Source organism: Pholis gunnellus (genome assembly GCF_910591455.1).
Source record: "Pholis gunnellus genome assembly, chromosome: 15".
In the NCBI taxonomy this organism is placed as follows: Eukaryota; Metazoa; Chordata; class Actinopteri; order Perciformes; family Pholidae; genus Pholis; species Pholis gunnellus.
Window position 1 is genome coordinate 3690508 of NC_136542.1, and position 132955 is coordinate 3823462.

A 132955-nucleotide genomic window follows, 5' to 3' on the forward strand; every position below is an offset into this window, starting at 1 on the left:
AGACAAAAATATATTATTTTGTGCAATACACTACAAAATATAAATATACAATGTGGGATGTGTGAAACATGGCAAAACGACAAACTTATTGTGATTTAAATTCTGAGAGGAGCAAAACGCGAAGATGGCTAACTCTCTTTTATTTCTGAGACACAATGGAAAATAGAGAAACTGAACAATTTACCGGAAAACAAAACAAAACAAAACACAATAATATTCGGTGACATTATACAGTGACTACAGACACTTACAAAGGGGGTGGGGTGGACTCCCACCAAATTTTGAAGCGGAATAATACAACTTTATTTAAACTAAAGCGAGTGATCCATCTGTTTAAAATAGGCGATCTTTTGCGTTCTTCAGTTCAAATCATCACTTCCCTCTCGCGCGCGCTTTCCCTCCCGTGCTAGCTTTCGGGTTTTTTCCCCTTCAATTCCTAGCAACGCTTCTTGGATACGAGCAGGAGGAAACAATAACAACAACAAAATGGAACCTCCAGCGGTAATTTGCAAAGCTTTTAACTGTATTCCTGTTGCGAACATTATGTTTTTGCAGCATTGTGTGTTGTCCGTGTGGATTAGACCCGGAGAAACCTGGCTAACGTCCACGTTTAACCAACGCTGGCCGTTGTTATTAGCAAGTTAGCTAACTGCTAACTAGCTAATAACAACGTCAGCTAACTGTTTGGCTGAGTTGTTAGCTTGCTAGCTAGCTAGCTAATTAACCCTCTGGATAACAGACATTCAACCCAACGTTACTTCTCCTTTTAAAACCTAATTGTCAGACATACTATTGCGTTTCCATCGTTAGTACTGATGGTTGATGACTGGCTGTTACTTGGATGCAAGTTGCTAATGTTAGCAATTTGTATGCAGAGCGTAGTAGTGTCTCTCAACAAGCTAACTAACCTGTTGATCATAGCTAAATTTTGCTCTGCATCTCACCTATATGTGATCAAAACAATAATGTTAAACTCCTCATGGGAAAGTTACTTTTTTTAAGAGGTAAGCTAATCCGTGCAATTACAAGAACAACAGCATACTTGTTCAAAAACTGCACTGCAGGATGTGGTGAACACAAACAAGCAGGTGTGTTGCAAATACTGCTCATTTGCATAATCAATAATGTCCCATGAAGTGTTTACATTATTTTGTCTGCCATCATATCCAAGCAATTGAGGTTAGTCTCAGGAATGCTTGGGCAGATATAGTATAAATAACACAACATTTCTTCAAATGGCTTTACAATCTGTACAGCATGACACCCTCTATCCTTCGACCCTCGATTCAAATATTGAATAACAAAATGACAGTATTCAGATGAGCAGCTTCTCCTTGTTATAAAGCTGAGGTTTTAATTGACAGGAGAAACCAATCCCAACATGGAGGAGACTCTTTATACAAAGCGATGGCAGCTGGGAGGGATGCCTTCATGTTGTGTTGCTTGTGTGACATAGAAGTCGAATACGTTTCTTGTTGAAGGTTTGAACAACAGGTTGTGGAGGTGGTGTGAGACATTTTACAGGATGAATCACAGTTTGTGCAGCTCCTCTCCACCACCAACTCTAGAGGCTACAGAGTTGTTACCAGCATTTGTTGTTTTAAGCCTCCAGAGAAACTGTTCATAAGCTGTGTTAAAGGGCAAAAGAGGACAGTAATAGTGAGTCACTTTGTTTGGTTATTTGGTTCACAGAGGGAGGCGGCGCTTCCTCAATTGCCAGCAGAGGAAGATGCGAGTCAGTGTGTTGGACAAACATCCTCAAATCAACTGGGAGCTCAAAGTCATAGATGTGCCAGTCAGGACCAGAGGCAGCCCAGGCTGGAAACAGATGGGTGGGAGCTTCAGCAGCGATGGGGGCGCTCTTTACAGCCAGGTATATACAGTACATTGAATAAAACAATGAATTTCACCCAATCACTCAAAATGTATGGTATGTACATATTTTTGTCTCTTGGATCTCATGATAATAGGAATTTGAGGGCAGTGTTTCCTTGCATACAAGTTCATAATATAAGTTTGTAGGATTTTTACTGCAGTTGTAATTTGTAACTCTGTTTACGATGCCTGTGAGTAACAATCAGGATTTTGGTTTTCACCAGAGTTCCAGGACAGTAACCTGTCTCCAGCCCTTTCACTGTTGCCTTCAAACTCTGACGTGGAAAACACTGAATATTCTTTATTCCAACAAAGTGACAACGAATTTGCCCCTTTAAGGTAAAAAAAAAAAAATGGATTTAAAGACAAATATTGGTTCTGTGGACATACTTTTCTATAACATGTCATTTCAGAAGTTTCTAAATGTATTTATTACTTTTTTTAAAGGGCGTTTCCTGACATTTCCGTTGCATCAGAGAGATTTCACATTCCACCCCGGGATCGCACCTCTCGGGCCTCTGAGTGTGGTTCACTGTCCCAGCACCCTTTGGCCCAGGCGACCATCCTGTCTGAAGGAGCGAGCAGCTGCTGCTCTCTTTCCCAGCACCGTTTGTCACTAATAAATGAAGGCAGACGAGAGGAAACTGTTCACTCCCCACCGACTACCACCACTGACAGTCAGGGAGTACCATCCAGAGACGATGCCAGTAGCAGAGAGAAGGACTTTGAGACGCTAACTGACCCTCCAGATAAGCTAGTAGGAGAGGCTGCTGAAGACGAGACATTCTTTCTAAATAAGGATATTCCTGCTCAGTATCTTATGAAACTCCTTCAGAAAGATATTGGCATGCCAAGCAGCAGTAGTAGTGCTGTTTCCTCCACCTCAGAGACCTCTGTGAAGGCCGCTTTATCGTATGCCAAAGAATCTAAAAGCACTAAAGTTTGTAAACCAGCCACTGACCAAAGCATGGTTAGAAGAGAAGGTCCTCCGGGTGAAGCTTCTCTTCCCCAGCAGCAGACACGACAACCCGACAAAGATTTATACCCCGAGCAACCAGGAACATTGTCGTCTGAGGTCTGTAACATCACTACGGGGTCCCGTAGCACTCAACCTGATGACAGCAGTGACGTGTTACACAGAGAGCTGCTGTCTGAGGTAGAGAGGAGCAGCAGCCGTGAAGCTGGATCTAAAAACCAACGGCGGGAAAGTCCTACATCACCCGGTCAGTCTTTCACACCATATCCCACAGGGACGTCTGAAGGCAAGCAGAGTGGGACCAGAACAAATTTGGGTGGCCCGCAATCGACAGGAACGTTTTCAGTTTTCAGAGTCGAACAGGGTCACAGAGAGCAAGAGCTCTGCTTCACAGGGAACCAAACAGGGATTGATGGGTCCTACCTGGGTTTCCTTCCACAGTCTCAGTCCACTCCGGGAGTCTTTAAAGCTCCACCCAGATCTAGTGTCAAGGCTAAATTAGGGAAACTCTCTGCCATAGAATCTAATAAAGATAACTCTTATCAGTCAAACACGAGGATCTCTCCACAGCCAGATGTTCCTACGGCTGATGTCCATCCCCCACACAAAGCAAATCAGAGCCAAGAGGAAGCTACCTCGACAAAAGTCCAGTCTCTCCCAAGTCTCAACTATATGCAGAAAGTAGACGCTTGGAGGGCAAATCAGAGTTCAGGCAAGACGTCACTATTTGATAGCTTGGCAATACAAGGAAAGAAAGCTCACGATGCAGTATCGGACCCCCTGAATCACATCCTGAGTCAGCAGGTGAGGAGTTTACAACAGCCGGCTGTTTCAAGTGCTGTCAATCAGAATGTCACACAGAGCTCCTCCACAGCTCCCTCTGGCTGTCCTACAAGAAGAGGGGAGGCGGCGGGCAGTGCTCCAAGTGACAAAGATAACACCGGGTCTGCAACAAGACCCTCTGCCTCACCCTTTGGCAGGTCACAGTCCCAATCCTCTCCTAGCACCATTGTCGTGTCAGTCCAGAAAGATCAGCAGAAAAACAGACCTGCAGAAGAAGAGAGCAGTCAGATTCAGGATGGTGTCCGTCGTCAGCCAAGCGCCACAGGTCAACCTTTGCCTCGCATGAGCCTCGGCCATTTCAGCGATGTGTCAGATTTGATGCTCTCGAGTTCCCAAGATAGTTACAACAGTGGAATTAAATTGGGAACTTCCATCGGAGCGTCTTCTGTCGTCAGCCTGGAGGTGGATAACTACGCGCCGTACTGGAACACGCCACCACCTCTGACCAGACCACGAGAGCTCAACATTGAAGAGCGAATTCCGGTAATTGAAAAACTGAACATCCTGGATAAACAAGCATAGGATCTCATAAAAATATGTTTAAATATCTTTAAGACTGGAAACTTATATAGTTGTAGAATTTGGGTAAAACATACCATAAACATGTAGATTTGTAGACCTGATTCTGATATGTTCTGTATATATTTTTTCTTGCAGTTGTATCTGCGTAACCTGGGTATTAACCAGTCACCCTCAACAATTCTAACTCCATTCGCACCCAGAGGGCCAATCCGAGAGCCGGAATTCTCTCCCACTGATCTCTGTACAACTCAGGGATCAGTTGGAACGCCGACCAAGAGCACCCAAACCTCTGAAGGTACTTTAGCAACAAACAATATGACTTATACTGTATTTGAAGTGGGGCCATACAAATCTGACCAGTAAATGTACTAACTGTTAGTTGTTAAATGTACATTTATTCCCCATATGAAGCAATATGTTTTATTTAAATAAATACGCTCCTATTGTATTTTCAGGTGGCAGTCCCCATAAAGGACAGTTTTCAAGGTCCAGCATTCTGTCAGTGGACTCCAGTGTATCCATACCGTTGAGCCAGGACAGTCTTGGTCCAGGTGTATCTGTCCCGGACTGGACCAGGCGGGCTTCTCCTTCTTCAGATATAGAAGATATTCAGAGTGAACGCAGACTGGCACCCTCCTCCCTGCCTGATGAAGACTCTTATCCTTCCACCCAGCAACAGCACATGAACAGCAGCTTAACCAGCAGCCAGAATACCATCCAGCGTGGAGACAGGTTTGACTCTGACCTCTCGTTAGCTACAGAGGCTAGGTGTGGGGGTAGAGACTTGGAGTCTCCCTTGCAATCAAGCCATAATTTGGAGCAAAATGCTGAACTTTCTATTGTTAGCTCCACGGCCTTGTTGGAGATCCGTAAACTCCTCACTCAGGCGGAGAAGGCGTTATCTCCTGAGGCTTCCTCAGTCACCTCTGCAAGGTCCCGTCTGTTCCCTGATGATGACATCTTCATCTCACTGAGGAAGAAGACCAGCAGGCTCCAGGACTCCTCCTCCTCTGCCACGGAGGACCCCAGACCTCACCCCTCTCTACTGTGGGCCAGATCCTCGTCCGACTCCTTGCTGACCTCAGAGAAACTGAGAGAAGGCTCCATTGGTCAAGAGAGTATGGCTTCATTGGGGCAACCTAATAATTCATCCACACAAGCTCTTGTGACTGCACCAGCAGTAGGTGCGTACAGAAGACCACAGGAGGGCACTGTTGGTAGAGGTTCAGGGCCGTCCGTTGTCCTCTCCCAATCAGCCCGGCGGGCAGAGCCCGAGGGCTGCAGTGCTGCTCCCCCTGACAACACATTCCCACCGCAGCCACCAGTCGTCACGACTCCACCAGTTTTGAGCACACAACAGCTCACATCTACTCCTGCAGACACAGAGGAGGAAGATCAGACTTCTCTGGAAAGTCCTGTACAGAGCAGCCCCTCCTCGCCCACCTTCGTGGACATTGATCAGGGCATGATGAGTGATGGGAGCGGTGAGAGCTCGCTGGCAATCAGAGTGGTCAAGTTGCTGCAGAGTGAATCTCCAGCTACGATGGTGTCCAGTACACCCAGCGTCACCGACCAAGAGGAGAGCAAAGCCAGAGGTAAGAGGATTCACACTTTGTTGACACATTTTTACACTTTAAACATTCAGATAAACGTTTCAAACAAATCATCTGCACAAGCATAACCGTACGCATGTTTCAGAGTGGATTAAGCTGATGATATCAGGACAGCCGTGTGAGACTCTGGAGTTGGACAAAGAAGACAGAACGAGGATTGAAGAGATCAAGAGAGAGCTGCTGTTAAAACACCCCTTAAAGGTAAACCACTGATGAAGAGCTCTTTATCATCTCATAGCAATCAGTCTCATCATTTATAAAGTACTGTACACTAACAATAACTAATGTTCATTTTCTCATGCATTTCCCTTTTAAATCTTTTGAATATTGACAATCTCTGGACAGTACACGTCTCGTGCTAAAGGTAACTTGTGTGGCAGGCATGTTGTGTCAACAGATGCATGTCCGACTTTTGGAAACATTAATTAAAAATGTTTCCAGAGAAACTTTGCCGTGCAAAAGGTTTTTTCTTTTGATGTTTGCAGCTCATGAATGAGTTCACAGGACAACATAAACTAGGACCCTGCTTGGTCTCACAGTTCTTGGTTTTTTCCTCTTCTCCTCTCAGAGTCTGGGGAGCACAGATACAGAGAGCAGTGCAGCGTCCAGTGTTAGAGGCCTCAAGGGGCAGGATCCACCTCAGCAAGCGGAGACACTCGCTCCTCTGGGTGACGCTAACAACCAGCCATCCCAGACGCTGCAGGGCCTCCGCATAGAGCTCTCTGGCTCCAGTGTGCAGCTTCAGAACCCTCTTCGCCTGGATCTAGAGGCTCAGATACGTGAGATCGCAGCCAGAGAAGGGGTAACCCTCGCTAGGACGAACCCTCAGCCTCTCACATCTATCACCATCGCCACCCGCAGGCGCTCCACCTCCCCCTCTCCATCTGCGTCACCCGCGTCTGCCCTCAGTCCAGCGCCAGAGCCGCTCCACCTGGCCGAGCTCTCCACGGGAGCTGTGGAACACCCTAAAGTCAACAGGGTGCTTCACCTTTCCACGGATGAAGAAGATGAGGCGGCCAGGGAGCCGGTCTTTGAACCAAGCAGTAGCCTGACTCCTCTGTCAGCACCAGGGAATCAGAAGAGACAAGACACCGTAGAGGGCCGGTTGGAAGACCCTCCCCCACCCTCACTGGGTTTAGGTAGAGAGGACGTGAACGCTGAAGACGACAACACACAGTCTTTCAGGCGAGATGACGAGTTATCCGTCCAGAGCAGCTGTGTTTCTGGTGTTAGTCATGAAGCTGAACACGCCACAGGTTCATCCACATCTGAACCCGCAGCAGAGACAGGTCACGTCTCACATGTCCATCTCACTCTGTCCCCCAAAGCCACTGATCACAGCTCGGCCACCTCTGTCCACTCCAGTCACGTTGACGCCGTTACAGAGCTGCCGCGTAAAGAATTCGTCCCCCTCAGACACTCGTCTTCTGCCGCCAGCAGCCCGGACGAAGGTGTCGGTTTGTCCAGTCCACTAGAGTCGTACGACACCAGAGAGCCAGTAAGACAGCGGGTGCCCGTAAGAGCCAAAAGGTCCACCTTGTTCAAAACCGCTGTTCCTCAGGGACGGATGAGCTCCACATCTGCACAATGCGTTACACCATGTCACAGAGTGGTTGTGTCACCTTTCACTGCTGAAACACCAGGTAGGCAACTCCAGGTATCTCCAGCTCTCTAGATTTTCTGTGGATGGTAAAGTACAGATTGTATGTTCTTTGTCACCTTTCCTCTTACAGCGGTGCCTGTTCTGTTACCTTATAAACCGCGTGGCAGTGAGGAGCTTTTCTACGTCCCTCAAACTGAAGCTGACGTCTCCTCCACCGACCGTTCTGACACCACCATGGAGAGCTCTCACACAGGTACATGCGTCTCAAATATAGGAGATCACATTGAACATCGGTTGCATTTCCACTCCATTACTGACTAAAAGTCAGTCTGACTGTGTGGAAATCTGAATTTTCAAATCACAGATGATGGATAGGCATTAAAACGTGGGTGTTACGGGTAAAATATGAGGCTAATGTTGTAGAGGAGTTGTGCTCAACTGTGCGAGGGAGTGAATAATGTGTTTGTCATATTTGTTGGCATTGTGTATTGAAGAAAATACATTAGTAATAGTGTTAAGTACAATTAAAAATATATAATAGGTAAGAAAAAGCATGAACCAATGAACCACAAGCTTGTGTCAAATGAAACAAGCTGAAGACAAATTGCTTTTGAGAAATAACCCGACTGATTCTTGCATCTTGCAGCAAACTGAACTCCTATTAAATAGTAAAGAAGGTTAATGAAATTAGTTTATTAAATCCAGAGAATTAAACTGTTAAATGAGGAGGCTGTGCTCTCTTTTCCCCAGTGCCTGTCTGGGGAGCAGCTGGTCTATTGTAACGTACACCAGGCAGAGCATTAATTATTCATGTTCAGGGGCTGAGTGAGACAAAGGCTGAGCAGGGGCCCCTCAGAGAGACGGAGGCAGAGAGGGGACTGCAGACTCCATATCTTTAAACATCTTCTGTTCATTGCTAGCAAAAAAAAGAGGAATAATTTTGGTCACTTTTCCTGCAGCGTTATTCATTCTGTCACCTCAGAAGTGAGGACAGTCTCTCGTTATCGTAGCGACCACGATGTAAAAGGCCACTTTTTGAATTCCGCCCAGGCTCAGACGACGCCGTGCCCCCCCGCTTCAGCAGCGAGGTCCTCGGACACAGAGACGCCGGGCTGGACCGCGGAGTCACCATCAAACACTCGGAGGGCATCTACAGCAAGAGGCTGAAAACAGCCACCGGCAGAATGCACGAGTCGGCACGCAGAGGTGAGCTGAAGACACAGGACGCATACTCATTAAGTGCTATTGTGTTACATGCATCCGTGAAACACACATCATCAAAATAGTAGAAACATTCCAAATGTAAATGTTACTTATGTGTGCTTATGCTTACACAGCTTTGCTTTGTTTTTCTGTATGTTTGTTGGTACAAAAGGCAAAGAATAATACATTTATTATTTAGAAAAGTGAACGTTGTCCTAATTCAATAGTAACACCTGTTATCTCGCTCTCTTAACAGATGGAACCTCACGAACAGCTGGATCTCAAGCTCCAAAACCGTCTTCTCAGGGATCGGTTGCCTTTTCCAGATTGCCTTTATCGAGCAACCAGGAAGCCTCGAAGAGAAACCAGGGGACCAGCCCAGTGCAGGTCCCGAGTTCCGATCCACCAGAGCGAAGCCGTGTGAGATTTCAGCCAGTTCATGTGGACAACGACAAGGCGGGCCAAAGCTCCGTCCCCAAGGCGGGAGGGGAGCGAGACCAGGAGAGGAGGGACCCTCACCTCCCTCACCCCGCTGCCCGGCAGAGCAGCACCACTCTGAACCAGCTGTGGGAGAGGTTCTGTGATCAGTGGAGCATGGAGGAGCCCCAACCAACCAGCGACAGCGAGGCATCACTGCTCGAGCGGCTAGAACGCCTGTCCCGCCTCATTCATCGCACCAGCGATACACACATGTCAGGACTACAAGAAGAAACGCCAGGGAGGAGGGGAGAGGATGTCGGAGCGGTGAAGAGGAGCGCAGGCTGTGAGGCCAGAGGGATGGAGAGGAACATCAGAGGAGGTAGAAAGGTCCACGGTGAACCTCCCGTCCCGCTTCAGGCCTGGACGCAGACGCTTCAGGAGGAAACGTCTCAACCCGCAGACGAGGACGGCCGGGACTCCTTCACCTCCGGCTCCTCCCAGAGTCAGCACCTCTGTCCCGCAGACAGAGACGAGTCGGAGACCTTGTCCACCATCTCCGTGTCCACCGTGGACACGGCGCGGCTGGTCCGAGCCTTCGGCGCCCACCGAGTCCAGCACCTGATACCGAGCTCCAGCCTCAGCAAACTCTACAGCACCATCAACAAGCAGAAAGAAGGGCGGGAGCAGAGGAAAAGACGACACAAAGAGCCACCTCACCTCATCACGCTATCAGAGACCACGGATGAATCCACAGTAAGTAGATCTGTATATAGTCGGACCACCAAAGGAACCTAAACGTCATTTTAAAGTAGAATTGCTGGTTGCATTGCTGCAGAGAGGTGTTTTATTCAAGTGTCGCAGAAACTGAAGCGGCTAAACAGAATTCAGCCATCATTCATTTATTATTTACTCCTGTGTTGTTTCCTGCTGTGGCGTGTGAATATGTGTGTCTGTGAAACAGTTCTATGAAGGAGCACAGAATACAGTTACACATGAATATAGTGGCTTATCATTTGAGATCTAAATGTTTGTCATTTCATTGGCCTTCAGGTTGCTGCTGATTCTACAACATCAGCCAGCACTGACAACCTAGCGTCTCACCGCGGCCCCTCCAGGACTCTGGCAGCCAAGAAGGCTGTTAAACTGGTCAGCCGAGGCGTCCAGGCAGGTCAGTGCAGCAGAAGAAGTCACCAAGAGAGTGTTTGCTAAAGTGACTTGTATATTTCTTGAGTTTTTAGTTTTTTACCAAGAGAAACTCATCACACGGTGCTAATATATTTCTGAAACTCATTAGCCGTAGCATGTTAAGGCTACAAACAACCCATAATGCAACTCTCCATTCTAAAAGAAAGTCTGCTTTTGTGAATGCCTGTTGTGTTTAGTCCTCAACTAACTTTTAAAGTAATTCTTTAAAAGATTCTTCACACCGTTTACCCTCAGGTGACCTGGAGCTCGTCAGCAACGGGACTCGACGCCACACGAGAGATTTTGGAACCACATTCCCTTCGCCCGGTGAAGCCAGAACGTCCTGCCAGATCTCCTCTTCCTCGTCCAGCTTAGAGAGAGGAAGAGGAGGGAAGAGGAGCCCCTCTCAGGGTCAGGGGTCACAAAAACAGAGGAAGAGCAAGAAAAGCCCACCAAAGACCTTCCCTGAAGGTGCGTCAGACTACAGATTTGGTGTCTGTGCTCTCAGCTATTGTAAACTAAATCCTTTTATTGATTTGTCTGGTTTGAATTCCCCTGGTTCCTTTCCAGGTGTTTCATGGTTCATCTCAGCTGAAGACCTGAGGTCAAAGGCGAGGAAGGAGAACCGGCCAGAGGAGAAGGAGGAGGAGGAGACGTCGTGGAGGCCGAGCGCCGCCTGGTTTGAACCGCACAGCAGAATGAATCCATGGAGAGAACCGCTGAGTCCGAGACAAGTCCACGAGGACAGATACGAACACGTGGAACCCGATTTAGACCCAAGACCCAAAACGACGTCCTCGGGTCTGATCCGTATCTCTCTTCAGGTTGGTTTGGGTTTTTTCTTCACAGAACATCGCCTCACAGGCTCTAGTTTAAGCAGAATGTTTATTTGTACATTTAATAAGCGAGAGAGGAAAATGTTGTTTGGCTGTGTAGACAGATCACAGAGAAGCTGGGATTACAACACACACACAGAGGCAGTGTGACTTCATCACTCCACTATGTCTTTACATGGACAACAGCTGTTGCTGCCATATGAATGCTCTATATATTTAAAGGTTCTGTTTGATATTCAAACAATCAAAGTGAAAGAAACATTTTTAGGTATTATTTATTAATCGTTTAACAGTCAAAAACAAACCACTTGTTGCTGGGTTTGTCACTTCTTCATAACTGAACTGAGCTTTCATGTGAAACAACCTAAACTTGTAACTTTGGTCGAAAACTGTTAATGTAGAATAACGTCACTTAAAGGAAGAAGCTGATTGAGAAAAGATAACTTTTCACTGCCTTTAAGATAAACTGATATGTTATATAGGAGTCCCGATATGATTTATATTTTATATGTTTTAAATCTCTTTATTATTGATCCTTCGTTTGTGTTTTTGAGAACATTAATGTTCCTCTTCCATCCTGCAGGAGGCTCTGGCGATGCGTCGTCCAGACTTCATCTCTCAGTCCAGGCTGAGGGTGAGGCGCTTGGCTCTGCAGGTGGAGGAGAGGAAGCTGCAGGAAATGCGTAGCCAAGAGAGAGGCGGACTCCTCTTCGGCCGGCCCGGAGGACCAGGGAGGTTCCAGAAGCCTGCAGGTAACCGCCGACAAAACACCGGGAGGGAAATGTGCCATTTGTAACGTCACAGCTACCGGATACTTCAGCGCTCTATTTCTAGTGTACGGACTCCCTGAAGTGAGGTGTTGCTGATGAACCGCACTGATTACTTCTTCTTTTATCCGTGTGTTAAAGGCACCACTCTGCTCAGGAGGGCTGTTCCCAGAAAAGAGATGATACAGAGATCCAAACTGTAAGGCTTTCATTTCGAAACGTTAAATAATAAAAGATGTATTATTCTAAAGAAAAATAGTACGAATACTTTAGTAGCAATACTTAAGACAATCTAGGGTGATTCATGTACCACATGCATACAAAATATATATAGAAACACGTAGGTAAAATGAAATGGTACATCGTAACAGAGTCTGAAATATTACAATTTGGACTTTGACTGGATTTAACATTGATATTAGTGTTTTAAAATGTTAAAAGTGAGTAATGTAAGATCTGTTTATCCGGGAACTACTGACCTGACATTTCATATACAGCCGTTGTATTGAAGGTTTAGGTATTGTGATCATCGCTGGTTCAGGTGAAAGTACACCTGGTGCTGCAGTACTTTAGTTTAACTCGGATGTTGCAGAATATATTTGTCTCTTTCTAACTTTTTGTCTCGTCGGCAGGATTTATGAGACTCTTCCGGAGGTGCAGCGGCGGAGAGAGGAGCAAAGAAGAAAAGCAGAGTATCTATCCTACCGGCTGAACGCTCAACTCTACAACAAGGTACAACACAAACCGCTGCTCTCGTTCACAAACCCCCCAAAAAAAATCATCCGACACATTTTCCTTCAAAGCCTGTTCCTGTTCTTCTGTCCTCCAGAGAATCACGAACCACGTCCTGAGCAGAAGAAGAGCAGCGTGGCGGTGATCGAACTCACCAGTGAACCTCTTCACTGCAGAATAAATCAGTGACGTGAAAACATTTTTACTCTTTTTTTTTTTTTATAACAAAACTACCTAACTTAAAAAATGCTTTTTATTTATTTGAAATATTATGTAGGAAAGTAGAATTCTACTCATTGGATACATATTTTTTACCTTTTTCTACTTGCAGACCAGTGGAATGTTTTAATCTGTTAAAACTTGAAAATGTGTTTTAATGTAAAAAAATAAACCAGATTCTTTTTCACATTTTGAGTTTTGAATGAAGACGGAGACACGTTGGCTTTAATGTCTTTATTGATCGGTTATTGGTTGTGCAACAGCAGGAAGCCACACGAGGGAAACGGTAAGACGAGTTTGACAAGCTGCTGAATCAGCACATCACAGATAAATAACAATCAATAAATAAATATATTTTCCCCTCTTAAGCTACAGTTATGTAGATGCCCATTAATTTAAATTAATTATAAAATAAAACTTCAAGTTAAGACAATACTGTGTAAACATAGTCTAACAAATCAATAATAAAACAATTAGCATGGATTAATAAACTAAACTTCTTTTTAAAATCAGCCATTGGCAAACGTGGTGAAGAGAAACAAAGATTCTTTGGCAAAGATGTAGTTTTGCTTGGAACAAATGAAACGTAAGGCAGGCGAGCGCTCTGCACCACGAGGCTCTCTGCAGGTTTAAGGCTCGGACGACGTTTGAAAACAGCAACAGGAGTCTCAGCAGAACAAACGGTTGTACACACACACACACACACGTCTGGCTTTTTGTGATTCAGTAACATTACCGATACAACCAGCGTGTCATTTATACCCAGCATGTAAAAGTAGACGCCAACAACTACCTCGAATTTACACCACAAGTGTAATAAATACTAAATAATTCAAACCATACGCTTCTATTGAGTTTTTTTAAATAAAACGTGAAAAAGCCAAATCATTTTGTCCGCGTTTTACACAGTAACTCCCTCGAGGTTAATCAGATGTTCCTTTTGTTCTGTGCTAAACCCTCCACACATTCTGGAGTTTGCTTGCATGTTGCTAAAATCATTTTGTCATTAAAAACATCAGTGAAATAAAGTTACTTGTCCGAGTAGAGCGAATGTGCAGGATTTCGTTCTCTGTGGTTTCATCGGTCACTCGGGACTTTAAATATGTGCAAAAAAAGTCTCTTTCGATCAAACCGCAGTCAAATATCCACGACTTTAAAATGGACAAATCATTTCTACGTCACATGATCCTTCTTTCCCTTTTAGACAGTCAAGTTATACAAATGGAGCACACAACAGTGACACCTGGTTAAAAACACAACACACAGTCATGATCCCTCCAACACTGTGTCGCTTTAACAGAAAAGCAGAAACGTTCTGGACGAACATCAACCACAATGTGAAGGTTCCACACCGGAGTCAAAGAGGAGCTTCATACATATTCTACTCAACGGCAAAACAATCTGTGAATCTGGGCAGCATGCAGCAGCTACAAGTATCTCTACCATAAAACTAAATGTCTTCAATTTACAGTATTCAGGGCTGTAGTTGAGCAACGGCCGTCTAGTCCAAATCTGAAATGCCTGAATGTTGCCATCATTGGGAAGTTTTATATTAATATGCTTTTGTTCCTGATCTTATTTTTTAGAAATTAACAACCGTAGTTGGGCCTACAGTTAGTGATTATAACAATTCATCTTCAGATTATTTTTTTTATTGTTTTGTCAACAAAATGCAACAAAACAATGAAATGTTCCAATTCAACAAAGTCTTGAGTGAGTGGCATCTTCACATTTCTGTTGAGCCCCCAAAGATTTTCAGTCTAGTGTTTATAAAAGACAAAGGAAAGCAGCAAATCCTTAAATTTAGGGGGCCGTTGAGTCATTGAATGAACTACAGCCCTGACCGTCACAGATCAACTTGCGTTTCAAAGAAGATCATTTCCTGCAGGTCGTGATCTCTCCACTAGTGATCTGAAATACCTCCTGGTGTGACTGGTTTGGCCCTGGAGTGGAAACCAGGCCGCCAAGCTGTTGAGTGGTGGTGTTGGTGGTGTGGTGGTGGTGTGTTGGTGCAGCAGGCAGGATCTCAGGTGACGTTTAGGTCCGCAGCAGACTGTGAACTCTCTGCAGCTGAGACTGTGACAGGACGAGGCGATGGACCTGCTCCTGGCCGCGGTTACACGGCACCATGACCCGACCCACCAGCACCGTGTCGCCCTGCTTCTCCTCCTTCGCCTAAACACAAAAGAGTTCAACATGGTGGATCGTGGTAAGATCCTTTTCACTTCTACTCGATAAAAGAAAAACAAGATGAAAGGACGGCAGGTAGGGAGACAGTAGATACTTGATAACATTTGTTGAAACAGGTGCATCTGAAGCTCTTACCTTAACAAACAAGGTTGAAGGGAACGTCGCAAAATCGGACGAGACTCGCGCTCCAGGTTGCTGGTGGACGACGTGCTCAGCTACTTCGTCCTGACCGAGTGGAGAGCAAAGAGGAGGAATGAGGAGGACGTTTGAACTGTTACTGAGTCAGCCTGTGAGGTATTTGAAAGGCGTGCTTACCTTCAGTCTGCCCAGAGTGTCGCTGAGGGACTGTAATCTGGCCGTCTGTTCCAGCAGCTGAGCACCAGGAGTCACTGCAGCACAAACAATAACAAACCTGTTACTCACTCAGGGATTCATATGAATATAGAGACACGTTATAGTGTCCCGTGTTTACACAATCTCATGGTATAGTGTGCAATGAAAGCCACACTATGACTTCTTACTGACGGACTACACAAAGGCATCTTTTTGACATTTCTTATGAAAAACTATACTGTGACTTGTTATAACGTTTTGACGACATGATATAGTCGGAGCTTTTTTGCGAGGCAGAGTATAGTATGTCAAAATAATTCCTAGTATACTATGTCAACACTGTCATATTTTGCCATAAAAAGTACAGTATTTCATGAAAAGTCATAGCATCGTATTGTATAAAACCATTTTCCATACCCGGAGATTTCCCAGTGATGTCCACCACTTTGACGTTGGCGCTCATTTGCAGCAGCGTATCCAGGAGCTGGTCGGTCTTGCGGTAGAGGGCGCTGGAGATCACTTCAGGACGACCTCCGTCTCTGGAAGGAAGTTTGGTCACATGAAGAGGAGGAAGAGAGGCGAGCTGAGCGCGCATCTTCTCAGCCTGCGAGAAGAAAACAGGGGCACAAAAGATCCAGATGTGTAAACAGCAGCAAAACGGATCAAGCAGTGACTGATTTTAAATGTTTAACACTCGTGTTAGAGGACAAAAACTGCAGTCTCAGTCACTTCCTCCAATCAGTATCTGTCAAACTGGATTTCTATGGTTAAAAAAAATATTTTTAAAAACCGGAAATGCAAACTTTATGTTTATTTTTCTCATTCTTGACGAATGTAGGTTGCCGTATTTACAGCCCAATTGGGGCGATATCAATTCAGGGCACAAGACATTAATCTCCAGGTTTGTATGATGAGGTTCATCCTAACCCTCGGTGTGATAACTTTAGGTTGTTTAAGACCGAAAAAATAGATAATTTTGCTTTGCTCTGTGTACAAAACTAGTCTACACGATCTTGGGGACATTTATAAGATGACTACCACAGCCTCCTGATGAAGTAAAGAAGAGTCTGTATAACGAGTGCGATGTTGAGATGGTGGAGCGATGATTCGTACCTTCAGTCTGTTGTTGTCGTTCTTCAGGTGTTTGATGCAGAGTCTCTGAGCATCAATCTGCTGAGTCAGCAGAGGAGAGTCGATCACCTGGACCCCCGAACCGGCACCGGGCATCACGTTGGCTGCTGGAGTGAAAAGAGCAGGTGCACGTTATGAATGGAGCGTGCATTCAGTAAAAAAAAACTCCAGCCACCTTTTGTAATCTGTTTAAATGAAAAACAAATGTCCAACTCTTCATGTGCAAACAAACAGCTGCAACATTTCAATGTTGAATTTTAGCACAGAGGTGGAAAGCGATGTTAATTCATTATTCCGGTCCTCTACATGTCAGAGTTAAACATTTAAAAACAGGATAAATTGTTGCAGAATAAATTACCCAACAGTATAAAAGTCTCGGGTATAATTATCAAATATTACAGCCGACATTTTTAAGAAGATAATGTTTAACTGAACAAGGTGACATCGGAGTATCAAACAGAGTAACTAAATATGTATTAAGACCATGCAAGTAGATGATGTACATGCCAGAGGATGCTGATCGATGCGATGTATTTCATATTGATGGATATATGTGAAACCTTTTCTGTCATAAAGGTTTGATAACGGGGGTTTCTGCAGGTTTAACACGAGACTTTAAAGACCGTTTTAATACCACGATCAAACTGTCCAGTATGAAAGTATGATGGAAAATCAGTAGTGACAATATGGCTTATTTCTGTACTTCCTGGCGGCGTATAACAATAACTTCTAATGATATAATTCAATTAACGCAAACTGGATCTGGACGAGCAGCAGATGTATTGTGGTGACAGTGTTTGCTCTACAGTAGGTCTGATTGTGCGCCACAAAAAAGGATTAAAAACAGACTCCTGTGCACATAACCTACAGTAACAATCACACTTTTAGTTCGCAAGACAAAAACATTTTATAAAAATATACAAATATTTAAGACGCCTGCAAATCAACTTTTCATGACCTGCAGAAACCCTAAATACAACATGGACGTAGTATCTAACAGCCGTCAGACCATGCACAGTTAAAACATTTCATTATTTTTTAAAGAAACATTAGCATGCAGGATCAAAAGCAGATGTCAATACAAGCAGGCGGATACCTTTTTGATCTTCTGCAGAAGGTAACGTAAGAGATTAAGAAGAAAAGGTCATGTAAAGACAAAGGGGAGGGTCAGAATTGATCGATTTTTTTGTCTGTTAAATTATGTTTATTGCTAAAACAACACTGATGTAAGACATGTGTAGTATCGTGGCTCCTTCAGAGTGTTGGTAAATGTACACGTCGTGTAGTTTTCCCGCCTGCTCACCTCCTGCCACGCCCGTGACGATGGAAGCGATTCCTGACGGGCCGGTTCCTCTGAGCCCGTCGATGGTCACCTTCGATTGGCTGTTGATTCGCTGCTTCAGCTCGGCCTTCTCCGACTCCAGCTGGTCGATGTCGGCCTGCAGAGCGTCCATCGTCTCCTCAAACTCCCTGCGGAGAAGAGGACAACATCCCAACAGCTGTAGACATCTGTTACAGAACGTGACTTCCTGTCTGAGTCTGGCAGTCGTCGGTTCTTACTTTTCTTTCTTCTTCAGCAGAGTCTGGGCCTCGTCCAGTCGAGTCTGAATCTTTTCGACGCGTTCGTCTGCGTCTTTGGACGAACTGTCGAGCTTCTTCTCCAGCAGACTGAGACGGACACTCGCCTCGCTCAGCTCCTCTCCCTGAAAACACACACAAACGGGTTTCATGCAATGAACATGTTTACATTTTTCACTGTTGATTAATCTGGAAAAATGTTTTTCTTTGATTGATCGATTTATCATTTGGATGTCAGAGGACTAAAGAGTGTTAGAATATATTCCTGAACGATTAAGTATCAAAATAGTGGCAGATTAGTCGACTTCTTGCCACAGATTTAAAGTGTTTAATAAGAACATCATAACTGACTAATGCTGCAGTCACCATTAACTCTTTTATCATCTATTTATTTTATTTAATTTCTAGTGCTATGTGCCGTTTCGACATTGATGCCGTCACGTTTTGCTCTGTTTATGTTTACATTTGAAGAAAAAATGATCTGCTTCATTCCTACTGTGATCAAATATTTATAATTGGTACATTTGAGCGGTTTATTCAGACCCTGAACAGGTGTGAACATTTATCCTCATTTAAATAAATATACAGATACTTGTATTCTTTAGTGTTTGTTAGGAATGTGAACAAAAAAAACAATTACAGGAGACGAACCTCACGACAAAATATCTTTAATCTGGCAGATTTGATTGTTACCAGAACTCTAAAATGCAAATTTTTTGGAAGTGATTCTATTTTATTTTACACACCCTGGTTCGAAAAATGAATCTAAGCTACATAAAACATGCACCAGAGTCGATGTGTTGTTATTCTCAGTGAGTCTGCTGTATGTTTCAGGTTACCCACCTTGATCTTGAGAGACTTCTTCAGCTCTTTGATGACCGTCTCTCTGTCCTCCAGCTTCATGCCGAGACCTTCGGCGTCGGTGATTTCAGCTCGAAGAGCTGCCGCTCGCAGATCCACGGGTGGAGGGTTCTGATAGATGAACAAGACCACGACGTCAAAACTGGAAAAATCTAATCTCGTGTCAAAACCAAAAACCTGCTGCATTCACGTCGAGGAGAGAAATCAAGACATCTTCAGAGCTGAGCAGCAACGTACAGAGCTTGCTCTTGACACTGAATCACCTTGTTTTGAGGCCTCTCTGAGTCGTATTCTCCCTCCTGCATGGCGGTGGCCATCTTGTTCATGGTCGCGATGACCATGCCACAGGACTGCCGCAGACACTCGTAGGGGTTGGCGCCCTGGGATCCATAAATCTGAAAACGATGCTCGTCAATGATCATTCGGATTTATCTCTGCTGGTCAGGGTTGCCTCGTTTCCAAAGCAGATAAACTGAAGTACTGTGTATTACCTGCTCTCCTGCCTTGAACGCCACATCCTCCAGTTTGACGGCCGACAGCCCTTCCTGTTCACCGAGAGGCGACATCATCTGAGCTCCAGCTGCCGCCACTTCCTGCAACACCGCCACCACCCAGGTCAGGTGTTTCCTGCAGTCTGAGAGGGTGTCGCACACCTGCAGTCCAAAGTTGAGAGCCGCCGGGATGCCCGGCGCGTCGGTTCCCGGCATCCTGCGGCGAATCTTCTTGCAGAACTGTCGGATGTCGCTGCAGGACGTCTCCAGGTCCTTCAGCAGCACGGCGAGGTCGGCCTTCTCCTGACCCGCGTGCAGGAACGCCCGCAGGCGACCAACCTCCACCGCCATGCAGTCCAAGGCACTCTGGGTAAACTGCACGTGGACACAACAGGTAGCTAAATACACAGCCATCATGTTCATAATCTTATTATCTGCAGGTGAGAAATGTGACGCAAACAGACGGATGAAGTGGTCGTATTTCTTATTTCCTCTCAGGCTGTGGGTGATGTTGGTACTCACTCTGATGTGATCAGCCAGCTGCATGGTGCAGTCCTCGTTCTGATCGGCCAGGTGGATGCTGTACAGGTGCTGAGAGAGGAGTCATTGTGTAGATGAGAGTAAGTTCACATACTGGAAAACATCATAAACACATCAACACTGGCACTGTGATGTTCTTACATGAAAGTTTATTTTGAAATACAAATGTGACTGTAGAAGAAAATTTGGTTTTTAATACATTACATCAGTAATGTTACTGCTGAACAGAAGATTTGCAACTAAAATAATAATTAAACAAAAAATAAAACAGTGTGTGTGTGTGTTATGTGTGTGTGTGTGTGTGTGTGTGTGCACCTGATAGTATTTAATGGCCTTAGTAAGCGGCTCCACGTTGACCGTCTCGTCCAGCTGGTCTTTGTGCAGCAGGTCGATGAGGAAATCCAGAGAACGTTCGTGGACGGTCATCTCCGGGTACAGAGAGCCGATCTTCTTATAGACATCCACACTGCACTGATCCAGAGCCCTGACACACACACACACACACACACACACACACACACACACACACACAGATAAAGTTCCACTCTACAAATGTTTGTGTGCAGAATCACACAAACAAACTGCACAGAAGGAGAAGGGTTTCCCCAAAAGAGGAGACTGAGATTGCAATTGCATTTTACAGATTTTGATTAAATGCAAAAGAGACGAACTTGTCAGTCATCTGCCGGTGCTCAGACTCTCTCCCGCTGTGTATATCTTTGCTGTAGGGGAAACTTACTGCTCGTATTTGTGCAGCGTGGCCTGCAGCAGACTCAGCGAGTAGACCAAACCGCCAGCGAAGCTCAGCTGCTCCCCGACGGCTCCCTTCAGCCCGGCTCGATCCACACAGTTCTCGTTCAGGTCAAACTTCTCTTGGGCCTGTTTGCTGATCAGCTCGGCCTGCAGACACAAACAAGGTACATTTGAATATATTTGAAGCCTTCTTTTAAACAATCCAAATCTCAGTGTGACATTTGTTCTTTCCGAATAGATTTGTTCCTTCGGTGAAATCGAGGAGGACTCGCTTCAACAACGCGGTTAAAACAGTAAACCGTGTGTGGCGCTCACCTTGCAGATGAGTCTGGGCATCAGCAGCAGCACCAGGATGCAGTCGTGGTCTCCGCCATGACGAAGGAAGGACTCGGGCATGAAGGAGGTCAGAAGAGAAACCTGCCTGTTGGCCTGACCCACCTCCATCTTCCTCAGCTCCATCTCGATCGCCTAAACACACACACACACACACACACAACATAGAACTAATATATATCACACATTTTAAAATCAGAAAACCAAAAGAAAGCTTTAAAAGAAGGACATTCAGGTTGACACTGAATCACACTAAACGTTATCCCACCACAGGGATCTACTCATCATTCAGACCAAACAGCTCTTATTGACCTTGGCGTAGGCCTTCGTCTCTGCAAACTTAATCTTGAAATCAAACATCTCTGCCGGCGCCTGCTGCTGCAGCTCTGCTGAGGCTTCCTGCTGGCTGGTCAGCTCTCTGTTCACCTCCTGCAGCAAACGCAAAAAGGAGGAAGATCACCAAACAGAAACAACACGTATGAGCTAAACTATACGTGCTGCGTGTTTAGCTGTGTCCGTACCTGCAGATGAGCTGTGAGCTCGCGGTATTTCGTGATGGTCTGCTGGTAATCGGCGACGGTCTCCTGCGCGGCCTCCACGTGTTTCTCGGACTCTCGGATTTTCGCGGTGCCGAGGTCCAACATCTCCCTCAGCTCCAGCTCCGTCTCTCTGGCGTTCTCCTGCAGCTCGTCGTTCATCTCGTTTATAGCTTCCTGAGCGGTGGAGACAACAACACAGGGTCAGTCCCTCACTGGAATCATATATAAACATATATATATATGAACAAATGTGGCCTTCACATTTAGACCATAATTAAAATAGTAACTGAACAAAACCAACCACCAGGGGGCAGCACATACAGTGAATGACTTTGGCTCATATCAATGAGTCAGCAGACTGTTTCACTTTAACGTTCTCTGACCTCCAATAGTCGTATTAATACACACAGAGATGCACCAGACTCTTGTCATTAGTGTTGTATTATTTAAATGAATCTCTCATATTTAAGTCAATTTAAACTCAATGAACTGACGGTTTTCACTCACCAGGTCAGTGACCGTCTCTCTCATCTCCCTGACTTTCTCCTCCAGGTCCAGGTTCCTCTCTGTCAGCATCTCCACCATCTCCTCCGCCCCCAAGGCTGCATCCACCTGAGACAAAGCACCACATCATCATCATCATCGTCATCATCATCATCCTGGCGGCCTGCAGACTGATTTATGTCACTGCAGCAGCTCAGAAGCACTGACCTGTTCTTTGAGCTCGTCGATGGTCTTTTCTGCCACCGTCATCTCCTCCTGCAGCTTCTCCTTCTGGCTCCTCTGAGTGTCCAGCTCCACGTTCTTCTTCTCCATCTGCTTCTGCAACTTCACGTGTTCCTGCTTCTCCGACGACGACAGGTCACGCATCCTGAAACACAGAGACAACAGACCATTGAGACCTGGATGAAGAAGAAGTATCCAAAGAAGTGAGAAAAACAATTCAGGTGATCCATTTTCTAAGTCTGATCTTTTATGACTTAAAGGGATCGTACGGATGTTTTGAAGTGGGGTTGTATGAGGTACGGGGTCAGCAGCAAAACATATTTTAGACACCTAAAGAAATCAACTATTTAGAACATAGAGATGTGGCGCACTTCAGCCTCTTGTGGACAAAATGAGTATTACAAAAACAAACCTTTACATTTTCTTCCACCTGTTTCACAGATGAATTTTCAAATAAACCTAAAAAGAATGAAAGATAATCCCGTTCTTCAGTCATAATCACAGGATTGAAAAACAATTAAGATCAGACTTTTCTCTTTTTCCTCTCAGAGCTTGTTGATCAGATATGAAGATGGTGTAGTTGAGCTTGATGTGTGGAGTAAATGTGTGTTTTTGTTAAGATCTCTCTTAACCTTTCTTATCCCTAATCGTTGTCTTAAATGAAGCAACACACACCTGACCAGTGCTTCCTTCAGCCTCCCATTCTGCTCTTCCAGCTGTTTCACATGGTAACTGGACGCAGCGCCATCCGAACCTGTGAGAAACCCCAAAAAACAAACAACTGAGCTCTACAGCATCCTGTGGTATTTATTAAACTTCTTTTTTTTTTTCTGCAGCGGTTTGAAAAGACCAAGAACGACACTTCATGAGACTTTATGTGGCTGCATGTTATTGCCAAACGAGACAACGACAACCTCTGGGTTGGCTCTGATCACTGTTAGCTGAGACTCAGAGGTCACTGATGAGCGGCTCGACAGCATTTCAACAGTCCGATCACGTTGTGACATCTGAGAATGTGTAGCGCGGATGATAAAACGTGCTTTCACGTCTGCGTCTCAGCCCGACCTTTCTCCTCGATCTCGTGCTTGAGGATCTCCAGGTCCATGGTGAGCTCGTCCACTTTCTCCTTGTGGGAGTCGACCTCCAGCTGCAGAGACTCGGCCCTCTCCTCGGCCATCTCCTTATCCAGCGTGGCCATCTCGATGGCATCCGCCGTGTCCGACATCTCCTCCATGTAATGCTCCTTCGCCTCCAGGGCTTCTTTTGCCTCCTACACACAGATTGTTATGTATAGTTATATGTACACTTGTCCACATAGTCTGAATACAATCTTTAAAACCTGCAAGGAAATGTTTTTCTCTTTATGCATCATTTGTCTTCCCTTCATTGCTCGTTTGTGTCTCTAAATTAAGTAAATTCTTCATTTAAAGGCAGTATTTCTTTAGTGTGGGTTTGTGTATTAGTTGAAATACTGCCTCGTTGAGCTGCAGCTTCTCACCCTCTTGGCCTCTTTGAGTTGTTTCTGCAGCTCGGCCTGCTGCTCCTGCATCTTTGTCTTCCACTCCTGCAGCTGCTCCAGCTGGATCTTGTGCTTCTCCAGCTCCTTCAGCTTGGCCTTGTCCTCCGTCCGCTTCATCTTCAGCGTCTCCAGCTTCTCCTCCAGGTCCTTCACCTGAGCACGCAGCGCCTCCTCCTCCTGTATGCAGGGTGGTGGAGGACGGAGGACGGAGGACGACGTGATGAAATGGAGGACAGATGGGAGAAGATGGAGATATTTCATTAGTAATCACAGAGATAAAAGGGGGCTTCAGTCCATTACTTCAGTTTTTCATTCTTTACTGTTTCTTTAATTGTTCCACTTTCATGGTTTTTCAAGGAGTGGCTCAGGTGTACATTTTTCACTCTAAGGTAACAGCTTTCATCTTTTTATGTATTAGGAAGCTTTAATTTAACTTGCCATGCAGTGACTCCCCCTGTGGAGTGGAGAAAGTCAGCGTTGAGACTTAATATATGCACATTTCACACACACACTACTTAAAAGCAGGAGATCCTAATTTAATCCTGAAATAAAGACATCCAGCCTGTGAATAGAGACGGCGCCATCTCACACGCAGCAGTTAAAGACTGGAAGTCACACCTTCGACAGCTTGTTAAAGTGTTAGTGAGAGAAACAACACTTCAAGATTAGGTGCAAAACAATCTTCACATCACGCCACATCACTGCACCTGTGTTTCCAAAGAGACGTCCTCCTGAGGGGATGAAATACGAATCAGACTATGTTGGCCTTAAAATTAAAACACCAGACGGCAGCTGACTTTTACTAAATGTTCATTTGTGATATTTAACTACAAATTAAAGTACAGTTCCAGCGACTCAACCTGTACACTTAAAATTCATTGGTATGTTTTAGCGTTCAGCAGTTGACTGAAAAGGTTTAAATTCTTACTGAATCTCAGTTGTGATTTGTTTTACTTGTGATCAATCCCAGCCGAACGTTATGGTGTCCAAAATTCACACTAATTCTATACATTATGTACTAAACTATATGTATTAATCAATAAACTCAATCAAACATTACAAATGTGCATCAAAATGTTTTTCCTGAAATGTAAGACCATTTTTATTTTTTAAAAGATATTTTTGGAGCCTTTTGTCACCACACACATTTTATTTTATATTATTTTTTCAGCAGTAAGCAGCTCCTCCATTTCCTTTGTGCTTTGCATTGTGGGAGAATGGTGTGCTTCAAAGGCACGCTCAAAAACAAGCCTATTAAGTATCCATACTGTCTGCTTTGAGTATACTTTATTATTTTATGTACTTATGTATTTTAAGACCAGTTAAAGCCTTGGGCTCTTTCACATTTCTTTTCTTCTTATGACACCGACACAAACTGACAGCTGTGTCAAAAAGAAGTCTGAATATTTAGAGGAGCAGTGGAAAAGCAAATGTCACATCTGATTTACCTCCCACACCTCTGCTCTCTTAAGACGCCTTTGATCTCGTTGGCACGATGTGCATCGTGTTACAACACAACAGTGTCACGCTAACTACGTATAAAATGTGTCATCACATCACCCGTTTCCTATATGTAAAACCTATACAAATCTAAAATTTAAGCACTTACCGCATAGTTTCTCAGTATTTTATAAAATGCACCTTGTCCTAAATTAATCAGCAAGCTGCCTTTTCCCTGTAACTCCTCCCACAGCTTGATGTTTTGAGAGCGGATAACTGACCTTGCTGGGGACGGGGGCCGGAGGGTTTCCTGGGGAGTGGAGGGTGGGGATGACCGGAGCAGCCAGAGGGGTCTGGGCCGGCGTGCTGGGCTCGCTGCTGCTCATCTCCCCGGCGGAGGCGGAGGCCGAGCCGGACGCGGTCCCCTTCCCACCGGCAGGTCGGCTGGGTTGCTACAAAAAAACAAAATGAGACAAAAAACATGACTAAGTGTCTAATGAAGAGATTCTACCGGGTATAAATGAGTGTGATGAGGTTTTAATGGCCGTAGTGGAGGTCCCTCACTGCATGTTTAGCATTCAGCATTCTGGTTTTGAGTCGTATTCGGGACGATAACACTGAACATAAAGTAAAGCCGGCTGTTTCTGTCTCTGTAGCTTTCTGATAATATGTGTGCAAGTGTGTTTTTTCGCTTGTTTCTGTGCAGACTGAGTCACCTCAACAGTTTAGCTTCGGGCTGGATTTAGCTTCTCCACCAGATCACAGATAATGAAAAATAAAAGGCAACAATACAAGACTTTCCTTTTATTCCTGTGTGCTGAACATTATTGACCGTTATAGTTTTAGTTTTTCTGTATGTATGTAACTTGCAAACAAGGCAGGACATGATCAGAAACCTGGATCCAGATGTGATGTTTACATGTGCAGCACATACAAACGGCTCTGGAACTGATTAAAACAACAACAACAAAGGACACAAATGAACAAAGGCAACAGTAACACACCTGCTGCAGCAGAGAAATACTTGATGGAGACAAGAAACGGTAGTTATGCCGTAAATATAAATGTAAAGCAATGTGCAACTAGGGCAACGTTGTTGCTATAAACCAAAATAATGAAAGTAAAATGGATCATTTGTGGTGATGTATAGTCACAGCTGTGATAGAAAAGGGAAGCCCTGCAGACTTTGAGGACTGGGCTCACCTTGGGCCTTCTGGCCGTGGTCTGATGAGGAGAGGAAGGAGAAGAAGAGGAGGAGGAGGAGGAGGAGAGGAGGAAGTGGAAAAAGGTTAAAGGGCAGCAAAGGAGGAGAGGAGGGAAGGGAAGGAAACAAACAGCCAGGGTTAGTGATTCAAGGCAAAGTTCATTTTAAACTGAAAATCACAGACAACAGGACAAGATGGTTGCATGAAACGGACAATAAAAACCTTTGAAAAGCACCACAATGAACCCGTTATCATGTGACATCCCTACAGATCTCTACTCTGTTGTCTTCCCTCTCCTCTCTCGTGTCCTAGCTGGTCTCCAGGGCCTCATCCCCCCCCCCCCCCCGTTACCAAACTCCTCAGAAACAACATGGACACTGAGGCTGGTACGGCCGCTGGGACCTAAATGACCGCTTTGTGTTCTCGCACAGACGAGGTTCACCGGAGCCCAATTCTGTTGCACTCGCGCTGTGATAATAGCTCGTTATCCCGCCGCGTCGCGTGTTTCAGACGAGCTACACAGAGAAATGTCCACACTTTGTTCTCCTCTCACTCCTGAGAGTCCTGCGTTACGTTGTTTTAATGAATCTGCTTGGAGAAGGAGACGTTCACCATGAAGGACAACAAAGAGCATCCCCCAAAACAAGAGAGGAGCTCACAATGTATTCAGAGAAAACTGTAACTCTATATAGATGATATGGTTTCTAGATCAATGAAATCATATATAGACTTTAACATGTGTGTGTGTGTGTAAGGCTGGAATAATTGATTCAATAAATCATGGTTGCAGCTCGAGATCACATGATGTTCATCAAATAGACTTTGCTCAGTTTCCATGAATTTGTTCTGTAGATGTTCAGTGATCGTTAGTAATAATCTCTCTCTCTCTCTCTCTCTCTCTCGTTATTTATTGGATTAGAGCGGACCATTCAGCAGAACTTAGCTGAATGAGCTAACAGCTGTACCAAATAAGAGCCGACAGCCCTCTTAAGCCATAGAGTCGAGCTGTAGATGTGAGAACAGGCTGTACTGAAATCAGCCTGTTTGCTACATTACATCTGCAACCAAGAGTGAAATCATGCGATTCCCCTCTGATGGACTCGTAAAAAGGGCTTCTGCATGATGAGGCCAAATAAAAGATAAAAGCTTGTGCTGTACACAGACACACAACTGCACACACATGAATAGGCATGGAACAACTCTGCACAAATCAGTGCTGAGCAAAAGATAAACTGACAAAAATGATCAAATACGGTCACAACCGAGCTGCAGCTACGCTTCTACTGAGAAACTGAGAATATCAGAATATCAGAATATAAAGGGCAATCATCACCAATATGAGAAGAGGAACTGAAACTTTCCAGCATGACCTTTACAGCCAACAAGACAAATGAATGACAACAACAACAGCATCCTAACAGATAAGGACGATCATATGGAGTTCTGTACCTTCCGGGGTGCAGGAGTCTGTCTCATCATATTTGCAAGAGAAGAAGACACACACACACACACACACACACACACACAGGAAGGTGGTAAAACAGGTAAAGATGTTCGATCCACAGAGACCAGGACGGACAGACAGACAGACAGACAGACAGACAGACAGACAGCTGAAGCCGAACAGAGAGACAGGCAGCCACTCAGGCCGGGAAGCTGCAGTGGTGGAAATGGCCGCAGCGATGTTTTCCCAGGCTCCCCCTCCCTTCCTCTGTCCTCCTGCTGTCGTCCTCCTTTATGTCCTCCTTCTCAGCTCCTCTCATAATCCTCAGTCGGTGCCTCCCTCTCCTTTCTCCCCCCGTTTACGACTCGGACATCTCGCTGCCGAGAGCCTTTCCGACCTGCTTCTGCTCACAAGGAGACGCCTCGCCTCCCCTAACCTCCCCCCCCTTCCTCCCTTTCTCGCTGGGCTGTGATTTGCCAGCCCAGCCAATGCTCCTGCTCCCGCATTACATCACTGTGCAGCCTCCTCCCTCCCTCCCTCCCTCCCTCCTCAAACACCCACTCGTTACCACAGACAGAGGAGGGGGGAGACGGTGTGTGACATGGGACAAACAGAGGATGTGAGACGGAGGTGAGAGAGGAAAATGAGCAGCAACGCCGATGCAAGCCTCTCTCGTCACCTAGCAACGCTGGCGGAGCTCTCCCACGGCTCATTAAACCGACGAGGAGGAGACAAATTAACAAGTCTTAAACGCCTTTTACATTTGTATTTTCAATGATCTGCTGCTTCTTCCTGAAGCAAAGGACCATTTTAAAAGATATTTAGATTATAGATGTTTAGTTTTTACTTATTGTTGTTAGTTTATTTGACCTGTTTATGATCTTTGTATCTATTGTTGTAATGATGCTTTTGTGCTGCTGTCGTGACACTTAGACCTAATTTAAGACACTTAAATTAGGTTCATCTTTTCCAGCTGCAACACATTAATGAATGAAAATTATAATTTTATGATATAATATATATCTGAACTGGTCCATTCTGCATCATGAATACTTTTACTTTTGGTACTTTCAGGATATTTTGAACGCAGAGCTTGTACTTGCAAAGTACTGTCCATATACCTAACAGTGTATTTGTTCTATACCGATTACTTGTTAATTAAAAGTAGAAACCTCACAAAACATTCAGTTTTAAAATAGCCACGATTAAGACTCAAACTAAACGGTAGTCTTGAGCTTTAGATGTAATACCGACTGTAGTAAAACGGAGGATTTGAGTATAAAAAGTGATTTAATAGGTCAGTTCATTTGAGTAGCTTTGATAATATCTTCCTCTGCTCCACTAATCTCCTTCTCTGCTCCAACAGCAGGGCGAGAGAGGATGTAAGAGGATTAATTAAACGGGAATACTCTGATTAGCTGCAAGCTTTAAACCTGAAATACTTTCACATTGCGGGCGTGAAAATGTCCGGTAAATAATTTGAGATGGACGTGATGAAGCTCGGCTATACAGTAAACACAGCGAGGTTGTTCTTCTTTGTGAGATTATTATGAGAAAGACTGAAGCAGAACTTCAGAGTTCAGGCTGCTGAAGCGGAGAGAACAACTGTTTACATGTATCCGTTACAGAGAAATCTGTCCTGTTGAAATATTAAACGCTCACTCGCTCTGCAGCACCGACTAAAGTGCTGCTCTGAGACGACCAACGCTGAAGTGATGGGGTGAGACAGACGGAGAGGATGATGGGGTGAGTGGAGATGTATCAGGTTCCAGCACACACACACTCACACACACACACAGACACACACACACACACACACACACACACACACACACAGGGAGAGTCGCTGACTATGAGGTCACGGCTCTGCAGCCTCCAGCAGGACGACGAGGGGATAAAACGAGCGCTCAGGAAGCACAAACGCAGCATCAGCCAACACGCTCGGCTTGCACTGACCGGGCAAAAAAAAACTGTGACTGTTGTTTCACGTATACTTGGGGAAACTCGAGAGAGACGCGTGATGCACGAGGAGTTTATCGCAGCCGACAGCAATAAAAGAACACAAATCAAAGTGGGTCATTTGAAAGTTATTTACACTTTGTGCCGCTCACTCGTCTGATTTTTAAAAAAAGTGTTGTTGACGACGACTCTGCTGTCGAGAAACAAGACGCTGTGAAATGAACACAGAGTTCATAACGATCATATTATTATTACTACGAAAATAAGAACGACTTGAGCTTTGTTCATTTACTAAATTGATTCACACTGTATTTGTAATTTTATTAATTCCTTTGTTCATTCATCTATTCATTCATTTATTTATCTATTCATTCATCCATCTATGAATCTTTCTATCTATTTATTTATTCATTCATCTATGAATCTATCTATCTATTTATTTATTCATTCATCTATCTATTTATCTATTCATTCATTCATCTATGAATCTTTCTATTTAATTATTTATTCATTCATCTATGAATCTATCTATCTATTCATTCATTCATCTATCTATGAATCTTTCTATCTATTTATTTATTCATCTATCTTTCTATATATTTATCTATTCATTCATTCATCTATCTATGAATCTTTCTATCTATTTATTTATCCATCTATGAATCTTTCTATCTATTTAATTATTTATTCATTCATCTATGAATCTATTTATCTATTCATTCATTCATAAATACAACACGTCCCTTTTCTTTAAAGACTGGATAGTAAATCAATGTGTTCTTGGTCCTCTAACTTTAACTGGAGGTACAGACGTAGTTTTCACTTTGGGGTGAACTATTTAAATTAGAGAATAGTTCACCCTTCTTTTATATGTGTTCTGTCTCGTCTGTAACGAGGATGAATCATCTACTTCTGCATGTTCTGAAGCTCGTCGGTGACATTTAACTGCCCACATTCCTCAGTTCGAGCTGAGGAAGGAGAACACTCCGGCCTCCTGGCTGAGACCAAACTGAGCTCCCGAGGCTGAACAGGAGACGATAAAGTAGAACCGAGCTGACGGGAAATCCATCCTCTGCAGCAGCGGCTCTGGTCTCTGCAGGTGGAGGGCGTCTGATTTCACCTCGGCCACCGCCTGACATTTATCAGCATGAATGAGTCAGCGGAGGATGAATATTAAAGAGAACTGGAGCGAGTCGTGATGAACCCCCGGGGGGGAGCGCAACATAAAATTCACAATAAATCATATTTCTGCATTATATTCTGATGGCGTCTCACTCGAAGCATGTTCAGATGAAACAAGAACATCATGGCTGCTCTCGATGATGAAAACAAAATCTTCTATTCTTTGAAATGAACCAGCTGAAAGGACTCAAAAGCTCCACTGCTGTGCTGCGTTGTCAGATCTCTTACTTCTTTATTGCATCCTTTGATAGTTAGAATAGATTTTATTGTGAAAACTCATAATCTTTTTACCAAAACACATGGAAAAGTACAGCAGAAAGGTTTGAACCGGGTTTTTATATATTATTTATGTCCGTATCCCTCGTTTTTGTTTTTTTTACAGATAAAATGCTGAAGCTTACCGACAGTAGAGAGTCAGACGGATACAATAAGACAACGGCCCCAAACTCAGGCTGCAGCTAACAACTCTATTTGAATGAATCGGTTGATTTTTATGATTAATTGATTAATGTTTCAGTGTAAAAATATAACAAAAAATTCACGTTTTGGATTCTTCAACAAACCAAAACTCAAAGATATTTAATTTACAAATCATATAAACTGAGAAAAGAGACTTGATAAACGACTAAAGCCTAATCAATCCATGATCAACATTGATGACCTTTATATTCCCGTTGATGGACTTATAATGACCCCAGACCCGCCCCATATATCACACGTGTCTTAATGCCTCATTTTACTGTAGGATCAAAACATGTCGGTGCTCCTGATTCACGCAGAAATAACCACAAAAACAACCGTGTTTTTTTCCTGGATGATCTGTAAAAATGTGTCGGTACGACACAGGACAACAGCTGCCGAGCTGACTTCAGCATGCAGACCAACAAACACACACCGAACCAAAACAGACCAGAGCAGAGAGCACGGTGAGGTGAGGTCAGGTGACAGGAAGTGGACACATGTGTCACCTCTCGCTCTGCTTCATTCGCTCACATGAACACGGAGCGGTTCGGCAACAAGGCCACGGATGGGCGGTGTGAGGGATCATGGGTAAAATAAATGAGCGACAAGGCCCCGTTTGCCATGCAGCAGCGAGGTGACTACAGTCATCAACATAACATCACCACTGTACCGAGGTTAGAGAAACATGCACCACCTTTTTGGGCTTCACTCCTCGCTGCGTGGTCGGAGGAAAGAAGGGAAGGAAAGTGAGGAAGGAAGAGTTTGTCAGAGGCATGCTGGAGGTGACGGGGGGACTGAGGAGAGTCGGTGCTCCTCGATGGCGGATCTCCATCGAATAAACACTTCATTCACTTTCACACATTCCTTCATTTTCACACAAACTGCTCGCAGAAAGATCTTAATAGAAATGTGTCAAACACGACTGATGTGTTATTATAGTAATATATACTACGACAGACGTTCTTATGCCTTTTAATATTTTTGTTATGTTTAATAACATAATAAAAATGTGAACCAGGAGCTCTTCATAATAACAAAGTAGGTCAGAATAATGTGTTTGTATTCTGTTTGTATCCATATAAATATTTACTGTTATTTATATTATCTTACATATGCAGACGATTGGCAAATAAAACACATTTTAATTCTAATATCTGTTTTTAAACTCGACTTTGTTGTTTTTCCTGGTCTCTCTCTCTCTTCTCTTAATAAATGAGACTTTAAAAATAATGAATAGAATAAAGAAAATATCAACTGTAACATTATGAACATTTAATCCTGAATCCAATAAAACCTGGACTGACAGGAGAGCAGAATTATTATCGTTCGACAGAGATTTGAGTCAAGAGAGCAACGAAAATACAATTAACAACCATTTGGGATTAGAGTATATTATGTTTATTAACTAATAATTATCTCACTAATTATCTAAAGCTGAGGAGAGTTTAAGGCAGTTAAATTAAACCTCCACCCTTCAGAAATGAACTTTGCTGCATAAGTGATGAGATATAATAGTTATAATAATATCGTCATTGTTATTATTATCATTATTCATCTTTTGTATAAACATGGTGCAGTTCAAGGTTGAATCAAACTCTACTGAGAGAAATCACAGCGGCTTTGACTCGAAATTCTTAGTTTCATTCTTAAAAACAAATAGTTAAATTGGTAAAGTGGGATTTCAGTAACTACTCTCACTCAATAAATAATCTGTTGATGCATCACAACAAAGTAAACGTCGCCCTCTGCTGGTCAGATATGAACACAGAACCTTCAACTCAGATTTGATTTGGCAGTTTGTCTAATTTGGTTACAATTATTTAGGATTAGGATATAAATTTCAATGTATTTTATTTATGGACGATGATTCTTCTCCTTCCTTTTACAGCCATATGAAAAAGAAGAGTTAATCGCACGTAATATTTAAGTATATGTATATTACTCCTTCGTACTGTAAATTACTACTTCTACACTGCAGAGTGTCAGCGTGTCCCTACTTGAGTGTCAACAACTACTGCACATTTAATGCACTCTATTGAGTGAAATAAATGAACTTAATCACCTGTGAACCTGTGAAAAAGGAAGAATTTCTCTGATAAAGGCTGAAACAGCAGAGCAGGTGTGGCAACAGCAACATACAGGTGTGAGTGTGAGTGTGAGTGTGAGTGTGTGTGTGTGTGTGTGTGTGTGTGTGTGAGTGTGAGTGTGAGTGTGAGTGTGTGTTGCCATATTTGCTCCTGATTTCCTGCAGGGGAACTTTATGTCACAGCGTTATCCGACTCACCAGTTTGGTGGACTTGGGCGTCTCCAGGATCTCTGAGGAAATAAAAAAAAAGAAACAAAGTGAGTGAGAAACTAAAGTAAATATTATATTATGATCCGTGTTTATCATCTTTAACAAGGTGCAAAGTCCCACAAAGATCCTGGTGCAAACAGATTAAGGCCAACATGACTTATTGTCCTTCCACCACGTCAAATACTAGAATATAAAGATCTAAAAGAGTCGTTTGGTGCTTTATACTTGTGATTATACCTGTGATTTCCCTGAAGGAAGTGTGAAATACTTTTTTTAAATTACTCTTAGAACTGGGAGAAGTTAGGGCCACAGACCAAAAACGACTGATAATCATTTAAGAAATCTTCTTAATTGAAAAACAGACACATCTCTTAAAGACTACATGAAGCTCAGCTGGAATAAAAATGGGAATAATGGACAATATACAAGACTCAAAATGGCGACATCTGAACATAGCTGAAAGGTGGAACAATGTGAATGTATTTCTCTAAACCGATGGTATTTGTTGTAATTATTTAGATAAATTTTAAACCCTTACGTTTTGGATTTTTATTATTTTATTCATTTGTTTTTACTGTAAAACACTTTGTAACTTTATTTTGAAAGGTACTAAATAAAAAATATATAATATTATTATTATTATTAAACTATATTCCTCACCAGATGATGACGATACGCTCAAATGCTCCAGAACAGGTATTAATGGCACTTGTAGGGACATTGTTGTGTCAACTGGTCTTAAATTAATTTCTCATGATTACTGACTTTAATTGTATCCTACAGCTGTTGTTAAAAGTGAACAGCTGTTGTTATTATCTGGCAGTTGTACCCAAAACAGCTTGAATCTGTTGCTTGATTCGTTTTTTCTCTCTTCGTCTAAAATTAAAGACAAACATCACCAAACTCCCGTTTACTGGGAAAAAAGAAGATGTTCGCTGTCGGCAGGTAGAAAGACGACGTGTTGCAGTTTGACATCAACAGAACATCTGCAGAGCTTTAACGGACCGGCAGTGCACACAGAGGGATTCACACCCACAACCTTGTGCAGAGTGGACGACTCACTCTGCTCAACACTCGCCATGAAACCAGACCCTGTAATGAGATATTTACCGAAGCACATTTATATTTCAGACCTTTAGCGGAAACCAACCGTGAGTACAGAGGGAGAGCAGGTGGGGTTACACTGCCTTGCTTAAGGGCACGTATACACTCATACAAAAACAACATTCAAGCTGCTCTTAAGATGCAGAAAGACTCGGTTTACTTTACGACCAATCAGGAGAAAGGAGGCAAGACGATGTAGAAGGTGTTTTGCATCACTAGCTATCAGATGGTTCTACTTCTTAAAAAAGCAGTTTGATGTGATGATAAAACCAGCGACCTATCAGTTACCCCAAAAAAAGGTGTTAGTTGGACCGCAGTGCCATGAATCAGAGAATACTGTTTTTATTAATGTCACAAAAAGGACAGAACCTGTGTGTCCTTACCTCGTTTGGGAACCTTGCCGGTGCCGGTGCCGGGCTCGGGCGTCTCCGGAGACGTCGTGTCGGCCCCGTCGTCAACCAGCTGGATCTGAGACGGACAGAAAGCAATGAGACAGTTATTTATGTCCTCCAATTACTTCTACTTGCTACGACTATCAGCGCTGGCAAGGAAGGAAGCGACAAATGTTAAAGAGGAGCCACAAAAAAAACCAAGATTTATTGATGTTCATTCAAATATACAGTATATATCAAGTGAGTCGTAACTTTCGTAACAGAGACGCTGACCGGTGCGTTTGTGTGTCTGTACCTGAGCAGGAAACGTGTACTCTCTGTGCTCACTCAGGCCTCAAGCAAGAATCACAATTAAATAGATTCATTCTTATGTGTCGAGAGACTTAACACCATTTTCTCTTTGGTGATGTACGTATATGATCGTCTGCCTTTCTTCATAGTGGAATTAAGAATAATGAATTTGGAGTTTATCCATTTCTGGGCACGAGTATTTTGGCACGAGAACTTCCACAATGTATTAGTTAGTTGTTGGGAATATTCTCTCGCTCCAACAGCTGCCTCTGGGTCTTCATGAAGGCAACTTCCTCAACGATGTAACATCACCCGTGATGGAATATATTTATGTGCTTCTCCATGACGGTCACATTTCCTTTGACTGTTATTCACAGGCTGCTTCAGAGAGACACTCGTATCTAACCTCACGTCAGACCATTCCTACTCTATCTCTGTCTTAACACTGTGCTGACATTTGTTCTGTTTTCACCTGCTGATTTTAAATTACTCATTACTTCTTTTTATTTAGGTCAAACCTTACAAACACACTATCTACGCGAGGCATTCATCAAGTTAACCAAACCTCACAGAAGAAAACGATTTGAAATTTGGTTTAGGATCAGAGAATGAAATGTTCTTGTGACCAGGAAGTTTAAAAAGGTGCCCTGTGAAGATTTAGAGCTCTAGCAGCGATATAGAGCAGTTCTTCCCCCTTGTTGTTTGTCTTGTGTACACACACACAAAAACACACTTCTGTCATTGGATTCACATTATACTACAGGTAGTAAAATGAGCTAAGGAATGCTGCACTGTACCAGCAAAGAGAGGGAAGTCTGCTGGATGTAAACAATGCAGGGTTATAAATACTTTAGAAATTGTCTTTGCAAATGTATGTAGAAGCAAAACACATTCTACATGCTGGACCTCAAAGGATACAAACAATGTGTTTTGGTGCTGAATGTAAAAATAACTTTTGTTTGTTTACAACAAAACTCCACAAAAGGAACCTTTAACTCTGCTCACTGTGCACTATGAGTTTGTGTTCACCGTTTTTTAAATGAGGAGAGCTTTAAAACAACCTTCCACAGTGAGGAAGTTACAGGAGCTCATTAAATCCCCATGAAATTGAAGCAGTGACAACAACAAAACAAGGCTCAATACTTTCCTTTCTTTCCCTTGGGATGCATTGTCTCCTCCAGGCCACCACAGATAACCTATGGTAATGTATTATTTATGTTGAGGGGTATTTTGCAGTATTTTTTCTGGGAGTAAAACATAAAGCTGTTTCAAATCAGAAAACAACCAAACACGCAGCCTGAAGCAGTAAAACAAAAACAGAGGGAAAACATCAACCCCCACACAAACCCACTGCGTCAAATGAAAGTAAAAACAGAGTCTCAAACATCTCACAAAGTAAGAAACTAAACAATAGACAGATGCGGGTGGGGGGTGTGTACTGGTTGGGTGCTAGATGGTGGAGACAATGACATCATCCTCTGCTTTAGATTTCCAGCACTAGACATGATGGGAAAGTAAAGTATTTTTGTCGTTACCTGCGATTGTCTCACAAATATCCCACGGTTCTCCTCGCAGGTGAAGTAGCGCTTGCCCTGCACGGTGCCGTCGTTCTTGCCCTTGGCCTCGTCCAGGATGACTCCCACCCATTTCCCGGAGGCGAAGAGCGTGTTGCCGATGTAGGCCACCGTGCCATGCTGCCCCTTCCCGATCACCTCCACCAGGGAGCCCACTTTCACGGGCCGTCCGCCCCCGTCCGAGCTCATCCTGCTGCTGCCGCTGCTGGTGGTCTGGGGTGGAAAACGAAGAAAACACACACTGTTAAAAAAAAAACTGTTCACTCCACTAAACATACATATCAGTGTCGGGAGTTTCTTCTTCTTCTCTGGAGGAGAGTCTGAGGTAATAACCCTGAGTCGTGGGTGTTCACCAGACTGGGAATGAAAGACGCCATTAAGTTGCATTGTGGGTAGTGTAGTCCCCCGACTTTGAAGCGCAATACTACATGGCTGTAGCGTCCCTTCAGGACGGTCTCTTTGACTCAGGCGACAACCTCTAGTTCTGGAAAGTGAAACCAATGCTGAAGTGCCTTAAACGTGCATTCTCTCTAATGGCCAGCAGGGGGCGACTCCTCTGGTTGTATAGAAGTCTATGAGAAAATGACTCTACTTCTCTCTTAATTTATTACCTCAGTAAACGTTGTAAACATGAGTTTATGGTCTCAATCTCTAGTTTCAAGTCTTCTTCAATACAGCATGATGTTCATTTAGTAAATGATGGTCCATTTAGAGTCAAACAGACCATAAAGCAGGGTTTGATCGAAGGGCGGGGCTTCCTTGTGATAGACAGGCTGCTAACAGAGCACTACATCACTCCTCCGTGGTCCAAATCAGCTGCAAAAAAATCAAAAGATGGCGAGGGCCAAAGTGCCGAACTCGAGGCTTCAAGACCTGAGTCCACAAACCAATGCGTGACGTCTCAATGTCCACGTCTGCTACATAGTCTGTGCTTTGACTCTAAACATTATAAACGGGATTTAACATGGCCTCCAAAGAATGCTTGATGGTTATTTAAACAAAACTAGAGGACCATCCTAACACAACTACATATCGAGCTTTTCCCAAACCAGTGCATGCTTAACAGTCCATCTTAATTTCCCTTAATGACCCTCAGGCTAAAAAGGTAAAGCTGGTCATGATCTGGCTTCAATCACTGCTTTATCAGATAAATCATAGACGAGGAGCAGCAGAACATACATGACTCTGCTATGATACATGTAACGACTACAGCGCCTCAAGCATCACAAACTGCAGGACGTCTGCAGCACGCAGAGACAGACTGAACAAAAAGTAGTCCCTGTGTCATTCTGACCCACTGAGCCTCGTCTTTCACTCTCTTAATGTCAAAAACACGCCTAAAAACCGCACCGCTCGGGCGATAGGTCCACGGCGACATGACGACGTGTGGGGGAACAAATCGCGCAGTAAAAAAAAGGTTTTCGAAACGGGCCGCAATATTTTGTAATCAAATAATCCTGCATAACCCAATTTACAGTGCGATGTCCTATAGTGGTGGTGACTCAGCAGAACAGAGAGGAGCAGATATTATTACTCTGAGAGAGAGAGAGAACACGCTCTCCTTGAGCGACTGTAAACATACAAACGTCTTTGTGTTTGACCTGAAAAAAGGTCGAGGACAGTGAACCAGAACAGACGGACAGCAGCAACGTGACGGTCTTTTGAAATAATAAATGTTGTATTCTGTCTCTTCCACTGCAGGGTTCTGTGATCATGTTGTATGAGCCCAGCATTTGGATTTGTGACTCTACTTTTAGACCTTTAGTCTCCATTGCTTAACTTGTTGATAAGCTTATAAACACACCTTTTATGCCCGGGTCCAGACCTTTGAAGACCTTTTATTCACTCGGAGAAACACTCCAAAAATATCAACAAAATATTCAATAATTAATTTAGTTCATATGATTGCCATTTTTTGAGGCTCCTAATGATATCGAAAGTTTAGAGTTTTAAAAATCAAATAACAAAATAGATATTTTTTTATGATTCTGTGATCATTTAAATAGCAATAATATTAGTTTAATAATAAAAACAAGTACTTTTGATAAGGAACCTTTATCCCCGCTGAAGGAGTTTCTGGTGCATTAAGAATAACTTTAGAGAAATAACCAAGCGTCTCTCTAAAGGTCTCGTTTACTGATGGAGGTCATACAGAGGCAGCAATATTACGTTGAGATATTACATTCTATAACCAGCTAAAACTTCCCGAAAAGTAACTTTAAGCAGGATTTTGAATTTAGGAGTTTTACTTGTGAGAGTATTTCTTTGTGGTATTACTAATACTTCTACCACCGACTACCTAAAACATATCTATTTCTTGTTACTTATTGGCCGCCATATGCACTAATAAAGATCTGCAATAAGCTAATATCAGTCAATGTATGGGCACAATAAACAATCATTACAGCCCATCACTTACACGGGGTTTAAACACTGCAGGTTAAACCCTCCTGGCAGCGAGACTTCCTGCTTGGTCATGTGTTCCAATGAATAGCCAGCGAGGGATCGTATCTCTGTCTAGACCGACAGTGGAAACAGCAGTGACACGGAGAGCAATGCAAAGGGATGGGCCATTAGGAACTGGAAAGCAGAAGAGGTAAAAAAAAAAATACATCAGACTGTAATACGTGGTGGTTAAACCTAATAGTCAGCCGTCCATATTGCACAAGTTGAGGGCATTTAATCTAAGTCTCGGTAGGAATGTGGTCATATAGAGAGTGGTTTGTTTCAGTGCTCTTTAAACATAAGCTTTAGCATGGTGTCACTTCTTATGAGGCATTTTGAACGATTTACATTTCTCAAACTCGGCCGCTGAACAAGGGATTTACTAGATATCGTCACTCATGACACCGAGGGAACGAATCTTCACTTGTTTCCATTCTCAGCGTGACTGCAAATCACCCCAAACCAATAAAAGGATCATCTTATCCTATCTTATCTTATGTTAGAGGAAACTAAGTGGTTCTCCGCTCAGGCATAACTCAGAGCTACGGTATCAGTTTCTTTCTCTCCTAAAACATCATCAGGAAGAGAAGCAATGACCAGCTCTCCTTCTGGAAGGTGTTCCTGCACATAAAACCAGGCGTCACTCAACAGGAAGTGTTCTTTCTTGAGCATCATCACATTGCAGCTGCAGCTATACAAACCCTGAATTCCCATGATTGCTTAAAGTCCAATTAACCATAAGCTTGTAATTCATGACCAATACGAAAACAGACGTTTGAGCTGGTTCATTGCTGTAAACGCATTGTCTACGTCACAGTCTTGAGATCTGTTAGTCAAGCTGTATAACATCCACTTAAATCCATCAAACACTCCAGATTCCTAACTGAATCTGTGGTCCACGGTGCTTCAGGAACACTCTCAAGCACCTGACAACAATCTGCAATCAGACATCCTTTGGGGGTTTATAAATCCCGCCGCCTTTAATTAAACATCACAAAACAACTAAAACAAGAGTTGTGAACGGCCTGTTTTGCCATGTGCTGAAGGCAGAGACGACCCGAGGAGATCGTGCTGAATTATTTAGTGACACTCTATACTCTCAAAAAGCACGCACGCTCACGCCGACTTTAATGCTTTAAACAGAAGATTAAAAACAGTGACACAGCCTCATGTGCTGCACCCGTTAACACCCGGGATTGGTATCAGACGGCATCGCTTTGAAAAAGTAAAGCTATACTGAAAAGCTGTCATGCACATGATTTTAGGAGATCATTCGTCACCACGTCATGCAGGCTGTATTACAAAGTGAGCATCTCTTCTTGATAAGTAAGGAGGTTTTTTTTGTGTGATCTGAAGAAAGAAAAGAGTATCTGAGAGGTTAGTTTGAGAGCTGATGTCATCCCTGACTTCAAGAGACGGATGACAAACAGGAAGTCCTCTGGTGCTCATGGATTGTGTGCGACAACAAAAAAGCCCTGACGGTCCGACTGTCTTATCCTCTCCTACTTTAGAGAGCGGAGTCATCACAGAGGTCTGAGCCTTAATAAGCATCACAGCAGCTCCGCTGAACCCCGGAGGAGCAATCTGAGCCGAACAAAGAGGCGACAATTCAGACAGAGGAATGCAGCGCTGAACTGGATTAGAAACCCTTCTATTCAAAAGTAGGAATCGACACGGAGATGATGATGACAGGGTGAAACAAATTGAACAGACACAACAGAAACAAATGCCGCAACGACTAGGACCAACTTAAAAAAAAAAAAAAACAGCACAGACCGGCCCATTCATTCACCTCACTGGGATGGATAAACACCTTGTACACACTCACCCGGGTGTACGTGTTCCTCCGAGTCAGTGACATGTTTCCTGGTCGCCTAGTCTGGACTGCAGGAGTGTTATTGGGGAGAGCGTCAGCCAGACAGAAGGGGGGTCCAGGAGAGGTGTGTGTGGTGGTGGTGGTGGTGGTGGTGGGGGTTAGATGATGCTGCCGGAGCGTCTCTCTTCCTCTCTCTCTCTATAGAATCACACCATCCCTCTCCTGATCCAGCACAGCCTCAGCTCTCCAAAAAGTCCTCTGCTGCTGCTGCCGCCAGAGGAAAGCCGGCAGGGAGCTCGTTGGCTCAGTAAAGCAGAAAGTTTTCTGAGGGGCAGACGGTGGAACGATCCACCCTTCGCCCTGACGATGATGGACCGCGGAGGAAACACCATCGAGGCTCGGTCTGCTGTGTGAGTGCATCAGCTGAGCGGCAGCACTGCTCTGCGCTAGTGTCTGCGCTGGCTTCTGCAGGAGGGAGTGTGGTTTAGGCCCAGACTGAGGGAAAACTGGGTCCTAAAGCCTGCAAAATACACCTCTTAAAAAGCTTCTCAAAATAAACAGTCTTTATTCCCATTGCATATTTCCTCGCAGTACGCCCAGGCATAATTTGGCGTGATGCAGAGGTTTGGAGTTGCAGGAATGCTCACTCAAAGAGCAATTAAAGTCCTGAAGGGACAAATAGTTAAAGCAGAAAATGCCACAGTAATCACTTCAGTTATGAATGATAAATCAGTCGATAAAAACAAGGCCTTTAAGAGCAGCAAAGGAACACTATTAAAGAGCCCAGATGTATCCTTGTGAGGCAGATTACTGTCAAATGTCTTCAGAAATGATTTCACTTTGTTTCTTCTGCCAACAGGGGAAACAAAAACACGAGCAGTAAGCACTTTCCAGTTCGACTCAATCTGATGCTGTTTCATTGTGGTGGAACACAAAAGGCCCAGGTGATGCTCTGTAATGCAGCACACTGTAAGCAAACGCCAGCGGGTTGCATTAGGGCCCCGCCTGATGCCATGGCCCGTCACAGAGCCAGGATTAACTCTCCTTTATCAGCTGTTATCAGCTAACTGCATGGCTGGGGCTTTTTTTTTTTAAACTCTCATTCCCTTCTATTTCTGTGTTGTCATCTATTTTTTTTTCTAAATGAAAGCAAACGCCGCAGGGTTTGTGTGTAAAAGCTTTCAGCTTAGAGGCTGATTAGAGATGTTGTAAGAGTGTGCATTTCAGTGTCAGAACAAAGAGAGACCCAGCCTTCAGGAGGGGAGAGATATTTCTTTTACAGAATAATGCATCCAAACATGGACCAGGACAACACAATGCACTGCCTGTGGGCTCAGTATTAAGCACTAAACCTACTGATTGAGGCAGTATGTTTGTGGCTTCAGGACCTATAAATAAAACTCCCAAAATGACATATAAAGTCTGGAAAATATCTTGGATATACAAAATTCAGCCCAATATTTCAGATGCGGACACCTCTGCAGTCTCTTTGCACCCTTTTATGCAAATGATGAAGGCAGGACCAAAAAGACGGGGTGTTGGGGATTTAGGTTGGGGGGTAGAGGAGAGAGGGGAGAGCCCTTATCTCTCACTGAAGAAACAATAAGGAGACGACCAGCCGACAGCCAAAAATCACAGAACTGCCTCCTTAAAGAAAAGGAGGACAATGGCAGAGAAAGAGGCGTCACCGGCTCAGTCAGACGCCGTCTGCTGCTGCTGCTGGGAGCCTTTTCACACCGAAACACAGGAAGGTTGCAACAACAGAGGTGACGCGACACGACCACACTGCAGGTCCAGGAGGGACAAATGAACGCCTCCAAACAAGGTAACGATGAGCGCGTCTGCTTCCTGCAAGCTGCCATTGATTAAGACTATTTAGGGGAAATATGAGTGAAGTTTGGCTTGTTGATAGTCATGAGCTGATGTGCAAACTGCTGCGTCATCAAGGTGTCGTCATTGTGTCATCAAGGTGTCATCAATGTGTCATCAAGGTGTCATTAGTTTATTTTATTCTTTTAATGAAGTCGCAATTTGTTCATTTAATATGAAAATTAATGATAAACGCTCAACGTTATAGCTTCCAGATCTCAAAGAGACGTCTTCAGATTGTTTTGTTAATATGACTTTCCGTCAGAAAAACTAATGATTGAGTGCATAAAGATATGAAATCAACTTAAGTTAAGTAGTAATCAGAGTATTTGACCTAATAAATGGTTAAAACTGTATATTAACTCAATTCCTCTCCAGTTGCTTAACTCACTGACTGAATGGTTTCAGAATTTATTATGAGGATAAAATAACTTAAAGATATTAAGTTTATCATGATTACAACACAAAAAAACTAACAAATATTGACATTTGAGTAGCTGGAATGACATTTATTTTGTTGTCTTTTTGCTTTAAAAATAATTTCTCAAATAATTAACTAATTATCTAAATTGTTGCTGTTTCATTTAGCTGTCAATGGATTGATTGACTAATTGTTTTAGCTGTAATATACAGCCATGTAGCCCACATAAAACATATCAATTTAATTCATCATAAATTATATAATACAAAATAATTGCAACTAATTTTAATATTCAAGAAATAGTTTTGCTGTGAGCGCTTGCTGCTTTTCACAATTCTAGATTATTGTAAATTAAATATATCTGGGTATATAGATATCACATGGGTTGTATCTTTTATATATATATATATATATATATAAAATAATAAGTAGATGAATTGACGATGAAAATAGCTCTGCTAGTTACATGCTGAGCTTCCTCTCCACCACATGCATGCTAATGATATTCAGTCTCAACACCATCATGCAGACAGGAAGAAAATAGGTCATCCATAGAAAACGAGGGCAGAGCCTGTTTATTCCTGCACTTCACGACAACGTGTATCAAAGTAGAATGAAAGAGCATGGTTAAAAAAATATAAAGAAATATAAATAAAAACGTCTCAGAGCTAAATGTGTAATCTGGTGCCATCTAGTGAGTTCAAAGCCGAGAGAACACTGCTCCACGCATACACCCTAATGCCTCACTGACCAAATTAATCATATTTCAGTCATTTATTTTGCATTATCAGCAACTATTAATCCCCCCAAAAAATCTAAGTAATACTAATATTCTGACGCGTATGTCTGGTGGTAATTATAACAAATCCCAGCATGGGTGTGGCTGCAGCCTGACATGACATTTATCTCCCGACAGATTAACCAAATTGGATGAAAAACTAAGAAAAAAAACAATCCGGATTAATAATCCAAACGAGATGAAATCTTTATCCCAATTAGAGCTGCCTATAAAAAAGATCCACACCGCCTCAATAATCACCAGCCAAAGCTCATTACATATTCTTAATAATCTCAACTCCATTATTAGCCGTTTAAAAGTGCACATTGTGTGTTTTACCGGCTGTGATTTGCTCTAAAAAACATCACTTTCATGGCTGATATTCGGGGCTGTCAGCTGTCAGTGGGACACTCCCTGCTGGCCAGCTGCGAGCAGGAGTAGCCGTTAGCTTCGGTTTGCTTTCTCCAACACAAACAACCCTCTTATCGAGTAAAATAACAAGACACACACACATTTTTACATTTCTAAACAGGTGCGTGTGCGTTTTGCATTCATCTCCCATTGATAACACGACACGTGAGCGTTGAATTGTACCTGTTAAAAGTGTCCTAAAATCGGCTGAGCTTCGTCCCTGACAGGCTACATCCATCCATGGAGGTCTGAGCGGACACATCCGTCCTGAGGTGTCCGAGCAGCTGCCTGATCAGAACCGCTTCACAGCAGTGTATCAGACTATAAAGATGTTAAAGTATGTTACTGAATTCACTGTTGAGTAGATAGCAGAGGTTTTAAACACAGATGGATGTTTTATAGTGTAAACAATGCAGCATAATGTTGTCTACAGTCCATGTTTCTATTGAGCATAGTTATCCCTCATTTTATTTGCTTTGTGTTGAATTTGTCTTGTTAGTACTTGACAATGTAGTATAAGAGTGTCCTGAATGATGATACTACTTATATTAATATTAATTGTTTCTGCATGCATTGTAAAGGCTCAATATTGCATAACTTATATTCTGTTTTTAGGTTTACTTTGTAACATCTGCCTCTTGGGACTACAGATTAAAAATAGCCTCGTGGCTTTAACTCTGGCAATGTTTGTATTAATGTGCACTGTCCCGTATCAAATAAACCCATAAATAAAAAAAGATGGACAATGTCGTGTGAATAATGATTTAATAGAAGATAATTTAGTACATTTAAGGACAATAGTTGTGAAAAATGTTTCTCTTTTGTCATGTGTTTAAACTGTAGGCAAAGCAAGTACTAGTGTTGGTAAATTAACTTTGATATATTATGTTTAATACATGTAGAAGTAATAACACAGAGGGTTGAGGAAGAAAGCAAATAGAATTACCATGTGCACATTTATATACCAAAACTTTTCCAAAAAAAACAAAAACATGGAAAAGTAAAAGACAAAAAGAAATTGAGAATAAACATGAAAACAAAATCAACTTGCGTAATAACTACATTGCTTGCACATTCGTTTTGTCTGTGGGGTTTTAGCAATTGTTCAACATATTTCTATCCGTGTATTTCATATTTATGTGTTTCACTTTATTACCTGGCAGATAAATGTATCTTTGGGGACCATGAATCTGAAACCTGAGGTTCCTTGAATCCTTTTTCTAAAATCACAAGTTTGATATGAAATATATTCATTAGATCTGTAATGAAAAAAAGAAACAACAACCTCAGTCAGGAACCGCGCAGCATCCTGTATGCAAAACAAACCCCAGGGCAGAACTTCAGCATTGCCCCCAAACACATAAAAACCTGGTTCAGTCCCCGGCAGCCACAACCTTCCTCGGGCTCTACCAAAGCAAAGTTCTTCCTGTTTGGCTGAACAGGTTTCCAGACTCTCTTTTAGGCCTCCGGCAGTACACATGTGGTGGAGGAAAAGATGAACAGTGTAAAGCTGTAGAGCTCCGTTTCAAGAGTGAGCAACTGCAAAATAGTTCCCCCGAGCACATTCCTATTACTGGTACGAACAAATCTGACAACTGGTGAGATCGCTCTATCTCTCGAGATATAAACACAGCTCATTAGCAGAGAAAGGGAAATGAAAGAATGGCTATTTTTAGATGAAAAGGTGAAGTAGAAATAACACACGCATATCAAATATGTCAGAGGGCAATACTTTTATACCTCAGTACATGAAGTTTACTGCAAAACCTCAAAGCTGAGAGCAGCACAGGACGTAATCCCTCAATAAAAAAAACGGTGTTAAATCTAATCGATAATGAATTCTATGATGACATAGACAAAACTGTGGATTGTTCATGTTAAGATCCGCTTATTTAGATCAGTATCATGGTTAATATAAATTCTTAATGGTTACACAAAAGAAACGAACGCTAGGAAATCGTAGCAGCATGATCCGATCCATCGGTTTATTTTAAGTGTCATTTAGAAAGGAAATCATTTACAAAATGAAATAATCAAAAGGACTTTGAAGAAGCAAGACTGTGGACATAGCAGATACATATCCACTAAGAATAATGAAAATGATCAATCTGTTAAGTGTGTGTGTGTGTGTTAGAAGAGAAAACAAGCCAAACCTTTTCACTGTATGTGTAGTAAACAGTAAACATGTGGATACTGTCGACCTGACCTGTCCTGAGTGTTTGGTTGCCTTAAGAGCAATGCATGCTGGGAAAGCATAAGCATAGACACTACGAAATCCTTGCATGTCTCACTTTAAGACCACTCAGTCACTTTTCCCATCTTTCTGTAAATCGAGTCTGTATTCAAACAGAATGAAGTTTGTGATTTTGGCCGCCAGCTCCGGAACAACGAACTCCCTTATCTTCTCGTAGCCCATGTGCTCGTACAGCTTCTGAGCGTCCTTTTGCACCACAGAGGTGTACAGGACGACTGCTGCGTAACCTCTGTCACGGGTAAAGTCCGCTACTGTCTGACACAGAGCCTTAGCGATGCCCGTCCCGCGGTAACTGCGGCGTACAGACATGCGCTTCAACTCCAAGCACGCAGGCGCATTCTCATTAGGAAGGCAAGCCACCATGCCGACCACCTGACCGTCAACTTCAGCCACCCAGAAGCACGAGTCCTTCTTCTCAATGTAGGTCTCCCTGATGTCGTTGAGGTCCTTCTTGAGGGAGATGTCGATGTATTTGTTGAAACTGTGGGCGACAAACTGCCTGGCACCGGCCAGGAGGAGGGTGACGGCGAGGATGGGGAGCAGGAAGGACTTGGAGCTGGTCATGAGAGCGCAGAACACGCACATGAGCACCATTTGGGTCGGCGGCTGTTTTAGGACGTGCATGAAGGACGAAGGGATGTGCTCGCTCATCCCCATGGTGAAGATCTCCTTCACAGTCTCAGCGTCGTCATCCCGATACCTCCGGACCTGAACACTGGCCATGGCTCAGCCCTGCTGTGTAAAAACAACAGGAGGTCAAAATCTAAGTGGTGACAAAATACTACAAACAACCAGATAAATCTGTTCAATTCTGTGTCTTTTCAGTATCACAGTGTGCTGAAGCCTGTCCCTAAAACTCTAAACTGGAGCGCATAATGTTTAGAATCATCAAAAAGTAAAACACATACAGATTTTACATGCAAAACATATAATCAGCTCATAAGCTGCGTGGGTAGCATTGCTATTAAAGCCTTACCAGTAAACTGTGTTGTGCAATATAGAGGCTAATTTAAACTAATCGCAGACATATACATCGGTATTGGCAGAATAACATATGTTATTATCATGAATTATAATTAGATTTTGAGGGATCATCATCAATTTTGGTTCATGTCACGTGTTCATGTAATAATGAGTAAGCTAAAATATATCGGTCAGCGTAAAGAACCCAATAGTAAGTGGAGTAAAATAAGATAATCCTTTATTATCTTGTATATAGAGTTAGTATAGTACAAACAAGAGACATAGTAACAAACACAAGATCAAAATAAGTATTATAAATAAGTAATAAAACAGTAAAGAATATTAAATAAGTAAAAGATCCACAGTAATTAAAATGGTAACTAAAATATTGTATATACACAGATAGAATAATTGTTTGTGTAGACCACAAATACAATATAGATAATATTATGCTCACATTGTAATACATTAATAATCAAAGAGTCTGAAAACGACCCATTTTCAGAAAAGTATTTATTGCAGTAAGTATATTAATACTTATTGTCTTTTACATTCTGTATATGACTGTAAGAATTTATGGTTCTCACTCTTAACGGAGTGTGACATCTGGTTAATAAGCTCAATAATAAATCAAAAGTAAGATGCATCATTAACGTCAGATGATCAACAGAGCAATGAACCTCAACAGTCACGTGACCCAGTTCACGTTTAATAACGGATTTTAACAGAATAAAACGGGGTGCGTTCGTAATGCCAGCTTCACTTGTCATTAAACATTTAACAAAAAAAAAAGCTCAAATATTAACCTAGTTTTGTCCTGTTCAAAGGACACTAATTCCACTGATTAGCGGTAGCTAACGCCAGCTAGCATCAGCGCTAGCTTCACGATTTGATTCGCTCTGGAGGAATAGACAAGGTGAATAAACATAACGTACCGTATTTAATTGAATGCTTTATGACAGCAGGTTCTGGATGTGCTGAGCGTACGGGTGTATGAAGAGATGCGGAAGGTAGCAAAGTTTCCAGAAGTCAATAACGTCTCATTGTATTTGTCTCTTACTTCCGCCCCTCGGATTTGATGCATTCAGGGAATATTGGTAGAGTGGGGAAATCAAACGTCGATAAGTGAGTATAGGATTCTCGTTATCCTTTGGTCATATGATTGTTTTTAATGTTGTAGGCTATAAGATTTTTAAAACATTATTCTCCATCTAACATACATCCTTGGTGTGTATACGTGGAATTACAACTAGGTTGAAGTGATTTCCCCAATGTGATGTTCATAATTTCACTACAGATTTAAATAATTACGAGCTTTAAATTGTTACATGAACGCAGCTTGCACCACTTCCTGTTTATTGGGTATCGTCATCTACGTTGCCAATTGCGGACCAACTCTCAGTATAATTACATTTTATAAAACGGAATTATATTAAATATAGCATCATGCAAACCTCTCTCTGAGCCTATTATGATTCAACCTTAAATGATGGATCATAACTGGCGCTGTGTATGTATGAATAGATTAGAATTAGATTAAAGTAACAAGATAGTATTTACTTTGAGTGACAAAAGAAACTCAGGCATATTTTAACAGATGATTAATGATTCTCTGCAGCAGTGTTTACCAATCCTGTGACCCCTTAAAACAAACCAATGTCTACTTGCAACCAGTTTCACGTACTTTGAACCCTCTGAGTCATTTAAACTGGTGGTGGTGACATCTTTATAACATTTGACATTAAAGTACAAACTATATTCAAAAATCCAAAAGGAAAACTCAATAAAAGAACCAATTAAGGTAATTAACAGTTATCACAATAACAACGCTTATAGTTTACAGTACGAGTTACAATAAATGTGAGATATTTCACACAGCATGTAATAATTTATTGTCTCCTGAAAAACACAACTTGATTAGAGTTCATACATAAAATGATAGTAAAGATTTTCCCTTTTTTATGGTGCAAACTTTCCACTAACTTGATAGTCAAAAGATATAAAAGCATTATTTTTCCTTGAAACACTTTGGTTTTGTTTGTACAAAACATTCACTTTACATTCACTTTCCCGCCCCGCTGAGTGAGCAGAAAAAAAAAGCAGCTCATTTAAAAAATATATTTTTCTTTCCAGTTTTTGTTTCCTTGTCTCTCTCCCTTCTAGCCCAGGTTGATCTCCCCGGCAAACACGGTGATCAGCAGTATGATGGCGAACCCGGTGAGCAGCCCTGCGTTCTGGATCATGAAGAAGACGATCTTGGTGGAGGTCCGCTTCTGTTCCCGCAATATGTTGTCCATCTCTGGAAACTGAGATGAAGGAAAAACAATCACATGTCAAAAATACAATGGCATTATTGTTCAACAGTCCACATAATGATGGGTAACAACATACAAACAAGAAGTGCAGATTGGATTATTTCTTATTATTTAGTTCCCATGTAAACTGGAAACTGGAGAAAAGAGCTCAAGTTCTCCGTTGTCTGACTGCTGTTGTTACAGGTTATCGGGTTCAAAAAGAGGTCTTCATTGTGGTATTTAGGGTATTTATCTTTACAATACTGGATAGTATACTGGGTAGTTTTACCTCTTCAGACCACAAATGATTCAAATTGACCAATCTGAGAAGGTAAAAATCACTCTTTGCTTGCTTGAAGTGCTCACAGTTTATAGAAATATCTAACCTTTGATGTGGTGATAAAGGCTTTGTTAACTTTCTATCATTTACTTCTGTTTGAGACAGTTTTGCAAAGAACTGCAGTACCCAGCTGTTTTTGAATATTTTCGGGCCTTTATTTTGGATATTCTTTTTGTATTTTGGCCACTTGGGGGCAGCACAACAACCTATAAACACAACATTAACATCAGTTCATAAAGTTGTTACTGCAGACATGATAGCGAACAGTTGGCAATTTACAGGCGTAGAATAACATAAAGGTCGAGTTTCTGGCCACCAAATGAATAAAAGTCCAATAATTCTGCTGATATTTCTGCAAAACAATGAGGTGAAAGACACTAAAACGCTCTGTGGAGCTGAGGGGAACTGCAGAGTCAGGAAATAACTTGCTGTGGGTTTAGAAATATATTTCATATACATGTTGTCATTTGGCTTTAAAGATTTACACCTTCAGTAGAGATCAATAGGCTTTGAGTGTCGCTGAGACAATAGGGAAGTCCGAAAGACTTAAGAGACGGACTACCATCGCTTGTTTTGGTCTTTTCATGGAATCCAATGACAATAACAAATATATAGATTCACATTAAATAGCACTAACAGAAGACCGGATTTGTAAAACCAAAAGTACAAAAATGAACAGCAATCTGAACGTGTAGAGTTTCTTCCTCCGGTCGTGTAATCTAACTCACCATGTCTGCCAGTGCAATGTACAGGAACATTCCTCCCGCGATGGCAAAGATTGCATTGGGGGCAAAGTTGCTCCCGAGCAGGATGCCAAACACAAGACCGACGTAACACGACACGGCCGACAGCAGGTTGAAGAAAATGGCTTGTGGGACGGTCATTCCAGCATTCAGCAGGATAACGAAGTCACCTGAAGACGGAAACAAAACACAAAGATGTATCAGTTAAACAGGCACTTTGAGCATTATTTCAAAAGCAATGTGAGTCATTTTACTCACTTGAAACTAACATCCGGATATTATTTATGTCAAAGCCGAGGTTTAAAAAATAGTGGAAAGAGGCTTAACTGAAATATTCCGTTAACTTTAGCTTTGAGTTTAAGACTTTAAACCGCAAACCAAAGAACAATCATGAGGTGTTTGATAAGACTTTACAGACCTTTATTATTCAGCTCTTGCACAAAAACGAATTACCCACTAGAGTTCAAAGGAGCTCTAAATAGCCCCAACACGCTTTTCATTTTTGCTAAATAATAGTTGGGAGTAAAGTGCTTAAGACACATACCGTAAAGCCTTAGAGACCCCAGTTTGTCGCCTCATTTCCTGTCTACTCTATATTAACATCTGTTCAATGAAGCAGAAAAAATGCCAAAAGTTCAAAGCATGTTCTTTCTCACGTTATCTTTAAGTGACCAGACCGATAGAAACATCCGTACAATCAAATGTAACACAATACAATTGTGTTGTATTATTGTTTTGCTGATATTGTTTCCCTCATTTAAGGAAGAGCAAAACCATCAGAAACAAAACACAGCCTGTTGCTTAAAGGATGTTCTGGATTACATTACAGCGGTTTCTACTTTTTAGAAGATATTATAGATGTCTTGTTGACACATTTCCCCAAATTCAGCCTGAAATATTTGGTAACTTTGGTAACTTTGGGATCCAGTAACTTCCGATTGGATGTGATGTTTGACGGCACAGCACATGTTTGTAATGACTGATCTTCACGTGGGGTTGAGCAGGTTTAGAGTCTCTTACTCACCCAGCTCGTGGGGAAACTCCTCACACACGATGGCGGTGGACGTGCTGAAGCCCGCCAGTACCGACACAGTGAACGAGGCGCCGATGGCCAGACCGTCGATGAAGTTGTGCAGCGCGTCGCTCAGCGTTATCATCCACGCCACCGTCTTGATGCTGGAGACGTGGCGCCCACGCAGCCATTGGCACATCACATAAGCCCCCTGGGGGTCCTGGAAGCGTGAGGAGACGGGTTAAAGGCACACGACGACAGCCACTGTTTGATTACACCAAAGCAGAGTGATAAGTAAACAATGACTTATGTGGATTCAGTGAGCCACGAAGAAAGCACATAATGATATCTTTAAAACTCAAAGTTCAAATCAGCCAGAAAATTGAGGACAAAGTTGTTTTTGCAAATTTTGTTTTTGGCATCTGATCAATAACTTGTTAATGGGCATATGTCATAAAGGTTAGTCAGAGCTGTTGTGCATGTATTTCGGTATCTGAAGTGCCAGACAACTTACAAACTGTGAAATAAATATGTCTTAAATATCTTTTTTTGAGCTGCCTAGATCAGGAAATATTAGATTCAACAAGCCAATCACATCTGGCTTCCTTTTCTATGCAACACATACTTTTCTCTCAAGCCAATCAGAGCAGACATAGCTTTTTCAGGAGGGGTCTTAATAAAGAGACAGGTGCTAAAACTGAGCGTTTCATTTAGAGGGAGAATAAAGGTGTATTCAGACACACAGTATGAGGAAAAATAAAGTGTTTCTTCAACATTAAAGCATGTAAACATGTTGTAGAAGAAACACATAATACAACCTGAAACCTGAAAATGAGCATAATATGTCTCCTTTAAGGCTGTCTATCATTGATATTACTAACTAGAGTCGGATTGCTTTAATACCCCAGATGTTTGATTTGGACATCACTGCAGTGGTAAAAGCCTTCAACTAGACTAAGAGTCTAGTTTGAATCTCTGAGGCTCAACTTGAGTAAATTGTGCTTTAAGCCAAATGCTAACAACAGCTTGCTAACATGCTTGCAATGACAATGCTAAAAATGTTTAGCAGGTTTAATGTTTACCATGTTCACCATCTTATCTTGTCTATGAACCAAATATATTACAATTCATCCTGAGAGGGACATGAATAATTTAGTATTTGGATTAAATTTATTTGCATCCATCGAATAGTTGTTGAGACATTTCATATAAAACCTCTTGGTGGTGTTAGAGAAACAGCAGGTCAGCGGGATTCATCCTCTGGAGACCATGAATGTACAAACTTTCACAGCAATCCGACCAGTAGTTTTACCAAAGATGAGACAGACTGAACAACCGCCGGGAAAAAAAATAAAGACTTTGAGGAAATCTTAAAGGCTTTAAACAACAAAGCGTGATCCACAAAATGTAACAGATACTAATTAATCAAACTACAGGAACTATTTTACCTAAATGAATCTGCAGCATTTCGTATCGGAACTCTTCAATTACAGATATAATGGCACAAGTGTTTTTAATGGGACACCTGAGAACAGGCGGACATAAAAAGAGCCTCTGGGCTTTGGTTGAAGACAGTCGGCATTAACGAAATGCCCGTTTTATTATCCACGGCCAAACAAGGAGTCTTTGTGCTCAAGTCAGACAATTCCAGCATTCACCAGGAGAGGAAGGATCCGAGGCCTTCATCCCTCTGTGACACCGGCATGTCTGTTTGTTTAGTATTTTGATCCCTTCCAAGCCAGACTTCTCCACATGACACAAGAGATTTCACTGTTAAACATTAACAGCAGCGCTAATCGCCTCCTGTCACTGATAACGGCTCAATAAATGACTCTTAAGTAAAAAACTGAGCATGCAGGAAAACAAGGACAAGGACATGTTCTGAAATACTGTTCACGTTGCCACAATTTCCATCTCTGCATGGAACTCGCACCATTACGACTGATAGGTTTTAAATACGATCGTGCATTTATAGCCCATGATGCATTCAGTCAGGTGTTTCTGTGCTGGAGAGCCAAATCGCACACAATTACTGAAGTTAACTCACTGTTTTTATTAGCTTATCTTTAAGGCTGCTCACTAGATAACAGATGATTTGAGTACGAGGGGGATTGCTGTGTAGGTTAAGGTGGCATGTGTGCAGACAGAGTTGATCAACGCCAAGAGGCTGAAAATAAAAGTATAATTCCAACATCTGTACTGCTTAATTCAGCCAGGAGAGCGAGCGCTGGTACCTGAGAGGATGTCTCGTTCGGCTCTGGGTTCGGGCTGCTCTTGTCCGTGGCGATGGTGTTGATGGTGGTCAAAACGATGGAGTCCTTTTTCTCCACTAAGTCTCCGTTGTGGAGGGAGTTTTCTTGAGGCCGCTCTGCAGGAGCGAAGTGGCTGTGGCCATGCTGAGGACACCAGAGGCAACGCAAAGTCAGATAAAGCAGGAGAGTCGATGTCCAAGAAGACGGAGTCAGCCGATGAACAGAGAGAAACACCATGAAGGGTTAATGAACTGGTAGGCTGAAGGGTAAATCAAAATGTTACGTTTTCAATACTTTATGACGCAAATACGTCAAACACATGTAGATTAAAAACTACTACGAACACTTTAACAAGGGGTTATTGAAAGCTAAGCTAACCGACGTAGCTTCATATTAAACGTATAGCATATTTCCCAAAATTCAGACCTATTCTTGCACAGTATAGCTTTATTCTAACATTTTCACCAAAAACCTTTCTGTTTCCTGATGTTTTTAAAAGCTCTGCGTTAGTTTAAAGTTAACAGCACAGAAGCTGTACCATCATATAAATCTCAGATTGGTTGAAGGTCACAATCTGTGACCGTTGTGTCCATGACCCAGAATGATTAACAGTAACATCAGCAATAAATTAGGTACATACAGATTCAGTGGCAGTTGTACAACTTGGAAAAAGAAAACCACTCTGCAATAAAAGAAAAGTGCTTTGCATCTTAATAAACTCACTGAACTGTTATCTTACCTCATCGTCTACCCGGAGAGCCATTTTCAGTATCTTCTCCACGAAGAACAAGATATAAAACCCTCCAAATATTCCAACTGCATTCGCCACATAGTTATCAATTTTGGGATCAAACCCCAGAGCCTGTGGATTAACAGGAGAATGTTAGTGGCATGTTAGCAAACAAAACCTGCCTTTATTCAGCACTAAAACACCCTCAAGACATGAAACCATGTTACCCGCTCCACCGGTTACAAACCTCGGGTATGAGCTGAAGCACAGCGTTGGAGAAGAGCGTCCCGATGGCGAGGCCGATGAAGTAGGTCAGCACTTTGGGGAAATAAGGCTTCTTGGTGAAGGGGATCAGGAAGAGACCGAGCAGGGACGCCAGGTTGATCACAGTGACGGCGAGAAACCCATAACCCCACACTGTCAGGGCACACAATGGAAGGATTAACAGTTCGTTAACAATATAGCGCTAATTTTGTGGAGATATTTTATGCTTTCGGCTTGTTGTTGTGGTGTTTTTGCATCCAAGTTTCTGTTCTTTTTAGAACCACATCTTCAAAAGTCCCTCCATCGTGACGTAAACCTATATGTTTAACGTGCATTACAACCGAGTTACCAAACAGACAATTTAACTCGACAAAAGACACAAAACTATGTGTTTTGCAGAGGAGAGACTCCGCTCACAAGGCCGGTGAAGAAACAGCGTGCATCACGAACAACACACTGAACAACAGTCACAGTTGGTTGTAACTGTGTCAACAGCACCGAGGAGCGAGCGTTCAACGGTGGACCTGAGAGGTCAGCGGCTCTGTGAGTCAATCAAGGACACCGTGTGACTGTGACGGGTCCTCCTATGTTTGGGAGTTTTACTCCCTTATCTGAAGCTAAGGTCCAAAATGACAGAGGATGTTGTATGCTGTACAGATTGATTTGTAATGGGCTATATCAATAAAATTGACTTGAATTTAATTTAATAGTCGTGAGTGGAGCCAAGTAATCCAGAGAAATAAAGAGAGATGACCTCATACGAAAGGTCCAGATTCAAACATGAGGATCCAATAAAACGACCAAACACTGCTAGTCGTTAACATTTTCATTTACTTAGAAGCAAAGAGAGGAAATAAAAACTCAGATTGATGGGTGAACAATAGAGCAGATTAACAGTAATTAAGCCTGCGCTGGTAGAAGTATTCAGATTCTGATTCAGACTTTTTAAAGTATCAATGCTACACTGTAAAAAATACTCTGTTCAAAGTAAAAGTCCTGATTACAAAATCAAAAGTATTGGCATTAAAATATACCTAAAGTGCCAAAATTATGCAGAATGGACCATTTTGTAACAATAAATATTATATCACTGGATTATTATTATTGATGCTTAATGTGTTTATTACTTTGATGTTTCAGCTGGTAAAGGCGGAGCCTTTTTTATCTACTTTAATACTGCTGGGTAATATAATTTGCAATAATATACTATTACTTATTAGTTGATTTATATCTTGTATTAATTATCTTTATCTGTTAAGTAACTAAAGCTGTCAAATAAAAGCAGTGGAGTATAACGTACAATATTTTCCTCCAAAATGTAGTAGTAGTAGAACTGTAAAGTATCATAAAATGGATATACTCAAGTAAAAAAGTACCTTGAGTGCTTATTCCACCACTGAACTAAGCCATATTAAAATCTTCTCGTACAACTTCCTGTTGTGGAATGAAACCCATAATGTGAATTTTATAGATTCACATTTTGCCATCTTGTGGGAGAACGTATCATATGTGCCATCGATAGAAGAGAATACTGTGTGGCTGCTTGTTGACTTGGCCTTTGATTCTGTGGACCACATCATTGGGCTTGATAGGCTTAAGGACATTGGTCTTTCAGAGGGTGGTCTAGCGTGGTTTAACAGCTATTGTTCTGGGCGTTTACAATCTGTGACAGCTGAGGGTTATCTGACCCACTGTCCCCGTCCAAGGGTGTTCCTCAGGGGTCCAATCTAGGTCCAACCGTATTCAAAATCTACATAAACAACGTTGCTCACGCTGAGGGTGGCTCTCACATCCATTTATATGCCGACGACACCATCTTGTACACATCTAGCTCCTCCCTGACTTCCCTGCAGCACAACCTTCACCTTCTCTTAACACACGAACAAAACCAAATGTACGGTTTTCAACAGACACTTTGTTGATGCCTATAAGTGCTTGGGTAACATGCACATAAACTCACTGCTTTCCAAAGTCAGATCAAGAATTGGTTTTCCATAACAAAGCCTCCTTTACCCACACTACACAGCACACCCTGGTTCAAATGAAAGCCCTTCACATCTAAGACTATGGTGACGTAATCTAGAGGTCCTCCTCAATAAACTAGACGCCATCCTCTTCGTCGCCGGTGTTCCTTTCAGCCTGTATTGTACATATTATGATGCTGTCATTTTTGTATGAGATTGTTTGAGATGTGTCTCTGTTTTATTTGTTTGTAAAGACTCCTGCTGCTGCTGCCTCTTTGGCCAGTTCGTTGTAAATGACTTATCTGGTTAAAATAAAAAGTTCATTCTTGGCCTTAGAAACAGCAGTTTGCAAAGTAATCTAAACACAAGGTCCATTTAGTAACGGCTCTGGAGCTTCTCATCGGATTTTCTTCATCAGGTGGAGTTTTAAATGTTCAAATTTCCATTTTTTTCTGAGCAGAACTTTTTGTCCATGTTGACGAGATTGAAAGTTCATGCTTTGATTTGAAAACAGCAGTTTGCAAAACTGTCTTCAGGGTTCACAAGCAAAAAAATCCAACCACTGTCCTCAAGGAGTATCCTCCACCTCACAGTGACTGAGTTATAATCTCTGCCAGATTAAATGCAACAAACCCTCATGAACTGTGAATTATCTGAGTAGCAGGGGTGTCAACAAATAAACCTGCGTTGTGATGAAGCAACTCACCCGAGTAGTCGAGGGGCTGTGGAACTTTGCGGTCGGTGTAGGGGCAGGAGGGCAGCAGCACCTGGGTCAACACCGCGGGGCAGATTCTCCCCAGATGTCCCACAGTCAGCTGGCTGACATTACTCAACCCAAAGTGGGACAAGATCTGCTCAGCTGAGGGACACTGCGGGGCAGAAAGACGACATTAAATATCTTTTTATATTTTGTCTCTAAATTACTTGCTGTTTTGATTGTAATGCTCGTTTTTCTTGCATCTGTCTTCTTTGTGATGTGTGTTTCATCTTTGTGTATGAAATGTGCGATGTAAGTTATGTTTTTAATGTTTATTAATGAATGACATTATGAAGGTAAAACAGCACTAAGACTTATACACAGTTACATAAGTTTAATGTTATTATATATCCCAAGTCAATTCAAAAGAAACATATTTTGTGAATTATTGCATTATTAAATGCATTAATTAAGTAAAAAAGCAAAAGCTATTGGCAACAATATAATATGTTTATTTATTATACCACCGCTAATAGAACATGATTCCCAGAGTGATTTACAATAATATAAGAAAAGAAAAGTGAAGATTTAAAAGCACAAAAGCGTGAAAACAATCAATAAAATAAAAGAATTAGGAAAAATGACCCTGTTCAGCCCAATCATTTAACTACTAATGCCAACAGATAATAGTCAGATAACATATTAGACAGAATGTCTCAGGCATTTATTAACGTGTTAATAACTATATAAAGAAAACTAATTATATATAATAATGTAATAAGTTCTGAGTTACGTTTTTTTCACGCAGTAAGAAATGTAAAATAAGCTCATTTAAACTCCATTCAGTATGTTGTGTAAACGATCATTAATTAGTTTAATATATACATGTGCTCACCTCCTGGTCCGCCAGTGGGTTTCCCTCAGTTATTGCCTGAGTTCTTCTGTCTGAGATCACCAGCAGTAAATCATCCAGGTTCTCCATCGAGATTGAACTATTTTGGCCATAATAGCGTAAAATGTTCTCTATGAATACGCGTCCATCCCGGCGAGCCACGTTTATACTCTGAGACTTTGGAGTACAAACTAAAACGCACGTAATTAAACCTATTAATTTAAACATATCTGTTGGTTTTCTTTATGCTGTTTCCTTCAGTAAATAAATCAGCTACTTCTGCTGCTCTGAGAAAAATAAAAAATCAATAAATCCGTGGAGTTTGTTCTCGGTCCGCGATCAGATCCATGTTACAGTCGGAGCAGACTTCTCGTGTTTGCGGTTTCTTCGAGCCCGAGTGGATTAGTTGAAGGCAGCAGCGGTGTGTAGAGATGAGATCTGAGGGATCTATCAGGACTATCGGAGGTAGATCAGTTCAAAGATCGGTCTGCAGAGCCATGAAGGAAAAACATGGAGCTGACCGACCGCGTGCAACTCGGTGTCTCAATGCTTTCTTTTGTGACCGACTTTCTCACTTGGTAGGCAACGTGCTCACACACACACACACGCACGCACGCACGCACGCACGCACACACACACACACACACACGCTTACTTAAAAGTGTGTCTGTGTGTGTATGTGTGTAAAGGCTAACAGTGGGGGGGGGGGGGGGGGGAGTCACTATAGTCTTTAACGACTCAGTCTACAGCTGTGACTCAATTATAAAACAGCTGGATGGAAGATGAAAAAAAAAAATCATGAACATGAAACATGTGAGCGTTTGAAGCTCCGTGTCGCCCCCTGGTGGCAGCTGGTGATCACCGCGTGTATGTATCAAGATGTCACCCATATCATCTGCAAAGAGAGTTGTTTTTGTTGCTGCTGTTTACATTCCTTATGATGCAAATTGAATAAACGCGCCACAGGGATGCACGATTGTTTTTGTTATGTTTTGTTTGTCGTGTTTTTCTTGTGTTGCAAATGAGCAACAACTGCATTTTGTCGTACATCCCTGTGTTGCATAATGACAATAAATTACAGTTTTTATGCCTTAGATCTCTTTATTTTTTTTAATTAAAGCTGTTAATTTAATATATTTGGTACATGAAGTAATCTATTACTTTAGGTTACCCATTTAATATTAATTCCTTGATATTTTTTTAGACATATTTTATGCTTTCTTTCTTTGTATGGTATTTTTACAACAATTAGTTTACATTTGGGCATTTTTAGGGGAGTCAGTGGAATTAGCTTTTGTGCATGTATGTGTGAGTGTACTTGTGTTGTTGCATGTATTTTCTGTATATATTTGTGTTAAGGACGAGGAGGTTCATCTCAAGGAGTTTATCCTAATAAATGCTCACATTTCACAGATCAATACTGTCTTATCTGATCTTAGTATTCTTTGTATTTGTTTACAATCTACAGATTCTCTGACATTTATGTAGACATTGTACGTAATTGTTGAAGAACATTGAGAAAAACCTAAAACTGCTTTTATGTGTTCACGTTCACGGCCAATAAAGCCGATTCAGATTCCACCTTATTCATTTTGAACACTGAATGACTCTTTTTATTTAAAAAGATGCATTTTGATTATTTTAACTGTAAATTTCTATTCCATATTCATGATTCTTGACTTTTGGAGCACTTATTTTCTTCTTCTCTCTTACTTTGTTTTATTGAGAGTGTTTTGCATTAAAATACCAGCAAGGTAAATTCATTGTATGTGAAAAGCTACGTGGCAATAAAACTGTTTCTGATTCTCATTTATAAACACTGAAATGCGGTTGATGCAATTAGTAAAATAAAAAAATAAAAAACATTGATCAACAGAAGTAAATTCTTTGATGTCCAAAAACAGAGCGATACAAATGTATCTACATTCAGTACAAAACACATTTTGGACAGTACTGTAAATAATACAACATCAATGACGTCACGTATTAAGAGTCTTCACTCTGTTAATTATCTGAGAAATGTACAAAAATTAAAAAACTTCAAAAAGAGAAACGTTTTCGGTTCACAGCACAACATTATCTGTGAGATCTGAACCGGTTCAGATTACATGTTGTCTCTTTGTAGGAGAAAACGTCTGATCAGTGCAGGAAATGAGACATCTTGCCATTTCATTTAACACAATCAATAAATGATTCGTCTGTTTCAGCAACTGAATCATCAAAGACTGAGATTTATATTGGCTTGTTCACCTTTATGCAAACCACACTTCATTCCTTTGTGTGAATGAATGCTTTATGTTAAAGCCGGTCGTGTGCTAACGTCTCCCTGCTCCTGATTGAATACAGTGGGTCACCCTGTTCTCTCGAGCTGCTAAAACCACCTTCAATAGTTTCCTTTGTTTGGATATTTGCAGGTCTAACTGCTGTTTTCTGAGGCTTTTCTGAGAAAAAAAGAGCTTTGGTTCAGCAAGAAAACAAGTTTAAACATTTAGAAAATTGGCATTGGTTAAATTAAACAATGTTTCTGACACTCAAAAACCCACAAAGATCAAATCTCAGTCCCAGCATCTCTTTTAGAAGTACAGACAATCAATTGCCTCTTCACTGTGGTTCACCTCCAGATGGAGGCTGGCTGGTCTCAAGTCAGTATACGTCCCTTAAAGACGTGATGGTGAGCGATCGGGAGAGTTCTTCGACGCTGGTTTTACGCCAAGCGTCAAAACTGACCGTCCTGTTTCTAGAAACCATCAGGAAGCCGTTGGAGCTGAAGCGTCCGGGCACGTTTCCCACATCGAGCCAGACGAAGGCAGCCACAGAGGCAGAGTGGAGGGTGACGCTGTAGCCGGCCTTATCCTCCTGCACCGTGGCCTGCAGGGAAACACACGCACAAGGTTTATAATGAGTGAATGTGAGCATGAACGTGTCAATAAAGTGTGTTAGAAGTCCACTATGTGTGTCTTTGTGGCCCTGGTTCTCCCTTCCTCACTCTCTCGCCACATTTCCTGTCTGTACCTCGACATTGACTACCAAAATAAGGGCGTAAATTACGTCAAATCAACATTTGAAATCCGTAGGCTGCGGTTGAATAGTTTTTTGTTGATTTTTTATCATCTTCAATGTGTAACCCCCTACACATTATAGATTAATGGAGTCTTCCATCCCTGCTTCCATAACTCTGTGTATAAATAAATAAAAGCAGGCTTTTGTCTTACTGTGATGTTGGGTCTCTGGAGTCCCTGAGCGTCTTTGGGTGAGCACAGGAAGTGGTGGTTGGTGGGACCCTGCTGGCCGCCGCTGTCCTCCAGGTGGAAGGTGAGCAGGCAGGTGAGGCGGGTGCAGCTTCCACATCCTGCCAGCAGGGCGGCGACTGGCTGTTTAAAAACGGTCGCAGCGCTGCCTCCGGGGACCGGGAGCAGGTCCGACTTCAGCGTGCACACCGGATCCAGATCAGACCAGGAGTACGCGGACACCTGATCCACAAGAGAACAGAACTGATTCTGCACGTGTGTCACACATTTCAATACAAATAATCAGTTAATGTTACTGAACTGGAGGAGGTGAAGAACTGATGTTAGCATCGGTTTAAATTTAGAGTTCAGTGATGACACACCGCGAGAAGCGTTAACATTTTTATGTTAAATGTAAATAACTTGCTTGTTTTGCTAAATCAATGAGAAACAAACTTGGGAATAATAACAGTTTTCTAAGTTGCGTTGCATCTTTATTTTATTTTTAGTTATTTACCTTTAACGTACTGAAGCTAAATTAGATTTTTTTTAACCATTATTGGAGTTTGAATGCACTCGTTGGAAGCTGTTTGGACAAACGCTGCCTGCACAGTGAATGCAGTGTGAAGACACAGCTCACAGTTGAAAACGTACCACAGTCCTGAGCTTCAGGTCGTGACTCAGGTCTGAGACGGCGTAGACGAACAGTGTGCCGCCGTCCTCGAAGCCCACCGGCAGGACGGTGGCGAAGAAGTTCTGCGCAAAATAATGCAGCATTTTCCACTTCCCACCAAACTCTGCACACACAAGGACATGACTAGTTAGGATCATTGTATTGATCATAAAATATTTTCGTTATAACACAATTTTCTGAATGCAGGAGTCCAAAATATAAACAAGTTCAACGTCAAAAGGTTGTGTGCTGAGTTGGCGTTCACTCACCGATCGAAGACCAGGAAGGCGCCTGCCAGACGTCGTTCAGCTGCCAGTAGAGAGCGCCCATAGTGCGACCTTTGCCCTCAATGATCTCACTCTGACTTCGCCGATAAAACTCCGTCTGTGACTTCACACACTGAGCCTGCATGACCTGGACATGAAACGTGATCGTTACTACGTGTGAACTGCGTTTTTCAACCTCCTGACCCGTTCCTTTTCTCTTAAGAGCGGTCCGGAGTGGGAGACGGGGGATCTTTAGGGGGAGACAGCAGGTCAACTGTAGATGCCACATAGAAGTTTTGTACATCGTATGAGAGCTGGGAACCTGAAGATTAATTTGAGATGCAGCGCAGCAGTGTGTGTCATGTTGTTCTAGTCATGAATCATAAATAAAAAATGGTAAATTAATCGAAATACAGTGTGAAAGTGTAAAAGGACTCAAAACATTATGATGGAAGTATGTGATGCCACCCCCATAGTCACGTATGTCTCATATGTATTATTTACACAGCTTTGGGAAAAAAAGTCAACAACTTTTGACCACTCAAAAATCATAACAAATGGCAAAAAAATCCTTCCAAAATTCCACATTATGACACCAAGACCTTGAAGAACACCGTAAAAGAAACCCATTTGGAGATTTCTGAAAGAATTGCATTCTTCGGCGATTGGATGGCGAGCACTTCTGTTCTCAATACGTTGAGAAAACCCCCTAAATGTGAATATACTAGGAGGGCCATACATCCTCTGAACGCCCTCGGTCTGTAGCTAGTCGTTGTAAAGTTTCACCAGGCTGTGATTATTCTTGAGGTCATTTTCTACAGTGACGTTTCAGAAAAATGATCTCACTTTGTGAAATGGCTACTATAGGGACTAACGTCGTCACTCATGAATACAAATGGGCTCATTGGTTCCACAAGAGTCTCAGCTTTCCAGTCAGTTGATCCAATTCCAAGACTGTTTATTCTTTTTCGAATAGGCAAAAATCACACATTTATAGTGAAACGCAAAAAACTGCATGTTTTCTGACCTAAACTGCATCATGGGATTAACATAAAGGGAAGACTCGTGGGTACAAATAGAACCCATTTTCATTCGCATATCTTGAGGATAGAAGTCAATCCCTGTGCCATGCCAGTTTTTTCCCTCCCTAAGCCTTAGCCTAACTTTTATAGCGTTATTTCGGATCGTTATGAGGTTAAATGATTCGACACAGGGTGAGGGTGGTTAGTGTGATTGACCTGAGTGATGTAGAGAGTGTCTGTAAATCTTTTCAGGGGATCCGTGGAGTTTGGCAGGTTGAAGTGTAAAGCAGCCTGCAGTAACATCTGCTGGTTTCCATCCTCATGGTGTTGACGGTGGGAAGAGAAATTACTGGTGTAGCTCCAGTCCTCTGTTATGGAAACCTGGAACATCACAAAAGAGACGGAAACTTCTTGGGTGTGATGGACAAAATCATCATCTACCTCTTAAATCCTGCTTTTGTAATTATTTTCACATTTGCACAAAAGAGATCCAAACACATCTAACATTCTCCAGATAACATTAAAGAGGACACCTCAGATTTAAGATTCAAATCTACTGATAAAACAAACTGGAAAGGTTTATTCAGTCACCGGCTGCAGAGTGGAAAACGACGGCCATGACTGGAAGCCGTACTCGGAGGCGAAACGTGTTCGAGGGAAAGTCCTCCAGTCCCAGCAGTCCAGAGTGTAGCTGTAGAAGTGTGTGTCCCCGTAGTGAGGGTCGTAAGGGTTCGCCGCCACCCAGCCCTGCTGCTCCGATTCAGCCCCGTTAGTCGGACTGGAGACGAGGAACGGGCGACTCTGGTCCTCCTGAAGGAGAAGTTAAGATGGTCATCGTGAAGCATCTTTTAAAGACATAAACATGGATGAGAGAGAGAGAGAGAGAGAGAGAGAGAGAGAGAGAGAGAGAGAGAGAGAGAGAGAGAGAGAGAGAGAGAGAGAGAGAGAGAGAGAGAGAGAGAGAGAGAGAGAGGGAATGCACAGCAGTGTTGGAGAGGTGCTGACCACAGAGGTGAAAACACAAGAGTAAAGGAAAAATAGTCGCACAATCGTAGCCACAGCGCAAAGGATATTTACCAACGTTTCGACATGACAGTCTTCTTCAGGTCGAAACGTTGACAAATTATTAAATACTTTTTGTATCGTGGCTACGAGTGCACGACTATTTTTTCTTTGAATGTTGTGTTGTGTACAAACAGTAAGCACCAATTGCTGCATAGTATGCCTTTAAATCTCACATGCAAAAAAAGAAGAAGTAAAATAGCAATAAATTAATAATTGTGCAAAAGTAGCCAAAAAGACCACATTTCCCATAAACCCCCCTGCTTTCCTGACGCTAAAGGGATCTTGATCCTGGACTTTCCTCGCCCTGAAGGTCTGGTTTTTGATTTATTTTTATGCTGATGATGGTCTCCCTTTTTATAACTCAGGGTTAACTCACTTTTCTAAATCCAGGAGTCCAAAACATAAACGAGTTCACCGTAAAAACAATGAACAAGGTTTCAGCAAAGGATCAATCTAAAAACAGGCCAGCTGACTCACTCACCAACCGATGATAAGGAAGGTGCCTGCTTATAAGCATATTACTCCTTTAACCATCAGTTATCTATTAAAACATGACATATAATGCGACTCTCACCTCTTGAACGACCGCCCTTATGTTGTTCACGTACAGCGTCACATAGTCTTTCAGGTATGTAGGTCTCTGAGAAACTGGGATGTTGAACCAGTCTGTCGCCAGAGCAGCTTCGTTTTCGTTGTTCCCACTCCAAGTGATGATGGAGGGATGAGACTTGAGGCGCTGAACCTGGAGAGTAAAAACAAAAAACGAGTACATTAAATGTCTCGACAGGATGAAACAAAAACTTTATGAATGCTTAAAACTACCGTCAAATGTGTTTTTATGGCATTTTAAAACGTGTTTTGGTTGATTTGTCGTAATCTTTACATGCGGTTGTATAAAATCTTCAGATATGACATCCTCTGACATGAAATAAGAATACAGCGTTCACCTGTTGGATGACTTCTTCTCTGACCGTCTGTATGAAGTCGTCCTCAGTGGGATACATAGCGCAGGCAAACATGAAGTCCTGCCAAACCTAAAGACACACATCGTAACACTTTGAGCGTCCGTTTGTCCGACAATATGTTCATAATGTCACACAGGTCAAAATCACACAGAAACATATCATTATCTGTCCGGAAACACTTCCATGTTGTCAGTACTGGTTTGTAACAGTGATGATTGAAGGTGAACATTACGTTCTGATTTATGCATTATTATTCTATCGACACCTGTCGCGTCTTTGTGTCTGAAGCTTTATAAAATACCTCGTTTATAGGTGGACATCTGCTGTGGCACAGAGCGTTAAAATGAACTGAACATTTTGACAAACTGAATCAGCGCTAACATTCAGTGTACAGGAAGAAACACAAGCACACAATAGTGCAAAAGTCTATAAATCAATTGAACCAATTACAAACAATATCAATTGTGCACTGGGAGGAAACATAATCTGTCAGTGCGTCCTGTTTTAGGCGAGCCGTGTCCCCTGTAACCAACCATACAGCGATGAGGCCATTTGTTGTTATTTCTGCTTACACAAAGTACACAAAGTAATACTGATCTCACTGGAGGATGCCGGTAGTTACCATGATTCCCATCTCATCACACAAGCTGTAGAAGAGATCCTGCTCGTACACTCCTCCTCCCCAGACCCTGAGGGCGTTCATGCTCGCATCCACGGCTGACTGCAACAAGTTCCTTACGCTGCGGGACAAACACAGTTAATGTATTCACAACATTCTCAGTAGTTCGAACAAGTCCTGTCCTGTGATTCCACGTCAGAAGCAAGTCTGCACAAAGACACAGAGGAGACCAACGGTTTCTCTCAGAATGTCCTCATAACTATGGATCAACATTCACCTCACAAGAAAGAAATGTGGGGGGAAAAAAGCAGCTTTCCGTACTAAACTCACACAGCAGGAGTCACTCGGTCCTGGAAGGAGTGGGCCGGGATCCAGTTGGAGCCTTTGAGGAAAATTGGTTTCCCATTGATGCGGAAATAAAAGCTCAAGCCCGGAGAGCCGACAACTGGCTCCTGGACAAGTTCTACTGAGCGAAAATACACCTGCAGGAGAGATTTTCAATCAAACTCTAAAGAAACGCACTCAGTACTATGATTTTAGTTTCTTATCCCTGTGGCACATGTGGAGCAATAACAAGACGAAGAAAAAAGATGCCGCAAGATTTTTAACCTCACCAGAAATCTTACAACATGTCAGTAAACTGCAAACACTAAGTTTACACTGAATTTGACTCATAAGTTTCCTAAACTTTTTCCTAAAGACAAACAAATCAATCAGTGTACATAGTAAAGTACAGTTGATGGATGATGTGCCAGGATTATTATTAAAGTAGCTGTTTTATTGTCTCTTTATAGATATGGTGTATGCTGTGTGTATTATGATACATACCTGTGTAGTGCGTCTTTCTCCACGGATGTTTTTAACTGTTTGTGTGTGATGTCTAGAGCTGCAACGATTAGTCGATCAACAGGAAAATAATCGCCAACTATTTTGATAATCGATTAATCGTTAAAGTGATTTAAAGCGAAAAATGGCAGTAAATGCAGTTTTTCAGCCTCTTAAATACGGAGATGTCCTGCTTTCCTCTGTTTTATATCATATTTAACTGAATATCTTTGATATCTTTGGGGTTTGGACTGACTAAACAACAGGTGGAGACATGTTGGGCCTTTGATTCTACTGATGCACTTATTTCACACTACACTCTGCAGCTTAAGGCCTAAATAACACACGAGGAGACTGGAAGTGAACTCTGACCTTAGACTCTGTATTCAGGATCAAGAACCGCCCCTGAAAGCCTCTGACAGTGAGATGATAGAAGGGTTGGTCTCCGTGTCCGTTGGGCCACCACAGCTTCACCTGGCTGCTCTGGAGGAAGAAGAAAAAGCTGTTTTTAAGTGTTTAGGTGACTTTTTACTACTCAACGTAATAACCGAGGAGAGTCACTGCTGTCACAACACACTCATACCAGGGTACAGATTGTTTCGAGTACCGTGTTGATGTTTAAGGTGAAGCTGTTCTTGGTCTTTCCTGGGAGGAACTGTGTCTGGAGGATCTGCTCCGAGTCCAGCTCAGGTATGGAGAGAACGATTTGCCCGTTAGTTGTCTGAACAGCATCGACGAGAAGCTCGACCTGGACTCTCCACTGAGAGAGGCTGAGATCTGGACAGACAAATTTATGGTTATTTTATAGGCTGCAGTTTGTGGTGCTGTTGAATTAAATCGCATCATGCTGACAGCTGTTTCTATTATTCTGTCCACCCCATCTAGATCAACGAGGGTGCGTTAACAGAATAACAGAAGTCTATAATTCAAGAGTTTTCATCACTTTCTGTCAGAGCAGAGCCGCTCCTGTTTTTTCCTGTTTTATATTTAGCTTTTGCCTCAAATCCTCCCGGTGTATATTAAAACAGTATTCCTCAGTTTTTGTGTTTTTCCCCAACACAAGCTCGGTGATGAAGAGTAGATGAGACGTACTGTGTAGAGGAACAGAGGAAACCCGGATGAGCTGCAGGACATCAAACGCCTCCAGTCGAACTCCCTTCCACAGTCCCATCGTGGGGAACGAAGGGCCCCAATCCCAACTGAAAGAGCTTTGCTCCTTCAGCAGAACAGAGAGACCGATGTTTAGATTACTGCTAAAAGGTGAAGTTCATCTCAGCTCTTATAGTAAAACGAGAAAACGTTGTGGAGCCAAAATACAGACAGACAGACGGACCCCTAAGGACAGAAATGTTCCCATTAAAACCACATTACAGCATAAAGTCTGACATTATTTTGTATCAGGGTTTTAGTCGAGAGACCTGCCTTCAACATTGAGCAATTTCTCACGTTCATGAGGCAAATAAAAATGCATCAAAATCAATATTTCTGCTAAAATCATTGACGAATCCCAGACTGTGAAAAAGTAGAAATAAAACCACCGAGCATTCAGTCCACAGAAAATAACAATAAAAAACAATAGTGACATTATGTAAACAAACTTTAAAGGGTTAAATTATGAAAATGTATTAATATTTGCTAAATGCTAGGTGAATCAGTAAAAGTGGAAAATATTATTAATATCTTATATTATTTTGGCAGCTACATCAGAGAAACGTTTAAAGAGTTAATCAGGAGGTTTAAAATCTGACAATGAGTCCGTTTTTAGTGCAAGAATAAAATGAAAATCTGCACAATGAAAATCAGAATTGCAAGAAAAAATATGAAACTATACCGTTCACCTATAAGATGTTTTCAGTGCTCTGAATAAAATGTAAAACTTTGAAAAACTAACATGTTAATACCTCTTTACATACATCTTTCTAATCAGACGGAGAGCATTCTAATTATTAAGCATCAAAATCATCCTCTAATAGGAACATGCATTTAGATTGAATTCAGTCCTGTTACAGAATAGTATAAACCTATGTTTCTGATTTGACTCATATTGTTTGTTTCCAGATGAGAGGTAAAGCGCAGCACGACGTTCTTACTTTCCTGATGAAGTTGACGTGACATTCCCCCTTCTGGACATCTGGAGGACATTCAGGAGGAACTCTGTAGGCAGAATGCGCGTTCCTCCGCTCAGACGCGTAAAGAACCGGAGACGAGAAGCTGACGTTCAGCACGTTATCCCCGTCCTTCAGCGAGTCTCTGACTGGGAAGTCCTACACAAACAAATGCTGCACGTGAGAGAAAAACGTGCACGGTGCGTCGTGAACTGCTTGTTTTCCGGTGAACATACATATCTACGAAACATGTTGTCCGTCTTCCCGACGGCGATTCCGTTGAGCCAAATGGATGCTGCGGTGTCAACGCCGTCGAAGACGAGCAGCACCTTCTGATTGGCTCTGTTGATGAGCGCACAGGTGAGTCAGGAGACAGGAGACAGGAAGCGCTTCAGAACAATAACAAAGAGCATCGTACCGACCTCAGCTGGGTGGAGCCGGTGAATGTGGTCGTGTATGTCCAGTTATCGAAGGCGATCCACCGATAGGACACATCGTTAAACCTGAAGTACGGGTCCTGAGAGACAAGTGCAGAATGATTTACTTTTGTTCTATTTGATTCCTCTCAGTTTATGAGTTATTACTCACACCTGCTGCTGAAGCATGTGTTGATGTTATGCTACAAAAAAAGGACAGTATCCAGGATTTGAACACCGAAAAAGATTTAAAAATATATTTTATTTTATTTTGTTTACTTGATTACTTAATGTCTTATTTAGTTTTTTAATTCTCGTGAAAATATGGAATATCTGTTTAGTATTTCTACCAAAAATAAATACATACACATATATATATATATATATATATATATATATATATATATACACACTCATAAATAAATAAATATATATACACACACACACACGTATGTACTCGTATTGAAGAAAAACACTGAGGACACTTCAATGCTCTCAGCGACAGATGTAATAACTGCATGCTGTACTTCCGGAATAAAATAGAATCAGAGCAATACTTTTTTTTTTTAAAGGTGTATTTCTACATGCTCACATGAAGTACTTTATGTACCTACCTGGATGTATCCCTGCTGCTGTAGAGCTGAATGAACACATCCGGGAACCTCAGCGGGCAATGACACTGACCCATCGGAGTTTGAGAGACTCCATTTACCGTCCAGACTCCGAGTCACTGAACACAACACCGATAAAACTCCCAGAAACAAACACAACAAAACACAAATACCGCTTACAAACAGACGCATGGTTCTTGCTCTGTATATATATATATATATGACACGGTAAGTCACGGGAATACTACTTTACATGTACTATCCGACTTTTGTGGTGGTTTTCTGAACAGCCTCTTCCTAGTTTGTCACGTGACCCTCGTGACAAACGTGTCATGTGATCAGAGTATCTGCATTAAAAAAAACTTTGTACAAAAATGTGTTTGTGTGGAATCAACATTCTCACATTTCGAAATAAAGAATGTAAAATAGTAATAAAAAAAAAAAATATTAAAAAAATCAAGTAGAAGTATTGGTTAGTAAAATCAACTTAATAGTATTTTTATAATTGTATATTTATACCACAAACACTATAAACATGGTTATTATATAGTTATACATTTTTGAAAACCTTGAAGCATACTATTGCATTATTTGTCTTGTGATGGAAGATGTATTCATAAGTTTAAGCTTAAGTAAAAGAATACAATCATGTTAATAAAATACTATTAGCTTCAAAATATATTTTAAGTGACAAAAGTAAGTACTCATCGTGTACTTGCTGGGTATTGACATAGCTGTGAATTATTTATAATCAGTCACAGTGAGACACTGAAATCATACTTTTGTCAAATATATATCTGGTAGTTTACCTGAGAGTCATTTACCTCTTTGTGATTTAAAGTCCTAAAGAACCTGCTGAAACATTCAAGGCTTTATTAGGACAGCTGATGGCGCGCCGTCTCAAAGAACTGCTGTATTTAAAACAAATAAAAAACAGCCAAATCGTTGTATGGATTTAAGTAACTTTATTGAAGGGAAAACTAAAAAAAGAAACAGAGCCACAAGTTGATTATCAACCATTTGCTTTGCATCCATATTTTAGGGCTACAAGAAGACAGTGTTCGATTGGGCGTAAAACTAACAGCTCGTCTACTGGCTTCTAAATAACAAAAAGAAATAGAATGCCTTCGAGGGGAACCACATCTGTTCGGCCTTACAATCGACATAATTTGCAGAAACATATCAGATATAATAGCCTACCTTTATTAACATGCATAAAATACAACATTGAAGTTCTTATAGTTTCCTTAACATTGATATATACTGCTGTGCTTCTCTGTACACACACTTTGATAGTGGAATAAGATACACTTCCTCCCTCAGGTAATAGATTCCTACGCTAAAGATCAGAAGAACATACTGACGTCACACCAGTCCAGAGGAGACAAGAGCCACGAACCAGATCAGGTTTTTACCACTTTCAAATAATAAAGAAATGCAGAATTTCACCAAATTTAAACTTTTTAAAATTCAGAGTCGACAGGTATGGCAAAAGACGGGCTTCTCTGTAAGTGCTTTGAGAAATCCAGCTTAGAGTTAAAGTAGTTATTAAGCGTCACGTGGCTGACGGGGCTCAGGAGACATCAGATTCTCTACCAAGTGTGTGCAGAGTAAAAGTCGTCACCAACTCTTGACTGGTGTTCAGAACCACGGCGGTGACTATTATTTTAAACTTCACAGAAAAACTGGCACGTGTCCTAGAGAGAGAAAACACTATCTTCTTATAAGCGCGCAGGTGGAAAAAGAAAAAAGGGGTAAAAATGCTCTGATTAACCAAAAAAAAAGAAAAACGTGAAAAAGAATCCCTTGTGTGTGTGTGTTTGTTTTGTTTGAACCAGCAACAACTTTTTTCCACCAGCTCTCCAAATGATGCAATCACATTGCGTATTTGTGTGTCCAGTCTTTTGCCAGTTTGATGTATCTGCAAAAAGAAAGAAAACGGGGAAAAGATTACTTTAGGAAGTCTCAAGCAAACACATCTCACGGTCGCTTCATAGCTCTGCATTTGTTAAAGCACATGCACTCGAGCACGTTGCTTTGTGTCAGTATATGCATAGTAAAAATACACTTTGTACAAACTAAACTTCTCAATTTTGAAACGGTGGAATACTTCTTTGATGAAGAATAAATGTTTGTTTTTGCCACACAAAACCGTGTCATGCTGGAGTTAGTGAAGAAGTTTACATGCACAGAAATCTCTGCTTCTGCTACAATAATGAAAGGCTCATTCACAGATGATATCGCAGCTTCTGTAAATGTATTTAAAGCTTCTCTTTGTTGTGTATACACTAACTATGAACTGAATATTTGGGGTTTTGGACCGCTGATTAAAACAATACATTAGATGACGTCGACAGGGAAAATGTGATCTTCAAGGGAACGGTCTGAAGATTAATAGATAATTAAAATGTGTTATTTGCAACCCTGATGATTAGTAAGATTCCTGTAAAAAAAGCTTAAGCTCCAGATTTAACGGTTTGAGTAAACACAGCACTCTGACTCTTTGTATTAAGTCTTAAGACGTATTAATTCATCTTACTTCCTGCTTCATGTGTTATTAGAATGTCTGGTCCTTTGACCCTGAAGCTACGTAAAGATCTACCTGCCAACCTTTTCTTAAATAAACTGAAGATAAAAACATATCCTTCTTGCTATTTTTGAATATGAATGATGAATGTATTTCCAGGAAGCCACTGGTGTCTGTACTTCAGCTTCCATACGTCACAGTACATTACTTGTTGGATGTATTTAAAATGTTAAATCATTGCATGACCGGTAGACTGTTGAATAAACTGCTCAAACAGGAACAGTTTCAAACTCAAACGGTCATTGTTAGTTTCAGACATCACAGCTTATGAATGCAGCTCTGTTTGGCAGCCAACTGTTGGCGAGTCCTTGAATGCACCACCATGAACCTTAAACCGCACAACAATAACTGTGAAAAATAAAAGGCAACTGTGACAGAGCACCAATCTCAAGTCTCTTAAAAGGTGAATTTTCAATCATACTAAAAAGAGGATATTTGAACTTTTAGTGAATGATGGAAAATGGTCATTTTGTTAAATATAAATAATGTGTACTATAGTGTATTATAAAGATATCGGATCATCGTCAGTATTGACAGAAACGACCCTTTCCTCCAATTATGCTCATGTTTTAAAGGGCTCCAGAGATGCGATTAAACATTTTAATGTTAAGAAACATTGTATTTTATGTCTGCATCCGTCAGTGGGTCTGTGAGAAGACTATTCTTCACTCTTCACTTCTCTGGCCTGCATTAGCAGAAACCCACAACTGTGAAGAAACCGTTGTATCTGTGGGGTAGAGCACCAACGTGTCGGTTCAAATACTCTGTTTAACTTGTTTATTTACAGCAACAGGACTCACCCGCAGGTTATCAAAGTGCATATAAAAAGCTGAACTCGCTGAGACCAGAACATCACAAACACAACAGACCAAACCCAGAACAGCAGAACAAGATGCAGCGCTGGCTCTTGACCTTACCCTAAAGCAAGGCATACTTCGTGGTCCACTCCTGAGCTAGTTTATTGTACCTGACAGAGTGAAACTACGTCACATACTCATTCCACTAGGCGTCTGAAGGTCGCGCTTATTGTGGATAATAAATCATACAAATATACAGATCCGCTGCCAGTTTAGTAGGTATACCTAACTAAAAAACAAACAAAGCAGTATAACACAACAGTGCTGCAATAAATCCTTCATGAAGGCCAGAATGTTCAGCTTCGTCTCAACTGTTTTAGAGAGATGCTGATTCATGGTGATTTCGGAGGCTGCAGCTTGTGGCGCTGTTAAAGTCTGCTGCATTATGCCGAGAGTTGTTTCTATTATTTTGTCCACCCCGTTCATGTATAATGCAATACAATTCAAAAGCATAAGAAGCTGCCGCCTCCAAAAATCATCGTTAAGTTGAATTAACAACTCTAAAACTGTCTGGACTGCATTCGTTTTTAGCCAAATGTACCAAACAAACTGGCATCAGAGTGTATAATGCGGACCGCAGAGAAAATAGGTCGTTTCATATTTGGAGAAAAGCTCAAAACATATGTACACTTACTTCGGACTATCTGTTTTGTAGATTTGTGCGATCTCTGGCACTAGTGGGTCATCGGGGTTCGGGTCACATAGGAGTGAGCAAATGGAGAGAAGAACTACAAGAAACAGAACAAAGACCATGTTTCAGAAGAGCACATTAAAATACCAAATATGCATTTTAGCCCGTCTACCAGCCTCGTTTATTGGACTCACAGAAACCTAGGTTGAATGTGTGACACATGTAATGTGTAGTTGGACGGTACCTTTAGAAATAGTAAGCGCAGGAGACCACTGTGATCTGAGAATATCCAGACAGATACTGCCGTTACTGTTAATATTTGGGTGGTAAATTCTTGTTGTAAATGCAACCTGGAAGGAAATAAGAACATAAAAAAAACAGTGAGGGCGGGTAAGAATAGGGCACACGTCAGGTCAATGTTATGCAGTTCAAATTCCAACAGGAGGCGGATCAACTACTGGAAAGACAGGTATTAGTTTATGAGGGTTGTAAACAATTAAAATGTGTTCATGACGCCAAACTGCTGGGCTCGGTTTCACTTCAGAGGAAATGTTTCTTACGAATATATGTTCTTCTACAAAGAAAAAACACAAAAAAAGGAGTCTTTGTTCAGGTGTGATTGAGCTTACCTTGGGTGGTTTGAAGGGGTAGTCTGTTGGAAAATGAATTGTCAAGAAGAAAACACCTCCCTGGTACGGACTGTCGCACTGAAAGCAAGAAGGACATTTCCATATTTCAGTATAGAATAATCTAAAACCGCCCGTCCACAGCTTCTCATTATCAAGTCAAATTTCAACCTTTATCCCGTGAATACATTTAAAAAGGCAGCCAGGAACACAACCTCAGTGACAAACTCCAACATCCTGCTGCCTTGAAGTAAAAACAGAGATAAATTAAGTCATAAAAATGATCTACTTACAGGTCCCATGATTGTGGCTTGCCAGTGAAACACTGTGGAGAACAGAAAGTAACAGGTAAGGAAACAAGGAAAGGGCACAAGTATGTGATCTGGCAGGATATAGTCGTCTAAGGAACACCATGTATCTTTGTAGAACATTTTTATACTGCATGGTGGTAATGTGTTAGTTTTACTCTACTTACGGTGGAGGTATTAATGAACAATATAACCAGTTCTTAGCACGATACGTACGTCCATCTGTGCTTTTAGAGTTCACTTAACCCACGAGATATTATTTCTGTTTTCACCCTTATCTCCAAATTTTAGTTGCTCCCATTTTAGTTGACGCTTCCTACCCCCTCTAACGTGTTAGTTAATCAGCAACTCTTTTGATGACCGACTAGTTGTTTTAAAAGTAAAAACAATGTTGTCCAGCTTGTCAAATGTGAAGATTCGTTGTCTTTCTTTAACACTATCTTTGGGTTTTGGACCGTTGACTTAGAAAACAAGACAGCTGAGGGTGTATCTTTGGTCTGTGGGTAATCGCAACATCTTTTCCACTATTTTGTTTGTCATTTTTGAGACTAAATGATTAACGAAATGAAAATAACAGCAGTAAAAACTTTGGAGCAGCCCTTAAGACACTTACTGTCATCACCCACTGGGCCGGCTGAGCACTGTGCTGGAGGGTCACGGGCCAGGTCGTTAAGCTCCTATAAAAAGGAAAAGAAGAAGCAGCACAATAATCAATTAAGACCACAGTTATCTTCACAACCAAAACAATGAGGATCCAATGTTGATAAGCACTTTCTAATATACAGAAGTAGACTGATACTTTGTTTGTTTATTGTTGTTTATTTAAAGGGCCCTTCCGCTTATTTTGCTTCACACTTCCATGAAGTTAGAGGACTTTCAATAAACGAAAAATAGATAGTGGGGCCACCTTGTTATCATCACTCCAGTTAACAGCAGGACCACACCTAAGCACGTACTACAACCGCTAATGTTTAATTTTAGGGTCCACAACTACGTCAGAGTGAGGTGGAGGCACAATTTCACAATAAGCACAATTTCACAATAAAGTGTTGATGGATTTCCTTGAAAGAAGAGCCCCAGTAAACAGCAGAGTGAAGACATATATCCTCGGTGGGAACACTTTATTTAGGAGGTTGTTACTCCATTTACTCCATCTGACCTCATTAAACTGCCAGAACACACCCTGCGATGTGCAATGGCACCGAACAAATACGACCACATACCAGCTCTGACTGCTCACTCCGAGTCATGGGTATAACACGTTTTAACGATTAACGGTTGCTATTAGACACTGTTGTGGGTCTCAACGTGAAGCTCCGGTAAATAGTTAAAATCATAAATGGTGTTTTACGTAAAAGTATCTAGAGTTGGGCCTCTCGTTTTTGGTGTATCAGTCATTTCACTTCGAACAAAACACACACGAAACCTATAACGTAACCGAAACTGCTCGTGCTAACAAGCTAGCTTAGCTTAGCTGAATGGTGTTAGCCGATCAGACGTTAAGCCATATCCGTATGTGGCAGCGGCGCGCGCTAATAGCCGATAGATCCCCGTTAAACGACGTTATCTCACCTTGTGGATCCTTTTCAAAGCCATGCTCTCTCTCGACGTTCTTTCTTCTTTGATTCGAAGGGTTTCCCGATGCCAGGATGATTCCGATATCTGTTAAATAATTTAATGCTGGGTCAACTCGACCCGGCCTTTCTTTTTCGAAGCTAGCGTAAGTTAGCTAGCGAGCTAAAAAACTACGTATGCGCAAAGAGTTGGTGACAAAGATAGCCGGCGTTGATAGCGAGCTTTTTTTTTTTTTTTGCCGAACAACAGACGTTACGCTTGTCCTTCGGTAACCCTCCGCCTTGTATTTGGTTAATCTGTATCCCCCGGTTGAGGCTGAGTAAGTGAAGTAACACCGGACCACAAAGCTCCTCTTGCTGTCGGTCGCTGCCGTTAGCCAACTAGCGGCTGCCTGCGTGTATTTGAGTCTTTATTATGAGGAAGGCGGTCCAGATGGCAGCTGAGTGACGAGGCGGATGTGGTGATGCAGTCAGACCGGTGTTGTTTAATCAAATTTATATGATTATAAATATACTTTTTTTTTTAATTTATGGTTATGACCAAACAAAAATGTAGCCTATGGAAGCCCATTAGTGCCAACAAAAAAATTACCGCTGAATATTTTATTTTTGTAAAAAGTTATAATTAACTAATGTATGAATTATTATAATAATAATATTATACATATGTGTACATAATATATATTATTTAATTATAAAATATAATAATAATAATATTAGCTATATAAATATAATTATTATTATAAATGTATGAATTATTTATTCAAATATTTAAACAATCAGAATACAAAACTGCACGTTTTCTTTTTAACTTGCTACAGCACGATGCCTTTAAAGTAACCCATCAACAGGGTTATTTACAGTAAAATTAAGGTATTGTGGAACCAAAGTGCTAAAATAACTCCTTCTGAAGTTAGTTTCAGTAAGAAAATTACTGAAATATTGCTTCGATGTTATGTGTTTTCAAACTAGTAAAACAAAGAAAGTGCTTTGAACTTTTTACAACAAAAAAACTTAACTATAACTAACTAGAGGATAGTACTTAATTGCAAGTTTGAGGGTACTTGTGCTTGAGTATTTTAATTTTCTGCTACTACTATAATTCTATTCCACAATTCAGAGGATAATATTGTACTTTTTACTCCTATTATTTGATAACTTTACTCTCCAGATTCAGATTAACACTATAAATATGATGTTACATATTAATAAGACTTAATTGCACAAGCTACCCACCAGTATATAAATAGCCCCATCTGCAACATTAAAGTGATGTACACATGAATGCATCAAAAATCATAGTCAAATATTATATTTATTATTCTGAAATGGGCCATTTTTGCAAAATTTACTTGTGGTACTGAAGTTTATTTTGATGCTAATATTCTGCTTTCACTGAAGAAGAAATTTGAATGCAGGACTTTTACTTTTACTTTTAAAACGGCAAACATTGGCTGATTATAGCTTCTCGAATGAAGATCTTCTGCATGTCGTTGTTTTGTATGATTGTAAACTCAATATCTTGAGGGACATTTTACTATTAAAACGATTAATTGACGATGAAAGTAGTTGTTAATTGCAGCCCTCCTCTATTTGACTGTGGATGACACACTATAAAATACACACTCAGTTGCCAGTTTATTAGGTACGCCTAACAAAAACTAATGCAGTCTAACACAACAGTGACGGTGATCATATCCAGTTTTTGGTTGAAACTGTTCCCCAGAGGCGTTGATTCGATGAGCTGTTTCAATTGTTTCTATTATTTTGTCCACCCCATTTATATCAGTGAGTGTGGACTAAATAACAGAGACACTTAATTATTTCTGCTGATATTGTGCCAACGTCTGGTAATGATATGGGTCACATTATTAGTACATTATTTCAGTGAAGGTCGCCTTTTTTTTTTTAACTTAATTTAATTTATTATGAAAATTCCATGTTAACATTTGACATAAAAAAAAAAAAAATTCAGGGTAGAACCAACAAAAATAAAAATCAGCAAAGATTAAAAAAAAAGAAATAAAATCCTTTATACATTACTGCAGTAACTGTGTGTTAGGGAGCACATTGCCAAAAAAAAAGAGAAATACTATTTCTAGCATTTCGTGATTATGCTTCACTGTAGTTGTGTGAAATTATCCAGAGATGCTGAAATACTTTATCATCTCAGAATCAACTTATCACACACAAACAATAGTCTGGGCTCTCTTAGCTTTCGACTACAGAAGCAACATTCTGTTAAGACTTCAGAAATGTGGCGCCGCTCATGAATTTATTCATTTTGAAACTACAGTACATGTTCACAGCAGTAATTAAATACTGGGAGACGGAGAACCGTCGCAGTATAAAAGGCTGAGTCATGATTAACGAAGACAAATGCTGAAGTTATTTCCTTTTGCCACATTGCTTTCACAAAAACTCAATACATGAGCACAACGGGAAAGACGGAAAAAATTAGATTAAATCATTTCTCAAAGTAAATATCTTTACTTGTAACCTGCTAGAGTTTGGTAAATATTGATGCAAGATGATTGCGTTATAGTTACACGTCATTTCTATGAATTATATCTTTTTTTTTCTTTACAGTTGTACAATAAGGGTACCATTTAGTCAATCCAGACGCACGTTATTTGCTAAATTGAAGCACATTCATGACACTGTGTGGTAAAAAGACATTTCTCGATTGGTTCCCAGAGAGAAGGCAAATGTGCTGTGATTCCCCCGTGATGGAGGATCACCCTTTCACACCCTTCCAAGGCACTGACTGGTGCAGGGCAGTCAGTCACTGTTGTCTGTGCTCGTGCAGGAGAAGGTGGACGTCTGTGCGACGGCGTCATCCTCTCCGAGTGCGTCCAGCTTCAAGTCTGAATATGTGCCGTTACCTTTATGACTTCGAGGATCGTCAATGGAGTCTGAGAGTTCTAAGTTTTCGTGACATGATTTGACGGAAGTTTTGCGATCCACGCGGCTCATACCAGACGCCTCGTGATTTTTGTTTGATTCTGGCGAGTCAAGGCTCTTCCATGATTTAGATGTAGCTTCACAGCGGTCACGTTTATCCCCATTGACGTTTTGCGGCTCTCCAGGACACAAAGTACTGCCGTCTGCTCCATTAGAGTCAGATTGGTCCTCCACCGTCTGCTCATTCACGGCATTAAGAGTCGATTCCTCGCCTTCGTCGCGCACGTTAGGAGAGCTTTTACCCAGCAGCACATGGGAACTAGACATGTCCCCTGAAGAGCAGCTTGACACTGGGCTGACAAATCCAACAAAGTCTCCACTGGAGCTGAAACGCAGACCTTGGACAGCGTCCCTGTCAGCATCAGCCGGTTGGTCTTTATCTCCATCCTCAAAGCTGTTAGTCTCCTCCTGCTGCTGCTCGGTGGGATCAGGAGTTGCAGCATCGCTCTGCGTCTCCTGGGCCGGGCCGTTGTTGTCCTGGTTCTGATCTCCCTCTTGATGCTCGGCAGCCGGTGCCGGTGCCGGTTCCGGCCCCGCGTCCCTCCGAGTTTGAGCTGAAGTCGTGCTCTGACCCGTGACCTGGGTGGGTCGGACCGTTTGGTGGCACATGGGGCAGGTCTCCTGCACGTACAGCCACTTGCGGAGGCAGTTGCCGTGGAAGAAATGTCCGCAGTACGTGATCACAGCCGCGGTCATTTCCTGTGAGGAGGAGGAGACAAGTTTTACTCCACAACAATACCTGTAGACTTCATGTTTCCATATAAGAAGCAGTGACGTATCTTTAATACTATTTAACATTCATACATACATACAATCGTATATGTATGTATATATATATATATATATATATATATATACACACATATACAGCATTTACAGTTCACACATCATGTCAGCCAGAGTTGCACTACTGGGTTTCTTTTGCACAAATATTTGCAGTGTAAGTTGTTGTAATATTGTTTTTTAATGTCATCTCTTATTCATGAACACTTAAAGAGTTTTTAATCTGTTTCTTTAGCTCTCAGCCGTCTCTGTGCTGATGTAACAAGTAATTATCCTCAACGGGGATCAATAAGGTCTTTTACTATTTTATCTTTTCTTTTAAAAAAAGCAACTTGAAAAGCTTAACGAGTTAAGATTCGTGCCTCGACAGCGCGTGGACAGATGGGGAACTGGAGAAACTGGGTTCAACATTCTTCGAAGGTTCACATATTGTTCGTAAGTTGCTCGATGCCTCACGAATGTAGAGCTGGAGAACAATTGTGATGACATTTTGGGGATAAATATGTTTTTGGGATGAATATGTTTTTGGGATGAATATGTTTTTGGGATGAATATGTTTTTGGGATATGGATAATGACCTCTTGGTACAAACTCTACTCTAACAAATTCTTACACCCCGGTAAAGATAAGCTAAACATCTAAACATGTCAGTTTTATTTTAGTTGTGTATCTCTGTTTGTTGCTGACTCACTCTGTGCGATAACAAGAAAGACACAATGTCTTCTCAAAATAAACTGCTTGTAGGCTGCTTGATTTTGTCGGATCAAAGTTGACAGAGAAACACGCACAAAACAATGAATTACTTCAATGTACACTTCAGTAAAACATCGATGAAAAAGTCTTAAATTCGAGTGAATGCTTCGTTATGAACCGTAGGAGTCAACTGCAACACTGGAAACTGTACACAGCCTTTACGGTTTAGTGCAGACCCTTCACGATCTCTAAAAGCAGCTGCCACGGCGCTGGATGTTACAGTATGTTGTGTAGTTTGCTCCCGGTGTGACTGACCTGGAAGCAGATGGAACAGACGTCGTTGTGTTGCTGCAGCTGTTGAGCCGTGGCTCTGGGCAGCGAGTTGATCTTCTTCGCCGCTTCCTGTCTGAGCAGGAAGCTCCTCCAGCCGGACTGAGCTCTGAGCCAGACGTTGAAGTACGAGTGGATGATGATGACGGAGGCGCCCATCCAGCTCCACTCGCCGAACAGCGACTCCCAGGTGCCGTACGCCACCACGCAGAGCGCCACCACGAACTCCAGCACCCTGCTGACGGCGTTCACCCAGTAGATCACCTCGTCCAGGCTCTCGATGGGGTCGCTGCGGAACAGCTCCACCATGAAGAGGGAGTAGATCAGCATTGTGCCTGTAACCTGGACCAAGGGAAGAGTACAAACAATCAACTTTATCGAGGATGTGATGCGACTCCCAATGTTTAATGGAAGGACTTTAGGGAGCTTTTTTGTCTCACTTTACAGGTGCTATATGTAGAATCTTTATGTGATTACAACATATTTCATGTGATTCTATAAGTGGCCACTGTGGGGCGACAAAGTCAGGATTTATCTAATTCTAAACACGGATGCTTTAGGGAACAACTTGACCCAAAAAAGGTTTTACAGTATCATGACTCCACACACTTTTTTGCCAAGAATAAGTGACGGAATATGTCTGACAATTAAAAACGTAGTATTTAATGCCAAAGTAACTTTATAAGTTGCAGGTTTATTAGTTATTTCATTTAAAGACACATAAAGTCATACCTGAAAGGAAGTCAGCATGCAGCTGGACACCAGTATAAGGAGCCAGAAGTCCATGTGGAAGAACTGGGAGATTTTATAAGCCATAAACGCGGGGAAAACCAGCAGAAGCAGACACATGCTGAGGCCACGGAAGTGTTTCCACACACTCCTAGAAGCACAGAGGAAATGAAGAGAACAACGCAAAAATCCTCTGAGAACTTCTGAAAGCGTTTCGTACTTGGTTCATATAAAACATTTAACTCCGTAAGCTTCTCGTGTTGCCGTTTACCTGTTGCGGGACGCGCCCAGGGCCAGAATGACCGGGTCTGTTATTTCAATCATAGACTGCAGGGTTGAAGTCACCACGATGAAGAGGATGATGCTGAGGAGGAAGGTGCGCTGCAGTGCCTGCATATCCAACAGGCCCGTCTGAAGAGCGAGCAGCAGCAGAGTGACGCCCTCGGTCACACCTCTGAAGAAGAGGAGGGTAGATAGTTAGAATCATAATAGAGCACACGTAACACAGAGGGGCAGCTCTTTGACTTTAGACTTGTAGTATACTGGGAATTTCAAGTAAACAAAGGGAGGGAATTTTTCAAGTAGCCCTTCAGTTACACAGCACAGTGACAAGCAATCTGTCTTTGGAATCACCTGCATCGTCTGCAGCCACTTGATCGCCCCCCAGTGGTAACAGACACCATGAGAAAGAGGCTATCGCCACAACACGGGGGCAATTCAGTGTGCTTTACATAAATAAAAGCAAAAAGGAACATCCACTTATAAAATATGATGAAAAGAAGGTACAAAGAACATCAAATAGTAATTAAATAGAGAATAATATAATGAAAAGATAAGTAAGAACAGGAGGACAATAACACAGAAACAGACGTAAATATAATTAAATCATCTATTTCCTAGGGGCCATATTTCCCTCCGGAGGTGGTGGAGACCAACAACAGTGCTAAAAGGAGTGAATATTGGACTTTCAATCATCAGGCGGACACAAACACCAAGCAGCCCCGTTTCCTCTGCAACTCGTGCAGAAAGCTCCAGACGCCAGGCTGTTAATCTAACATCTGTATAATCTTTGCATCTTTTCATTGACACGCTTCAAAGTAGAATAGATTTAAAGATACGGCTTATCACGTACAAGCTCCGACACGGTCTTTCCTCTTCATACATCTACAAACTCTTACATCCTTATATCACGTCTACACGTCTAGACACGCAGATCATCCGACAGGGCTCTCTCCAAAACCCAACTCTACCGACCTGTAATGTATTTGTGTCGTCTGCAATCAAGTCACGTTTATTTATAGAGCACATTTAAAAACAGCGGTTGGGGGACTTTTATTTATGTATTTCTCTGATGTTCTGTTTTTCTTGAAAATATGTAACATGGAGAGTTTCTTGATAAAACCATAAAACAACAGTATATATGTGGCCTTACAGCTGGATATGTGTTTCTTATATTTCTGCATCTATATCCTGTGAAGCACGATGAACTTTGCTTTTAAAAAAGGTGCAAATAGAAAGAAAACCAAATAAAAACTCCAAATGAATAATAACTTTCCTCCATAACTGCTGGACGTGTAAATAAGCATCTGTTTACTATATAATATGTCGTGCCAAAAATCACATTTGGCAGGTTGAAATGTGGACCAAAGGGAGGATATTCGTGGATGCAAACAGGTAATCTCACCTGTGCATGACGTTGTCGCTCTGAACAGCTGCATAGCCTCCCAGGTAGAACTTGCACAGGTTGAGCAGTCCAAGAGCGAGATAGGACACCACGAAGGTCAGCCCCAGAAGAGAGTACGGAGTGGCACAACATTCAGAGACACTGTAGGGTTCAACCAAACCAAGCACACTAGATTAAACGCTACATACAACGCGTGGTACGTAAAGGAATATTAATAAACCACATTATAACATCACACCTCGTGAGCAGGATGAACATGATTCCCTGATGGCTTGCCGAGGTTTTTACAGACATGGTGTCCGAGCACAGCTGGACGACGAACAGAACAAACCAGAAGACGCTGAAGAGCGCTGGGACAGCAAACTGGTTCCACAGGGAGATTCCCACAGCCAGGAGTCGGTACAGCTCGATCACCTGAGGGCCGGGAAACCGGAGACGAGAAAACAGGACACACAGTGAACAAAAGGCATCGAGGATTACCGGCATATTTGTCTCTTTTGTGCAAATATAATCATATCATGATACAAAATATCCTTTCTGGACCAGAAACTATCCAAACTATTTTCTTAAAAAGTGTTGCAGCCTCTACAACCTCCTCAGACAAACAGGATGCTCCGTAACACATTTCAGAATAAGAGTACCTCCAGCTGCAGCAGCTCTGAATAGGCGGCCTTCGCGAGCCGATACGGCACGAAGAGATGCGAGAGGAGGAACACGGCGATTCCCGCTCCGGTCAGCCCCACGGAGAACGTGTTGACGGCTAACAGCGTGGCGTGGCGAGCGGCGCAGAGTCTGGCCAGCAGGGGGAGCATGTGAGCGGAGAACAACCACACCTTCCTGGTCTTCATCAGGAAGGCACACAGCGTGCCGAGGATAATCTGACCTGAAAAAATGTAATAAAATTGTGTTCATGAGAGCCGATGACTAATAACATCATTGCCTCTTTCTGCAGTAAATTGAGATAAAAATATATATTTTAGTATTACAAACATCCTGATTAAGAGCAGCCCAGTGTCTCTTTTCTGTATTATCAGTATACTATAGGCAAACTCAAAGCCCCGGTCACAGTAATAATTAGCTCACACTGAAAATAGTCCATTAAGTTGAACCGAAAGGAGCCTCAAAGCTACATATTTACATGCATTTTTGGTTTCAGGACTCACTCGTCATTGCAGAGACGAATCTGTTGAAGGCCAGAGAATCGAGGTACACGGCTCCTTCATAACCGTTCTGCAGCTCCTCGTGAACATAGTCCCTGTGAAATTAACATTAAAAGAAACAGGTTAATAATGACATATTCACTGTAGGCTGTTTGTTTTGTGCCATGGAGAGAACACACAGTTGTCGGAGTTGTTTTCTTACGTAGCTTGTTTTCTGGAGTTAGTACTCGTCCGTTATCAGAGGTGCTTTGACTTTATCATCACTACTGGCTATATAAATAAATGAAAAATACTTTGAGAAATTAAAAAAATACATTAATTCATTGAGCAATAAATGAGAAACATGGGAGAGAAGAATAGTATTCCTCCACAGTAAAATAAATCCTGAGGCAACAGTGAAAGATCAAATAAACCGATTATGGATACATTTCACCGTTTTTTTGGATTAATTCATGCATTTGTTTATTTCTAATGTATTTTCATTAATGTAGTTATTAATTTCTGTTCAAATAAGGAACGTTTTCTCTTCTTACAGCAACAAGCATGACGCCTTTAAAGATCCCACTGTTTGTTCTCACGTTACAACACATGATACAGTACTCCGTCTCCTAACATTAAACATCAGGCTGAAGGAAACTGGATACACAGAGAGACTCAGCAGCCCAGAGCCTGCAGACAAGCCTGGTCAGGAGTAGTAGTAGTAGTAGTAGTAGTAGTAGTAGTAGTAGTAGTAGTAGTAGTAGCAGTCGTAGTAGTAATAGTAGTAGTAGTGCATCTCACTTGGAAATCTGATGCCCCATGTACAGGAGAAGAGCAGCGAGGATATGGAGGTAGAGCGTCACAATGTGTCTCAACGGCAAAACCAACACCACCACGTTGATCAGATGACCTGAGAGACAAATGGAAACGTTCACGTTATGTTTTCTAGGTTTTGATGAAGCGATGAGTGAAGAAACCAGCAGACACTGCTGGTATCTTCACTCTGATATCATCAGATCTGCGGTATTTTGCCATTTTTTAATGTCTGACTAACAACGTTGGTATTGTTGACTTTAATATTCAGGCTGACGAAGCTGCCAAATTACACAACTACACTGTGTTCAACCTGAGACTTCAACTACAGATAACTTTCAGAACTGATTCATCTGCAGTTCTGCCAATAAGATGTTAGAAAATAGTAAATATACTCGTTATATATATTATAATATATATGTCTTTGCTGCTGATCACAGACTTGGCATGGTTCTAACCCACAGAAGAAAGAAAGTTAAACGTGCTTTACATAGAAACACAATAGGTAAAATACTTTAACACCTTTCCTTTGTTGTGATCGTGTGTAAATTGCTTATAGATACTCTAACAATGCAGGGAAAGCGTCTTTTCAATATGTCAGCCTCTGTCAAAAGAAATATTGTTCGGTTTACTAAATAACTTTGTCCTCGGGTCACCACATAAAAGACAGTTTCATTTTCTATTTTATTAAACTCACAGTTGACTGACAAAGCCTGTCAATACAAACATAACGTCCAGTTACCAAACTAGCAGCAGTTAAAAAAACATCTGAAATCTTTTAAATTCCACGTATTTATCAGTCTGTAGTTCTGATTTAACCATATGTTCTATGTTTTAGGTTATCCTTTAATTAGTCCATACAAATAAAAAAAATAAATGAGACAACAGACATAAGACCTCACCGCCGCCTTTCAACATACAACTCTGAGGACTCAATGCCGGATATTTCAGCAGCTCAACCCTGATTAAAAACAAGTGTAAAGTGTCAATGAGTGCAATTTTCATCATTTTATCATGCTTACCGAAGTAGTACATGTTCCAGATGACGTATTTGTATTTGAAGAGCATGTCTTCGTTTTTGGCCTTGAGGTGCTCCGTTAAGCCTTCGATGTCACATTTATACAGCTGGTCCAGCACCAGTATGCTCGGCACCCTGAGGACGACGTTGGCCAGCTCTTCCAGACGAGGCATCTTTGACACACAACTCTGTTTTGTTTCTTTTTTGTTGGGAGAGGGGGGGGGGGGGGGGGGGGGGGGGGGAGGTGGCGAGGGATGTGTGAGCAGACAGCTTGTCTGTGTGTGTGTGCGTGTATGTGTCACATGCTGTTAGCTGTCTCACTGCTTTGCTCATCTTCTTGTCATCTGAAATAAATACACACAACTTCACTGGTTGGTTAGTACCCAGCTCTGTCACTAGAATGTAACGGCACCGTACTGTCCTCAATCTGTCCGTGCTGAACCTCCCTCTGTCTGTCTGTCGTCACCTGTCTGTCTGTCTGCTGTCACCTGTCTGTCTGTCTGTCTGTCTGTCTGTCTGTCTGTCACCTGTCTGTCTGTCTGCTGTCACCTGTCTGTCTTGAAATGCAGCATGTTATTGTCTTTAGTCCATGTTTCTATTTAACATAGTTATCCCTCATCGTATTTGCTTTGTGTGTGTTGCATGTGAGAGCCTGTGTGTTGCATGTCTTGTTAGTACTTGACAATGTGAGAGTCTCCTGATGATACTATTTACATTAATATTCTCACTTCTTTCATTGTTTCTGCACGCTTTGTAAAGGGTCAATATTGCATAACTTTGCATCTGCCTCTTGGGACTACAGATAAAATCACACATCGTTTCCGTAGCTAGGAGTGGATGAAATGAGAGTATTTCACTTACTTTACACGCCGACAGACACCACAGCCCAACAGCCGATTGCTAGCTACTTCCTGTTGCTGTCGGTTAGCTTTCACAGCGACCAGCAACATGTTTTCATTTCACCAAACTAAATCTTTCACGTTTTCGAGGAAAATATCCCTGCAACTCGATGACAGTTAGACACATCCTGAATGTAAAAGGTTCAATTAAATGGCTGGAATGAAACCATAAGAGGACGAGTAGAGAGACTTCAAATGCAATGTTGTGATTCCACTCGCTTGCGTGGCCATTTTCCGTGTACGCGTCAGAGCAAAATGCACCAATCAGGTGCAGGTATTTCCGATTTCAAAATAAAAGTCACGTTTTAGAATACTACTGCTTTTATCACCACTACTGCTTCTACTACCACTAATAATATACTGTATATTGCACTTTTTAGCAACATGTTGTAACGTAGACTTTCACTTTATTATCACTATTTTTGCCACTTTATATTGTCATTTACCTCCATATACAAATTAATTGAATATACTTAAACGTATTGTTTACTTAGTCTTTAATGGGTCTAAAGCAAAAAATGTTGGAAACCAATGTAGTTGTGGAGGGTGCAGTAATAACAGATGTGTTATGTCACAAAATGCTGAAAACTAGAGCCACAGCTATCAATTGGACATCTATTTTCTTCTTCTCTTGTAATTTTTAGGATTAGATTGAATGAATGTAGAAGAGAAAATAATGAGGTACGATAGATTTCCCAGAACAAGTAGTTTCTGTCATGACTTGCTCTTTAAGGCCATGACATTTGGCTATAAAGTGCAGATGCACTGTTAGCAGTCAAGAAAAAGGACATTTCCTGTGGGTGAGAAGCTGTCTGGCTCTCTGCTTTGTTATCTGCATATCAAAAGGAAGCGGTTACTCATGTTGTGTTTATTTGATTCCACAAAGACATCATCTCCTAAATAAAAACTATTAAACTTCAGATGTGAAACCAACATTTTACCTTCTTCAGTTGATGATTTTATGGCCTTAGAAAATGATTGATGTTCTTAAAAAAATAAAACTCCTCCAGAGTAAAATCATGCATATAATTTCCTCCCAAAAACCCTGCCATGTACAATATTTGCAGGCTATTTATAATACTCGAGCAAACGCTATATAACCTCTTACATTAACAAACTAAATAAGAGCATAAGTGTGCAACATTATGAGATGTTTACACTCTGTTTCATGCTGTCATGTGTTTTGCATTTCATTGCCTCATCCTGGCACACTTTAAACTGAATTGAGTTTGAAATGCTTTTATTTTTAGGTATATTTACTACTTGAATTAAGCTGGTTTGGAGCAGAAGTTTGGAATATTTCCACTGAACCTTGTGGCTGAAGGGAATATCATTAACACACTCTCAGAGAGACTGACAGCTGAGTCAAACCTGGAAACACAAACAAGACAAAGCCTCACTGTATGGACTGTTTGTGTTTACATGCTTACAGACCACCTGGGAACACATCACATGCAACTTAGAGAGTAAACTCCTTGTTTCTCTAAATGTCGTCTTGCTTTGTAACATTATTCACTTTACCAGATGTTGACAGCCAAGGGAATAACAGCTGCAGCTCATGACTTAAATACGACACAGATGTGACGTTTGCTGACGATCTAAAAAGATGTGCTTTAGGTGGAAGTAGACAAACAGGGGTGTGATGTTTTTTCATCTAATACAATCTGTGCTTTTCAGTTGTAATAAATCTCAACTCGCCTCTCCAGACCAACAGATACACAACAGTTTGGTACAGATGCATCAACAATCACTGAGGATTTATTGACTGTCTGGTTCTTATATTGTTATTTGGGTGGTTAACACCGTTTCAGCTGTTTTGCATTAGATGTTTTTCAGGAAGTGCAGCAAGAGCTTTTCCAAGAAATGTAAAAGTCACCAGCTACAGCTGCAGGTTATGTCGACATGAATCATAACTGATAACAAATTGTGTCTGGACAAAAAGAGTGGTGAGTAAGCAGCTTGGGAGTAAACTGAAAATGGCAAAAGGACGGAGGACACTGTTCCTTCAACGTAAAGGTGAGGGAAATCAGGTCACGTGCTGCCACCAGACCCTGAGGAAAACGGGGAAGAAGCTGAACCATGACAGAAGACCAAATAAAACTAAGAATAGAATCAGTATGAAACTTGACAAAATACACTAAAGCATCAGAGGTTTATTTGAGGACAGTAACACAAAAGTCCCCACAAAAATACATTAATATCCTGAGTGGTTTGATATCAGAGGAAACCATCACATAAACTGATGGCAGCTAATCTGACACATAAAACAGTTTACTGAAATATTAGTGACAGATTGCACCTTCCAGATGTCAAAGTGATCTCCCACAAACATCTGGCAGCAAGAAGGAAAGACTGCTACATGTCAAAGGTTTTAAGAACAGTTCGTGTTGTACCGAGGGCAAGATTTATTTGGTCTCTTTTTTCATTAAGTATAAAAAATGTTGAGGGATTTGCAAATGTCTCTGTAGTGAAGTGAGTGACGCTGGTAAAGGTGGAGCTATTTTCTGTCTTATTTATGTGAAAAGTAAGTTATCAAATAAATGTAGTGGAGTAAAAAAGTACAAAGGAAGCAGGTTGTAAAGCGGCAGTAAATGGAAATATTCAAGTATAGTACAAAGTAAAATTGTACGTAGGTACAGTATAAATGTTACGTTCCACCATGCGGTCATGAGAGAAAAAGAGAAGAAGATGAAACAAATGTGGTGTTAATTGTGCAGAAATATTAACTTTTCACATCACACTTTTGTAAAAGTAAAGATCTGTATGTGGCAGTTGAATAAAAGGGTCAGTGATGCACAAATAACCCACATTATGTAAACTGCAATGAAAAAAAAAGTATTTTTTGAATCCCATTTCTTTTCCCGGGACTCAATTTTGTTAGGGAAGGAAGGGAGGGGAGGGGAGGGGAGGGGAGGGGAGGTGGGATTGAGGAGGAGGGAAGTGTATGGAGGTCTGGCTCTCTGTCATCTCCACATAAACTGGCCATGTCTCCCCCCCTCCTCACTCTGCAGCAGCAAACAGAGAGGAAGATGGAAAAGTCATTGTGCACGTTGGCTGCAGTGATTTTTCTGGGTGGATTTTTAGACGCAGTGCTGACAGACGATACAACAACTGAGATTAATTCATTATTTAACAACACAACTAGAGCTGAGTCTGTCTCTGTGCAGCCGCAGGATCGCGTCACAGACCGACCGACTCCAACGGCAGCAAGGACAAAGTTATCCACCGCAGCTGTCAAAGACAAACAGCTGGACACCAAAAACATCAGCCAAGACAGTGAAGAAGAAAACAACAATAAAGAAGAAAAAGAAGACAGCAAGACGGAAGATAAGAGAACACAACTGGGTAGGACAAAACATTTACTTGGTTTGACTTTTATCATGAAGCTTTGAGAAGCTAAGGACACTTAAAGCTGATTAAAACCAATTATTAAAGTTAAGTGTAATTAACGAATGATGCCTTCAGGGACCCACTGAGCTCCCGACTAGCTTTTTCCAAACCTGTGAAACAGTAAATCAAGTAAAATCATTATAATGTGAGAATATTTAGTTGATTAATGGATTGTTTGGTTTATAAAATGCCAGAAAACAGTTAAAAAACAAAAAGATCTCTATTGATCACCTAATCAATTGTTTGTTTCAGCTGTATGGGGGATGCTGCATAATTACCTACGTTGGATTATTGTAGATAAAATATTTATTATTTTATTCACGATTATTATTTTAGTCCGAAAACAGTGGGACACAGCTATGTCTACAACATGTTTGTAAAGAACACATTGCAAACAGTTTGAAACCAAAATGTTTTCAGTTTTCTATCATAAAGACGAAGAAAATCAGCAAATATTCACGTGTAAGAAACGTGTAACAGCTCTACACATGTTGAAGGGATTTGTCAGAATCAGAACCGTTTATTTGTCAAAGTATGTTGCACATACAAGGACTTTGACATGGAAATGTGCTAATGTAAACCTCAACTTAAACCAGACATCTTTATTCTGCTCCTCCTTGGATTTTAAAGATGTGGCAGTGAAAGCATCCCTTGACCTAAAGAGAACACATTTTATAGAGAACGGTTTGATCCTGCCAGTACTCTTAGTGTTTGTGATTTATGGGGCTGTTATTGCTCCTTCCCAAAGCCACAAAATACAATGCAGCTGTAGCGCCGCTGGACATTTGACTTTACTCTCTTTTGGCCGTCAAGCCTCAACTTCGTCTCAAATTACATTCAAACCCTCCACGGATTCGCTTATCTGCAGTTTCCTCTGCAGAGGGCCTCCAAGCTTCCACTGAACGGACCCGGGAAGATTAGAGATATTCCCACATAACGACCTCTAATTACATCAGACATGCGTTTGCTTACTCAGAGGAACCATGAGGGAGAGTTTTAACCCGTCAGCAGTCAGTCCCAGAGTGGTTTCTTTGCAGCATCTCCAGACAAGCACAGACACAAACCCACAGAGGACTTGATCTCCCTCTCCTTCCAGATTGCCCCCCTCTCGGCCTGGAGTCCCTGCGGGTCGATGACAGCCAGATCCAGGCTTCTTCCTACCAGCGGACGGGTCTGGGTCCTCACAGGGGGAGGCTGAATATCCAGGTGGGTCTAGATCTGGATCAAGCACAGTCAGCTGCTTCTTATGGAAGTTTAAAGACATAGAACAACAGGAACTCATATAGAGAGAGTGTGTAGAAGCATCACTTCACTTGATGATACTGAAGCTTTGGAGGGACTTTCTGTCTTGTAAAGATCCTGCTGAGGTTTATAAGATGTGGTCCAAAAGATTATTAGATAATAGTTTAAAGTTCCCTAAGCCCAAAATGACATTTTCAAATTCCTTGTTTTGGCCAAAGAACATTTCAAAACCCCAACATATTCAATTTACCACACAATTTAAGACACAAGAAAAGTAGCAAATCTTGCATTTTTGCTTGAACAAGACTGAGAGTCTGGAGCCACACTAGCAGCTCTGTGAGGCTGAACTAAGCTAAACGCTAACATTTGCTAATTGCTACTGAACACAAAGTACAGCAGCGGCTGATGGGAATGTAAATAGTTTTGTATTTGGTCAAAACAAGTTAAACTTTTGACCTGATAATGGCATTAGATGATCACTAACTGTATTACAAATCATCCTCTGGGGACCATGAATATCTGTACAAAATGTCATAACAATCCATCCAAGATCAGTCCAGACCAAAACAACAGATTTACACATTTCAGAGTCTTCAACTCTGTTAAAGTACGAGTGGTTCGTTGTTAATATTTTTAATTATACAAATGAACTCACAAAATATTATGTCCTTACCCCTTCACTGTAATTCACATATGTTCTGCTGCATATGTCTTAAACTATAAAATAAAGTAACTCTCCATCTCTTTTTCCACAATGCTTTTGTTGGCATGTAAAATTAATAAAATCTCCAGTGACTGGATCTGAAGTAGAAGAAAGTGCTCTTGTTGAAAATTAAATAATCTGTCTGATACAGAGCCAGCAGTCCTATTCCACATCCCCACCCCCTTCTCATGTTCTGCAGCCTGAAAGCAATTATTTTAAAATCAGGGTCAACACCGAAATCTCATGCAATGCGACACATCGAGGCAGAGCCTTCAATAGATTGTGTGCAAATGTATTTTCAGTCTGGCATCGAGGACGGAGACCTCTACGACGGAGCCTGGTGTGCAATGTATAAGGACCGACACCAGTGGCTAGAAGTGGACGCCATCCACCTCACCCTGTTCACTGGAGTCATCCTGCAGGGCCGAAACTCCATCTGGAGGTCAGGTATCAGGGTTAAAAGGCTTTGTTCCAAAAAATGTATTTAAAACTGCTGCTAAAAAAAACACACAAAAAGACTGGTTAGACAAGTAAGAGCACAATGTCCTTCCGCTGCATTAAAGTCTGCATATTAAAACATATCTCTTGGTCTTTGTTACAGTTGGGACTGGGTCCACACCTACAAAGTCCAGCTGAGCAACGACTCTGTGAGCTGGGAAACGTGCATGAACGGGACAGAAGAAGCGGTATTAACACATTTATTTTGAGTTCTCTAACACAGAGGAATGTATACCGTGACCACTGGACCTCCTACTGATGGAAAACAGATTTCCAAGAGTTTGTGCCAAAGTGAAATATGTACCGTGAACTAAAAAGTCAACTGCTCTTACAGAGGAAGAGGGAAAACAAATAGAGTACAGCAAGAAACTGAAACTAGTGGTTCGCATTATAATAGTATAACTTTATATATTAGAAATCTCTACAACAAAAATATAATGTGAATTCAAACTAAACCATTGATGAAGGCGGCAACATGCAGATGGAAACACCTAGAAATTGAAGGTTTGATCCAAACCTGCAACATCTGATCCCTTATCAGCTGGTGGTTGATTTTTATTTTAAGGTTATCTCTTCTGCTGTGAGGTGGTGTTCTCAGTCCTGTTTGTTGTCTGTTATCTCAAATACCTTTTAACAGATTTCAGTCAGACAGGAGTGAAAGTTATTTTCAAGAGTCAACAAACATTTACAATCTTTTATGAGCTACTGCACTGCATACTAAACTATTGGACAACTTAAACTTTTGACCTGGTGATGGAGGATCACCAAAGTCATTAGGATTCCTCTGGAGACCACGAATATCGCCACCAAACCGCACTGCAATCCATTCCGTAGCTGTTGAGATATTTTAGAGTGGTGCACCGACTGCTGAGAATGTCTAATTCTGTTATTCTATATTAAAACAACAACAACAATGCACATCTGCAGAGGGATCCTCAAATGTTCAAACCTATGTGATGCCACATTGAATTGTACAGATATTTGAAGGAAACCAGAATCCAGAGGCCCCGGTGCTCGGACTCCTTCCTGTTCCCACCGTCGCCCGATTCATCCGCATCAACCCTCAGACCTGGTACTTTAACGGCACCATCTGCCTCAGGGCAGAGATACTCGGCTGTCGAGTCGACGGTAGGCTGCAATGAAGCTACATGGTATGTTTTGTCCGTTTTCTTTAAAGGTTGTCTTTCAGGAAGTCAATGTGCTCTTTCTTTCCTCGTAGATCCAACAGACAACTTCTACTCAGAGCAAGAACCAGGATCAACAGACGCTCTGGACTTCAGACAGCACAACTACAAGGAGATGAGAAAGGTGATGACCGGCTGCAGGGCCACTGATGCAGGATGAGTAACTTTGGTTTCCCCTAAAGCTGATTCCAAAGTTTTTACTCAGACTCTTAACAGTTTGCAGATTTCCTCACAGTTCAGATTTAACCGTTTGGTGACTTTTAGTCAAACTTCTTAACACCAGAGTTGGAATGTAACCAAAGTACATTTACTCAGGTACTTCTACTTCTACCTCATTACATTTCAGAGGGAAATGTTGTATTGTTTAATCCACTACATTCATCAGCTTTAGATACTTTACAAATTAAGATTTTTGCAAACAAAACAACTTGGACTGTTGGTTGGACAAAACAAACGTTAATGTGTCACTTTGGGCTCTGGGTGATTGAACTCTTTTCTTTATTTTTGGGAATTTTTACAAACCGAACAATCAACCGAATAATGGAGAAAATAATCAGCAGATTAATCCTTAAAACTAAATAATATAAAATGAAAAGAATCATTAGTTAATAGTTCAAAAGGAGATCCACCTCAACCAACCATAGTAAAATCCTGCTTTTACTTTAATGCAAGAAGTCACAGTGGACATCTTTCTGCATTGAGTACTTTTAATACTTTCAGTACATTTTTTTCTGATTATTGTACACTTTTACTAAAATGAACAGTGTGTAGCATTTAAAAGGGATCCGTTTGCAGAATTGCATATCGTTTTCCACAAGATGCTGCACAACCCAGCTCTCTGCTCCTTTAAGTAACATTTTCAGTGCATTCACTTGTAACAGTATGTCTACAGTGTTAGTACGTTCACTTCAGTAAAGGGTCTAAACACTTCCTCCACCACTGTTCTTAACCCCGAAGCTCATGAAGTCTGTGACAGAGGAGTGTCCCGACATCACCCGCATCTACACCATCGGGAAGAGCTACCTGGGCCTCAAACTGTACGTCATGGAGATCTCGGATAACCCCGGCAAACATGAACTAGGTAAGAGTGCTTTGACTCTTCTTCTACGAGTTGAAACCTTAAAAGTCTGAAGTATCTGGACCAGAGTTCATCATGTTCCTCTCAGGGGCCCAGTTCAACATCCTCCGGTGTTTATACAGACTTTTTTTTCTGCAGCAGCAGCAGCAACACACAGGGAGGCTTGGCTGTCTGATAGAAAAGGCCTCTCTCATATAAACAAACTGATAACCGCTTGAAATCGGAGACGGCACTCTCTCCACCAAACAAGACAGATTTCCTTTGTGATGTTTTCAGATGCAGGAATCTCTACATCTGCCAAAAAGCTTAAATTAATTCAGTGGAGGGCAGCTTTTATTTCTTTCTTCTCAGGCAACAGATTTCAAAACTGCTTCACATCCAAGAAGAAATAATGGGAATTTGGGTTAAATTATTGACAACAGTCGATTCAGCGGTTTCATGGTTTATTGAACTCTGGTGTCCAATCCAAGAGGAAAATCATTGTCTTTGTGCTGATTTTGGGTCTTTGGAAGTCTCAGCGTTAAGAATGCCACCCATCAAGTCTGGCCAATCCATGTACGAGTATTGGCAAAGTGCGGTCACACTGTTACCTAACACAATACAAACAAGATGTGCTCCTGATGTGGCTCTGGGATTTAACTTTGACCTACAGAATAAAGTCTAAATTTCAGATGCTTCATGTTTAATGTGACTCAAGTTGATGTTGAGGCCAGATAAATACCTCCACATTTTACTAGCTTGGCAAATAAAACGACTCCTTGAATTTCCCTCTTGGCAGGGGAGCCCGAGTTTCGCTACGTGGCCGGGATGCACGGGAACGAGGCTCTGGGCCGAGAGCTCGTCCTCAACCTCATGCAGTACTTGTGCAGAGAATACAAGAAGGGCAACCAGCGCATCGTTCGGCTGGTGACCGAGACTCGAATCCACCTCCTGCCCTCCATGAACCCTGACGGATACGAAGAAGCGTATGAGAAGGTGGGCGACGTCGAAGTGACTTTGTGCAGGATTAACAGACATGTTTTTCTTGTAGTTTGCCCAAGATGTTTTGAAGGAGAGAGGGCAGATCTGCTTCCTTTGTATTTTCTGGGTTGGACTGCAGGTTGGGTTTAGTCGATCAGGGATGGTGGATAAAAGGATTGGTATCATTTTACTGGCATTTCATCAAATTCACAGATTGGCCTGATGGAGACACGCTGACTAAAAACAGCCCAAATAGAACTAATTTAAACTCACATGCAACATGCTGTGACAAAAATGGTGTGTTGACCAGGAAGTTGAAGTCCCCATTTCATAGAGTATTTAAGGAAACCACAGTGATGGAATAATTGCCTAAATGTCCCCGTTTCTGACCGATCTGCTGCAGGGCTCTGAACTGGCCGGCTGGGCAGACGGACGATACTCCTTTGAAGGAATCGACCTGAATCACAACTTCCCAGACCTGAACAACATCATGTGGGACGCCCAAGAGACGGCGGCGGATAAATCTAAAGTCCCCAACCACTACATCCCCATCCCAGAGTACTACACCAAAGACGACGCCATGGTAAGGACATGTGGTGGAGGGGAGAGCAATTGAAAACGTCATGAATATGAGTATTTCAATCTTTTGTGGCCAGATATAAAAGCTGAGGAAGAGCCCTGGCCAAAATCACAAACCAGCCCCGAGTAGAAATAAAACCACACTAAATATTAAATAAACTACCCAAAAAGAAAAGTTACATGGTGCAACCTTCCCTCATTTCTGACCTTAACCTGACAAAAACATACAAAATAAATAACACCAGGCTACCCACACATGGACTGTGATTGGCAGCAGGTCACACAAGGGGAGGAGGAACTAGAGCCTGAGCTTATATTAACTTATATTTAATCAGTTACACATTCAACTATGGGCAACGTAACAGTAAAGGATATTGTAACAATCAATGAGGCATTTGAGCATTTAGGAATTTAGTTAGACCCAAGTGTAGGATGTGAATAACCCACCGCTGTGGTGCCCTCTAGTGGAATTATTAAGAACAATAGCAACGCTGTAAAAGACTAGAATCACCAAAATTCAACCTTCCGGTACAAACCAAGGAAGGACTTAGAAAACAGAAGAGGATTCAAACTTCAGAAGAGGTTTGAAAGAAATACAGATTACTGCACTAAATTCTACTACTTAAAAAGAAAGAAAGCATTGTATTGGTGCTTAAATGTAGGTCACACTGAAAAGCTGTTTTTAAGGGTGGTGTGTGTTTTGAGAAAAGGAAAACGAGTTTTACTGGAGGCCTCTAACAGAACGCATGTTGAAAATGTGTACAGTAAAAATATCACAGAATTTCAATACATTCACCTCATTATTTTCTTTTTGTAATTTCTGCTTTGTTTTTTTGTTACTGGTCGGGCTTTCATGGGAACATCTTAGCCTACCAGCCTACTGTTTTAGCTTGTAGATGGTAATACACAGGAGGTAGTTTAGGCAGAGATGCCTCGGCTGTGACTGAACATTGAGAGGACGAAGAACAGAGCACTGCCTTCAGAAATGTAATCAACAGATGTAAAGAACTTTCTGCGCCATTTCATTTACAAATGATCGTCTGAGAATTATAAACGAAAAGCATCACAACAAAGTCCATATAGAACTATATCGGTGTCTAAAAAGTGACATAACAAGTCTAATCCAGATTGTCCATCCCTCCCAGGTTGCACCAGTGACGCGTGCCGTCATCAACTGGATGCAGGAAATCCCCTTCGTGCTCAGTGCGAACCTCCACGGGGGAGAACTGGTGGTCGTGTACCCCTTCGACTGCACCCGGGACTGGGCCCCTCAGGAGGACACCCCCACGGCGGACAACGCTTTCTTCCGCTGGCTGGCCACCGTCTACGCCTCGACTAACCTGGCGATGTCCAACCCCAACCGCCGCATCTGCCACTACGAGGACTTCCAGTCACACAACCACAACATCATCAACGGCGGGGCCTGGCACACCGTCCCCGGCAGTGAGTCCCCGGTTTGAATGATGAAAGACATCATTTTAAAATTTAACTATGTGGGGACCTTACAAAACACATAACTCTTAAATTAAAGTGGTTAAACCCTTAAATCACCATCAGGCAGATGACAAGGGACAGGAACCAAATGCAGACATCTATTCTTACAAGGACAGTGACAGAAGAAAAGTGAAGATACAAAAGCTTACTGGCATGGGTAGCAAGCAAGAATTCTGAATTCTCATTGTTAAATGCTTGTCTGTCTTTTCTGCAGGTATGAATGACTTCAGCTACATGCACACCAACTGCTTCGAGGTGACAGTGGAGTTGTCCTGCGATAAGTTCCCTCACGTCAGTGAGCTTCCCATCGAGTGGGAGAACAACAAGGAGTCTCTGCTGATTTACATGGAGCAGGTCAGTCGGTCTGCTGTCTACAGCATCTGCACAAATAAAAAACGACACGAGTCGTCGGCTGCAGCGGCTTTAAAATCCAGCGGTTATTTCTGCCTCAATCTTCTCTTTGGAGCCTCATGGTGCAGCGTTTCCTCTTCACTCAGGTTCACAGAGGCATCAAGGGTGTGGTCAGGGACAAGCTGACCAAACAGGGAATAGCAGATGCTGTAATCAAGGTGGAGGACCACGACCACGACATCCGATCAGGTAAGACACTCAATTCTATATTTTAAATGCAATATTAATGCAGAAAATGTCTTTAACTAACAGGAACTGTGTCTAGAAGTGGAAATCTGTTTGACAACTTAAATTGACCACAAGGATATATTTCTAGAAGTGAAAACAGAGAGTTTTTGGTTTATTCCTCTTATTCTTGTGAACAATTAGCCACATTTTGGCAACATTGGGATGACACAAAGGAATCACTGTCTCTCCACCAGTAGGAAGTCACTAACTTGCATTTTGCAACTTTTAAATACACTACATTTACATTTTGGCTGCCAAGACGGAACAATAAGTCTTTTTTTTTGTCCAATTTTGATTTCCTCAGCTACTGACGGGGACTACTGGCGCCTACTGAACCCGGGCGAGTACAAGGTGATGGTTTGGGCCCAGGGTTACTTCCCGTCCATGCGACGGTGCCGCGTTGGAATGGAGCCACATGCCACCATCTGTGACTTCACCCTGACCAAAATGCCCATTCAGAGGCTGAAGGAGATCCGGGCCAAAGGAGGGAAGATCCCCCAGGACCTTCAGCTGCGTCTTCGTGCCCTGAGGCTCCGCATGCTTCGGGCCAGCACCAAGACCCTCAACCAGCGCAGGGAGAGTCAGCGGCTGAGGAAGGCGAGGAAAGCTCGGTCCTCCGGAGCCCAGAGAGCATGAGAGAGAGACGGGGACGAGGGGCCGAAGAAGCCTCAGGGATGAGCTGGATTATTGGCTCAGGAAGTTCAGTTTAAACGGATAATAGTCTCTGGGAATAGTGACACGTTCCAACTAGAGAGGATACTATTAAAGGGTCAGTCCGCCCAATTCACCAAAATATATTTCTTCTGCATTTCTGCATAGAGACGTGCAGTTTGCCCCTGCCCCTGAGATTTGTATGCGTCAATCACAACTTTAAATATTAAAGAAAAACACAGCGACGTATTTGGGTGTACTGACCCTTTAAAGCAGATTAAACCACGGCAGCCACACAAACTCTTACAGACATTGAGAGGATATTTAAAAAGCAGGTTTTATACACAAAAAGACACAAACTGAATAACTTCTAAAAAAGTTACACAAACGTTTTGAAGGATTATGGACATCTTCACATTTATAGACAGGCATGGTTGAATGTTAAAGTTGGAATTCACTTTTTGTTTTGTTTTGTACATGAACCGTTTCATTCGACATTATAGCCGATGACGCCGTAGTGTTTGTTGACGACTGAGCGAGAGTGTCAGCTGGTCTGATATGTGACATGTTTTTCTAACAGCTCTGTTTCTGTTTTTATTTGTTCGACTCAAGTCCAACAGGACCAAAATAAAAACCTCAAATAAATATTACTTATTTGTCTTAATCTATATTCTAGCGCGTAATTCTGAACCAAGAGTGAAGAAAAGCAGAAGAACAGCCTGGGAGTGAAAGAAAGCTGCGAGAACAGAGGTTCCCATAACATAAAAATGAGGTCACAAGATGATTGACAGAGGAACGTGCAAAGAAACAAGACAAAGTGCTAATGCAGATATAACGTTTACCCTGTGGGCCATGAATATCTGTACCAAATGTCATGCCGATCCTCTCAATAGGTGTTGAGATATTTCAGTATGGAACCAACTTTGCCCTCCGTAGAGTTTTTATTTTATCTGATTGTGACCAGTTCAACCAGTATGGGATTGTCTTATTAGAATGAGGGCTGATGACGTGACAGTAGTTATTAAATCAAAAAGACAAAAGCTAAACTTAGAAGAAAGTTTTCTTTTCCTTCTGAATTTGTAAATCATCTCATGACCCCCTCTGAGGGGCCAGGACCCCTGGTTTGGGACCCACTGGTTGAGTTTGACTGCCCTCTGGTGGTGGATTCTCAGCACTTCATGTGTGGAGCTTTAACACCGAAGAACAGAAACACTGCACTCAAACACCAAACAGTCAGCAGTGCAAAAGAAGCTAACCTTTTTTATTTCAGTGACAATAAGTACCATTCTAGTATCATTGTTGGGATTACTTGCTGTGTACGGCCATTTCGGGAACAACAACAAGTTTCCGTCTCTTGTCCACCCTTCCCTCCAGCTGTGTTCAGTTTAGGTGACAGTGCACAGGTAACACCAGAACTACCGACAACATTCAATTAATCCACACAACAGAATGCAGGTTAAAACCCAGAACAGGACTGAAAAACAAAAAACAAGGAACACATTCATGAGAATGAACCCGGTTATTGGTTGCTATACCTGAAGTGAAAATGGCAGATAAGACACTTCTCTCCAAAGAGCTTGTGATTTTCAGTGAAATAAAAGCAGCATCGACACAGCATGGGCGGTCCTTTAACATTCAGCTCAGTCAATTCAATGTATAAATGTAAATTTAAATCATTTAAGAGTATTTGTTCATGTCTTGTAACTTGAGTTGTTTCAGAGAATGTGGAAAGTCTTTGAATTGACTGAACTGAAAGTGAAATGAAGTCCATTTGTTACTGAAATACAAACATTTTAACAGCAGTTTAACTGAGGTACAAAGTGTTAAAAGCATCCTTTCTCATTACGAACGGGACACGTTGTGAGCTGGGAATTATGACTATTAGTTTAATCTGCATTATGATTTATTTTTATTTACTTCAAATCTAAATTCATTTCTCAATCATTTATTTTTTTAACATTTTAAGGAATACGCCTCACCAGGACGAGAAGATTGATACTGATAATATAGCTACATACAGCTAGCAGCCGGTTAGCTTAGCTTAGCACAAAGTGGAAACAGCTTAATGCTCGCTAATGAACACATTACGTTTGTTTTATCTGGACAAAAAACGAAATTTTAAACCGACAAATTGCCGTTTACAGGGTTATAAGTTTATTTCTGGTCCATAGCCCCCCATAAAATGGCAAATTCTTGGTTTAACACTTCTTTTAATACGGACAAAACTTTACTGTTGGGCCGAACCAGGAAAGCCGTTTCCCCCGTCTTTTTACAAAGCAAGCTAAGTCAAGCTAACAGGCTGCTAGCGGTAGCATTAGTTACATTCAATGAAAGGTCCAAAATGCGTCCATCTCACTTTCTGCAAGAAAGAGAAAAAGAGTATTTCCCAAACATATTTTACAATTCAAGCTTTTTTCCATATGGAAAGATACAAAAAAACAAAAATCCATAAAAGCAGATGTTCACCTTTTAGTTCTCAGCTCACAATCACACTACAGAGGAGAAGCACTGCCTTGTCCAAGCAAAACATATTTTGGCATCTGACAGTTCCACACAGAGCATCACCCTGGCATAAATAAGAACGGTGAATCTTCATAAAGGCTTGTATGCATAGTAGTATACGCTAATGTCTAATTTTTTCTTTACTTAATATCTATTCTGCAGTCAGTCAGTATGCACTGCAACCAGTTTACAGTAAGATGTGACATCCATGCGTGTGCTCGGCTCTTACAGCAGCTATACTACGCACTGGTTGGAAACATCAACGCACACAATTGCCGGTCCTCAGAGAGGAGAAACACCTGATTGGTCACCTTTTAGGACAACAGTAATAATGAGAAACTGGATGCGATGCAAGGGGAGGAAAGAAAAAAAGCAAACACTGACGTGGATCAACACTCAAAACACCAACGAAATGAGGTACAAGAGCAAAAAATCAAGTTTCTTGGCAACACTTCATCCTATAAAAGGTTAAACGAAACAATGCTGAGGCAACCTCTTCTGACAAAAAGCCAGCAAGCTGTTAAATTAAAGGATGAGGCTGGCAATATTCTTACAGTCAATAAATCTCACGACCCAAAACACTCCAACGTTGTCTGCTTGGCCAAACAATTACTGATTCCTTTGTGCCAAAGAGCTCAGTTGTTGTCAAAAAAACTATTAAAAACACGTCAGTGAGCCGCTCAGCTGCACTGACTGTCAGGTCCCTTCATCATCATCGGACATCGTAGTTTTTATATTAATCCCATATCCTCCATCCTGCTGCCGGGAACGCTCACTAGAACACTTATTGTGTGTTTAGTCCGCAGCTGAAAGAAATGTTTGTTACAAACTACAGTAGCCAGCATGGTCAGGAAAATACTGAGCCTTTTAAAAACATGATCAAACTATGTATTTCTTTTCCTTTTTAAAGATTTACGTCTTCAGTTAAGTTCAGGCTGAGTGCCACAGACAAGGTAGGGAAGTCTCGGTACACGGACTACCGTGCAGAATAATGCCAGCCGTATCTTTCAGGGAAGAAATGTGTAATTGCAAAAAGCTTTTCTTTTTCGCAAAAGTCTGACATTCTTGCAATAGTGTTTCGCACAGAAAGTGGATGTGGAAAATGACGGGAAATGACAGCAGCTGGACTTTTCTGTTGTCCAGACTGCATAAAGTTTCCACTCACAGGCTTAAGATAAAAAACACACAAACTGTGAAGGGAAATAAGATGTGAATCCAACGTGGCTAATACTAAACGATGGCAAAAAGTGAAATGTGTAAAATCAAATGAACACCGTGAACAACAAGCGCCGACATTAACACGCCAATAAAACCACTAAAAAACCTAAACCACTAAAGACCATGAAGGCGGAAAAACAGCGTGGAGACAGAAAAACGAAGAGAAACAGGCGGGTAAAGGCGTTGATGATGAGGTCCTTGAAGAAAGATTGTATGAGCAGAGAAGCAGCACCTGTGACGAAGGCATGAGCAGAGCGGAGCAAGAAGAGCAACGGCAGCGCAGACGACAGACACAAGCGCCTCGTTTCTTCTTCGTCTTGTCGGTTGGATTAATATCTGTCTTGTTTGTTCGCATCCTTAGTGTTTCTGTCCCGAGACGGCAACATCTGGATGCGTCGAGTCTCAAAATAAGTCAACGTTTTCTCCTGCTTTAGGGGCCAAAATCAATCTTTAGTATGAAAAAGAATGTTGCAAGTTTGGACTTCCAACACGCTCCTCAGTCTGGATGGGAGTCTGCTTTTCAAAGCCACAGATGCCCGTTGTCATTTCTTTTCCGTGACGTTCCGGGTCAGAGAGGCTTAAAGTTTGAACTCACTCCTGCAGCCGGGTCAAGGCTGAAGACTTCTTCTTTTGTTTTGATTTGACTTTCCTTTCAGGCGTCGGCCGACAGCTCCGTCCCAGACAAACGCAGTCTGTTTCACAGCTGCAGACCTGGGTTTAGAAAGTGCTTAAAATATATATATATATATATATATATATTTTTGTCCTTTTTTGGGTACCAGATGGGTGGAGTTTTCCATAACAGATTGTCTGGCAGAGGGTCCAGAGAAATCACAAAATTCCAGTTATACCACATGTCAGAGTATGTGAAATATCTGCATGCAGTAAATCCCACCCAGCTGGTCCACTTGAGCACTTTAAAACAAATGCTAGGAAATGTTTATCAGGGTTTCTAAAGATGCAGATTGATTGATGGTTTTGATATAATTTATAACAAAAGGATAGCAGGAAGGCCATATTACTAATTAGATACAGTCTTTGTGCAGCAGATTTCTGCATATATTCAATGCTTGGGAGTTTATAATCATAGAAAAGTGGCTGTAGAAACAGTATTCTGGGACGTTTCTGCAGGAACCCTGATGAGCACTTCTTTACCCAGGTCTGCAAGCGCGTCGTTTCTCTCGACAGCACCGGTGGTTAAAACTTGGGCTGGTAAAGGGCGACGCGTCCACTGAGGCAGCCCGAGGCCAGCTGGCAGTGCGTCGGGGAGAACTTGGTGGTGAGCACCACGTCGCTGTGCGAGTAGATGGAGCGGATCTCCCTGAGGCAGCTGGTCTGGACGGGCATGCAGTCGACCAGCTCGCCGCAGTTGTCGTCGAAGGCCAGCAGGCGGACGCCGTAGCCGTACGGGGAGCAGATGAGCCGTCCGTCCGGGCTGAAGCACAACTCTTTGATGTAGCCCCTGCCGACGTTGGCCTCCTCGATGTAGTGGGTGAGGCGGAGGGAGCAGCGGGGGGACAGCAGCGGGCGGGTGGGCGCTCCGTCCTGGAACTCGTACACACACGTCCACTGGAGAGAGAAGACGGAGACGCAGGTTTAGATGAAGAGTCCACGTCACATACCAGACACTGTTAATCACGGCGGCGGCGGCGTCACTGCAGAGAGACTTGGTCCGGGGACCCGCAGTGACGACAACAGGACTATTAGTGGCTTTCTGCTTGTGATGAGACACCAATTCACATAATCATACGACAGCAGAGCCGCACAGACAAACTCACACCAGGTCTAAGAGTCAATGCAAAACAGTTAAAGAAAATGTATGTTTTGACAGAATGAGCTGCAATAAATCTACTGAATTTGTATTTATTGTTAAAATAATAAAATCAGCAACTTGATAAAGAGAATCTTCAAAATGAACAGGAACTAAGTGTATTGGCCCGATATCCGATATCTGTAAATCCCTATAATAAGTTCTCATGAGGTGGCTTGTGTTTAGAAAATGATCCTTTGTGACCTTTGATTTCTTTTGTTCAAAAACAAAGAAGAGTGTTGTAGTAAGACGTGTTTATGTAAGGTATTATTTTTAAAGTATTGTTAAGGTCTTTGAACCAAATCTCAGGTGTTGCATCGACACAAGTGTCAAAAACTACAGTATTTTTCATACCTAATAGATATAGATATAGATATATATATATATATATCTATCTATTTGGTGCATTATGACATTTGCCAAGTTCCAAGTGATGATGATGCACCAACAGATGTCATAAATTACGTCATCGTTGATCTAATTCTGCTTTTCAGATCTATAAAACATGAAGATGATGACATGCAGCGAGGCGATTTATTTCACTAAACTGAGGATCACATCTATGAAACAGATCGGAGGTAACGGGTGTTCCTCACCTCCTGGTCGTCCATGTTGCTGGAGCAGCGGATGAGCGTGGCCCAGCCCTTCGGATGCAGCTGCAGGGAGGTGATGCAGTTCCCTCGGTCTCTCTCTCCAGGGATCTCTGGAGTCAAGACCTCCAGGCTGTTTCTGGGAGAAAGACCTGCGAGGACAAAGTTAATCGTTTATGGTCTTCGTCTTTATTACTTCGGCGGAGCCTCGGGTGACATCTATTATTCAGTTTTACACCGTCGTTTTCTCTGACCTTCTCGAGGAGGGTGGATCTTGCTGGAGTCATTTCCCTGGCGAGGAGTTCCAGCTGACCTGGACGCAGACGTGCCTCCGTCTGCGGAATCACAGCAGGGTCAGAAATCAGTTTATTCAATCTGGAATCAACAGTGACGTTCTTTCGTAGTTTTTCTAATTACAGAAACACAAACACACGACATTCGAGCCGAAGGAAATGACTGGACGAGCTTATTACAGGCCTGCGACAGCCAAAGATACCGGATATTTTGTTTTTGTCAGAGCATTTGGTGAAGATTTCTTTTGGTGAGAAAGGGTGAATAAATATATGACATGTGGGCAGAATGTTTCGTGTTCAGGGAGACTGTGGTCTGACCTGAGCTGAGGGGCGTCCGGCGCGCTCGCAGCATGCGGTAGCTGCCCACCTCGAGGGACTGGGTGAGGTCCAGGTCGTGGAGGATGAGCAGGTACCCCGAGGAAGTGGAGATGAGCATCTTGGAACAGTCGGGCGTCAGACGCATCCTCATCAGGTAACGGGTGTGGAAGAACTTTTTGTGCGGACAGCCGTCTTCTGTAAACCTGCAGGGGGGGGACGGACGGACAATGACAGAAGGTTTGATGGCTTGAATAATTAAGTGTAAATCTGTACTTCAAAAACGAGCGGTTTGGATCAAGACAAACACGGTAGATGAAAAGAGACTCATTCGGTTTTCTAATATCTACTCTTAAATGTCCGCAGTACAAACTCTGACGCTCACACAACGACACAGACCTGTTGGTGTCCCACGTGATGACGTTGCCGTCGAAGCCGGACGTGACGAGGAGACGAGTGTTGGTGTCGTACTCGATGTTCTTCACCCAGCTGGCGTGGCCGTGCAGCGAGCAAACCTTCGAGTTCAGCTTACGGAGATCCCATAATGCAATGGTGGTGTCGTCAGAGCAGGTGGCAAACAAACGATTGTCCAAAAACCTGCAGGGGGGCACAGATAGTGAAGGTGATTATTGGACATGAATCAAGACGTTCATATCCGGACAAGGAGCTTTAATCTAACGTAGTTGACCACCCTGATTCTTTTTGTTTGGTGGAAACTTTTAAAAACCCTCCCTGGATGATTTAGAATTTGAGAAAAGCACCTTATGTTGTTGACGCAGTCCTCGTGGGCCTCCGTCAGGGTTTTAATGTGTGTGGACGAGATGGGATCAAACAACAGGACTTCAGTCTGCTCGCAGGCCACAGTCAGCACAGACCTGAGCGGACGAATCAGAGACTTGGTTTGTGAACAATATTCTTATTATGCAGACTGCTCCCAACAATACAACTTCTAACTTAGATCCAACATATATGATGTACATAGATAATAGCACAGAAATATACGGTGGGAGTATTAATGGGGAAGCATCATAGTATCTATGTATTTATGTAGAAGTTGTTAGAGTTGACAGCGATGCAGCAGAGAAACATCTGGAGAGAAAAATGGGAAAATCAATAATAATTTAATACAAATAAATAAGATAAATAACTATTCCTCCTTATAACCCAAGAATGTCAGTTTACTAATTTTCATTCATTTCATAACGTTCATTTTAATACAATATTTGTAAGCCCTTCACCAGAATGTTGAAAGATGTCCAAGACCAAAAATCACTATTTCACATTTTAATCTGTGTGTTAGACTTTGGTAGAAGTTCAAATACCAGTTTATGCCATCCCATAATTGTAGGTGATGTATTATCAGCAGATGTTAAAATGCTGAACAGCTAATTTGAAGAGAGTCGGACTGGAAGAGCTGAGGTTACAGAAGAAAAGAGACTTCTTTTTCAATTTCTGGACACAACTCTTAGATTTAAGACATCGTTTTGGGCATAAACGTATCTGCAGAGGCAAAAGAAATGATATGATAAAATAATACCACTCCCCAATAAGGAAATGCATCATAAAACATCAAATCTGTTTTGACAAAAATTAAGTGAATGAACTGAAATTGACTTCCCACGACAGTCATGTACCAAAAGTTGTATTAATGTGAATAATGTTATTAAAATTGTGTCATAACATGAGATCAGTTTTCTCATTAAAAAGGCCTCAAAGATGTAAAGCTTCAAAGCATGCATTTTCATGCATTTTCCACACAAAAAAAACACTGCATGCGTTCTGTCCTGCTGTCACAATCAGCCCACAAACGAAGCAGACCCGGACCGGACAGCTCGACCTGGTTTCACTGCAGGATTTACTTCCTACGTCTGAGTCACCGAGGCTTAAACCACGCGTGTTGTCATCAGTTCACTGCGAGTGGCTTTTGTTTTGAGGATTTTTCAAACTACCATGTTGTGATTGCCAGTTTAGAACTTCATCTTTAATATGTTTCAACATAAATATCAACCAGTGGGCTTTCCTACACAAGTGGTCCTTGGATGCTGCAGGTGTCCAGAGACACGAGGATGGATCTGATGAAGCAATTCAAGCACTTTCCAGGCAATCCCCCCCATTAGTGCACTGTTTAACATGTCCATAGTGAGAGCCCTTTGAACATGATCTCCGGGTGAAAAGGCCTGAAATGTAGAGGTGTTGTCTTACCCATCCGGAGAGTACTCCAGGTTGAACACCGCTCCGTGTGTCTGGGTGCTCAGGTTGACAGACTCCGCCGCCGGATTCATTGAGCAGTACAAACTGGTCATTGTCCTGAAGTTTTCCCTAGCTGGGTCCACAAACACCCCTCGCCTTATAGTCCTGCTCTGCAGCCAGGAGAACAGGGTATTCCCCCTGCGGGTGACCGCGCTGGAGCCCTCGCCGCTGGAGCCCGGCGGCGGCGCGGCGGGCGGTTCGCAGCGGGGCTCTCGCTCCTCCGACGCCGGAGACCTCGCTCTGCGCTCCGGCCTAATCCCGCTGCTGCCCGGCGGAGAGGGAGAAACCCTCGGAGCGATTTCATCTTCCACGTCCGAGTCGTCGATGTCGGGGTCCTCCTCTTTGTCGCCGCCGCTGTTGTTGGGCCTGTCCTGCGACTCGTCCGCGTCCTCGCTGTCGCTCTGGTGCTCCGAGCTCATTGTAGCTACTCCGGCGTCCAACACAGCCGTCTGTGTTTCAGGGAAAAGTTGCCCGACTCGGGTCACCTACCGAGCATGCAACCGTGTCTTCTTTCCACCCGTTTATGGTGCCATGGCGGTGGATTTTTAGCTGCATACGTTCCGTTCAAATTGTATTTTGTCAGGCTTGGCAGCGCCTTAACTGCGCGCGTCAACACAAACACGGTTAACTTGAACGCGACCGGAAGAGAACAGGTTCAGCCTTCAAAATAAACTTCCAAATATATTTTGTTTTCCATGTTTGTGTGTTGAATTAAAACAAAACACATTACGATTATTACTTATTCATTTTTGATCGTATTTTTGTTTATTTGTTGCTGTTTTTCTCGATTCAATTATGTATCAACAAATCAATTTTCATCAATAAATATTTTAAGCTGAAGCGTCCAGACGGAAGTTTTATGTTTTTTATTCTAACTAACTAATTTTCTCCTCACCAAAACAAACGCGAACTAAAAAAAATGACGTATTTCCGCATCCTTGTTCACTTTCAGGTGCATTCGCAAATTGGTTGCTGCCATCTGATGGATAAATACTGCACGTTATTTTGTGTGTTACTTTCTTTCCATGATGGACAACAAAAACATTGGTTATAATGTAATGTACTGGTCTCTAGCTTCGTGTTGATTCTACAAAGGTTGTGAGAGTTCAAGTTGGCAGACATAAAGACCCCCCCCCCCCCTCCCAAAAAAGGCAATTTAAACAACCTCTTCTTACCCGTCTTAAATCGGGTTCGTGTGACGCATGGAAACATGCCATATATTTAGTGTGACTATATTGTTAAGACTGTTATCTACTCACTAAATTGATCAATAGAGGAGGTATAATGTGTCAGGTGCAGAGTGGTAGCACCTCTGCTAAACAATGCACTGTGGAAACCCTCTGTAAGTGTCATGTAATTGTGTTTTGATCCTGATAAAATTCTGTCAACAAAATAGTAAGTAAAAAAAAAAGATTTATATATTTGGGGATAGATAAACTATCACTAAATCACTAAAAACAAAGCAGGATTCTGTTTGTCTTAATTACATGTGTTTCACTTGGCACCAGCAGAAAATGATGACAAACATCTTGACTATGCAAATCAAAGTTGACATGCCGGGACAGTACACATCTGTATGACGCACAGCTGGTGCCAAGATGTTGCTGCCCGGAGGCGTTAGATCCACGAGAGACATAATTACATGTGTTGTGTGTTGTGGTAGCATGTTGATGTTTGCATGCGTCGACACTGTGCCCTGCTGTCTGTGTGTGCGTGTGTCCTCTGCCAATTGCTCTACTGAAACCCAAAGTGTGAGTAAAATAACAATTCTAATTAACTTAATGAGTCATTACGAATGTGTTTTGTTTTAATTGGGACAAATTATGGGAGACAAGGTGCATTTTTACCTGGATTGCGCAGGTGGCGAGACGCGTGGAGGGCAAATGAGGCAGTGATTGGCTGCTGGGACGCACGTCCACCTACTTTTGCGCACGCGTAACACATACATTCACGCGCACACGTACACTCTGTCTTACACATAAAGGAGACTAACCAGTTGAGCTCTTTCGGGGGCAGACGTCAAAAATGACAAGTATGCAAGATACTGCGCTCCCTCCAAGTGGAGCCCGTTGCGCGTTTTTACGCACGGCGGCACGTCCGAGCTCATCCAAAAAGCCCATGAGCCTTCCCGAGTTTATCCTGATCATGTCAGGGATGTTGCTCGTCCCGGTCCAACCAGCTTCAGCTCATCCTCAGTGTCTGGACTTCGAGCCACCTTTCAAACCTTCGTGGCACCTGGAGTTTTGTACCCAGTACGAGCAGTTTGGCTGCTGCGACCAGAAAACGGACAACACGATCGCAGAGAGATACTGGGACATCATTGACCAGTTGGAAACGGAGGGTCATGAGCTCTGTGCAGACATGTTGAAGGAAATCATGTGCCAGGTAAATATGTATGCTCTTATCTGTGTGCTTTTGAGGAGGTAACTGTGATGAATAAAAAAAAAGTGATTTCACAGAATAAAACATTGCTCAGTGCGATATTTAACTCTCTATCAACCTCGATCAAAATTAAGCTAGATCTACAACTGTAAATAGATCAAAGTTCAGGCATCATGCTACTTTTAGTTTTATTTCATTTGCTATAATTTTATTGACATACAGCACTCCTGTTCCTCAATTTAATGTAATCCACATTTTAATTAACAGTTGGGCAGAAACAATTTAGAGGAGATTTTATTTTGATGAGAAAGGGAACCTGTGATTTCCATTCACAAAACTCTGCATTAACTCTTAAAAGGCCTCCAACCCAGAGTCTTTATAATGACTTAAAAAGTGGAATAAGTTAAAATTCGTATTAACCAACACTTCTCGAAACTACTGACAATGTGTGGAAGGCCTGAGCCACAGCACCTTGACAATAGATGAATATTACTATTCAATATTTCCATATTCCTCAAACAATGGCGTGCAGGGGAGGGGGGCTGAGTGCTGCCGGAATATGTCTTCGTCCTCAGGGACACTTCCATGCTTTAGTTCTAACGTCAGATGTCCCTCTCTAGTCAGCTAAAGTGTGACTGAGAAATATTTATCAATATCCGTATTTTCTTGGATTTAAATGTGTGAAAACGCAGGATGGATAAATATGATTTTAGATCATTTTGACGAAGAGTCCAAAATGATTCTGATTGATTTATAGTTGTGATTGTTTGTTAAAGAGAGACACATTTGTTTTCATTCAGTGCTTGATTGTTACTTCAATAAAATGAGCTGTTTTGCTTTTCTTTATGTGGTTAATGTGTGTGTCTGACTGTATGTGTGTGGAGCAGGAACAACAGCCAGCACCTAATGCTAGTGCTAATGGGGATACTAATAAAGACAGGGGGAAAGAAAGTGTCCCCTTTAATCTTTGCCTTCTTTTTATACCAGTGTCCTTAATCGTCTCTGTGATAGTCAGTACACTCACTGAAGTGTCTCGTGTTTCCTCCATCTAGGAGTGCTCTCCGTATGCCGCCCACCTCTATGATGCTGAGGACCCCTACACACCTGTCAGAGAGCTACCTGGCCTTTGCTTCGCCTACTGCATCGAGTTTCACGGCAAATGTCGCCATGTGGTGAAATATTTAACCGAGAACCAGCTGCTGCAGGACACGTCTGAGCGAGACGCGTCCACGTTCTGCAGCCTGGTCGACTTGTCCGACCGGGACTACTGCTACCCCAACGTCTTGAAGAGCCCCGACCTCAACAGCAACCTGGGACGGGTGGCGGAGGACCCCAGAGGGTGTCTCCAGGTGTGCCTCACAGAGGTGGCCAACAACCTCAGGAACCCCGTGTTGATGCTTCAGAGCGGCGACGGCACACATCGCATGTTCATTGCCGAACAGGTGGGCTTTGTGTGGGTTCACCTGCATGACGGCAGCCGGCTGGAGCAGCCCTTCCTGGACATGAGCGGGGAGGTGATGACTACACCCTGGCTGGGGGACGAGAGGGGCTTCCTGGGCATGGCCTTCCACCCCGAGTACCGGGACAACGGACGCTTCTTCATCTACTACTCTATCCAGGTCAACGGGGAGGTGGAGAAGGTCAGAGTCAGTGAGATGGAGGTGTCTGCCCACGATATGAACATGGCTGATCCGTACTCAGAGAGGTACGCTATAGCTTCCTTTTGCTCTTTTAATGGCATCAACGTGTTGCTGACAATGTATAATTGTATACCTTTACTGCAATTACCCTTTGAAAGACCTACCTACCTACACTGTCAGCCTCTGGGCTGGAAGTGCACTAAACCTTGCACAGACATGTTCTGAAATGAATACTGTAAATCACTTCAGGGTCGGCTCAAGCTTTTCTGGGGCCTTGCGCGCCGTTTCATTTCTCTTTTTTCTCAGCAGGAAGCGTGCTCAACTCAATGTGCAACAATTAAAAGAAAGCACATAAAAAGTACAGAAAACCTCATACGATATTGTGAATTTAAGATACAGTCCCTGACGTTACCCAAAATGTGGTGCCTTCTTATTATGACCAGCAGAGGAAGTCACTGCTTCCAGGCCAAAGAAAACCCTGTAAAACCAAAACTTTAAACTTTTAAATAATGCTGGCCTATGGAATGAGTGTGATACACCAAAGTATCCATAGTGAAGAGGTAAAGCCTGGATAAATCATGACCTGAAGGCAGACTTAAAAATCATGAAAACCAGATATTTATCACCTTTAGCAGATGAGATTGTTCTCAACTTGCATCCTTTTTACATTCAGAACCATTCTAGAGATCGTGGAGCCCGCCGCAAACCACAACGGAGGCCAGCTGCTGTTCGGTCTCGATGGATGTTTGTACATCTTTACTGGTGATGGTGGAAAAGCTGGAGATCCGTTTGGGAAGCATGGCAATGCGCAAAACAAGTAAGGTGCCTCAGGTTTCTTCAAGTGACAATTCCCAACGGTTTTCTGTCTGAAGTAACAGCAGATGAACTCATGTACTCATGTTTTCCTTGTTTTTGTGAGTTCAGAGTATGTGTATGAGGTGAGATGGAAAGAGCTTGTTAAGTTCAAGCGTTCAAGTCCCTTTTTTAATTTTGATGTGCTAGAGTTGGCAATGATCTTTGTTTTCCTCATGCTATCCACATCCCGGTGTTACACGGTTGTGAATCACTGCACTAGAAGGTCACAACTGTTTCTAAATCCTATTGTTTTTTCCCACCCAGGAGTGCTCTGTTGGGAAAAGTGCTCCGCATTGATGTAGATAGAAGTGACTCCAGTGGGAAGCAGTACAGGATCCCCCCCGATAACCCATTCCTGCGTGACCCAGAGGCCCGTCCGGAGGTGTATGCATACGGGGTCAGAAACATGTGGCGCTGCTCTGTGGACCGCGGAGACCCGGTCAGCCGATACGGCAGAGGCAGGATATTCTGTGGAGACGTGGGTCAAAACCGCTACGAGGAAATTGACATCATCGTGAAGGGAGGGAACTACGGATGGAGAGCCAAAGAGGGCTTTGAGTGCTTTGATATAAAACTGTGCCACAACTCCTCCTTGGGTGAGTATTTTTTGCTGTTCATGTGATAAAAATCAAGAGCTATTTTCTGTCTCGGGGACACTTTCACCACCTGTTACTTCCGCCTTAATGTGCCACGCTTTCAATCCTATTTTGATGCTTCAGATTTGAGATAAATTGAGTGCATCTTTCTCTGCCACCACAGATGACGTCCTCCCCATATTTGCATACAGCCATCATGTTGGGAAGTCCGTGACAGGGGGATATGTGTACAGAGGATGTGAGTCACCCAATCTGAACGGACTGTACATTTTTGGAGACTTCATGAGTGGGTAAGATTGTGTTGATCTCAGCCAAATAGAGTACTCCAACTGTTATGGAGAGAAAAAAGAGGGAAGGAACAGCATGTTTGCTCAGCTGTTGTGCTTTTTTTTATTTATAGAAAAAACCATTTTGAAGGAATTCAAGACACATCACTCGAGTCCCCGGGTTTACTTAAGTTTAATTGACTTACAGTTTACAGCATATGTGTCGATCCACTGATATTCAACCACACCATATATATTTAGTTCTCTCCAATTCATTAACTTAATCTCATTAGTTCATATTGTGACAAAATATTAACAAACTTTAAAAGCATTTTAATTCACTAATAATCAGTGTTTGTGCGCTAAATGGGAAGTTGGAGCCACCTGCTGCTGCTTAGCTTAGCATAAAGACTGGAAACAGAGGGAAACAGCTAGCCTGGTTCTATTCAGTAAAAAAAACTAAAGCCACAGCTCGTAATTTACACACTGTATCTTTTTTATTTAATCTGTATTAAAACCAAAGTTTAAAAATAACAATGCATAATTTTACAGGATTAAATTAAACTACTCCTTTAATATTTGAAGTGATGGAGTTCCTTCTTACAGTCTTGTTTTTGAGTTTATACATTATACAATATATACATAATGGCCAACAGGCTTTTTTATTGGTGTTTACATCCTCTTCACAATATTAAAGCTGAGAGATAAACTGTTGATTCCTGCCTTTCATGTGATAAATGTTTCTGGTTGGTTGGTGATTCCTGTTAAATCTTGCAGTCGAATCATGGCGCTGGAGGAAGATAAACCCACAGGAACCTGGAAGGAGAGGAGTTTGTGTATGGGGGGAACAAAGACGTGCTCATTTCCTGGACTCATCAATCATCACCACAAGTTCATCATCTCGTTTGCTGAAGATGAAGCAGGTGACGGTGATTCCTCACAGCGTTTAGTTATGTTTAGTCCCAATGGAACCGTACTCATGAGCCGTTTTCTGTTTTTATTTTAGGGGAACTATATTTTTTGGCCACTGCGTACCCCAGTACTGCGTCTCCTTACGGAACTGTTTTCAAATTCATGGACCCTTCCAGGTGAAGAATCAGACACAGCTTACATTAAACCATAAACCATTAAAACATTTTGCCAAATGAGGAAACGACAAATCATCAATCAAACATGGTGATAAATGGAAAATGTTATTTATTGTGTTGTCATTTTGTTTTCGTGTATTCTGTCATTGTGATCATCAAATTTAAAGTATTTCCAGTGATTTCTTTTGCACTCACATCAGCCATACAAATCTCATGAAATCTGGATGAAATTTGTAATTTAGTAAGTTTTCAGGCAGTATGATTAAAAAATGCTCCAACAACATGAAATAAAAACTCTATAAGATATGATAAGACTTAGGATAAAACCAGAAATAAATGATTGTGCCAGACACCAACTAACATAACATCACTTTTACAGGAGAGCTCCTCCAGGAAAATGTAAGCAGAAGCCGCTGCCTGTCAAAGTCCGGGGGAAAAAGGTTCCTTTTGTTCCCCGAGAATGTAAGTCACCTCAGTTTACCTTTGCATTTTTATCACCTGTTGTTCGTAAAACTTAATGTGACGTTTTAATGGTGTGCACATACCAGAAGCCATTTGAAAGCGAAATTGTAGGACTCTGAAATTGTACCTTCAACTGAAGTATGTTCATGGTGTTTTTATTTTTTTTTAAAGTAGAAAATAGGTTTGGTTCAATCAAGGTGAACTAAATATAAACAACATGCACACACCATGTTATCAAGTGATTTAAATTGATGTTAGAGGTTAGAGTAAGAAGACATCTGTTCTGGCAAGCCAACAAATTGCCTACATTCACTGTCTCTTTGCTGCCAAATTGTATAATCACACTGAGGTCTTATATAAAACTAGAAAAAGCAGTCTCCCGTTTTACATCAAACATACTTTAAATAGAAAGAGGCAAAAAAAGGACTGCATTTTAAACATTCAGGCCAGGTTTTTGGAGCCTAGTTTTGAATCCGGTCGTATAAAAATGCAACATATTTGGGTGCAGAGTTGAGTAGAAATGTGAAAATGGGTACTTACTGACATCTGTGCAATTTCAGTGACTGTGCTAGACACAAATGAAAAACCTACCAGACCACCGCCGAGAAAATTCAAACTCACCACCAAACCAACGGTGACGAGGAGCCACGTCACACCAACAGCGACCGCCGCCAGCGAGGCCACGACAAGCAGCGCTGCTGTGAAGCCGAAATGGAAATCACTTGATAAGAAAGCGACGAAGACAAATAAGTTGCAACCGTGGAAGAAAAAAAAAGTGCTGAAAAAGCAGCCAGCTAACGCACAAACGAAGAAGAATACTGTGAGACAGAAATCCAAGGAACAATCAAAAAAGACAGCTGTGATGACGCCTTTCAGAGACAAAGTTAAACCAACGACCAACCAAACTGCCAAAGCTGATTTAAAAAGTAACGCTCTTAAAAAAATCAACAGCCTGAAACGTAGCACGATGCACATGAGGAAGGTTTCCCCAAAAGCTGCACAGAAGCCGGTCGTACATAAGAAAAACAGCATTAAGTTGAAAGAATCTGCCAAACAATATCATTCCTTCATGAACAAAACTAAGACAAACTTAAATGTGAAAACGAACAGAACAATGCAAAACAAACTTCAGGTAAAGAGAAAGCAAGTGAAAAAAGCACTTTAAACGATGTATTTTTGTTTTATTTTGAACATTTTATTTTGTTAAACAATCTGTTAAATATCATGTTTTAAAGGAATAGTTCGACATTTTGGGATCTGCGCTTATTAATTGATACCACTCTCATGAAGCTGTCGCTTAGCTTAGCACAAATAATATTTAATAATTAATAATAAACAATATTTAGTTTGTTTAATGCAGAACCAAGCTGGCTGTTTCCTCCGTGTCCAATTTTTGTGCTAAGCTAACAGGTTGATCGTGGTAGCTTCATGTTTACTCTCAATCTTCTCGTCCAAGCAAGAAAGGAATAAGAGTTTTCCCAAAATGTTAAAACTACTCCTTTAAATTACAAACCACAACTGTTGCACGCAATCATGTGTCCAACAACACTTTTTCCTTTACATTTTATTTTTTGACTGTCGTAAAACTTAATCACCACCCTGTCTGTATTTAAAGAATATCAAATAAGTTAGAAGTGAAAATAAGCAAAAAACTGAAATAATACTTGTAACTATACCAAAGCCCAGTGTTGTTAAAATGCTCTAATTGAACAACACATGCAAGTGTTAAAAATAAACATTAGAAGGTGTGTGTGTGTGTGTGTGTGTCTCTGCAGCTCTCTGTAATTAAACTCCACACCACTGATCATAACTGTGACTGTGGTTTGCATAATGACGCCTGTAAATGTTAAGACATCCCGACTGCGACGTGCAGTTGTGCACCCAGAGGTTACACGAATCTAACTAGTTAGTTTTTTCTCTGCTGCCAATCTTGAGACCTACATTCTGTATGTTATGATTACTGAAGGAGGCAGAAATTACATTTTTTGTTCTGTTGTTTTGACTCTGGTGAAAGAAAGGTTACGCAAGGGTGTATGCTTATGTAACATGAGATGACATAACATTTCATAACAGCATGACATGACACAAACATACAGTACCATGTATACTATGACGTGACACAATCGTGCTGTACTGTCACATGTCATATTGTAAAGTACAACGTAACATTTACCATAACAGTTTTTTATGTTTTTTACATGACAAATATGACAAGTCATGATTAATAATTTAACATTTTAAAGGTTTCAAACAATTGAAGTTATAGCATCTACTGTAACATGACATAACTTCAACATAAACCTACCATAAGATACTATATCATACCATGCCAGGGCATGACATGACATACAGTATATCGTAAATGTACCGTACATACCATTCCAAACTATATCATACCATGACGTGGCATGAATTGACTATTCCATGACATATCGTTACCATTCCATATCATGACACGGCATAAATGTACCATATTGTGCCATGACATGACATAAACTAACCATACCATACTATGACATTAAAACACCATGTTGCAACATGATCATGCATAGAAAAAAGACAACAGCAGCCACACAAAAGAAACAATCTTCATGTCTTATCATGAGCTCTCCTTCTCAGTTAAACTGTATTCCTGCTTGTTCCTCTGTGTCCACAACGTAAGAAGTCAAGTCCTGTCTCAAAACCAAATTAGTAGGAAATAAGAGTTTGTGTGTTTATACGCCTTTGGACAAGTAAAGTAACGCTAGTTTGGAAACTTTGGGGGCCCTGCCACATCACAGGACCTCATACAACCCCCTTACATGGAGCACCTCCCCACTTTAATGTCCCAAACCACATCTGCAAATGCATGAAACATAAAGTATACTGATTAGAAACAGAAGGGTCTAGATGTGTAGCTCTGAAAACATACAGGGCTGCACTCAAGATGTAATGTAAGTCTACCGTGTGTCCTCTACATGGGTAAGTATATGTTGAAGTTCTGTTAACTCGGGACCCTTACAAATTACAGACCTACATAACTACTCCTTTGTGCTAAAACATCACCAGTTCTAAAAACACCTCTTGGGTTCCGGGACCTTTGACTTCATGTTTCAACACATTGGTTGACAAAAAGACAAAAAAACCTGTTTCCTCGAAAGCCAGAGACACAACGGCTCCCATTAGCCATTGTGTCTCTTCACCTGCGGCTGTTTTGCTGGAGGGGTGGACCCTTTGAAGGGCACTTGTCTCCTCTAAAGAGGACAGGTTTCAGTGCTTAGTCATTTTTGTTAAATTCCTTGCAGTGAAGTTGACACGTAACACGGCTCGAGGTAGAGTTCATACACATGACATGACGAAAGTACAAACCATTGTAGTTGTAGTGCCTTTTTTAAAAAGATTGGAGTCCATCGCAGTGGCAGAATAGTTGAACAACAAATGAATATACACTGTAAAATCTGACTTGTTGATTTTACTGAAAAAAAATCTATGAAACAGATTTCCTTGAAAAAGTCAAGTCTTAAGTTATGTTTACTTTATATCCTCTTGTTAAGTTTACTTACATTTAGTTGTATTTACTTAATTTTGTTATTCCAACTTAAAAACGGCAAGTGAAATTAACTTGTTTTTTCAAAGTGCAGAGTTTGTATGCTGTCTGGGTTTTCCTTTGGTTTTCTCCTGCAGCCTAAAGACGTGTAGTGAGGTGGGTTGAAAAATGACAAAGGGTCCTGTGTTCACGGGGTTCTTTGTTTCCCAGATCTACCTATGTGCTCTCCCAGGCTCCAATGTTCCCACAATCAATTCCCAATTCGTTACATTGACTGGTCAGGATCCCTTTGGTGTCATTTAGGTTCAGGCAACACACATACTTGGTTAGGTTTTTGGAAAAGATCGTGTAAGTACGTTTTTTGCCAAACTAGGAATGAGAAAGGGCTGATTCCCAAGCTCTATGGGGACCTGAAAAATATGTTCCCCAGCTCTATTTGTTTACTGTGACATGGGCTATGGTGGGAGGTAACATAGCATGGAGTTCAACATATAGGAAAATGAGTCCCTGACAACATAATACCTTATGAGTTTACTCAACGTGTGTTAACAGAATATTGAACCGGGGAACATAGGACCCTGGAAACACAGGACCTGCATGCTAACTCACTAAACTAAGATAGACTGATAAACAGATGCTGATGTTAGCATTTAGCTCAAAACACCATCGTGCCTACAGTAAGTAGAGGTTCACAGAGCTGCTAGCGTGGATGTAGAGTCTTAAGTCGTAAGACTTCTTAACCTAAAAACACATCCCACTATAACCACTGACAGTGTAAGACAAGAGCCCTGTATAAGCTTGTACCATTACTGATATTATTCTATTACTCATGTGGAGCAGATGCAGTTAGTGGTTGAACCTCTGTGATAGAAACACTTCAAGATGAAACCAGAGTCCTTTGTTTTCACATGGACACAAGTGAAGACCTTTGTCAGCTTTGTGAGAAATGTAGCACCACTTCTCCACTTACTCTCAGTGTAGAGATGATGATCTGTGGCTGACCACAACAAAAATACAGTTTATTTGGGTCTATTCTGATTTAGGAGTTTAAGAAACAAACTAACAAAACAATTAAAACTCAAAGAGTAATATTAATGAAATGGATTAGATTTATTCAAGCCACATTTGAAAATAAAAGAAGCTCCACCATGAATCACGTTCATACATCAACATCACAGGAAAAAAAGAGTCAGAATTTACAATATGCATGTTTTAAAGCAGCGGTAGATTAGTGTTGTTGAACTGTAAAAATATATCTTTTCTGTCATTTAAAGGACATGGGCAGCAATGCAAACGTTCTTGCCATTTTTCTTGGCAATAGATTTTCTGTTTCAGACACTTTCTTATTATTAGTCCCTTCTTATAATCAATTTGAGTGTCACTGGTGCAATATACAGGTTGTTTAAAACAACATATTTAAAAGATTAATTGAACTCAACTAAAATGAACTGAAACTTTGACATGAGTAGCAAAAACCTTCCTCCCCTCTACAGGCTCCTGAGGTGGTTCAGTGACGGCATATTGCTCCCTACTGGCCATCGTATGGAACTAAAACTGTTTTAAAAGAGACCAAACTGTTACGGAGACTCACAGCTTACTCTTTTACTGGTCTACAACTCTGACATGGAAGCACAGATTAAAGGAAAGTTCACAGACCCTCTGCTGTTCAGGCTTTGCAAGTATTTCTAAATAAAAATGTCACGTACATGACAACAGGGAGGTATATTTACTCTGACAAGTGATACAGAACAGGTTTAGTTCTTTATAGTATAGGCTTTAAAACGACGAGACATAAAACAATGTTCATTTCCAAAGTACTACTTTTTTCTTTTATGTAATCATAAATAATGTACCAATCTAGATTATTATCTCTTTTTGCCAGCCTGGGACTTAACTACTAATGATTTAAAAAAAAAAAAATACAATGAGTTGTCGTCATTTTGTGCAACCAGTCCATTTGAAATTTCTTAAAAATTACAAACCTGTGCCTTAAAAAAAATGAAGACGGGAAGATTTACAGTATTAGATGTGAGAACAGTTTATCCATGTGAATAAACGATTCATCCGAAATTATTTTTTTCTTAAACCGCAGGTTGTTGTTGCCCAGCAGAGTTCCTCTGCCCCTTTTATTCCAGGAATAATTACACATGTTAAAAGACAGCTTAATTTCTCTCATTAAAAGCAGCGTGTACTTTCAGGATTTAATGATCAGTGAATATGTTGTTAGACTTCTTCTAACTGGATGTATTTAAGTGGTTTCTTTACTGTGGCCTAGCTTGGTCATTATACCGTGATCATAGTTTGCTGGCATGTGTGTTTAACTCCCTGACTCCCTCCATCAACGGCTGATCTTGTACACCACATCGCCGACCTGCAGGATCCCCGTCTTCTTCACGTTGTGCAGCTGTCCAAACAACGGAGACGATTTGTAGATGTGCTTCTCGGATGGTTCGCACTGACGATAGCTGTGAAAGAATCGCAGACAGAAAGGCATTTAAATGTAAAATATTAGAAAAACTCTACAGAGTGCACCCAACAAAATGTCAATAATATACATCAATAATAATTGCCATATTTTACTGACATTAAAAAGCCCATTCAGATCCTTGAATCTACATAATTGTCATAAAAGTAGCCACATTTTTGTCTGTCCAACATTTGTGTGCATGAATAACAATTGCTCTTTTTATAGGCTGAAGTGGGATGCTGCTGATGCTTAAGACATATTACCGCCAAAATGTAAGATACAGTATCAACCCTCCCTACATTACACAGAGTTAAAACTTTACCTTTTCAGTGTCTCCAGAGGCTCTTTTCTGGTGATTACACCCGTTTCAGGGTCAACGGTGGTGAAAATGCATCTGGAAACAACAAAAGTTACAGGTGAGTTTGAATCCACCCTGTTAACCCTAAATCTCTACAGTTATAAAGGACAAATTAAAGCATTTTAACATCAAATAGACACTACAATGTTGTGTGTATCCAGGTAAAACCCCCCTAAACTACAGCAGTGACTCCGTTGCAGCTTTGGATTCATTGCCGTCGATAAATGAAGCGATTCTGTCTCTGAATAAAATCAGTGTGAAGCATCAACTGCGTTACCGTCCACATGACATTGCACGCTGCAGTCGCACGCTGCCAATCTGGATCTCTTCCCACGAATCCTGAAAAAAGCCAAACAGTTGGTTTTTTGGAGTTGGAGATAAAATTAGTCAACACTGCTCACACTGAAAAGGGCGAGGGATTAGTCAGAAGTAAAAGGACCAAACTATCATTTATAAAACCTCATGGGCTGTAGTGTAGAGAGACAACCGATCTGTTGCTTTTAAGACCTTTTGTGGTTTTAATCTAATCTTTACACGATTGCGTTGATACGTTTTTCTTTGTTCACGTAATCAAGACTTCTGACCTTGAAGCCAAACAGAGCAATCAGCAGAGAAAGAAATCGGAGCAATATTTGCAGATGTGAACAACGTACCTCGTCGAATGAATCACAGTCACTTATGACGATGTTTGGGCGGAAACGCTCCGCCGTGACGTCCTGCTCTAGTTTGCTGCTGAGATCCTTGACGGAGGACTCGGACAGCAGCATCACAGGTCCCATATCTGCATAGGCCACCTCCTGCAATCACAAATAATAAAAGAATTCTGTTCTCTTGTCACATTTTGCAATATATACACATCTTGCACCTTTATGGAAACACCACAATAATGGCTAGAAGTCTGGAGAACTCACATGCGTCTTTTGTGCAGTATAACATAATTATAATGCCATAAATCATAAACAAGGTGAATTTCTTTGATAATTTATTTTACAAAGATTAGAATCTATAAATGCAACATTTTTTCCAAATGCCCACCAGTTTAACTAACATTGGAAAACAAAAATGGGGTCTCCTAGTTCTATACATTTTGAACTATTAACATTTTTATCTTTTACAGTCTCAGTTTACAACCTCTCTTGTTTAGGTCTTCTCTGCTCAGTTTCACGGAATTTTTGTAATGTAACTTTTGGTCTCAGCCAAGTCAAATCATTACTTCACAGTTAAAACTGAGAAGTGTAGAATTTATTGTGTTTTACAGGATCTGGTGACTGCAAACAATTGATTTTGGCAATATTTTAAATGAGATATGTAGAATAAAGTGATGAAATATCTGACAGAGGTATTCAGCACACGTGTGTGCAAGGACCATCGGAAATGTGATAATGTCATAATTTCTGATTAAACAGTTTCTGGTTAAGATAAATTGTGTAATTTTCGTGTTTAAAAAAAGAGAAAACATTCCTTTCAAACCTGCCAGCAGGTTGTGGGGTTTACATTGTGAACAGCAAAAAAAATAGCCAGAAATATACTAATCTGGTTGTTTTCTTCTCTCAAAAAGTAAACCAATTTAGTAACACTTTATGGTAAAGCTGACATAAAGGTGAGACATATTTATCTTAAGGAGAGTCAAACACAGTTAGTGCCTTAAAATCTGTGAATAAAACGCAGCACAGGCTCCAGCACACAGGCCCGTTCTTGTTTACCTCAACTTGTGGAAGAGTCTTGCTCTCCTCCGCCCTCCTGGCCATCATCTGGGGCTCATGGTGCACCAGGCGAAAGGTTGTCTCCTCCCCCAGATAACGAGTGAGCCAGCGAGACGATTCGTCGCCGCAATCCCTTCCCTGAATCCCTACTCCAAACACTCTGCAGGACAAAAACAACAAGGTGCATTCATACCCGTCTGAATATAGAGGTAGAACAAATGTACATAATATTAGGATTTGTAAACCTGTTCTATAATTTAAAACAAGTGTCACAGACAACTTCTTAAGTATCTATCATGACCCTCTCTGATGTGAAACCTGCAGTCGGTGACGGAGTTGTCGGACTGTTTGATGGGGAATCTCAGCTCCTCCATGTTTGGGCCGTTCAGACAGACCTGACCTCCCTCGCAGGTCAGGGACACCAGCACCAGACGAGGCTGCTGTCGGCCCGTCACCATGTGGCCGTCCTCTGTCACCACCAGCCAGTGTCTGCAAGCAAAACAAACAAGAGCCGGGGAGTTCCCCTCAACCGCACCATTTGGCATCCCTGGTTTTCAAAGCGAAATTACAGGAACCCCAGATTTACTTTGAATTTTATTTTTATCATACACAAAACATGTTTCTGCAAAAGAGAGTGCACTAGTGAGGTTTACATTTAATACACTTTCCCCTGTATTTTACTTCTCATCTTATAAATGTTTGGACAGTTTAATTAAATATGTTATTAAATAAAATATACCAGTCAAATTCCATTTTTTTTCCTATTATACAGTATTTAGATTTCAAGATTTTTTGTACTTTGTATTTTTTAATCAAATTTTCCCTACTTGGTTTACTGGATTCTATTGATAATAACTATTTTATAAACTTTGGGGAATTTCAAAAGACCTTCTTTCAGGTCTAACTAGCTCTAGGTCTAACTATGTGTGAGTATTTAAGAACCTCCAATATTTAATAATCAGTCATGATTTTACAAGTTGATCACATGTCGTAAAAAGTAGAATAATTCCCAAGAAAGTAGGAGGACAAAGTAGCAGATTGTTCACCTTCCTTCTTCTTTGGACAGTTTGCTTCACCGACCTCAAAACATACTTGAGTGAATGTCCTAAACTTTCCACCCAACTTAAACGTTTTGCAAGCCTCCTAAACACTCACCGATCCTGCAAGTCTCCCAACTTCAGACCCTTCTGTTGGCATTCTGCCAGAGTCACAGACACAGCTTTGCCAGACTTCAGAGGGTGAATGAGGAGCTTCGACACCACTCCCACGCGAACAAGTTTTTCTGTCTTTCGCAGGTATTTATATGCAATACCAGCGAATCCCAGAACTGCTACTCCGCCTGCAAGAAGAGCAGCTTTCTTATTCCGGACTAACGCGCTCACAGCCAGCTCCTTCAGCTCCATGTTGGACAGTTAGACGTTGAACTTACGCTACGTCAAAAGCGTAAACTGTAACCGTGACTCTTAAAGCGAGTCGACCGCCACAGAAGTACGCGCTAAAACGCCCAACTTTACAACAGAAATAAACACTACAGTCTGGTACGAAAGCATGTTTTTTATAGCTGATATCGCCGTTCATGCAAACTGTATGGGCGATTAAGTTTGTATACATATAGTAAGTTAACTACCTGGATGTAACTCTAGTTCTATGAGGACGTGTGGAGCCCTCTGACAGAGGCGAAGCCCCGCCTCTTCCGGTTGACCACGATGGGACCTTACTTTTGTAAGAAAATATACATATATGGAAGTCAACAGCAAAAAAAACAACGTTTGATCCTGTTTCAATTGTGCCATGAATTACACATAGTGGTTTATCAATTCATAAGATAGTTTAATGTCATAAAGTCTCATTTTGTCATAAAACTTGCATTTTCTCCACTGACCAGCAGGGGGCGACTCCTCCGGTTGCAAAGAGAAGTCAGATTGTATATAGTCCATGAGAAAATGACTCTACTTCTCACGTGATTTATTACCTCAGTAAACATTGTAAACATGAGTTTATGGTCTCAATCTCTAGTTTCAAGTCTTCTTCAATACAGCATGATGTTCATTTGGTAAATGATGGTGATTTTCTCATAGACTTCTGTACAATCTGACTTCTTTTTGCGACCAGAGGAGTCGCCCCCTGCTGGTCAGTGGTGAGAATTGTTCAACCGTAGAGGTTCTTGCTGAGAGTTAGATGGGAAGTAAGAACCAAAAAATGAACAGTATTTTCCACTGTCGAAAAACTGTCAAACTTTATATGTGATGAATAATGGTCTTACTGCTCGGGGCTTCATCGAAAACAGACAGTTTTAACCTTCCTTGAATGTTTCTAAAAACAGAGAATTTACCAGGTGATGTAATGGCATAGCTGACCTCTGTGGAACTATTTTTGTCTTTGACATAGATAGTCAGGTCTGTGGCCAAAGTAGAAAACAGCAGATGGTCCAGCCACAGGGGGCCAATACAGGGATTTGTCGAATGGATACTCCTTCTGTTGCTTTTCTGTGCACATCTAATGGCTGAAGGCAGATCCAAAGGCACGGGGCCAGGTCTTGTTTGATGTTGCAGTGACAAGCAATTTTAAATATAAAATTGTATGCATTTATAGCTTAGACTAGAACATTTTCTTCACTGTCATGCTCCTTCCTGCATCATTGCTGCACTACTGTTATATGTCATAGGGGTCATAAGACGGAAGTTTATTTTGAAAAGACTGTATGCATGTATCAAGCGTAAATTGGTGTTGTGGGGCATTTGAATGAAAACGCATGAAAAATTAGGAATAACTTGTCGTAAGATGTACGAACCGTCATCGGAGGCTACGTTGCAAGGTTGGTGTGTGTTTGTATTTCTGAAATACCACATTTTTCCTTAAGATTATGATACTTTTACATTTACATACTTTTATTCTTCATGTATGTTGACTTTGCTTGTAGAAAAAAATTTACCAATTTCCATATTCTTTTTCTGATTATAACCAAAATACATTGTTCTTTTCAAAAAACGTATTGAAAATTTCTAAGGAATTATTTTGATATTATGCACCCGTAACATAAAGCATTAACATATAAAAATGCTTAACAAAAAAACAATATTAGAGGTGTTCTGGTGTCCTAATTAGAAACTATATATTAACAACTTTTTCCATAACAGTATTTGCTGCCTTAAGTGTTTCTGCTGTTTTGTCCACCCCCTGCTCACTGTACCACATGGTGCTATACCAAATATACATACTGACACAAACCATGACATAAGGATACACCGCCATACTTTCGGCTCGTGACTAACCTGCTGTAGTTTGTCCGGAACTGGACTTCAGTCAGAAATCCGAGGGGGAAACCATCTGGACCAAACGGTTATTTCTATACATTCAGCAGGCTTTTCTCACACATCACAGGGGGATAAACAGCATGAAGATGATACGATCACATGACTACATCTTATACTTTACTTACACTGAATACAGAAATTCACAAATCTTCTCTGTAAATTAGGATTTGTTTAAAGGTGGTTATCCGGTGATCAGGACATCCAGTAAAACAACATTACAATTTTGGGATAAAATAGCCATGTGTTTAATGTTTTCTATGGATGTTCTTTTCTATACTTGAGCAAAATAGTACAGTATAGTTTTGAATAAGATGTGGTGTTTATGATTTATCTTGCCACACACATTATTAGTCTAAACTCTGCACACATTTCTTAACGAGTTAAGATAAACAAAAGAAGTTCATACAATTATGTCAAGTGCTCTGTGTATGTTCAAGTACTACTTTGCCCCCTGGCAACCTGAAACATTATCTTTTCCAAGAAACCTGTTTGTGCTTGTGCAACATAACGTAGTTCTAAAACTAATACAGTACTTGCATAAAATATACAGTAGGCGGTTCATTTCAGGGTCACTTATTGTTAAAAGCAAGTCAAGAGCAGAGAGCATCATCATCCATAACCACGTGCAAACAGTACTTATATACATCGATCAGGTACAGTCCATCACAACAGGTCCATTTCCCTGAATGAGATCAGTTCCTCAATAGGTGCAAGACCTGAATCAAAAAGTATTTACGTGTAATTTCTGGCACTTTTAATGTCCATTGTGTGTCACACATGGGTGTTCAAATCTTCCCACATTCCCGTCATCCTATATCATGTATTCTCTTTTAATTTTGAGTTACTTGTACCGTACTTGAGTATTTCCAGCTTTATGCTTTTCTATCAGGCTTCAACTTCCAGGTCTGAAAAGTTAGGCCAATGCGAAAGTGCCTCAAACTTGCATTCTTCCTAATGGCCATCAGGGGGCGACTCCTCTGATTGTATAGAAGTCTATGAGAAAATTATCCTACTTCTCACTTGATTTATTACCTCAGTAAACATTGTAAACATGAGTTTATTGTCTCAATCTCTAGTTTCAAGTCTTCTGCAATACAGCTTTAAATCATGAATTTATCTTGAACCCTTTCACAGTGTGTTTTTGGGTCATGAAAGTTTATTGTAACATTTTGGTCCCTAATAATGTCTTGTTCAGAGTTCGGTTGTACTTTGCTCCGGCCTCTCGTGTCACTTCTGGTTGCAAAAAGCCAAGATGGCGACGGTCAAATTACCAAACTCAAGGCTTCAAAACCATAGTCCACAAAACCTCTTATTTACAGTCTATGTATTCCATACTTCTACTCCACAACATGTTAAAGGGGAATATTTTACTTTTTACTCTGTTACATTTATCTGAAAGCTTTAGAGATTAAGATTTTGCATTAAAAAAAACATTAACTTATAAAATATAATGTATTTCTAAAAAAATGTTAAAACAAAAAGCATCTAACTCAACCAATTTATAACCTTTGAGATTTGTATGAGTTGTAAGCACATCCTTGTTATCTTAAGACTTTTATAGTTGCACTCTTCCCACTTTTTATTGCAACTGTTGCACAGCAAATCTGCCTCAAAGTTTATCTTATCTTATTTTTATGGTACTGCAACACTCACAGGACATGAATGCAGGACTTTTACTTGTAATAAAGTATTTTCACATTGCTGCACTGCTACTTTTACTATGGTAAAGGCTCCTCAATGATGGATTTCTCACCGTAAATTTGTTGAACTGTAGTTAAAATATGATCAAATCCCTCATAATAAAGGAACAAAAGTTTACCTTTTTTGACAAAACATTTTCAGAAATCTCATTTGCACTTGCCAGACATAAACATAACGTGATGTCACGTCATGTCGCCTACAAAAAAATATCACAACTTAACACCACAATAGGCCCACAAATACAAGAATTGGTATCTGAGGGTGGTCTTTTTTCTTCTCTTCCATCAATCGGAGAGACCAAGTCTATTGTGGCATAATTATCTGTGATTGACAACCAGTTTGTCAACCATTGTCAAAACACAGAAAACCTCTTCCCATCTGCCACTCCAAACTGCTCCCATAAGTAGTGTGCATCTGCTGATGGATCCAGATGTGATTTGGACAGCTCTGCACACTTCATGTCTGAATAGCTCATGTGTTATGTTCGACAGTCAAGACTTCTGTGACGCGTCATCGTCCTCCAGCTCAAATGAGCAGAGTGGAAAAACAGAAAATTCATAGACAAAACCAATGGATTACATTTTGTGACCATTTCACGAGCTGCCATGACACTGGGCTGGATCATTTGTGGTTTCAGTGGGAGCTTTGTGCAACCACTATCATTTGACAAACACCAGTTTATTCATCCATCCAGCACTTCAGTGCAGCTTCTCTGCTTGTTGCCTGCAACTGTATTCAGTTTGAATACAAATTAAAGAACTAGTTCAACATTTTGGTGGATATGCTCATGTCTGTATGCTAAATAAGAAGCTGGAGTCAGCAGCTGGTTAGCTTAGCATAAAGACTGAAAATGGGGGAAAACATCTAGCCTTGCTCTGGCCAATCAAAGGTAAAAAGGTAAATTTGTGAGCTTTAGAGGCAGACTTTTTTTTGTTTACCTTTGGACAATGCCATGCTAACTGTTTCCCCCTGTTTCCACTGTCTATGCTAGGCTAAGCTAACCAGATACTGGCTCGCTCCAGGTAACTATCTAATAAGATATTTGCCGTAGAAAGTCAGAGTCAGGCTTGAGGAGGAACGGATACAGAGTTATGTAATTAGGATACAGAAAAGGTAACTGTATTCTGTAACAGTAAAAGTTTCTAAATACCATTTAAAAGAACGAACAATACACTACCTTATTTATGCGGACACATTACAACACTTTTCGCCACAAGTCTCACACAATGGCCTCTAACGTTTGTGAAAAAATGCTTTAACTGAGTCAGTGGGTCCCAAAGGATATGAAAAGACAATACCCACCACAGCCACAGCCTGTTCACCCTGCTGCCGTCTGGCAAGCGGTACAGAAGTCTCAGCTGCCGTACCACCAGAGCAGCTTCTGAAGGCTGAGACTCCTAAATTCATCCTCCTCCCTCCCTCATGTATACTTTTGTTTTTGTGTGTTTGTCTTATGAAGCAATATGGGACTACATCCTGCATTTCGTTGCACAACCCTGTTGAGAATAAATGAGCCGTGTGAATGTTGCCATTACTTTGTATGTAAAGCAGAGAAGGGTACAGTACAATGCGAGTTATCTCAAAGCAGGATCGTTTGCACACTTTTCCAGTTCATCCAGATTGTTCTTGTTTGCCAAGAGGCATCCCAGCGTGAAAGGACTATTCGTAGGAAGCGAGTGAACCGCTTCAACCTTTTGCTCCAGCAAACATGATACAGGACAAACAGGGAAATTAGCATGCAGGTTAATCTAATTCAATTTAATGTACATGTGTGCTGCTGCTGCTCCGAGTTAAAATCCGGCAACACTAATGTGCCAGATGATTCGAGTCCTTGGATGATGAGAGCATTTTCACAGCTGGAAGGCAGAACTTGCACTGTACTGTGACCTTGTTCCCCTTATTCTGCTATGCATACAAAATAAGGGTGGAGTTGAAGTATTCAAGTCACATTACTTTATGATACTTGCTTTAGGTCACAGACTACATTTTTTAGCATACAGACGTGAGAGTATCGATCTTATCATCTGACAAGGAAGTAAATAAGCTTGTTTCCCAAAATGTTGCACTGTTCCTTTAAACAATCAATATGCAGCATGTTAACATGTGAGTAGAGTTTTACCTTTGGTCAGAGCCAGGTTAGCTGGTTTCCCTGCTACCTGTTTTTCTAAGCTAAGCCAATCACCTCCAAGCTCCAGACGCATATTTTACTAAATGTTTAACTATTTTGGAAATCATCACAAGTACCTGGATGATTGTTGTGTATTTACTGCACTCTGGTTCCCGAAGGACTGATGGAAGCATCACAATAGAAACACCATGAAACAGACCAGTACCGGCTCCAAACTGACTTCTGAACCACCCATCAGCTACAGGAGTGGACAAATTAACAGAAACACCAATGACCCTGCAGTGAATACGACGTTAGTCAAGATAACAGTTTTTGTTGAACCCGTCAGAGTTGTAGATTTAGCCCGATGATCTTCTTAAAGA

At 41.5% G+C, this 132955-nt stretch overlaps 10 protein-coding genes across 12 annotated transcripts; 3 read left to right on the forward strand and 7 right to left on the reverse strand.

The window, feature by feature from the left end:
- Positions 1-1729: 1729 nt before the first annotated feature.
- Positions 1730-12903, forward strand: alms1 (ALMS1 centrosome and basal body associated protein; the record flags this gene model as incomplete). Its single annotated transcript, XM_079174655.1, has 16 exons — positions 1730-1873; positions 2417-4177; positions 4352-4511; positions 4672-5811; positions 5915-6030; positions 6398-7472; positions 7563-7685; positions 8483-8638; positions 8892-9808; positions 10106-10223; positions 10496-10711; positions 10811-11064; positions 11660-11828; positions 11985-12042; positions 12476-12575; positions 12673-12903. The coding sequence occupies 16 exons, from the start codon at positions 1730-1732 to the stop codon at positions 12718-12720; spliced, it is 6555 nt and encodes a 2184-aa protein (XP_079030781.1). The 3' UTR covers positions 12721-12903.
- A 147-nt stretch (positions 12904-13050) lies between these two features.
- On the reverse strand, positions 13051-49161 carry dctn1b (dynactin 1b). The gene is made up of 29 exons (XM_079174427.1): positions 49030-49161; positions 47723-47866; positions 37099-37350; positions 35264-35348; positions 33765-33796; positions 26432-26452; positions 25510-25680; positions 24496-24519; positions 23768-23965; positions 23335-23539; positions 22945-23023; positions 22255-22414; positions 22051-22155; positions 21526-21717; positions 21317-21433; positions 20987-21139; positions 20658-20818; positions 20234-20402; positions 19901-19969; positions 19379-19753; positions 19151-19282; positions 18870-18998; positions 18009-18151; positions 17752-17918; positions 16431-16555; positions 15735-15921; positions 15300-15373; positions 15120-15209; positions 13051-14969 (listed from the first exon to the last, which is right to left on the reverse strand). Exons 2-29 carry the CDS (start codon positions 47852-47854, stop codon positions 14832-14834), a joined length of 3885 nt encoding a protein of 1294 aa, XP_079030553.1. The 5' UTR covers positions 47855-47866; positions 49030-49161; the 3' UTR covers positions 13051-14831.
- A 359-nt stretch (positions 49162-49520) lies between these two features.
- slc39a8 (solute carrier family 39 member 8) lies at positions 49521-59805 on the reverse strand. The gene is made up of 8 exons (XM_079175000.1): positions 59286-59805; positions 58400-58562; positions 55713-55882; positions 55475-55597; positions 54718-54879; positions 52496-52703; positions 51457-51641; positions 49521-50400 (listed from the first exon to the last, which is right to left on the reverse strand). The coding sequence occupies exons 1-8, from the start codon at positions 59508-59510 to the stop codon at positions 50254-50256; spliced, it is 1383 nt and encodes a 460-aa protein (XP_079031126.1). The 5' UTR covers positions 59511-59805; the 3' UTR covers positions 49521-50253.
- A 1346-nt stretch (positions 59806-61151) lies between these two features.
- On the reverse strand, positions 61152-71365 carry manba (mannosidase, beta A, lysosomal). Its single transcript, XM_079174355.1, has 17 exons — positions 71080-71365; positions 70472-70566; positions 70286-70391; positions 70035-70208; positions 69037-69160; positions 68552-68721; positions 68317-68427; positions 67450-67601; positions 67123-67240; positions 66483-66569; positions 66110-66277; positions 65062-65280; positions 64687-64851; positions 63452-63596; positions 63164-63306; positions 62495-62752; positions 61152-62150 (listed from the first exon to the last, which is right to left on the reverse strand). The coding sequence occupies exons 1-17, from the start codon at positions 71266-71268 to the stop codon at positions 61926-61928; spliced, it is 2649 nt and encodes an 882-aa protein (XP_079030481.1). The 5' UTR covers positions 71269-71365; the 3' UTR covers positions 61152-61925.
- A 662-nt stretch (positions 71366-72027) lies between these two features.
- Positions 72028-78040, reverse strand: LOC306707558 (ubiquitin-conjugating enzyme E2 D2-like). 2 transcript variants are annotated; one of them, XM_079175064.1, is made up of 8 exons: positions 77658-78040; positions 76699-76762; positions 76071-76102; positions 75781-75858; positions 75396-75501; positions 75155-75248; positions 74581-74630; positions 72028-72997 (listed from the first exon to the last, which is right to left on the reverse strand). In XM_079175064.1, exons 1-7 carry the CDS (start codon positions 77679-77681, stop codon positions 74582-74584), a joined length of 447 nt encoding a protein of 148 aa, XP_079031190.1. In that variant the 5' UTR covers positions 77682-78040; the 3' UTR covers positions 72028-72997; position 74581. The 2 variants fall into 2 exon arrangements, with proteins under 2 accessions (XP_079031190.1, XP_079031191.1); XM_079175065.1 differs by lacking the exon at positions 74581-74630.
- A 1531-nt stretch (positions 78041-79571) lies between these two features.
- Positions 79572-88933, reverse strand: LOC306707139 (RING finger protein 145). 2 transcript variants are annotated; one of them, XM_079174464.1, is made up of 11 exons: positions 88674-88933; positions 87817-87985; positions 86783-86891; positions 86006-86097; positions 85484-85725; positions 85081-85256; positions 84843-84983; positions 83430-83612; positions 83162-83309; positions 82415-82771; positions 79572-81322 (listed from the first exon to the last, which is right to left on the reverse strand). In XM_079174464.1, the coding sequence occupies exons 2-11, from the start codon at positions 87983-87985 to the stop codon at positions 80441-80443; spliced, it is 2499 nt and encodes an 832-aa protein (XP_079030590.1). In that variant the 5' UTR covers positions 88674-88933; the 3' UTR covers positions 79572-80440. The 2 variants fall into 2 exon arrangements, with proteins under 2 accessions (XP_079030590.1, XP_079030589.1); XM_079174463.1 differs by having other exon boundaries at positions 87817-88011.
- Positions 88934-91722: 2789 nt separating this feature from the next.
- Positions 91723-101759, forward strand: LOC306707054 (putative carboxypeptidase X1). The gene is made up of 13 exons (XM_079174343.1): positions 91723-92056; positions 93198-93307; positions 94349-94488; positions 94648-94732; positions 95522-95672; positions 95764-95852; positions 96686-96809; positions 97585-97781; positions 98170-98349; positions 99491-99788; positions 100054-100193; positions 100337-100439; positions 100783-101759. The coding sequence occupies exons 1-13, from the start codon at positions 91741-91743 to the stop codon at positions 101112-101114; spliced, it is 2265 nt and encodes a 754-aa protein (XP_079030469.1). The 5' UTR covers positions 91723-91740; the 3' UTR covers positions 101115-101759.
- Positions 101760-102368: 609 nt separating this feature from the next.
- On the reverse strand, positions 102369-110636 carry wdr32 (WD repeat domain 32). The gene is made up of 7 exons (XM_079174996.1): positions 110060-110636; positions 108619-108732; positions 108257-108454; positions 107861-108063; positions 107504-107584; positions 107256-107401; positions 102369-106418 (listed from the first exon to the last, which is right to left on the reverse strand). Exons 1-7 carry the CDS (start codon positions 110524-110526, stop codon positions 106047-106049), a joined length of 1581 nt encoding a protein of 526 aa, XP_079031122.1. The 5' UTR covers positions 110527-110636; the 3' UTR covers positions 102369-106046.
- A 1496-nt stretch (positions 110637-112132) lies between these two features.
- hhipl2 (HHIP-like 2) lies at positions 112133-121074 on the forward strand (the record flags this gene model as incomplete). The annotated part of the gene is made up of 10 exons (XM_079174656.1): positions 112133-112492; positions 113542-114194; positions 114803-114946; positions 115249-115580; positions 115744-115870; positions 116624-116769; positions 116853-116934; positions 117314-117396; positions 117957-118096; positions 121060-121074. 10 exons carry the CDS (start codon positions 112133-112135, stop codon positions 121072-121074), a joined length of 2082 nt encoding a protein of 693 aa, XP_079030782.1.
- Positions 121075-122008: 934 nt separating this feature from the next.
- On the reverse strand, positions 122009-126949 carry marc1 (mitochondrial amidoxime reducing component 1). The gene is made up of 7 exons (XM_079175147.1): positions 126606-126949; positions 125769-125939; positions 125451-125610; positions 124401-124544; positions 124025-124086; positions 123712-123783; positions 122009-123387 (listed from the first exon to the last, which is right to left on the reverse strand). Exons 1-7 carry the CDS (start codon positions 126851-126853, stop codon positions 123261-123263), a joined length of 984 nt encoding a protein of 327 aa, XP_079031273.1. The 5' UTR covers positions 126854-126949; the 3' UTR covers positions 122009-123260.
- Between the last annotated feature and the right edge of the window lie 6006 nt (positions 126950-132955).

Bases quoted from the DNA above. Each gene is read 5' to 3' on its own strand.
- dctn1b (XM_079174427.1), bottom strand. From the start codon at position 47,854: ATGGCCAGTGTTCAGGTCCGGAGGTATCGGGATGACGACGCTGAGACT. The intron at 15,922-16,430 runs GTACGAATCATC...TTCTTCTCGCAG, and splicing joins ACGACAACAACAGACTGAAG to GCTGAGAAGATGCGCGCTCA. The intron at 14,970-15,119 runs GTAAGAGCTTCA...TTTTGTGTTTAG, and splicing joins CTTCAACCTTGTTTGTTAAG to GCGAAGGAGGAGAAGCAGGG.
- slc39a8 (XM_079175000.1), bottom strand. From the start codon at position 59,510: ATGTTTAAATTAATAGGTTTAATTACGTGCGTTTTAGTTTGTACTCCA. The intron at 55,883-58,399 runs GTGAGTTGCTTC...GTGCCCTGACAG, and splicing joins ACAGCCCCTCGACTACTCGG to TGTGGGGTTATGGGTTTCTC. The intron at 51,642-52,495 runs GTGAGTAAGAGA...TTCCGTCTTCAG, and splicing joins GGAGTTTCCCCACGAGCTGG to GTGACTTCGTTATCCTGCTG.
- manba (XM_079174355.1), bottom strand. From the start codon at position 71,268: ATGCGTCTGTTTGTAAGCGGTATTTGTGTTTTGTTGTGTTTGTTTCTG. The intron at 70,209-70,285 runs GTATGTTCACCG...TTGTTTGTGTAG, and splicing joins ACAACATGTTTCGTAGATAT to GACTTCCCAGTCAGAGACTC. The intron at 63,307-63,451 runs GTGAGTGAACGC...TTGTGTGTGCAG, and splicing joins GCCTTCCTGGTCTTCGATCG to AGTTTGGTGGGAAGTGGAAA.
- LOC306707558 (XM_079175064.1), bottom strand. From the start codon at position 77,681: ATGGCTTTGAAAAGGATCCACAAG. The intron at 76,763-77,657 runs GTGAGATAACGT...TCCTTTTTATAG, and splicing joins CTTTGAAAAGGATCCACAAG to GAGCTTAACGACCTGGCCCG. The intron at 75,502-75,780 runs GTAAGCTCAATC...ATTTCCTTCCAG, and splicing joins ACCCCTTCAAACCACCCAAG to GTTGCATTTACAACAAGAAT.
- LOC306707139 (XM_079174464.1), bottom strand. From the start codon at position 87,985: ATGCCTCGTCTGGAAGAGCTGGCCAACGTCGTCCTCAGGGTGCCGAGC. The intron at 82,772-83,161 runs GTATGACTTTAT...CCCTTGGTCCAG, and splicing joins GCATGCTGACTTCCTTTCAG to GTTACAGGCACAATGCTGAT. The intron at 81,323-82,414 runs GTCAGTCACACC...TCCTCCTCACAG, and splicing joins TCTGTTCCATCTGCTTCCAG to GAAATGACCGCGGCTGTGAT.
- LOC306707054 (XM_079174343.1), top strand. From the start codon at position 91,741: ATGGAAAAGTCATTGTGCACGTTGGCTGCAGTGATTTTTCTGGGTGGA. The intron at 94,733-95,521 runs GTATTAACACAT...TGAATTGTACAG, and splicing joins TGAACGGGACAGAAGAAGCG to ATATTTGAAGGAAACCAGAA. The intron at 97,782-98,169 runs GTGGGCGACGTC...GATCTGCTGCAG, and splicing joins ACGAAGAAGCGTATGAGAAG to GGCTCTGAACTGGCCGGCTG.
- wdr32 (XM_079174996.1), bottom strand. From the start codon at position 110,526: ATGAGCTCGGAGCACCAGAGCGACAGCGAGGACGCGGACGAGTCGCAG. The intron at 108,064-108,256 runs GTCTGTGTCGTT...CCCCCCCTGCAG, and splicing joins ATCACGTGGGACACCAACAG to GTTTACAGAAGACGGCTGTC. The intron at 106,419-107,255 runs GTGAGGAACACC...TTCTCTCTCCAG, and splicing joins GCAACATGGACGACCAGGAG to TGGACGTGTGTGTACGAGTT.
- marc1 (XM_079175147.1), bottom strand. From the start codon at position 126,853: ATGGAGCTGAAGGAGCTGGCTGTGAGCGCGTTAGTCCGGAATAAGAAA. The intron at 125,940-126,605 runs GTGAGTGTTTAG...TTTTGCTTGCAG, and splicing joins TTGGGAGACTTGCAGGATCG to ACACTGGCTGGTGGTGACAG. The intron at 123,784-124,024 runs GTAACGCAGTTG...TGTTGTTTCCAG, and splicing joins CGTGCAATGTCATGTGGACG to ATGCATTTTCACCACCGTTG.